Source organism: Dermochelys coriacea, chromosome 1, assembly GCF_009764565.3.
Source record: "Dermochelys coriacea isolate rDerCor1 chromosome 1, rDerCor1.pri.v4, whole genome shotgun sequence".
Classification (NCBI taxonomy): Eukaryota; Metazoa; Chordata; order Testudines; family Dermochelyidae; genus Dermochelys; species Dermochelys coriacea.
Genome location: NC_050068.2, coordinates 347,821,783 through 347,965,961, shown reverse-complemented (window position 1 = coordinate 347,965,961; position 144,179 = coordinate 347,821,783). Strand labels below are relative to the sequence as shown.

The 144,179-nt window shown below is 46.3% G+C and overlaps 2 protein-coding genes across 4 annotated transcripts; both read right to left on the bottom strand.

Moving 5' to 3' along the window:
• Nucleotides 1-28,059: 28,059 nt before the first annotated feature.
• Nucleotides 28,060-36,354, bottom strand: CALML3 (calmodulin like 3). Its single transcript, XM_038414194.2, has 4 exons — nucleotides 35,470-36,354; nucleotides 33,872-33,944; nucleotides 31,100-31,119; nucleotides 28,060-28,513 (listed from the first exon to the last, which is right to left on the bottom strand). The coding sequence occupies exons 1-4, from the start codon at nucleotides 35,913-35,915 to the stop codon at nucleotides 28,060-28,062; spliced, it is 993 nt and encodes a 330-aa protein (XP_038270122.1). The 5' UTR covers nucleotides 35,916-36,354.
• An 18,939-nt stretch (nucleotides 36,355-55,293) lies between these two features.
• NET1 (neuroepithelial cell transforming 1) lies at nucleotides 55,294-125,881 on the bottom strand. Of its 3 annotated transcripts, none has more exons than XM_038415093.2 (12): nucleotides 125,686-125,881; nucleotides 86,542-86,608; nucleotides 82,350-82,409; nucleotides 62,973-63,080; nucleotides 61,927-62,094; nucleotides 60,982-61,044; nucleotides 60,369-60,465; nucleotides 60,159-60,235; nucleotides 59,302-59,559; nucleotides 58,871-59,041; nucleotides 57,665-57,851; nucleotides 55,294-57,310 (listed from the first exon to the last, which is right to left on the bottom strand). In XM_038415093.2, the coding sequence occupies exons 1-12, from the start codon at nucleotides 125,847-125,849 to the stop codon at nucleotides 56,910-56,912; spliced, it is 1,821 nt and encodes a 606-aa protein (XP_038271021.1). In that variant the 5' UTR covers nucleotides 125,850-125,881; the 3' UTR covers nucleotides 55,294-56,909. The 3 variants fall into 3 exon arrangements, with proteins under 3 accessions (XP_038271021.1, XP_038271037.1, XP_038271043.1); XM_038415109.2 differs by lacking the exon at nucleotides 125,686-125,881 and adding an exon at nucleotides 94,775-94,809; XM_038415115.2 differs by lacking the exons at nucleotides 82,350-82,409; nucleotides 86,542-86,608; nucleotides 125,686-125,881 and adding an exon at nucleotides 68,882-69,648.
• Nucleotides 125,882-144,179: the final 18,298 nt, after the last annotated feature.

The window sequence follows — 144,179 nt, the reverse complement described above, 5'->3', positions numbered from 1 at the left end:
AGGGGGGGTTCTTAATTTGGGTTAGCTAACTCGCATTAACAAACTTGGGTTCAAATTGTTCTGTTCAAAGCACACGCACACAGACGTTAGATAAAAACATCAGACACTCTTGTTGGCAGGTTGCAGTGTAACACTACATTGTTTCTTAAAAAGAAAAGGAGTACTTGTGGCACCTTAGAGACTAACAAATTTATTAGAGCATAAGCTTTCGTGAGCTACAGCTCACTTCACGAAAGCTTATGCTCTAATAAATTTGTTAGTCTCTAAGGTGCCACAAGTACTCCTTTTCTTTTTGCGAATACAGACTAACACGGCTGCTACTCTGTACATTGTTTCTTATAAGCCAAAACGATAACACACAGTAGCCAAAACCAGAGAGGGACAAAGCAGGCTGCTCTCCCTGTGTTCCAGACTGGTTCTTTCCAGACTGCCTTTGATAGCATGCTTCCCTACGGAGCCCGCTATCTGACAAGCAGGACCAGGAACCCTCTTCCCACCATTAAAGTGATAGCTTGCAATTCCCACACAGACCTCAGTATACCACAAAAATAGCAGTGAAAACATGGCAATGAGGCTTTGAACCCGAGCTACTAACTTGAGTTAAAAGCCCAGTTGCTGTGTCTTTGCTGCTATTTCAGCCTAACTCGGGGCACCGGAACAGGAGGGGTTGGGGGGCCAGGGCTCCATCACTTTTAACTGGCCGCAAGGGCAAGTGACAGGAGGAGGGGGTGGAGAGGCGCAAGCAGAGGGTGGGGCCTTGGGGGAAGGTGGCGGTGGGGGCAGGATCTTAGGGGAAGGGGCGGGGCCAGGGCTCAGGGGAAGGGGCGGCGTGGAGGCGGGGCCTCAGGGGGAAGGAGTGGTGCAGGGGATTGGGCTATGGTTCGGGCGCCAGTGCCCCCCCACACACACACACTTAGGAAGCTTTCGCCACTCCTGCCTCAGTTAGCCAATGCAGGTTAGCTAACCTGAGTTAAGAACACACCTCTTATTTGCAGTGTAGACATACCCTACCTGTTAGAAGCAGAGTGATGGAGAATCTTCAGGCCTCCGGAGTAGGAAGATCTGACTTCTGTTCCTGGCTGTGCCATTGCCATTCACCATGTGACCTGAGGCCTGAATTCGCCCTGTGCCTGTGCGCAGCATGGCGCTAGGACTGGGGGAGTGGGCCACACACCCTCCCCCCAGCTCGGGCTGCCAAGGCTGGGTTCAGCCCTGCCCAGATTAAGGTAGCCTTGAGGGCTGTAACCAGCTCCCTTGGCTCCGACGGGCATTATCTCAGCCCAGGAAGAGCTGGGGTGCAGAAACACTGGGGGGCACGTGCCATCCCTCCCCATGCCTTTCCCAGCAGGTATCTCCAGTGCTGGAGATGCCGGTGGGGCAGACTGCTGAGCCTACCCAGAGGTTATTCTCCTGTGGCAAGTCGGGGCATTGGGGGTCGCAGTTGGCAAATACCGTCCCAGAGCGCGCGCGGGCTCCATCCGACTTCCTAGCCGGGCCAGGAGCGGAGAGGCCTGGAGGGACACTGCAGAGGAAGTGAGTGACGTGCTTTCCATTGTTTGAACAGTCAATAGTTTATCGTTTTCGTTCACTCTGGCACGGGATTATGCCCCAGATAACAGTGGAGAGAAAACAGGCCTATCCCATAGCTGCCATTCCTGCAGGCGCCAAGTAAACATTGCCACATCACTGCCTCCCTCCGCCATCCGATTGCATGGAAGAACAAGCTCCGCGAAGCCAGGGCGCGGGAGGAGAAAGGAGCAGGTGTCGGGCGTGGCTGGGCTCACTTACGGGCTCACCCACAGTGGCTGCGGTTTAGGTGCCTTATACAGAGACAGTTCCCGTGAGTCAAGGCAGTGGGGGGCCAGGAAATTGCAAAAACAAACAAATCCAACTGAGCAATCCATTTCCTTTGTCTTTATTGGTTATGCAAAACCCCTTGAAATCAGTGGGAACCTTTCCCGCCTCAGCCATAAAGCTAAAGGAAATGGATTGCTCCTTGGATTTATTTTTTTTTTTTTTGCAGTCTCATGATCAGAGCAAGCAAATGGCCGTATCTGCAGCTTTAGCAAGCAATTGCCTGGTGCTGGCACGTGGTCTGTATATATGTGCTTAGGTCTGAGCTGCTGAGGGAAGAACATACTCAGGTCAATGGAAGATTACTCCCCACCCCAGTTACAAACAAAGCTCCCAGTGGGAAAATTCTGGCAGGTTCTCTGCCTGGGTTTATTTTAAAGGTACCTTGGGAAAGGTGCAGCTAATGCACATCGGTCTGGGAGTTGTCTAACAGAATATTGGGAATCATTAAGAAAGGGATAGATAATAAGACAGAAAATGTCCTGTTGCCTCTATATAAATCCAGGGTACGTCCACATCTTGAATACTGCGTGCTGTTCTGGTTGCCCTCTCAAAAAAGATATACTGGAATTGGAAAAGATTCAGAGAAGGGCAACACAAATGGCTAGGGGTCTGGAACAGCTTCCATATAAGGAGAGATTAATAAGACTGGGGCTTTTCAGCCTGGAAAAGAGATGACTAAAGGGGGATATGATAGTCGTCTATAAAATCATGACTGGTGTGGAGAAAGTGAATAAGGAGTGTTATTTACTCCTTCTTATAACACAAAAACTCGGGGTGACCAAATGAAATTAATAGGTGGCAGGTTTAAAACAAACAAAAGGAAGTATTTCTTCACACAATGCACAGTCAACCTGTGGAACTCCTTGCCAGAGGATGTTGTGAAGGCCAAGACTATAACAGGGTTCAAAAAAAAACTAGGTAAGTTCATGGAGGATAGGTCCTTCAATGGCTATTAGCCAGGACAGGCAAGGATGGTGTCCCTAGCCTCTGTTTGCCAGAAGCTGGGAATGAGTGATGGGGAATGGAATTGATGATTGCCTGTTCTGTGAATTCCCTCTGGGGCACCTAGCATTGGCCACTGTCGGCAGACAGGATACTGAGCTAGATGTACCTTTGGTCTGACCCAGTCTGGCCATTCTTATGTTCTTATGTCTCTTGAAACAATCTGGGGGCCTAATTCTCTTCCTGCTCTCAGTAGGGTAACAGCTTAGACTTCAGTGGAGTCACACCTGATTTGCACCAGTGCCCGTAAGAATAAAGGCAGATGTGAGGACCCAGTGGCTAGAGCGCTAGCCTGGGAGACGCGGCTTCCATTCCCTGCTCAACCACAGATCTCCGCTTGGTACCTCCGTTTGCCAAGCCTGTGCAAGGGGTATAATGGCCCTGCCCTACCTTGCAGGATCGGTGTAATCAGAAATACATTAAAGATGGTGCAGCCGGTGCTCCAACATGATGGGAATGGGGCCATATAACTCCCTTAGCTAGGATGGCTGTTACCGAGCACCAGCTCCACAGCTCCAATTTGGTGAGAAACGTGGCCAATGGGAGCTGAGGGGATGGCGCCTGTGGGTGTGGGCAGCACGCACCATGCAGAGCCATCTGGCCGCACCTCCACTTAGGGGCCAGACATGTCAGCCGCTTCCAGGAGCAATGTGGAGCCAGGGCAGGCAGGGAGCCTGCCTTAGCCCCGCTGTGCCGCTGACCAGGAGCTGCCTGAGGTAAGTGCTGCCTGGCTGGAGCCTGCGCCCCCACCCATACCCCAACCCCCTACCCCAGGTCGGAACTGCCTCCTGCACCCTAACTGCTTCCCAGACCCCCACCCCTACCCCAACCCCAACCCCATGCCCCAGCCCTGAGCCCTCTCCTGCACCCAAACTCCCTCCTGGAGCTCACACCCTGAACCCCCTCCTGCACCCCAACCACCGCCCCAGCCCTGAGCCCCCTCCCAAAGACCGCACCTGCTCCTGCATCGCCTCCCCTTACTGCAGCGCTGAGCCCCTTCCTGCACCCAAACTCCCTCTTGGAGTCTGCACCCCAACACCCAGCCCAAGTCTGAGCCTGCTCCCACACTCCAAACCCCTTGGCCCCAGCTCGGAGCCCCCTCCTGCACCCCAAAACCCTACCCCAGCCCGGAGCTCCCTCCTGCACCCTGAATCCCTCATTTCTGGCCCCACCCTGGAGCCCCCAGCTGGAGCCCTCACCCCCTCCCCCACCCCACACCCCTGCCACATCCCAGTGAAAGCGAGTGAGAGCGGGGGAGAGTGAGGGACGGAGGGAGGGGGCTGGAGTGAGTGGGGGGCTGGGCCTCGGAGAAGGAGCGGGGCAGGGGCGGGGCAAGGGTGTTCACTTTTGTGCAAATCGAATGTTGGCAACCCTCCTTGGAGGGAACAGGGGGGCAGGAGCCGGGGCTCACGGGCGTGGGGATCCCTGCCCCCGCCCCCTTTGGGAAGGCTCTGCCGCCCTTGGCTGGAGGACCCCGCTGAGAGTGGCCCATTGTGCTGGGTGTTGTACATACCCATAGGGCGAGAGACTCGCTGCTGAGAGCCTAAATAGATAAAAGGCAGGAGACAGGAAGAATGATTGTACCTCGTGCTACCGCTGGGGACCAGCGCGTGATGGACGTTAGTCACGTTGCTCCGGGCACGACGGGAAGGCGCTCAGATGTCACAGTGATGAACGCGGGGCTCTCCCATCGCGGCAGGTATCCTCCTCCCTGAGAAGCGATAGCTAGGGTGACAGAAGAATTCTTCCATCACCCTAAGCGCTGTCTGCACCAGGGGTTCGGCCAGCTTAGCTGGATTTTCACAGCCCTGGCTCGAGCTAGCTTGTTAGTGGAGACCGGGCCTTCCACTCCTAAGACGCTCGGCCTGGGTCCCGAAATAGGACTGAGAGCATGGGGTAGAGAAGTTCTTTCCCTCTGGCTGCAGCGAGCGTGAGGACACCAAGTGGCTCAGCTGGGTGCGTTCGCAGGCTTGAACCGCCCGAAAGGCTTCCCTGCAGGAAGGCCAGAGACGTTCCGCTGTGGCCCAGAGCAGCTCCAGCGAGCAAGGGAGCCAGGCGCCCTGGGATATAACCGTAGTGTCCCACGGAGGCAGGCCTGGGGTGGAGTAGTGCAGCACGGATCCGCCAGCAGGGTTGCGAGGCCCAGGTTTCCATTGCAATGTGCACGCTCCAGCAAGGGCACAGAGGGGCTGGTTTCACAACTTTGCCCTGGCACCGAGTGACCTAGCTCAAGTGGTGATTATACAAGATAATACAGAGCCTGTCAGAGCCCCCACCACCAACAGCAGCCACGCGTGTGCCCGATGACAAAGGCAAGTGTCCTGCATTGCCTTGACATGCCATCAGCGGGGTTATTCTCCAGGGAGCCCCCAGTCAGATTGGGTCCACACTATTATAAATCAAATGGCAAGCCAGGTTGGCACTTGCCTCAGGAGGTAGGTGGTGTTAGGAAAACACATAAGCCGATGAAGTCTTTTCAGGGAGTGTGGGAGCCGACAAAGAGCTCTTTGTTACCATGTTTGGAACGGTGCAGGTAACAATAAGCTATGGGTGTTAGCCAACGATCTTGTGCCAGCCTAAAGGCAGAGTAAGTTCACTCCTCTGCAACACTGTCATCTCACTCACCCCCCAGCCGCTCCCTGCCCTCGGCAACTCGAACCTTCAAATGCTGCAAACTGCAAATGGAGCAAACAGCCAAAAAATACACAAGGCCCAACCCTAAAGCCCCAGCCTAAGAGTCACTGGGAAACAAAAATCAAACCCCGCAACAAGGGAGGCTGCCACAGATCCCTGTCTAGACACTTTGTGTCACTTGCGGGGGGGGGGGGGTGTTACTTACACTTGAGCACCACTTGTCATGTAATAATCATACCTATTTAAAAAGAAGGGAGCATTTGTACAGAGGGGAAACTGAGGCACAGAGTGATGAAGTGACCCGCCCAAGGCCACCAGCAGAGCCAGGAACAGAACCCAGGTCTACAGACTCTCAGTGCACTCTCCACTAGGCAACACTGTCCCGTAACACTGATAATGTCTGTTAGAATTGAAATTAGACTTGAAATGGAAAGATGTGTGTGTGCGAGAGGGGAGTAAGGGTTGGAAGAGTATTTGTGTTAGAATTTGTGGTGTGTATGCCGGAATGGCTTTGTGTTTATGAGAGAGACAAACAGAGAGTGCAGGGGAAGCAGTGTAGATGTGAGTATGTGTGTGCAAATGAGTTTGTGACATGTGTGCATGTATGTGTGAATGTGAGTATGTCTGAATGAATGTGACTGTCTATATGTGTGTGTGTCATGTGATTGTGTGCATGGGTTTGAGTAAATGTGTGTGTGTGTGAGGGTACTGTGTAAATACGTGTGAGCATGTGATGGGGTGTGTGCACTTGGATGAGTGTATATATGTGTGTGGATGTATGGACGTGTGAACTTGTGTATTCAGCGGGGAAATGCACATGTGGAAAGGTTCAGAAACTAGAAACTAGCAAAAGGACGGGTCTCCTGCGCCCGGCATGCTTTCCTTGACAGAGTCAGGCCTGATGGCTGGGGGGTGGGTGTCCTTTGGGAATCCCCCAAAGACTCTGCATTGCCCTGACCCTCCCTGTGGACAATAAGGGCCGTGTCTGACTCACTCCCGTGGAGTTGCTGTGGGTGGACTTGAGATCAGGATCTAGCCTGGGAAGGGTTTTCCCTTTGTTCCTATAAGGCAGAGGCTACTCTCTGTTTACTTCTGTCAGGAGAATTTCCAGCCCTGGGGCCATGAGGGATTTCCCTGCAGGAGTCTGATTTATCTGCTCCAGCCGGATACAGGAGACAGCTCCCAGCAGGAAGGGCTGGTTTCACTATGAGGGGGCAGAGGTGCTGTCAAAAGAGCTCATGCCTTATGTCTTAGGTCAGGGGTGGGTAGGCAGAGGTTACCGGTCTCTACACCTGCCTGCAAGGAAGGGTGAAGAGAGCCAGCTGTCCTGCCTCCATTTCGGTCCATCCCTGGGCTATTTACACCAGGAGATTCCCTGCCCCCGCCCAAGCCAACGGGGTTCAGTGGCTTGGTCCAAACTGGGATGCAGGAAGCAGAGACATTTGAGGCCTGGGTTACACACCGATTAGGTGAAATCAGTGCAATGTTGCGTGTGGATGCTCTACGGCGGTTTAAACTTGGCTCCCCTCAGTTTGGCTTGCACCGCAACTCTGGATCCCAAGGCCCTTCAGAGACTGAGTGTCAGGTCGGTCCCTTAGCCAGTCCTGGGGTAAACCAAACCCCTGGATCCAACCCCCACCACCCTGAACTTCAAAATCCAGAGCTGTCGCTTGTGGCTCAGGCCTCACAGTTCCAGACCCTTCATGTTGCTGCCCTTGCTGTAGACTGGGATGATAGTCACTTGAATCCCAACCTCCGACCTCAGCGGCTTGTCAAAAGGCCTGGGTGGCGGATCTGCTATTTGCCCCAATGTTTGTTTCAGAGCCCGAGGGTTCAAGTCTTCAGGTGCAGCTCGCACTTCTGGGCCTGTATTGAGCAGGTCTGAAGCAGCACTTGGAAGATGCCGGCTGCTGGGGACAACCAGGAGGAAACTGCTTGATAGGCAGCTAAGATACCACAGTGATTGTCAAACTGGTAGATAGATAGATAGATTAGATTAGATAGATAGAGGGGGTGTGTGGGGGGGTGTATGGGGATAGATAGATAGATAGATAGATAGATAGATAGATAGAGGGTGTGTGTGGGGATAGATAGATAGATAGATAGATAGATGATGGGGTGTATGGGGATAGATTCACAACCATCCCACGCATCCATTATTAATTGTCCCATGACATTGCTCCTCCTGAGCCCATCTGATGGCAAATGGCCGGGTCAATCCAGAATTCTGTGACCTTGCCCCGGGACCGGGGGGAAAGGGAAGGAACAGCCTGGTTCCTGAGAGCCTGGCACGTTATCAGCCTTCCCGTGCTGATAACAGATGTCTCTTCTGCCAGCTCTGCTCCCTCTCGCCAGGTGCACCAGCTCCTTAGCTGGTATAAACTAGAGTGACACTGATTCACACCAGCTGAGGATCAGGTCAAGGGTTCCTAATGGACTTCATTGGGGTGACTGATAAGGGGACTCACTCTTTGCTTCTATGCAGCCCAGTTACAAGCCAGCCCCAGCCAACAGTGGCTGGAAGTTGTGGCCATCTTGCAGCTGTTCGGTGTCCTAAGTTACCTGTGGTGGTCTCGCTCCAGTTGTCAGGGGCTCCCACACTGACTGTAGCGCAGCCAGAACAGTTATTATTATTTATATTATTTCAGTAACTCCTAAGTGGCCCCAGCTGAGATCAGACCCCAGTGCACTAGGTGCTGTACAAACATATGGGGAAAAACAGGCCTTCCTTTGAAAAGCTTAGTCTAAATAGGCAAGACTGAGGCAGGGTGGGGAAGGAAAAGATTTGCCCAAGGTACATTAGTGGAAGCACTGGGCTTGGCCTTCAGGTCTTCTGAGTGTCAGTCCAGATCCCTGTCCACTAGACCGTGCTAGCTTAGTGCCAGCATATTTTGGATAGAAATTCAGCCCTCACCATAGGCAAATGGTGCTCTGGAATAACTGCATGCACCAGTGTATGTGAGAACAGGATTTGGTCTGTTGTGCATGTAGATATAATGATGGGTTAAAGGTTAATCACATGGCTTAATGTAGAGAAGCACCCGACTCACCACCTTTCTCCTCACCCTTTGCCAGCACATGGCATTAAGGAGCGAGGGATTGCAAAGCCAAAAGGACTTTGTGTGTGCCATAACACTCTGGCTTTCTGCTCTCTACAGTGTGCTGGCTCCCCGCTCTCCCCATAAACACATGATCAGATTACAGCAAAACGCTGCATATGATGATTTTGCTTGTTGTGTAACCAGTGGATGTTTGTTGATTTTGAGCAGATGGATCAACTTATAGAGGGCTTGATGCTGAGACATAAGGAAAACAGTCATTAATGCTTCACGGAGGGGATTTTGAAGCTAAAAGGAACCATAATGATCATGTAGCCTGACCTCCTGTCTGCCACAGGCCACAGAGCCTCGACATCGAAATGGTATGGGAGCTGCAGTTGGTACTCTGGGTAGATTGGGTGTATAGATACTTCAGCAGTGGTACCCCATGTAGATCTTAGTGTGACATTCCCCCCCATGCAAAGAACAGCCCTCCATTCGAGGTTTTTCTCCTAGCAAAACGAGAGAGTACAGAATGCGTGTCCCCTCCAGAACATGCTGCAGCAGCTTTGCCTTGCAAAACGGCAGTTGCCTCCAACAGGATACTTAGAAATGGAATGGTGCAGGGTTAGACGCAGAAAAACAAGGCGCATGCTTCAGCCTCCCTTAGGGTTAGTGTTGTCGATGGTGCAAACCACCAAAGAGCGGGCAAGATGTGGATTATTTTGCTTTAATAGAGGGCCTGCAACCAGCAACAGTCAGTCCGGCGAGGAGGTGGCCATTGGAACAACTGACCTAGGGAAGTGGTAGATTTTCCATCACTTGAAGTCTTTAATTAAAGGCTGGGTGTCTTTTTGAAGAGAGGAGCTATAGCTCCAACAGAAGCTGTGGCCTTCATATAGGAACCACTGGGTGAGGTTCTTTGGGCTGTGTTATGCAGGAGATCAGCCTAGGTACTCTATGGTCCCGTTTGGCCTTAACATCTACGAAGATCGCCTCCCACCCTGGAGAGGAGGGAGTAGGACAGCCATCCTTTTGGGCATCTCTGAACATGTTTCCCCTCCGAGCCCCCCAGACAGGGCCGCTCAGATGGGTGTGATCCCAGAAGGTCCTATCCTGCTTCCCTTCTCAACCCCCAGCTGCTCAGTGGGGGTTACTGCATCGTCACTGCCAAAATGCATCCCTTTCATCTCTTGCAGCTTTTATGGCAGGAAATCCCAGCCGGTGCCCAGCAGAACTGTCTGTACCTTTCCCTTTATTTGAACATATCTGGTGAGTGGGAGTTTGTTTCCCTAGGCCGTGAACTGGGTTTAATCATTAACAGGCATGAATTCTGAGTGCCAATGTGGCTGTGAATCACCTTTGTGATGTCCTGGCTTGAGGAGCTGATGTGCACGATCAGAGCCTGAACTTGCATGCCAGTTGTCAAGCCTTTGACTTAAATCATTGTCATGAGTAGGAAGTGTGCTACCCTACCCCATGGCAAAGCCAGCCAGCGCGGGGGGAAGCTGGCACAATGCAGCAGTAGCATGTGAGAAAGGGAGCAACCCAGCGCCATGGTGTAGACGGAGAGAAGGGGCTGAGAGCGGGACAGGTTGGCTTTTAGGGTGGCAGCCTTAATGCACAGCGGTTGCAGAAACTTCTGTCTGTCTTTCTACCTGCGTGTCTACTGTGTCTGTAGTATCTGAGCACCTGCCTTAGAGATCCAACTGGGAAACTTTACTGACCCTGGTAAAGTCAGGCAGTGCTTGGAAAGTGCCCTCCCCAGAGCTCCCTGTACGCTGAGGAAAGCGGGGTGAATAGCTATGCAGCATGGAGCATGGAGTTCTACGCGTGGCTCAGACGTGCTTTAGATTAAGGCTCCGTTTACAGGTGCTTTATACATGTTGCAGACGTGAGTAGTACATGTTGTATGGTTATACAGCAGCTTGGGAGAAGGCATTATAGAACAGGGGCGGGAAACTTTTTGGCCTGAGGGCCGCATCAGGTTTCTGAAATTGTATGGAGGGCCGGTTAGGGGAGGCTGTGCCGCCCCAGACAGCCAGGCATGGCCTGGCCCCTGCCCCCTATCTGGCCCCCCCTGCTTTTTGCCCCCTGATGGACCCCCCAGTGATCCCTGCCCCATCTAACCTCCCTCTCCTTCCTGACTGTCCCCCCGGGACCCCTGCCCCATCCAACCACCCCTTCTCCCTGACCTCCCCCAGACACCCTGCCCCTAATTGCCCCCGCCCCCTATCCGGACCCCTCCGCTTCTCACCCCCGATGGCCCCCTGGTGACCGCTGCCCCATCCACACCCCCTACTCTCTATCCCCTGACTGCTCCTGGACTCCCTGCCCCATCCAACCCCCCTCTCCTTCCTGACTGTCCCCCCGGGACCTTTGCCCCATCTGCTCTCCCATGCTCCCTGTCCCCTGACCGCCCCCAGACACCCCACCCCTGACTTCCCCCGCCGCCCCATCCAACCCTTTCTCTCCTTCCTGACTGCCCCCCCGAGACCCCTGCTCCCATTCAACCCCCCTGTTCCCCGCCGTCTGACCACCCCGACCTCTATCTACACCCCTGGCCCCTGACCACCCCCCGAACTCCCCTGTCCTCTGTCCAACCCCCCCACCCTGCTCCCTGCCCCTTGCCCCTTTACCGCAATCCCTGGAGCTCCAGTGGCTGGCAGCGCGGATGCACCAGGACAGGCAGCCGCGCCGCGCAGCACAGAACACAGGAGCTCAGGGGCCGGGCAGGACGGTCCTGCGGGCCAGATGTGGCCCGCGGGCCGTAGTTTGCCCACCTCTGTTATAGAAGGTTGTCGGCCCTGGTAGTAAGTAGAGCTGTTCAAAGAATGGAATTTCTGTCCCACAGGAAACTCCAACATTTCGACACTGGTCAAAGGTCAAAAGACGGAAGGTCAAAAGATGGAAAATGTTCCTGGAGCAAAAAGTCCCTGCGAATGTCGCAACTGGGAAATGGCGGCACCTTCCAGGAATGCTGAGTTTCAGAACGTCGACGTTCTCGAAACGAAATGCTTCGTTTTGCATTGGCCCCTCGAAGAATTGGAACATGGCGTCGGCGTGGGCATTTTCCAGGAGAAAATGTAGATTTTGCGGAAACCCCACATTTCCCTGGGGAATAATCTTCCTGAGAAAAATGTCAGTGCGCTCGAGTAAGAAGCAGCCTATTGGTCTGTTGGGTTTGCTCGCAAACGATGGAGCCGTAATACAAAACGAGATTCCCTGGCTCTACTATTGACTCCCTCTGTGGCCTTGGGCAAATCCCTTACCCTCTGAAACGGGGGCGGGGGTATGTCTACATTGGAACTAGTCACACCCACACTAGTTCTGATTGAGCTTGTGCACTAAAAATCATAGACTATCAGGGTTGGAAGGGACCTCAGGAGGTCATCTAATCCAACCCCCTGCTCAAAGCAGGACCAATCCCCAACTAAATCATCCCAGACAGCAGCGTAGCTGTGGCTGTATGGGTTAGCTGCCCCGAGTACATATCTAGGGTTTCAGAGGAGATCGTCCTTGGAGCAGCTAGCCCATTCCTGCCACTCGGCTACACCCTCTCCCCCATACTCCAATGTAGACCTACCCTCAGTTTCTCCATTTATTTATCATAGATACTTATATGACCTCCAGCACCACAGTGTCTGAGCACCTCACCACCTTTCCTGCATTTATCCTCACAACACCTCTGTGAGGTGGGGCTGTGCTATTATCTCCATTTTACAGATGGGGAAACGGAGGCCTAGCTTGGCTACATGTCATGCCCAAGGTCACACAGGAAGCCTGTGGCAGAGCAGGGCATTGAAACAGTCTCTCTCTGTCCCCAGCTAGTGACCTAATCATGGGACCATCCTTCCTCCCCATCCTTAATGTGGGGACAATAGTACTCATTTATCTCACTGCCTGGATGGGCATGGTTGTGAGCGCAGGTTATTTAGACAATGGTAAGATCCTAGGAAGACAGGACATGTTACTAATTATTTTTCTCCTCCCTCCAAGCTATCGGGTGGGTCCAGAGTATGGGACACAAATCTTCCCCTGTGGCAAGGGGTAATGAAGGGCCGGTGAGCCCAGAGTACTGGACACAGCTCCTCCACTGCGATAAGGGGTGAATAAGGGGCCTGACACTTCAGCCTTGCAGAGCAGTGACTTCCCGTAAGCGCTGCTAGCAGGTGGCAGTTGCAAAATCCAGACCTGGAGTCTGACCTGGCAGTAATTAGCAGCACAAATGTTAGAGATTGAAGCAATTATGCTCTGCCAGCAGCCTGGCCAGCTGTCTCCCCTCATACTCGCTGCTGCGGCCAGTTCCTGCTTTGCTTCCCTGGCTTGCTGCATGAGGAGTGGGAAGGGGATTAACATCCTGCTGCTTTGGAAACAGATCCAGGCCCCAGCGCCAACACACACACATCCCTGCACAGCGCGCCAGACCAGGACCCACGTGATTTTCAAGCAAGGCTAACAACTTCCTTTGCCGTTCATTGCTCTGTCCTGGGACCTGGCCTCGCTGGCAGGCTCTGTCTCAGGTTGGGAGGCAGAAATGGACTGGCACCCCTTTTCCGTTTACAGTAACAGCTGCTGGCTATGGTTCAGGCATGGGGGGGGAAGTGATCGGCCCCCTCCTCTGGCTGTTCTAAGCAATGTAGCTGTTTATGTAGCACTCCCGGGCCTGCCACCTGCAGATGGTTACTGCAGAATCCAAGGTCTTGAGGACAACACTGGGACTGTCGGAGGAAGGACTCCACCACCCCACAGAAACCTGTCCGTGAAAGTTCTTATGCTGAGTCCTTCACCATGCTAGTCAAGACCTAGGGGGGGAAGGCTGGTCTGGTGGTTAGAGCAGTCACCTATTGCTCAGGAAACATGGGTTTGAGACCCTACTTTTTAAAGGTATTTAGGCACCTAACTCCTATTGAGGTCCATTGAATCTCTCTGGGTACATCTACACAGCAAAACAATTTCCATGGAAGCAAATCTCAGTGCTCAGGTCTCCAGCCAGGGCTCGTGGGGTTGGGTTTCAGAGCATGAACAGGAACATCTACCTGGCTATTTCTAGCACGAGCCCAAGTCCACAGAGCCAAGGTCTGAGGCTCGTGGCTGCAGGTGTTTTTTTGCAGTGTAGCTGTACCCTCTGGTGCTTCAGGTCCCCATCTGTACCATGGAGATAACAGCAAAGCCCTACCTCCTGGGCTTTGTGAAGATAAATACATTAGAGATGGCATGGAGCACATGCTATGGTGATGGGGCCAGGGAAGTATCTAAGATAGGCAATTTCAGAGCTGGTGATGGATTCCAGAGAGAGATTATATCCAACCTTCCTCCCCTGGAGCATCTGTGGTGGATGGAGTACATCTTGGGGAGGCCCCCTCAGGTCTGAGCTTCCAAGGATCTTCCCTTAGAAATATGAAACAGACTTGTGGGGACATTCCGACCTTTCTGTGATATCAAACAGGTTTGAAAGCTAAGGCCAGACTGGCATCCAGGTCATTCTTCTACCTTCTCCCATTTTGATCACGTCCGTCACAAACCCCTGCTTTTGTGCCCATTGATCGCCAGCTGTAGGTGGCCAAATCAGACGTAGCTCATTTCAGTGGAAATGGGCCAGGAGTCATCGGCAGACACCACCCTTCCATGTGTCCAAGGGGAAAGGTCTATTTCAAATTCCTTTTAAATTGCCCACTTTGATGTCCTGTTGCCTAAAAAAGCCTCCCCGGGTCTACATGACTCACCCAAATGCCTATGCCAAGAAGGGCTGATGTTGAAATGTAGTCACATGGTACATCCACCCACCTGTCCAAAGCCAGGTTAATTTATAGGAGAAATCTTTAGAACCATCCCTTTTTTCTCCACTCTGTTTCCTCTCTGAGTTTTTAATCACCTAATGTCCTCCCTTCTTGTAGGCAGGCAAAGTAAGGCACATGCCCCCTGTGTACAATGCAGTTTGTTGTTCGCTGGAACAACATTGGTTACAGTCACTATCCTCTTCTCTTCTCTTCTCTTCTCTTCTCTTCTCTTCTCTTCTCTTCTCTTCTCTACAGGTTTTTATACCATACTGATCACCATCGTATCCAGCATTTCCAGTAGTATGTTAAGCAACATGATTAACATCTGTCATGCATTGTTTGTTCTCTTATCCTTTCCCCAGGAGGAGAGGCGTGTGCAGTAGAGTGTCTTGGTAGTGATTTTTTTTTTAAATAAGTAAACCTGTTGCTATGTGTTTATTAGAGAAGGCAGGTCGAAGACATGGGAGCTCATTCCACAGTCTTGGACCGCCCCTAGAGAAGGCTCTGTCTCCTGTACAGATGAGCTTTACTCCTGTCGGGATAAAGTCCATTATGCCAGAGGAGCGTAGATGTTGACCACGGTCTTTGCACTGGAGCTTTAGACGATCTTTTGGAACTCCTGGGCCCAGACCATGAATTGCTTTGATGATAGTAATGGGGTAATGGTCTCAAGTTGCAGTGGGGAGGTTTTGGATATTAGGAAAAATGTTTTCACTAGGAGGGTGGTGAAGCACTGGAATGGGTTACCTAGGGAGGTGGTGGAATCTCCGTTTTTAAGGTCAGGCTTGACAAAGCCCTGGCTGGGATGATTTAGTTGGGGATTGATCCTGCTTTGAGAAGGGGGTTGGCCTAGATGACCTCCAGAGGTCCCTTCCAACCCTGATATTCTATGATTCTATTATTCTATGATGAGGACTGAAGATAAGCCACACACCAGGGGTTTATTGATCACGTCTTTCACACACATTGCCTCTGCTGTGTGCGTAGTCCCCATGCTGTGTGCATGGCCGGATATTACGGGGATGGTGGAGGTAAGCTAGTGGGGTTACTGGCATGACCTGCTTTGCTGGGCTGGAGCCATTCAGCGCCTTGCGGGATCACCTCAGGGTTGCTGTCATGGACTGGGATGTGGGCGGTAAGACCTATTGACCAGAGTGGGAGTCAGGAGCCAGGGACCTGAGCCGAGTGACAAAGCCAGAGTCAGGAGCCAAGCCAAGGGCTGGAGCCCGAGACAGGAGCCAGGGGTGGGGTATAGAAACAGGGATCCGGAACAAGGAGGCACTCAAGCATCACGCAAGAAGGCAGAGTCCAATGTAGCAGCCAGACAGAGATCTACCTAGTTGCTTAGACAATTTCCTGGGCCTCCTTCTGGCTTAAATAGGGCATCTGAGCCAATCAGGAGCTTCATGGCTGGTGTCTGTGATCATAGAATCATAGAATCATAGAATATCAGGGTTGGAAGGGACCCCAGAAGGTCATCTAGTCCAACCCCATGCTCAAAGCAGGACCAAGTCCCAGTTAAATCATCCCAGCCAGGGCTTTGTCAAGCCTGACCTTAAAAACCTCTAAGGAAGGAGATTCTACCACCTCCCTAGGTAACGCATTCCAGTGTTTCACCACCCTCTTAGTGAAAAAGTTTTTCCTAATATCCAATCTAAACCTCCCCCATTGCAACTTGAGACCATTACTCCTCGTTCTGTCATCTGCTACCATTGAGAACAGTCTAGAGCCATCCTCTTTGAAACCCCCTTTCAGGTAGTTGAAAGCAGCTATCAAATCCCCCCTCATTCTTCTCTTCTGCAGACTAAACAATCCCAGCTCCCTCAGCCTCTCCTCATAAGTCATGTGCTCTAGACCCCTAATCATTTTCGTTGCCCTTCGTTGTACTCTTTCCAATTTATCCACATCCTTCCTGTAGTGTGGGGCCCAAAACTGGACACAGTACTCCAGATGAGGCCTCACCAGTGTCGAATAGAGGGGAACGATCACGTCCCTCGATCTGCTCGCTATGCCCCTACTTATACATCCCAAAATGCCATTGGCCTTCTTGGCAACAAGGGCACACTGCTGACTCATATCCAGCTTCTCGTCCACTGTCACCCCTAGGTCCTTTTCCGCAGAACTGCTGCCGAGCCATTCGGTCCCTAGTCTGTAGCGGTGCATTGGATTCTTCCATCCTAAGTGCAGGACCCTGCACTTATCCTTATTGAACCTCATTAGATTTCTTTTGGCCCAATCCTCCAATTTGTCTAGGTCCTTCTGTATCCTATCCCTCCCCTCCAGCGTATCTACCTCTCCTCCCAGTTTAGTATCATCCGCAAATTTGCTGAGAGTGCAATCCACACCATCCTCCAGATCATTTATGAAGATATTGAACAAAACGGGCCCCAGGACCGACCCCTGGGGCACTCCACTTGACACCGGCTGCCAACTAGACATGGAGCCATTGATCACTACCCGTTGAGCCCGACAATCTAGCCAGCTTTCTACCCACCTTATAGTGCATTCATCCAGCCCATACTTCCTTAACTTGCTGACAAGAATGCTGTGGGAGACCGTGTCAAAAGCTTTGCTAAAGTCAAGAAACAATACATCCACTGCTTTCCCTTCATCCACAGAACCAGTAATCTCATCATAAAAGGCGATTAGATTAGTCAGGCATGACCTTCCCTTGGTGAATCCATGCTGACTGTTCCTGATCACTTTCCTCTCCTCTAAGTGCTTCAGGATTGATTCTTTGAGGACCTGCTCCATGATTTTTCCAGGGACTGAGGTGAGGCTGACTGGCCTGTAGTTCCCAGGATCCTCCTCCTTCCCTTTTTTAAAGATGGGCACTACATTAGCCTTTTTCCAGTCATCCGGGACTTCCCCCGTTCGCCACGAGTTTTCAAAGATGATGAGGTAGGGTCCACCAGCCCATGCTTCCTGCTGGCTCCAGCAAGCTGCCGTGTTGCAGCTGCAGACTGCCTGGGGACCCTCACGGCTATGGTAGTGTTAACTGATTGAAATGCCAATAGGCCTGGTGAGAACAGAGAGTGTGGAATCTCACTCTGAATATTCTTCTTCATTCTGTCATGGCCCAGGGCCCGGAAGTGCTAGGCGCTGCTCAAACACAGAACGAAAGGACGGTCCCTGCCCCGCAGAGCTTAGTCTAAATATAAGACAAAAGACGGAGACAGGCAGACTGGGAAATCCAAGGAAATCTGGGGCTAAGGTGTGGATTCTGAAGGCAGGGATGTAGCATGGGGAGTGCCTGAAAACACTGAGGAACACAACTTGGGGAACTGAATACCCAGGGCAGATAGGATCAGGGAGTGAGTCCCCTGGCAGGGCTGATCGCTCTAATACTGCTCTTTGAAAACACAAAGCGCTCCCCAGATCAAGCAAACAATCTGTTTCCCTTTTTGGCTCCTTATTGGATTAGTGTCTCCAGCGCAGAAAGCACAAGTAAACCTCCTCGCCTGGGCTGGTGCCACCAAAAACAACCCTGAGAGCTCCTTGTACTTGCTCTGCCATTTCTGGACTTGACCACTTTTGCTCGCAGTCAGCACGAGTTGCTGGGAACCATTAAAAGTTACCGAGAAGAAAAACAATTCAAAATAAGCCATTTCAGAAAGCTCTGGTAATTAAACAACCCAGGAATAGAAAGAGCAAGGTATAAAAGGTCAGGCCTAAAAAGAAAAGTGCAGTTTTGGAGCAAAAATGTCCCATTAATAATTACATTTATGGAAGGTCTAAATTTAGAGGCTTTTATGGCTCCTAAAGACAATAGTCGTGCATGACCCTCTGGCTTAGTTCACACAGGCAAATCCTGTCTTTATTTTCTAGATATAGATTCATACAAATAACCAACGGTAAAATTCAGCCTTCTGCAGAGGGGCAGCACAAGTCCTTTACACCACTAAGTCCCACTCAAATCCTACTGGTCCACAGTGCTTAGTGGTGCTGGCTCTTGCACAGGGGTGAATTTCAGCTCAAGAGCACAGCTAGGACAATAGATACTGGTGTGGAAACAGTATCTCTCCAGTTAGAAAATAACTTACATGCAATCAGAAATGAAACATGGAAAAGACCTGTTAGATCACCTACTCTGTTCTCTCCTCCCTTGCTTTAAGCCATCAGTAGATTGTTCCCTTAGTATATTCCCCAGCTCGCAGTACAATCTGGTTTTAAACGACTTAAGAGACGGGGCTTCTACCATTTTCCCTGGTCTAGTACTGCAGATCTCTCAGTCTAGTACGGTAGATCTTCCAGTCTAGTATGGTAGATCTCACTGTCATAAAATATTCCCTGATATTTTGTCTACAATTTCCCATGTTCAGTTTCATCCCATTTACCTTGAGTTACCCCATCCTTGGGCCACACTCAATAATTCCTCTCCTGAAATACCTATGGATTGTTATCCTAGCTCTCCCTGATGATCAACATCCCCAAGTGATGTACATCAGCATCGCTCCACTGACTTCCAAGTCACGGGGCCCGATGGGATCTTGCCAGAGTGGATGGAACGATCCTTCAGTGGGTTCATTCCTAGCTCTCTGTCTAGGTTTGGGCAGCTGCTCCTCCTCCCTGGGAAATCCTGGGCACACGGGGCTCCCATGAGCCACGCTCCTGCTCCAGGAGGATGTAAAGCCATGAGGGGAGACTATGAGCTGTTTGGGGCAGCAGTCTCACCCGCATGCTGATGATACCTGGCTCTCTCTAAGAGGGCTTTTTCGCCTTCCTCCACAGTGTGCAGCACGGGCCAGTTGCTGGTTTTAATGGGAGTAAATGGTGGATTCTCTCTAACTTGAAGCCTTTAACTCAAGATTTGAGGAGTTCGGGAACTCAGCCGGAGGTTAGGGGTCTGTTACAGGGCGAGGTTCGGTGACCTGTGATGTGCAGGAGATCAGACTCGGTGATTGTGATGGTCCCTTCTGGCCTTCAGCTCTATGAGACTTATCTGTCCCCCGGAGTGAGCACCTCACAATCTTTCATGTATTTATCACACCCCTCCCCTTCCCCCTGAGAGGCAGGGCCGGGCTGTTATCCCCACGGCATGGATGGGGAACACTGGCACAGAGAGCATAGACCTGGATCCTCAAAGGTATTCAGGCTTCTAACATCCATTGAAATCAACCCGGATGAGAGGGGAGGGGATGCGTTTTGGCAGAGGGGGAAGCACTGGTGAAACGGGCAGAGGTGCCCCGTCCATGGCGAAAGGGGACCTTTCTCTCTGGGCCCCGTTGGATCCGTTGAGGTTCCTGGACTCTACCGAAGTACCTTAGTGACACTCAACATGTCTCCTTGCTAATCTATACCTGGCCATGGCCATCCACGCCTGCAGGCCGGAGAGTTGCAGGCACCCTGGCCGAGATAGCACAGTCAGTGGGCGATAGATCAAGGGATCCTTGGGGGCTATCCAGGAAGCTGTGGCCAGTGCAGAATTCAGCTGGTCTTTAGCCGAAGGAAGCCGGAGATAAAAGGAAAAGCAGTGAGGTCTCTGCTTGCCCTGGGCGGCTTCCCAGACTCCCACTGACACGCCGCTTGTTTTGCTTTCTTGCCCCAGCACGAAACGCTGGCGCGAGGAGACACATGGGGCTGGCGCCCAGACAGAGATCAGGAGGCCCCCGCCCTGTTGAACACCTTCAGGGCCTCCGCGCCTCACCCACCTGGTGCCGGCAGCCGCAGCCGGTCCTGCAGCAGGCGGGAGAGGGGACGCCGGAGCCAGATGGGCCACAGTCATCCCTGGGGTAACTCCCTCCCCCCCAGACTTTGTCACAGACCATAAATCAGAGGGGGTTTCGTCGGAGAAAGCCCGGAGTTAAAAACAAGGGGGCTCCTGCCATGGCTTTCCCCATGCCCCATTTTCTGCTCTCCTCCCACTGCCCCTCCCCGACCCACAACTCGCCCACAGGCTGCTGTGGGCTCAGATTTCGAAGGATTTGCACAGCCGAGCACAGCCCTAGTTCATACCGCACACGGTAACGTGAGCCGGCAACAGCCGCTCGCGTCGTTAATTCAAACCAGGGCTGGCTGCGCGGCCAGCAGAGCCACCAGGTCCCGGGATGTCGGACGTGGAACGAGGGGACAAAAGCAGCCTGGCTGTCACCCTCAGGCCAGCGGGCCGGGGCGGGGGGGCGGGGGGAAGGTCCCTAGGAACACTGTGGTGGTGGCAGGCCTTGCTCCGGACCATGGGCAATTGCCACCCGCTGACCTGGGAGGGGCACTGACAGACACAGGGAGGAGATGGGCCCGTGCAGTGATTTCCTGCTAGGTGGGCTTGCTACAGAAACGGCCTCCTTTTAGAGCTCACATACACGCTGTGTCTGAGTCTCAGTTATGCTAAGGTCCTTAAGCACAAAGGGGCCTTTAAATGAGCCTCCCTGGCTGGTAGAGCCAGCATAGGAGCTCTGCACTGACCCGTCTCTCCAGCCCCTCGTGTAGGGGGCAGGTCAGGGGTGCTTCAAGGAGGTGGCTGGAGTGCTCTGCACTGTGGCTACCTGCTGCTTCCCAGGGCCCATAGGGGGCTGTATCAAGCGCAACATAGAGCAGCTCCAAGGCTGCTCTAACGGAGGCCAAAGGCTGTACAGCCCCAGAATATGAGGAACACAGAGGATTCTTCAATCCCCCCATGCCACACTGTCCCTGTCCAGTCAACACTTTGTACAGTGGGGGTGCTGAGAGCTATTGAGCAAAACCCAAACCCTGCGTACAATGGAAATTACTTCAAGCCACCCCAGCACCCCTAGCTGCAGCACCCCTGTTCCTGTCCCAGGCTAAGGGGCAGAATGATGGAGGGTATGGCTACATTTGCGCTGGAAGGTGTGAGTCCCGGCTAGGTGCTAGGTCTGCTTGAGCTGACGGGCTAAAAAGAGCAGTGCAGCTGGGGTAACATGGGCAGTAAATAGAGTTAGCCACCCGAGTGTACGGTTACCATATTTCAGGTGCCAAAAAGTGGACACTGGGGGATGGGGGAACAACTGGAGGGGGTACAGTTGGGGGTGCTGGAATGGCTATTTGGGGGGGGGGGTGCAGGAAGGGTGTGTGTGTATTGGGAGGTGTACCGGAGGTGTGTGTGTGTGTACTGGGGGGGGCTGCTGGAGTGGGTACCTGGGGCTGCTGGAGGGGGTTGTGTGTGTACTGGGAGGGGTACCAGGGGGCTGCGGGAGGGGGGGCGCGCATGTGTGTGTACTGGGAGGGGTACCTGACAGCTCTGGGAGGGTGGTGTGTGCATGTGTACTGGGAGGGGTACCTGGGGGATGCAGGCGGGGGGGATACTCATGTGTGTACTGGGAGGGGTACCCGGGGAAGGCGGTGGGGGGGGCGTGCGCGCGTGTGTGTACTGGGAGGAGTACCTGGGGGATGGGGGAGGAGGGGCACGCGCATATGTGTACTGGGACGGGTACCCGGGGGCTGCGGGAGAGGGGGCGTGCGTGTGAGTGTACTGGGAGGGGTACCCGGGGGGATGGGGGAGGGGGGGCACGTGTGTGTGTATTGGGAGGGGTACCCGGGGCAGGCGAGAGGGGGGGCGCATGCGTGTGTGTACTGGGAGGGGTACCCGGAGGCTGCAGGAGGGTGGCACACATGTGTGTACTGGGAGGGGTATTTGGGAGGTGCGGGGGGAGTGCACGCGTGTGTACTGGGAGGGGTATTTGGGAGGTGTGGGGGGGGCGCGTGTGTGTGTACTGGGAGGGGTATTTGGGAGGTGCGGGGGGTGCGTGTGTGTGTACTGGGAGGGGTATTTGGGAGGTGCAGGAGGGGTGCGTGTGTGTGTACTGGGAGGGGTATTTGGGAGGTGCGGGGGGTGCGTGTGTGTGTACTGGGAGGGGTATTTGGGAGGTGCAGGAGGGGTGCGTGTGTGTGTACTGGGAGGGGTATTTGGGAGGTGCGGGGGGGTGCGTGTGTGTGTACTGGGAGGGGTATTTGGGAGGTGCGGGGGGTGCGTGTGTGTGTACTGGGAGGGGTATTTGGGAGGTGCAGGAGGGGGGCGCGTGTGTGTGTACTGGGAGGGCTATTTGGGAGGTGCGGGGGGTGCGTGTGTGTGTACTGGGAGGGGTATTTGGGAGGTGCGGGGGGTGCGTGTGTGTGTACTGGGAGGGGTATTTGGGAGGTGCAGGAGGGGTGCGTGTGTGTGTACTGGGAGGGGTATTTGGGAGGTGCGGGGGGGTGCGTGTGTGTGTACTGGGAGGGGTATTTGGGAGGTGCGGGGGGTGCGTGTACTGGGAGGGGTATTTGGGAGGTGCAGGAGGGGGGCGCGTGTGTGTGTACTGGGAGGGCTATTTGGGAGGTGCGGGGGGGTGCGTGTGTGTGTACTGGGAGGGGTATTTGGGAGGTGCGGGGGGTGCGTGTGTGTGTACTGGGAGGGGTATTTGGGAGGTGCGGGGGGGTGCGTGTGTGTGTACTGGGAGGGGTATTTGGGAGGTGCGGGGGGTGCGTGTGTGTGTACTGGGAGGGGTATTTGGGAGGTGCAGGAGGGGGGCGCGTGTGTGTGTACTGGGAGGGGTATTTGGGAGGTGCGGGGGGGTGCGTGTGTGTGTACTGGGAGGGGTATTTGGGAGGTGCGGGGGGTGCGTGTGTGTGTACTGGGAGGGGTATTTGGGAGGTGCAGGAGGGGTGCGTGTGTGTGTACTGGGAGGGGTATTTGGGAGGTGCGGGGGAGGCACTCACTGGAGGCGGGGGGGGGCTGTGTCACTCCCTGTCACAGTGCCAGGGCGGCTGACACAATCGCAGGGCCGTGGGCGGTGGGTACCATCGGCTGGGGGAGGCTTTGCCTCCCCAAACAGCCAGGCATGGCCCGGCCCAGGCTCCGCCTCCTGGCCCTCCCCCTGCCTCCCGCTCTGGGGCTCCCCCTGTGCAGGAGCCGTGCCACCTGCCCTCCCGGCGCTCCGGGGCTGGGGGGCTGGGGACACGCTGCCCACCCTCCCAAAGCGCCAGGCCTGGGCTCGCTAGCCTGCGGCCGGGGCCAGCGGCCACGGTGGGGGGCACTCCGGGCTGTGGGGGCCATCTGGTAACCCTGCCCGAGCACAAACCCGCCCCGTTCCCCTGGGTACCTGGTCAGGCAGCCTGCCTGAGCTACCGCCCCTGCTACCCTGGCTGCACGGCTCCTTTGAGCCTGCTGGCCTGAGCAGAGCTAATGGCAGCACGTCTGTGCGCGCTGGGAATCTCACCTTCCAATGCAGACGTACCCTGAGACTCCTGCCTTCGGTTTCCTGGCCCTAAGCTCCCAGCCCAGCTAGTGCATTCTGCCCCTCTCCAGCCAGAGACTTGTCTGCACGCTGCTTTAGCCAGGGGCCAAATTCACCCCTCGTGCGACTCCCCTGACGGCAGCAGTCGCAGCTGGGCTGAGTTTGCCCCCTTGTCTATAGACCTGCATCAAGAGCTTTGCGTGGCTTCCCCTTCCTCTGGGAAGTTCACCCCAGCCCCAGCACTGCTTGGGTAGGACTGGCTTGCTGACACAATGGGGAAAACGGGGATATCTCCCCCTCCCTTTAAAAATGGAACCTGCATCTTCTAACTCTCACTCCCGTCCCTTAGACACCAGGGTAAAACCAAGGAATGCCGCGGAGTTACTACTGATTTACACCGACGCTGCCAGAGAAATCAGAACTAGCCTGGTGTCTGTGAGTAGGCCATGGTTTCTCTTGGCCTCCACATTCCTTTCCAGTTTGGCTCAGGCCCGTTGTTTACTGGGTATAACATCACATGCCTCGTGGAGAAGAGACGGGGCTGGCAGTCTTGATGTATGGGCTTGACTCAGCCCCTGGGATCTGCTGCATGTCACAGGCCCTGGAGGTGCAAAGCACACCTGGAAGAAGATCACAGTTCTCCCTCCTACCCCCCGTCCCTGGGAGGTATCCACTGCTGCCCCTGACGACATAGGGCAGTGCTTCTCAAATTTTTGTACTGGTGACCCCTTTCAAATAGCAAGCCTCTGAGGGCGACCCCCCTTTATAAATTAAAAACACTTTTTTATATATTTAACACCATTATAAATGCTGGATGCAAAGCGGGGTTTTGGGTGGAGGCTGACAGCTCGCGACCTGCCCATGTAATAACCTCATGAGCCCCTGAGGGGTCCCGACCCCCAGTTTGAGAACCCCTGGCATAGAGCATGCAGTGTGTGCATCAGGCCCAATGTTTGCAAAATGTTCAGCCATGCCAAGATGAAAGGTGCTGAATCAATGTAACTCCGAACTATTCTCTGTGCAGCAGGGCTGGACGCTCAGATACTTCAAGGGCTGTTTGGTTCGCCTTAGGAGCTCTTCCAGATTTTCCTATCGCTTCACTCACTCCCTGATGGTGTTTTCTTCCAGTCTGGGAGCCTCAGGGCAGTTCATAACTAGATGTTTTGGAGGCTCGTGCTCAGGCAGTGGACTGCTGGTGGGAAAACAGGCGCTGGCTGTGATTGTTTTATGCTGAAAATAGATACTCAGGAGCCAGAAAATGCAAACTTCCTCCGTATAATCCTAGCAGATCCCAGAGGGGCTTGAAACTGGGGGGAGAGTGTTTGTGAATGCGTGTGGGGGTGGGGGGAGATTTCATAAATCTCATCCCAATGAAGTTTATGGCTGAGGTTTTTTTTTCAGACGGGGGGCAGAGATGGGCAACGAGTGTATTTGCAGAATAGCAACTCTTAAAGAAGAGAGACAAACCTGGGAGTGCTGGTAAATCCTGGAGCGCTCACAGGCTATTGGGATTAAAACAACAACAGCCTCTCCCTGCATTTCCGCAATCCTCCCAAATTCCAGGAGAAGTCATTCCAGAGTACCTAGGTGTGTCACCTACTTTCAGTGACAAACAATCAATTAACTCAGGTTGGCTTGAAAATGGGGCCAGGGATATTGCAAAAGTGAACCTGGCTTGAGTTTCCAGTTTGTAACCAAAGCCCATACCATACCAGGTGATTTGCATTGTTTTGGGTCTCGAAACAAAAATTGTACTATCTATCTATCTATCTATCTATCTATCTATCTATCTATCTAAAGTGTTCAAAAATCATGAGTCATGCCCCCAAACTCAAGCAATTGGCTTAAAAATCATGAGATTTGACAACAAATGTGGCATTCTTGTTATGTGCCTTCTGTTTCTGGAACCTTTGAGAGTCACTTGGGTCACATTTTCAAGATTTTCTCTGCAACCAAAAGGGCTAGAATATGTATATATATATATATATTTAAATAGAATGCAGGGATTGTCATGTAGTCACATGACTCCAGGAGCTGGGGCTTTAAGAAACCCACCAAACAGGGTGAGACTTGTGATAACATTGTGAGAGTTGTCAATGTATCCATTTAAACATTTTTAGGCCTAAAATCAGCTCCTTCCCATTCCCTCTGACAAACACTGGTGAAAGGCTGCTGCGTGATTCTCCCCAGGCCTGAGGACAACCCTTTGCTTCCTTTGTACCTCCTGGCCCCACACTTATTCCCTCTTGCTCAGACCATACTCTGCTTAGGCTGGTTTCATTGGGGTAAATTCTGCTATGCTGTCAATCCCCCGCTGATGGTAATGGAACCAGCATGCAGGCCCATGGCCAAGATGTTCCAAAATGGCTGCCTAAGTTAGGCTCCAAGGCCCAGATCCTCAAAGGTATTTAGGCACCTAACTCCCATTTACTTTCACATCTAGGCGACTAAATAAGTGGCCTGGTTTTCAAAAATGCTGAGCATCCAGCACCTTCTACCAACTTCAATGTCCAGCACCACAGAAAACCAGGCTACTTATTTAGACACCTAAATAAGAATTTAAGCAGTTAACTTTACCCAGTTTTGGACATCTTCACCCATGTCTTTGCTCTCAGACCCTAGTTTGCAGCCAGAACTAGCTTTCAGCCTTTCCTTTTATGTCATTGTCTGATTGCAAGCAGATGGGGAATAAAACAGAAGATGAAAAGAGGGTTGCAGGAGAGAAGGGAAAAGAATTATTTATTGAAATGAGGCTATAATTTGGAATGGATTTGAGGCCAACTGTGCCCTAAGCAGATTCCTTTGAAGCTAAACATCTCAGCTGATTTGTCAGCGGCTCAGGAACAACAGAAGGGAACGTTTTCTGGTAGGAGATTTAAACATTGTACCGAGGTCTGGGGGGATTACACCTGTTTGGCAAATGTCTGACTTTAAAGTTAGTATTGTTATACAATATTTATGGGAACATGGCCCGCCGAGTCAACAGCATGGAGCCAGTTGCAAAGGGCCTAAAGTAAAGGACTGTCTTGTACCCATATGTACCAGGCATTGATTTATCTGCATGTTTTGCCCATGCTGTGTTTAAAAAACTTTCCATGCCCCATAAAAGGCCCAGTTCCGCTCTCAGCTACACCAGTGTAAATCTATTTCCATCAGTGGAATTTGTCTCATTTTTTATTGGTGTAACTAAGAGCAGAATTTGGCCCAAAGTGATCAAACAAAACAAGAGGGAGAAAAGAGGGTGGAGGAATTGTTCTGTGAGCTTTCTTCTACTGGCATCCGGAGTGAGTTTAGGGGAGCAACTCTGGATTTAAAGTAATGTACATGAGAACAGAATCCTGAACCTTTGCATTATTCCTTCTCCATTCCCGCTCCCTAGAGGGCCACGCACAATCAGGAATTAGAGGAAGGGCTCGCAGTCACTTCATAGATTTCTTTAGGGGATGTAGCTGACCCCAGAGAGAGTTCCCATGAAAGCTCAAACTCTCGTTGAGCCTTTCGGTCAGGAAATATTCTCAGGAGGGATCTCCAGCTATTACAAAAGCCAACATTTGAACTCTATCTGCCTTCCAAGTTATAAGCAATAGCTTTGCTCCTGCCAGCCAGAATGCAGAGACAGGACACGCACTGCCTGGCATTCACGCACCTGCTAATCTGACTCCTATTCTAAGCGATGCCTTTCGGAGTATTCTGCTACACTCGTCGCCATGGTATCTGGGTGCCTGATGAGTCCCCTCAGACAACGGCCTTTGATGGAGTTGAAATCCACCATTGAGTTAGTTATACGTATGACTGGGCCTGAACCAGAACCCAGCTATTGCCCTGGGTGACCCCCCAAGTTAACTTTAGAGACAGTAGCCCATGTAAAACACAAGCAGTGTTTGCAAACAAGGGCAGGCATAGTGAGAGAAAGGGAGAATCATAGACTATCAGGGTTGGAAGGGACTTCAGGAGGTCATCTAGCCCAATCCCCTGCTCAAAGCAGGACCAATCCCCAACTAAATCATCCCAGCCAGGGCTTTGTCAAGCCTGACCTTAAAAACCACTAAGGATGGAGATTTCACCACTTCCCTAGGTAACCCATTCCAGTGTTTCACCACCCTCCTAGTGAAAAAGTTTTTCCTAATATCCAACCTAGACCTCCCGCACTGCAACTTGAGACCATTACTCCTTGGCCTATAAAGCCTGTAATAATAGCACCTATAGAGCTTCTTCCATTTCAGGTTCTCACAGCCATCTCACCGAGGTAGATACATGGTATTCTCCTCTTCGTACAAGCGGTGAAAACAAAACCCCAGGGAGTGGTTAAGAAACTTCAAGGCTACAAAGTAAACTAATGGCAGAGCTAGGACTAGAATCCAGGGCTCCTGACGCCAGCCCCCACCTTGAACTGCCATGTGACCGTGCCTCCCTCAGAATTAGACTGCTTCCCACACACAGAGGAAATATATATGCTGGAGTTCAAATGTCTGTGCATCGTCCATCGTCTTTTGGCAGTGGGATAGACGCTTCTGCAGATGAGCTAGAAGCCAAGCTATGATTCTTGCACCAGAAATTGCACAAGTTCAATAGGAAACATCTTCATTTTGAAGCCATCATCCTCACAAACTCCTTGTAGTTGACTTGCCCGTTGCCATCTGCATTGGCCTCCTTGATCATCTTGTCCACCTCCTCGTCCGTCAGCTTCTCACCAAGGTTGGTCATGATGTGCTGGAGCTCCGCGGCGCTGATGTAGCCGATCCCATCCTCGTCAAAGATCTGGAAGGCTTCCCGGATCTCCTCCTCGCTGTCCATGTCCCTCATCTTCCTCGCCATCATGGACAGGAATTCGGGGAAGTCAATTGTGCTGCTGCGTTCAGTGTCCAACTCACTGATCATGTCTTGCAGCTCAGCCTCAGTGGGGTTCTGCCCCAGTGACCGCATGACGGTCCCCAGTTCACCAGTGGTGATGGCCCCATCACCATCTTTGTCAAAGAACGAGAAGGCTTCTTTGAACTCTGCGATCTGCTCCTCCACCAGCTGGCCGGCCACGCCGGTGCCTTTTCAGAGTTCGTGCCTCCCTGCTCGCTGAAACAGCCTGCACTCGGTTCTCCTTGTGCTTTGCAGATAGCCAAGCCCTGGGGAAGTCTCCTGTGACTCCTTGCCCAGGATGGCTTGGAGACAGACAGCAATATACAGTTCACACTTTTCATTGATGCAAATTGAGTCATGGAGAGAAATGAGACCATCCACACCCTCTTCATTATCTAAGTGCCAGTTCCTGTCCAGGCAGGAGCCGAGAAAGCTGGAACAGGATGTGTGCGCGCAGGAGAGAAAGGTAAACACGAGTGCCCACAACACCGACGGTCGAAAATGGCACAGGCCTTTGTCCTTAGCTATCGCTTCTGTTGCAAACAGTAAAGCTCTGTCTCCTGCATGCTTCGTGCACTCTGTGGCTGTTGGAAGGCAGGACGGGGCCTGAACGGGCTCCAGACCACATCTGCGGAAAATTTTTGTTGGCTGCAGAAAAGGAAAAGCAACCGGCCTTGTTTAAACGCTCCAGCTGAACTCCAGCCCTTTGCCACAGGCCAGCCCAAGGGCTGCATGCCACTGGAGTGTGCCGTTAGCCCCCGTAAGTGATGCACGGGCCCTGCGTGCATCCCCAGCACAGGGGTGAATTTCCCTGTCTGCATTCTAGCCTGATCAGCTCAGCTTTCATTGACACCACATCCCCCCTTGCAAGTGTAACCCCGACAGACCCTGGTTGCCGGCAGGCGGGATTGAACCTGGGACCTCTGAAGCTAAATGCATGAGCCTTTACTGCATGAGCCAAAAGCCACCTGGCCGCTAACTAAGGCTGTCACAGACTCATTAATCTTGAAGTGGTCTCGGTACCACTAGAGGGGACAGAGCACCACACCCAGGAGGTGTGTGGGTTACACAAGCGCTTTGTTTTGAGAGGGAGCGGAAGGTTATTCCCACTGGGGCTGGAGCACTCAGAGCACTGTGGGACATGTCACTGCAAGGCCGATTGCCTTGTGCAGGCAGTCAGGCACCACCGTCTGCTCCACCAAGCAGCTGGTGGGCGAGGGGATAGTCAGGCCAGGGAGCAGGCAGACATGCCATTAAGGCAGTTCCCTGTGAGGAAACAGAGCTGTGCTAAGAGAGGCCTGTGTGTTATTATTGGCCAAGCTTGTGAGGCCTAAGAGCTTGTCTACAGGGAGAAGTTATTCCAGAATAAGGCAAGGTGTGAATGTTCCTCGACAGAGCTATTCCCAGATAGCTCCCAGTGTGGACTAGTTTAGCTACTCAGGTCAAAAAGAAAAGGAGGACTTGTGGCACCTTAGAGACTAACAAATTTATTAGAGCATAAGCTTTCGTGAGCTACAGCTCACTTCTTCGGATGCATTTGGTGGTCAGTTCCCCTGACTCTCAACTCCATGGCATTTCGCTATCTGTCTGGACCGTGGAACACGACACTGCTTGAACACCACCTCCAATCAATTGCAAAATTTCAGGGAGTGTCCTAGCCATCTGTGGGAGGAACCTTTTGGATTTGGGTGAACGTTGGGGGAAAAAAGGAAGGGAGAAATGGGGGACATACAGAGCCCCTGGTATCTGGTTAGCAGAGCCAGCAGCTTCAGTCACCTCTAGATCAAAGAACTAGTTAATGGCCTCCATTAACACCTTCCAACACAGCAACACCCCATCTCAGCTCTGCTCATACGCCCCCCGGAGATTAATATGTCAGCATCCTGAAAGAAAAGATAGGAGAAAGAAAGACAATAAAAGGGGTGAACACAGAGCCTCTGGCATGGGAAAAGGGCAGAGTATGGGACCCTGGCACGAAGAGTCAAAGTATCCAGGGCATGTCTGCTATAATTAGCCTTCTCTTTCTGAAGGGGAAACCAAGGCACAGAGTGAATGAGGGCCAGGTTTTCAAAAGTGTTCAGCCAGCATGCTGGGAGCTGAGCTCTTTGGAAAAATGGGTGGCAAGCGCAACCATGAGAATTTGAAAAGCTGCCCCTCAATGGCTGGTGCAAGGTCTCCCAGGAAGTGTGTTGGACGTGGAGCACTGGAACGAGGGGTACTCTGGGTGCAGCAGGACCCCTCCAGCTTGTACAGCTAGAAAGTGGCTTGTTTGGTCTATGGCCGTGATTCTCACTTGCGTGGTGACAGATCCCGGACAAGCCCTTGTAAAGGCTGTGTTTGGTGCCGTGCCCCCTGGCTTGACGTACTAATAGCAACTGGATGCTTTACACTTATGTTCAATGACTTTCAGTTCCTGCACTATAAAAATTGCTCCAGAGCCCCTGTGTACAGCAGCCAGCACTTGAATTTGTATCTCCCCCCAGTGTCCTAATCACAAAACTAAATTAGCTGCAATCTGCCCTCTTCTTCCTAACCAGTGCTCATGGTATCCATCAGTGAAATGACACGAATGGGTCTTCACCAGAATGGCATCTCCATCAGGCTGTTCCCTCATCTCTGCCTGCTCCCTTCATTGGATTGTTTCAGCTTTCAGGCCTTGTGGATGGGGGGAAGCAGTAGACAGGATGTCTGCTCTGTCAACCTGTGGAACTCCTTGCCAGAGGATGTTGCGAAGGCCACGACTTTAACAGGGTTCAAAAAAGAACTAGATAAATTCATGGAGGAGAGGTCCATCAATGGCTATTAGCTAGGATGGACGGGGTTGGTGTCTCTAGCCTCTGTTTGCCAGGAGCTGGGAATGGGTGACAGGGGATGGATCACTTGATGATTACCAGTTCTGTTCATTCTCTCTGGGGCACCTGGCATTGGCCACTGATACTGGGCTAGCGGGACCTTTGGTCTGACCCAGTATGGCTGATCGTATGTTCTTATCTTGATTTTAGTCAGGCTTTTGACCCAGTCCCACATGAATTCGCATAAGCAAACAAGGGAAATCTCTATAAGGTGGGTGCATAACCAGTTGAAAGACCATACTTAATGAATAATTATAAATGGTTCGCTGTCACTCCGGGAGGACATACCTGCAAGGGTCTCTCTTGGGTCCGGTGATTTTCATTAATGACTTGGTTAATAGAGAGAAGAGGATGCTTCTAAAATTTGTGGCTAACACCAAGCTGGGAGAGGTTGCAAGCCCTTTGGAGGACAGGATTAGAATTCAAAACGACTGTGACAAATTGCAGAACTGGTCCGACAAGTGCAAAGTACCCCAATTAGGAAGGAAAACATATGCACAAACACAACACGGGGAATTACTGACTAGGCAGTACTACTGCTGAAAAGGATCTGGAGGTTATAGTGGCTCGCTAACTGAATATGAGTCAACAATGTGACACAGTTTGGATAAAGGCTCATATCATTCTGGGGTGTATAAACAGAAGTATTGTATGTAAGACACAGGAGGTAATTGTCACACTTTACTCAGCGGTAGTGAGGCCTTAGCTGCAGTGGCACTCGAACAGAGTGGCCAGGGAGCCACGGCTCTCCCATTTTTTGAAAGTGGACGGGCCTGGCCCATCCACTTTTCACCATGGGCCCTGCCCTCTGCCCCTCCTCTTCCCCCTGAGGCCCTGCCCTCCAGCCAGGTCAGCAGCTGGAGCCCATAGCCCGGCTGCAGCTCCAAGGCCCCGCCTCCCCGGCTGGAGCTGGGTCAGGGTAAGAGCTGCGTGGGCAACTGTGTGAAGTCTGCAGACCTTCCACCTGTCCTGGGCGGGGGGCCTGGAGGGTGGGGGACACGGGCCAGGAGCTGCTCTTGGGCCCCCCACCTTGGGCAGGTGGAAGGGTCCAGGCTTCCCAGCCCCGCTCTGGCTTCTGGCTTGGCTGGGGGGGTGGGGCCTTGGAGGAAAGGATGGTCAGGGGTGGTGCCATGGAGAAGGCAGGGCCCCTGGCCCGCCCACTTTTGGGAAGGCTCTGTTGCCCCTGATTCTGGGTGTGACACTTTAGGAAAGATGTGGACAAACTGGAGAGAGTCCAGAGGACAGTGACAAAAATGATAAACAGTTTAGCAAACCTGACCTATGAGGAAAGGCTAAAAAAATGGAGCATGTTTAGTCCTGAGAAAAGAAGACAGAGGTGAGGACTTGATAACAAATATGTGAAGGGCTGTTGTAATGAGGACTGTGAGCAACTGTTCTCCGTTTTCATTCAAGGTAGGCCAAGATGAAATGGATTTAATCTGCAGCAAGGAAGAGTTAGGTTAGATAGTAGGAAAAACTCTCTAACTACAAGGGTAGTTAAGTTCTGGAACAGGTGTCCAAAGGAGGTTGTGGAATCCCCATCATTGGAGGTGTTGAAGGACAGCCTGGTTGGACAAACACCTGTCAGGGATGGTCTAGGTTTACTTGGTCCTGCCTCAGCGCAGGGGTCTGGACTAGATGACCTCTCAAAGTCCCTTCCAACCTCACATTTCTATGATTCTGCACCCTGAACTCCGTTCTGGTAATTGGAACTGTGCACCAGCCTATTTGGAAGAACTCATCAAACCTTCCATCCCTACTCTTCCTTCTTCTGTGTTATATAGGGCTGCCCCAAACCCAATCCCCTGGTTCTAAGGTGGGGATGGAACCTGGATGCCAACTCCAGAGCTGCATCTGGATTTCAAATGCCCTGAAGTTAGCGGATCTTTGGCTTTTGGGCATTTGGTTTGCATCATTATGAAGACAGGAGCCATTTCCCAAACACAGATATGGGTTTTGAACACCCTCAGTGTTTGGGGTGGTAGGAAATCAGACCATGGGGTATTTTGTTCAGTAGATGCATTGCTATCTAGCTAGAGCGTGTGGAGGAGGTGAGTGGAAGAACTCCTGGGATCTGAATCACTGTTGCCTTGCCCCATGTGTAGTCATTTGCATCAGCAAATCCTGCTTTGGTAGCATTTGACACCCACACTGAACTGGTAGAAATAAACAAGGCTCAGGTGAATCTGGCTCCTGGCTTCCAGCCCTATGCACATTCCCTCAGGCCAAAGGGCCTACCCCAAGCAGCCTGGAACATTGGGCTGTTGGTAACCAAGCTCGAGCCTTGAAGTTTGCAGCTTGAGCCCATCCTTAGTACCATACGATCGACGCTTTTTCTGGGTTCTAGCTGGGAGTGGAGAAAAGGAAGCACTGAAAGTTCTCTGGAAGCAAATAATCATTCCTTTATTTGAAAACAAAGCTACCCCTTGGACTAGCGGAGGGGGACCTTGCACCAGAAGCTGATCCTTTTGAAAACGATCGTCTACAGAATATGGAAGCAGAGGCACAACGGAAGGAAATATTTTTCTGGGGCAAGCCCGGCGGTATACAGAAAAAGAGTGAACACAGTGGATTCTAACAGCACCTCTCTGATGCTTGGCAGGTAATTAGGATTCCAACAGCATTCCTGGTGTTCCCAGGGGGTGAAATTCCTGCAGGGAGACCTATGCATCACTTACATCCCATTTTACCTTATAGACCCCGCTCTGCAAACATCCCGGCTTAATTTTAACCACACGACCAGTCCCATTGACTTGCAAAGTCCTATTGTGAATAAAGCCCATGCATAATTGTTTGCGGGATCAGGGCCTGTGAGTTTAAGTGGGATCTGACTTATAAGCCTTTTTGGGGCATTCTGCACATGGAATGTCACCCTATATCATGAGATCCAAAGCCCCGGGAATCCCACTATGACGTTCTCTCCTTGGAAAAGCAAAGGGGCCCCAGTTTGAATGGCCAGCCCTGCACCTGAATAAGACACCCGTTTTGCAGTATTACAGCTTTACGCGTCCCAGTGTTTTGATAACCATTTGAATGGACGACGTCTGAAGGGAACTGCAACGTCGCCCAAATGGTAGTCACAGTGCAGATGTAGCTACCTACTGTGTGCATCCTTAACTGCCAAATTTCCTGTTTCCTAAAAGACAAATAACCCTCGATAGAAAATGAGCATCTAACTTATTCGCCTATCCTCCCCCCTTCCCTTAAGGTTTGTACCATCAGGAATAAGACAGAGGTGGTGCCAGCAGTACAAAGATTTCTTTAGGATGTATTCCCAGGCTGGCCACAAATTCCTTGGAGAAAATTTCCATAGAAGCTCATGCAGTCAGTCCTCATTTTGCAATTCAGGCCGCTGGCAAATCTTAGGGGAGGCCAAATGCTCGTCTTTGTTCATGTTCGCTGGTGTCTAGCGTCCAAATTCGAATGTAATCTGGCCTCTGCATTGTGACTCTTTTACCCAGCCCAGCAGATTCCACTTCTGTGCTGCACAAAGACAAACTCAGACAGACAGACACCAGCTAAGATCACAGTGAAACTCCCCTTAGGCAAGTGCCTGTGGGTGTGAACACAACCCTCACAACAGGTGTCCCAGAATTCTGGGGAGGTTGGGGAGTGGGGGTGGGGCAGTGGGAGGAAGTTCCAGATCAAGAACAAGATTTGTGGTTTGGTCCTTTTTTTTTTTGTAAACTAAAAATGAGCATACAGCCCCAGTCTTGCATCCATATCCATGCAAGTGAACCCTTGTGCCTGTATGAAACCCCAGTGACTTCAGCAGGGCCCCACTTCAGAGTGAGGGTCTGCTTGCATGGACCCAATGGCAGAGGCAGGGTCTGGATCTGGCTTGAAAGTCTGTGCAAATTGCCAAGGACATGATCTTGCAAAACCCCAGCCCTGTTGAGGAATCCCTGCTCCTAGGGATAGTCACTGATGTCAACAGGAGTAAGGGCCAGAAGGATCGAGCCCCATTTGCTGACTGTCCTTGGGACACATAGGCTCCAATGCCACATGCTGCCTAGTCTAAAGGAAACCTAATTATTGCAAGAGGCATAAACCAGGTGTGTAACCAGAGACGCTAAATTTCAGATGAGCCACAGGGCTTAGCTAACAAACAGGGTAAGTCACAGCCAGCCTTTAGAATAAAGTAATAGAATACAGGGGAAGAAACCAACAGAACAGCAGAGACATGCATAGGCCTTGGGCAAGAGGGGACGGACCATTGACAGGTAGGTTACAGTGAAAGGAAGCAAATGAATGAGTGAATGCGGTACCAGGAAAGTCAGTTCTTTACTTCTCTGTCATCATCCGTACAAACTCCTCGTAGTTGACTTGCCCATCGCTGTTGCTGTCTGCCTCCTTGATCATCTCGTCCACCTCCTCGTCCGTCAGCTTCTCACCCAGGTTGGTCATGACATGCCGGAGCTCCGCCGCACTGATGTAGCCGTTCTTGTCCCTGTCAAACACCCGGAAGGCTTCCCGGATCTCCTCCTCGCTGTCCGTGTCCCTCATCTTCCTCGCCATCATGGACAGGAATTCAGGGAAGTCCACTGTGCCACTGCCATCGGCGTCCAACTCACCAATCATGTCTTGCAGCTCAGCCTCAGTGGGATTCTGCCCCAGCGACCTCATGATGGTCCCCAGCTCGCTGGTGGTGATGGACCCATCCCCATCCTTGTCAAAGAGGGCGAAGGCTTCTTTGAACTCTGCGATCTGCCCCTCCGTCAACTGATCGGCCATGCCGGTGCCTTCAAAGTGTCCGTGTCACACAGCCTTCCTGCTCGCTGGAGCAATGCACACTTGGTTCGCCTTGCCTCAGCATGTACAGCCAGCGCGTGGGCACAGGCAGGGAATGGCCTCCTGACGTGCGTTATTCATGGTAAATCAGAACATCCACACCCTCTGCATCACCGGAGAGCCTGGAGCAGGCTTCCATGCCTGGGTGAAGTCAGTGGGAGGATCAAGCCCCATATCCTCTTTGCAAACAATGCTGTAAGCAGGAGCTATGGCAGCCAGGTATGCAGGGGACAAGGGGTTAATAGAAGGGGTGGAGGTATCTGCAGAGGGGGGCGTATTGATATTAGCATGGAGACTATCAGAGAGGGACTAAATATCTTCAATGATCTGTCTCTCTGTCCGGCCATCTGTCTCTCTCTCTAGCTACATAGTGCCCGAGGACTCTGCCTCATGGCAGGAAAAGAGAATTTAGAGATGTTTGGCCAGGTGCCATTGGAAGATTCATAGCCGAGGTACTATGATCTAGACAGAAGAGCCACAACTGGTGAAATCAAGGAGGGTACAGTAGCTCCCTTCCCCCTCCCCCGTTGATTTTCCTCCTCCTCCTTCAGGTTTAGGGCTCAGATTTCTGTGGGTCCGCACTAGCCTCTGGCTTGCTTTGTAATGTAACACCAGCCAGTAATTCATGCTGTTAATTAAAACCGGGGATACATGCAAGTTGTCTACCCAGAGCACAGTTGTGGTCTCAGAGCCTGATTGCTCCCAGCTGCAGCTGCTGTGGTAGGACTGGGAGTTAAGAGACCAGGGTTCTTTTCCCAGCTCTGCTGTGGACTGGCTCAGTGAGCTGGGGCAAGTCACGTTGCTGCTCTGTGACTCAGTTTCCCTGCCTCTAAAAGGGGATAATGATGCTCTGTGGAGGTGAAGTGTTATCCATGTAATATTATTAGTATGCTACATAGCTCCTGCAGCTCTCCACGCCGGCCTGTGCGTCCCACAAGGTGCAGACCCTCAAAGGTATTTAGACACTTCAGTCCCATTGAAATTAGTGGTGCCTAAATCCCTTTGAAGATCTAAGCACAGAGGGGCCATAGCTGAACCAACGGAAGATTAATTTCTCTCCTCCTCCGCCACAGACACTGGGCACTGCAGGTTGGGAGAGGGCAAGCGGAGGGAATCATGGGAATCATGGTGGAGGGGACTGTCTTCCATGGGTGGCAAATGCAAGGAGGAAAGTTCAGGTGACTTGAGCCCTGGAGCAGGCCAGGCTTTACAGTGTCTCTTCCCCGGCTCAGCCCTGTGATCACAGCTCTTGCTCTTTGGACTGTAGGCAGCCAGATTCTGATTACATGCCATCTGCCAATGGCGTGGTGCCAATCTAAGAGCTCCAAGCACAAGGGGGCCCTGGTCAGCGACTGTGGCTCCAAGGTGCTATCACAATGCAAATCAATAATAATAATAATGGAAAGTCCTGGATGCTAAAGCTGGTAGATTTCAGAGTAACCCCAAGGTAATTTCCCCATGCCGTCATGTAGCTGTTGAATAGGAGCTGGCTGGAAGGGATATCTTCTTGAGGTCTTTATGACATAAGTTTTAAAATGTTTAAAAAGGATCCCGGCCCTTCACTGGCGTGACAGAGCTTGTTTCACTGAAATCCAGTTTGCAGGAGAGAATCTGTTAGCCCTTTAGGGCTCAGGTGCAAACCCAGGACTGCTGCCAAGAGGGATTCACACGTGGGGCTGGCATTTGACAATCCTGGCTTCCCGGGCTTGGTTTCAAACATTCACGCACTGTGAAGATGGCCAGCTGTGAAATCTCTGCCCTGGTTTCTCTTCTGCCAAAGGGTCAGCTTTTCGTTTGGCCGAGGGCCCCTTTCCCCTGCCAGAGCTGCAAAGGGGTGTGAAGGTGAATGAGAATTAGGCCCTCTGATTTCAGACGAATACAACCGAACCAAGTGGAGACTTGTTTGAAGGGAAATAAACTCCAGGGGTGCAATACTAATGATCTCACAATCATTCAGTTACAGTTCCTGCTAATAAATAATAATCATTATCATAATAATAATGGACAGCCTAATCTGAAGTCCAATAGAGGCAGGGAAACTGAGGCACAGAACAGCAACTTGAGTTGCCCAAGGTCACAATTAACTTGCAGCCATTCAGTTCAACCTCCTGCTCAGGACAGTAATAGAAGGTCTGGTCTAAAGGCCCCGTATGAGTCTTTTCACTGCTTCTCTTGTCCTCACTGCATCCTTGCAGGGATCGCCTAATGGCCATTCATGGCTCAGCAAATCAGGGCCACAGGCATATACCTGGCATTGTCTTGCCTTGGCCAAGTTTGACTTCAACAGGGCTTTGGGCCAGCACAGAACTCCTTGCAGCACTGAGCCCACCGTGCTCAGATACTATGGTAATAGGTGTGGTTAAAAATACCTGAACAGCTACATCGATGTACCCTGCTCTAAGGAGCTTACACGCGCCAGTCCCTAGTGCTAACTGTCTGGCATTGTTTGGAAGCAATACATTTATAGAAAAGTGCCCAGGACTGCAAGTCATTTTCAAAATCATGGGCCATCTATGGCTCTTGGCTCTTACTGGTTCTAAACCCAGTGTAATGCCATCGAGTTCGGCGGTGTCATGCCGGATTTACTCCAGGGAAAATGAGATCAGAGTCTCATGCCAATCATCTGCGCCAAAGTGGGTTGCTGAATCCAGCATTAAATGAAACAAAAAGTTAGTCTTGTTTGCTGAAAGAGACAGATGAGAGGAGCTGATTCCAGTGACATCCTGTTTGTAAATGACTCACCATTTCAAGAAACAGCGGGATGCCAAGAAATGAAACCACTGCATTTGGGAGCTGCCTGGAAGAGATCTTTCCAAAAGGGGTTCAGTGTTAATAACAATTTTGAATCTTTGTTTCTTCTTACTGATACATTTTTGTGAACGGTGGTGTTATGTAAGAGAAATGGGAGCTGCCCCTTTAAGAATAAGGTGGATGGGCACAGTGAATGAACTAATGTGCAGAGCATACGCTGCTGACAGAGGTGACTGGCCTACAGCTGGGCACTTAGTCAGTCTCTGTCTGCAAAAGCCATCTAATGAAAGTGTTGGACTCCCCCAGACCAAACAAAGTTCTCTCGGAAAACCTGAGTCTTGTGCGAAAAACCTGAGTGAAGGTGCGACATGTTCTCCTGTAGCTTTACATGCCAGGTCAGGATGATGACAGCTCCCAGCATGGTGAACGTTAAGAAAGACAAAAGAGAAGAAGAAAACTGGGGCCCTGCAAATCACTAACGGAAGGGAGGGTTGCATGCAGGCCTGCTCTGCTGTGTGTTTATGCTGCCTCTACTCTCTATGCTAACAGGACAAAAACTTACTTTCTGCAGGCAGGCACTTAGATTTGAGATCAAGCTCTGCACACAGGGAAAATCAAGAGAAAAGTCTTCATCAGGGAGCACATAACTCCTGTGTGCTCAGCTGATTCTGCAGGCAACAGAGTCCTGAGCGATTTAAAGTATCCGAGACGGAAAACAAAGGTGTTGCAGTTACCTAGCTACATACTCCACATTTAGTGGGCTACATTGAGGATTTAAGAGGATTTACCAGGCTCATGGGCAAATGGTTCTCTGTGTGGGGTGAGTTTCACCCTAACTGAATTTTGTTTTAGATCAAAGGAAAACAGCCAAACAAGAAAGAACAGAGGTAAAGGCTCCATGCAAGAGAGCACAGTATATGTGTCTCCTTGGTGACAGGCTGCGTCTGAACTGGACACAAAATGGAGGCTGTGCCAGCAGTCATCCAGACTCCTAGAAGTTGGGAGGCATAGTACACAGACAACAAAAGCAGAATCGTTCCATAGCTGCATACATCAGATTCCAAGCACGATGCAGTCCAGTCAGCTGTTCTTTGTAGTGCATGAACATCGAGTACTCGTAAAAGCTTGAGTCAAATAGAGTTGCAAGATGAGCGGGGTTTGTGTGTGTGTGTGTTGCGGGGTGGGGGTTTAGATGCAATGGAGATATCACTCTGGAGAAGAAGAGTGGTCCAGAGGTTAGGGATGCTGGAGACTGAGGTTCAATTTCCTGCTCTGTCGCAGATCTTCTATATGCCCTTAGTCAAGTCACTTAGCCTCTCCGTGCCTCAGTTTCCAATCTGTAAAATGGGGGTAATAGGACCTCCCTGCCTCACAGGAGGGTTGTGAGGTTAAATGCATTCCAGAGTATGCAGTGTTCAGATACTGCAGTAATGGGGGACAGCTATGTACCTGCGCTAGACTTTGGTTATGTGCTTCAATCCCTTTTTGTACCGGCGGCACCAGGGTAGCAGAGAAGCTTGCTTAGCTCAATCTTTTCCCCACGGAACAAGGCCAGCCCCATCATTTCCAGCTATCGCAAATGGCTGCTGAGCTTGAAAACAACCCCAGGATGCAGTCAAAGGAGCTGCAATCCCCAAGGCTTTTGCGAGTGCTCACATTGTCTTTGGCAATATTTTCAGTGCTTGCACCCTGGGTTCCCTTCAGCAGCTAGCTTGCTGCTGTGCAGGGCCCCGAACGGAGATCATTGTTCCACCCGTTGTGGTGCACAATGCTATAGCTGCTAAATGCGGGGTCTGGCATCCCAGCCTTGTTTCCGAAATCACTCTTTATTTGACAGCTCTAGGTGGAGGCTGCAAGGTTAGAGCAGACTTGTAAAAAAATCCCCAAACAAAACGCCCTGTGATTTTCCAGGCAGATTGAAAGGATTTCCTGAGCTGGGCTAGACAAGTTTCCCTTGCTTTGTGTAGGGAAACAGATAGTTTGTTTCCCCCCTGGATTTTCCTAGATCTCTTTTATAGCGCAACCCTTTTGATCTTTGAAAACAGCTCTGTGTTTATGCCACAAAGGCCAGAACACAAGCAATTCAGGTGCCTGAGTTGCGTGTGGAATTGCACATGCAGTCAGAGCAAGTGCATGTGCAAATCAGGCAGGCAAACCTGGGGGAAATTTACCCTTTTGCAGCGGGCTTGCAGAAGACAAGGACCCAGGAAGACTGAGTCTCTTCAGGTCCCCTACGGGCCACAGGCCAGTTGAGAATTGCAGAGCTCAAGCACAAAGAAAAGGAGGACTTGTGGCACCTTAGAGACTAACAAATTTATTAGAGCATAAGCTTTCGTGAGCTACAGCTCACTTCATCGGATGCATGTGTGCTCAAGCACACTCTGCCCAGATCCTGACACGCCCTTTCTGCTGTGGGGAGCAGTTGGTGTAGGAACCAGTGACACCAGCTTTACACCCTTGCCTAGAGAATCCTCTTTGTGCACCTTGAGCCAGAAGGAACAGGGAAGAATGAATCTGACTTGTGATGTCTAAGCCAATGTCGCATAGACATTCCGGCACATCTGTGCTCTTTTCTACAGTTGCTTTCATTTGTTAAATGCAAGCCTGAATAATGCATCTTCCCTGCCCTTTGCTGCCTTCTGGGTGCTTGATTTCCCAGCTGTCACCCTGCACGTACTATACTGTATAACATTTTGCAGGGTGCTGCATGCTATTCAACTTCACAGCGGGAGAGCGAGAGAGAGAGCTCACTTTCATAATTCAGCCTGACCTTGTCTACCCCAGGCTATGATAAATCAGCTCATGACAACCAGTTGGGCCTGGCCAATTCAACAACACCGAAGCCCGATGTTCTGAAGGCAAGTCCTCTTCATTTTACACTTCTCCAGCAGGCAGGGCCACCCACCGAGGCACAGTGATGTTTACCTTACTCCTGGAAGGCCGCCAAGGTATACAGTTTCAAACAAAGCTATAGAGAACTGGGAATAGGAACAGCTCCGGGCCCTATCAGAACCTGGTGTTCTTTCCACGCTCTCAGCCAGCGCTGGATGCTGCTCTCTTTGTATGGGTGCAGCTCCCACGGACTTGTTCCTATGTAACTGAATCGGGAATGTCGTCCATTCCCCTAGAATGGCGGGAAGAACTCAACAGCAGCCTGACCTATCTGCATGGAGATTTATCACAAAGGCATCATGGTCATTTTTTTGATCCAGTGAGGATTACTCATATTTTTAATGTTGTGCTTTAATATTTGTCTATGTTTGTCAGAAAACAACTGGGTATAAAATCAAAGAACGGTGAGGCCACCCGCTCAGTGATCCAACCATCCATCCATCCGCCTGTCTGTCTGTCTGTCTATTTTCTGTAAAGCCCTTCACTGTAGTACCTGAAGTATCTCCCAGATAAATTAGATCTACGTAGCCAGGAAGGTAGCAGAACAAGGGGCCAAATTCTCTGTTAGTGTAAAGTGGTGCAGCTCCCTCAGTTTACACTGGCAGAGACTTTGACCCAAGGGATTTTGGGGGAACCCTGCAATAACATAAGCAGGCATTCAGTGGGACGCCCCCTTTCCCCCATGTCCATGCAGAAGGCGTGTGAAGGCAGAAGGTGCCCTCCGATGGGAAAGGGGATGACCCTGCCAGGAGATTTCACTGATTTGCCCAAGTTAGGGCTGAAAGAGCAAAGGGGAGTGACCAAGTCAAACGCTTAGAGGAGCCTCATGTCCGGGGCATGTCCTGTCCCTCCACCCCTCCGTGGGCAGAGAGGGCCATGGACGCAGTGGATCTGGTGCTGGCCTTCTGCAAAGGCAGATGGGAGATCCTACCCAGGATATTCATACACACAACACAGCTCCACAGGACCGGTGCAGAAGGGGAGTCTGAGATGGGGCAGCCCAGGACCAGCAGACCCACCAAGAAATCTTTTGTAAAAAGGATGCCATGTGTCCCCACAACACCACTGCTTCTCTTTCCCTCAGGGCCCCAGGACTAGTTCCCCCTCTCCCATACCTCTGTCCTCTCCTTCAAACCCTTTCATCTTCACCCAGTCTACACCCATAGCTCTCTGTCTAACTGCAAGGCCCCCATAAGTCTCTCCACAACAGCTCCTCCATACTGTTTCCTTCCTCTCCACCATCTTGTCTCTTCAGCATCCGCTGCCCGCCAAAAACGGGCCATTGGGGGTTACCTGAGGAGCGTTTCTGAGCTTGTGCGGCTGCCCCCGCCTCCCCCAGCTCTCGCCCTTTGCGCGGGCGCCAGATGCCCCAGAAGCCAGTGGGAGGCTCAGCAGACAGGAAGCCGGGAGTCGCGGGCAGGAAAGGAGCCAAGAGCTCAGCACATGGGGCATTGTGTGGTGGCTCGAGCCGTGCCTCAGAAGGCACCGGACAGCGCCCCACGTGCCATCTCCTCATGGGACAATGAGCAGCAACCGGCAATGGGGGCGGGGAGATAGCGACTAGCGGGGAAGCAGGACAAAGCTAATTCCTCCTCCCTGAGGACACCTAATGCTGGGTGCAGAAGAGCTAGGCCTCATTGTCCTTTTCATCGGGAGGAGCCCCTGAGCCCGACTGGCCCCTCCACCCTCCGTTGTCAGCACCGCGTTCCTCAGGTCTGGAGTGTGGAAAGGGTCCCAGGGGCAAAACCCCAGGGTGAAGCCCAACGTTCTCCAGAGCCTCCAGCCAGGAGCCCTGGGACCCTGTGGTAGTGAATGGCTGCCATGTTAAACCCCACTTCCACTGCCAGCTCCCTGGGAACTGGGGGGAAGATGGGGTCCATGGGCATGGGACTTACAGGTGCCCCGGCTTCCACTGAGTCACAGCCCTCTACGGATGCAGTGAGGGCAGCATGTGAATGGAAGCCGGTGTCTCCGGGCTGGGGAGGGCAATAGGGAAGCTGGGAAACTCTGGGCAAATCAGACAGCAACCAAATCCAACCACCCAAGAAAGTGATTTCCGATCCCAGCTCTGCCTCTTACAGCCCATCTGCACAGGCTAAATGGCCATGCCCGGGGGTCAGACTGGAACACAGTGGAGCCCTGAGGGTGTTTTAACGCACTTCAGTCTTCCCTGTGCAGAGGGACCAAACTATGGGAGACATAGGCACCGACTCCGTGGGTGGTCCAGGACTCCAGCATCCATGGGAAAAAAATAGCCAGCCCCAGTGGTTCTGTGGCCCGAGGGCTGGCTGATGATCAGCTGTTTGGGTGGCCCTGGGGTTGGCCACCAATCAGCTTTTCAGTGGCCCTGGGCCTGGCTGCGGATCAGTGAATGGCTGGCAGGAGGTGCTCGGGGGAAGATGGACAGAGAGGAGCAAGCAGCAGACGGGCAAGGGAGCCTTGCGGGAGGGGCGGAAAAGGGGCAGGAGGAGGTGGGGTGAAGGCAGGACTTTGGAGGAAAGGGCAGAACAGGGGCAGGAGGAGGTGGGGTGAAGGCAGGGCTTTGGGGGAAGGAACGGAACAGGGGCAGGAGGAGGTGGGGTGAAGGCAGAGCTTTGGGGGAAGGGGCAGAACAGGGGCAGGAGGAGGTGGGGTGAAGGCAGGGCTTTGGGGGAAGGGGCGGAACAGGGGCAGGAGGAGGTGGGGTGAAGGCAGGGCTTTGGGGGAAGGGGCAGAACAGGGGCAGGAGGAGGTGGGGTGAAGGCAGGGCTTTGGGGGAAGGGGCAGAACAGGGGCAGGAGGAGGTGGGATGAAGGCAAGGCTTTGGGGGAAGGGGCGGAACAGGGGCAGGAGGAGGTGGGGTGAAGGCAGGACTTTCGGGGAAGGGGCGGAACAGGGGTAGGAGGAGGTGGGGTGAAGGCAGGGCTTTGGGGGAAGGGGCGGAACAGGGGCAGGAGGAGGTGGGGTGAAGGCAGGGCTTTGGGGGAAGGGGCGGAACAGGGGCAGGAGGAGGTGGGGTGAAGGCAGGACTTTTGGGGAAGGGGTGGAACAGGGGTAGGAGGAGGTGGGGTGAAGGCAGGGCTTTGGGGGAAGGGGTGGAGTGGGGATGGGGCCTCAGGGCGGAATGGGGGTGGAGCACCCACCAGGAAAAACAAAAGTCAGCACCTGTGATGGGGGAACCATGTTACTGAATCATGGTGTAGTCTTGTAGGGAGAAAAATGGGCTTGTGCATAAAGCAAGAGGCAGGATTCCTGGGTTCTATTCCTGAGTCTGTCGCAGGCTTTCTGTGTGAACTCGGGCAAATCACTAAGCCCCAACGGGCCTTAGGTGCCTAAATCCCTTTGAGGATTCAGATCTCACTGTCCTCTAAGTTTTTGGGTGTCCACCTTGAGACAATGAAAGGGGCCTGATTTCCAGAGCAGCCACAACTCCAGTTGAAATCCATGGGAAATGGGGGTAGGCAGCACCTCTGGCACTCGGGGCCTGTATCGGCATCTCCGGTTAAGCATCCCAAAACCAATGCACCCCAAACGCATGGACACTTGAACATCTGGGCCTTTGACCCTCCCTGTATTTCATTTTCATTGGGGATAATGAATGATACTGCCCCTCACAGAGTGATGTTTGCAAAGCACGCTGAGAACTCATCTGGAAAGAATGACAAGCGTGCAAAGTGCTATTATTATCATCAGTTGGACAGGCCATTTTTCTGGATTTATTGCCAGCCTGGTGGAACCTGTTTGCCAAGGAACAAAGCAACATTCACCCCTGGAGATAATATTTAGGTAGGGGCCAGCTTTGACAGCTGCTGGATGCTTATATCTGATCTTATGCAATGACTTGCCGCATAATTGTGAGTGGAATGACTTGATTTTCTTTCCTGCTCCGTATTAACTGAGGTTTAACCAATGTTATTACAAAAGAGCACCTGGCAGTCGGCCAAAATCGCAAGGAGTGCTGGATTGAAGTAGCCTGAAACAGGCAACTGCCATCAGATAACAATGGGTTCTCTAAAGCCAGAAGGTTTAAACAGAATGGGGTGACGATGCCAGCTTCTTGGGCATACGATGGACGTTGGAACTTGAAAAACAAAGGCAGGGTTGGGGTGTTGCCTGAAACCCCAATCTGTAGAGTTACCTGCTAAATGAAGACGTGGACATTCAGTTCTTGGGGAGCTTGGACATGCAGAGCCTGATCCAAAGCCCAACAGAGTCAAGGGAGGTCTTTCCATTGACTTCCATGGATTCCGGCTCAGCTCTAAAGACATTTGCTTTTCTCCATGCCCTATGAGCTGTAACACTCTTCTAGTTTCCATTATCCTAAATTGTTCCAACTGTACAGTGCAATCTCAGCACTGACTTGAAGTAACTTGAAGGGAGAACATCCATGTAAACTAATCTGATAGCTACACCTATCTGCAAATGAATACATGGTGCCTTACTGTAAAAGACAACCTTTAACTTGGGGGTGTCATTTTGTGCCCAGAATTAATTGCACCCCATATTTATATGCTGGTAATTAGTGATGTCATCTGATTGTCTGCACATATCAGGTGGCTGGGTGGTAGCATCCTGTCATTTGGGTCTGCAATTAATCGTGAGCACAAGAATGCAATAATATGGGGGATAGATAGATAGATAGATGTGGAGGGGGATCGCAAGGTAGATGTACCTAGTCACAAGAATTAAAATGCCAGATTGGATCACTTGATGATTCCCTGTTCTGTTCATTCCCTCTGGGGCACCTGGCATTTGGCTACTGTCAGAAGACAGGATTCTGGGCTAGATGGACCATTGGTCTGATCCAGTTTGGCCGTTCTTATGTTCTTATTGCCTGGTGCACCAGAACAATCCACATTGCAGAAAAAGCCCAAGCAAAACATGCTCAAAATAAGCGACTTGCTTCAGTCTCTCTGACAGAGACGATTCCATTACAAAGCCATGGAGCTCTGGTAGCTTTCATGTTAAGATGCCTGGGTTTGTTTATACTAGGCCTTACTTTGCTTTAGCAAATCAAGATGATTTTGTAGTGAGCATATCAATGCCCGTGGTAAAAGCTCTAAACACAACAGTTGATCAACCATCCCCACGAAGCATGACTAGAGACAGATTCATTCCCCCTAGAGCCTGGCAGGAAGGAGATGGATATGGGCTTACTTCTGTGTTGTTAGCTTGCAAATGGAGCGGCTGTTTTTTCCTTTTCTGGCCCTTGACCAGGACCAATATTCAGTTTCAGAGATGCAAGAGCAAGAGATCTGCAGATGTCAGGAGAAAGCCCGATCTCAAGGCTCTTTGACCCAGAATCCCAAAGGGATGGTAAGAATCACAGCTATTAAAAGCCTATGAATTGGTCTAATCAACCCCTCTGCCAGGGTAGCACCAGAGTCTCCTCTCCATCGCTTTGTCTAGTCTAGTTTTAATGGTCTCATGTGGTAGGGAATCCTGCCACTTCCCCCTGGAGAACATGCTGCAGCCCGACCCAGCAAGTGTCTCCTAGGTTCTAAATCCTTCAGACATGGAGGACTAAGTGACCCTGAATAACTGGTGGTGGTGGTGTTAGTCATCATTTGTCCATGTCGATGTCTTTGAATTTTTCCTCACAAATCAGTCACTCCAACACATTAACCCATTTGTGAGGGATCTTCTCTGAATTAGTCCCACTTTCTTTCAACTCCTCCTCTCCTCTGTCACACTGTATGACGGTGGATACTCAGGGCTCTGTCCGTTGCAGTTTTTGCTTTACACCGTGTCTCTGGACAATCTGGCGTCACCTGTCATCTCTGTACGGGGGACTCAGACATTTCTCTTTCTCTGTCTACCACCAAACCACTTCCCTCCATCCCATCCTGTCTCTCTGACATCTCTTGGGTGGCTTCAGCTTAGGGTGACTGTATTTCTTAAAGTAACAACAAGACGGCTCAGGACTTGCCTGAGCTGAGCCGTCCCCTTCCATCCCCCCCGCCACCCGGGCTGACCCACCGAACCCCATGCTGCTGGGAGGGCGGAGGTCAGCTCTGAAGGAGATGCCGGCTGCCAACAGCAAATTTCTCCACTGCTGCTGGCAGACAGCGCTGCTTTCACCTGACCTCTGGGCAGCAGCCGCAGCTCTCCGCTTTGCCTTGAAGCCAGGACACATATCCATTTTTAGCAAAAAGGTAGGGATTGCCAGGACATAGTTGATAAAGGGGACTGTCCTAGCCAAAATGGGACATATGGTCACCCTACTTCAGCTGAAAGGGAGAGAACTGTGGTGTAACCTTAACACCGTTTTCAATACAAGCTATCACTTTTAGTGATTTCCTGATCCTGCTTGCAGCTAGGGGACTCTGTAGAGAAGCATGTGATCAGGGCTTCTGCACTGCACTCAGACTCAGTCTGCAAAAAGCCAGCTTCTAGCAAGGTGGGGGTAAATTGTGCTTCTCTGTTTTAGGGAGCAGCCTGCTTTGTCTCTCTCTCTCTTTTGAGGTTCTTGTGTGTCAGTGTTCTGAATTCTAAGAAATAAAGTAGTGTGATGTTGCAACCAAGCAGCAAGAGGCCTTTTATGTTTTCATTAACTTCACTGTATGTAGGCCATGAACATAGCAACAATGCGCTCAGTGCCCATGGGCTGAAAACCAAGAACTCCTGAGTTCTTATCCCAGCTCTGGGCCTCAACTTCCCCATGTGTAAAATAGGGATAAAGACACCTCTTCCCAGGGCTGTCATGAGGATTCAGTAGTTAAGGGTTTGTCAAGTGCCGAATCTTAATACACTAGTAAAATGGCTGGGACCAGGGAACGCCAGAGGACAAAGTTCATATGAAGCCCAGTGAAGAAGGTCAATAAAGATAATGAATGATGTTGCACAATCATATGCAAAGAGAGCAGAACCCTGCTTAGGAACTAGGTTAGGAAATGTAATGTACAGTTTAGAGCCCATAGAAAAATGTAAAAATGTGAGGATCTGGGAGAGGTGCGGGAAGGCAAAGGGGAAAAAAAAAACCCAAGTCGTTAATAGATGGAAAATTCCTGCAACTCTCAGTCAAGTGCGCAGCTGCAGTAAAATCAGGCTAACAAGGTCCTGAGCTCTATCAGCTGAGAGCTATAAAAGGACAAAAAGATGTTAGTCACTCGACAGAGTTGGTTGGACTCCATTTAAAACATCACATACACGTCTCTGCCCGTTTATTAAAGGATGTTTTTCTGCTGGAGCAGAGAGTGTGATACAGGGAAACATAATGGGGATAATTTGGGATTTTAAAGGCAGCTTTGATGGGGAAATGGTTCAGGGAGTTGAGATCACTTTCATCAGAGAGCAAAGGATTTCCACACAGGGTGAGCAAATCTGCATTGCCCAAGGGGAAACTGAATAAAGAGTAGGTCAGGCTGGGGAAAGAGTCCAAGGCAGAAAGGTCAGCAGCTCAAAATTAGGGCAGCTGCACACATTTCATTCTTTATTTACATGATTGCACCGTGACTAGCAGTTTCATACGAAGTGAGTGCAGCAGACAGACAGACAGACAGAATGCAATCACTACTGATTTTATTCAGAACGATTTCTTGCAAAACTGATAAATATCTTGCCCTGTGGAAGCTAATCTCTGGGTTTCTAAAATGTTGCTATTGTTTGAGAATCCATAATGACGCTACCTCGGTTTACACCAGTTGAATATCTGGTTGATAGATGTTAAAGCTAGAAGGGACCATTATGATTAATTTGACCTATGATTTAGTTGGGGATTGGTCCTGCTTTGAGCAGGGGGGTGGACTAGATGACCTCCTGAGGTCTCTTCCAACCCTCATCTTCTACGATTCTATGACCTCCTGCATAACCCAGGCCATAGAATTCCACTATGTGCTTCCAACAGGAGAATAAGCGAACATTAGACTACAGAGCTCAATAGCTTGTGGTTGACTATAGACCATGTCCTTTAGAACCACATCAGGTCTAGGTAGCACACGTGGATGATAGATAGATAGACAGATATTCCAACGTGATGAATTAGGTCATTAAAGCAAATGCAGTTGTGTTTAGAAGACATCTGGAGTTATGTTGGAACAGAGCCAGACGGGGGAGGGAAATGGAGAAGGGGTGACCAATTCTGTGAATAAGAATGGTAAGGAAGCTGAGATGTGAGATACGTTTGCCAGTGAAGACTCTACTGAGCCCAGTAGCCGTTGTGTGTTCTGAGATTCTCTAGGTCCTGTAGCAGGGTACAGAAAAATTCAGTCCCAGCTGAGCATTAGTGATACATCATTGCACGGATTTACACACATCTTGTGTTCAGAACCCTCCCCACCTCTGGCTGTCCTGGATTTCACGCTGAGGATCATAGGCCGAGCATTGTTGTTATCATAGAAAAAAACCATGCCTCTTTGAAAGTCAGAGCACAAAATCTGTCCCAGTACACAAACACCAGAGAGAGACAAAGAGCCTTGCATCCAGACGTGTGTTTGAAACTTTGCTCAGCTGGTGGCTTAATAAATAGAGGCACAAACTTCATCTGAGCTTAATGTCCAAGCTGAGATTTTTAACAAGGCCAAGTTTGGTCAAGTTAAGATTTGGGGATGGAAGGGCTGCAGGAGAAACTAGCTGGGTCTGGTGCTATTACTGTCTGCAGGCTGCTCCATGCTAGTAGAAATTAGCGTTCAGTTTGTTTGGGGTTTTTTGCATAAGCCTCTTTGCTAGAAAGTTCTGAAGGATGACCCCGTCCAGTGCAACATTCATGCCAGTCTCCCAGGTTGTATTGTGTCTAGCCTGAGCAGAAGAGATCATCAGCTGAACATGTGCACCTGGTTCAGCTGCCCCAGGGGCATTTGATTAACTTCCTGTTAATGTTTCATGCTAGCCAAAGGGCAGCGGGTCCAGTAGTTAAGGCAGTGGCCTGCCCTTTAGCAGAACTAGGTTCAGTGCCTTCTCTACCTCAGGCTTCCTCTGTGAGCTTGGGAGAGTCACTCAGTCTCAAGTGTGACCTATGGACTATGCTCACTCCCCCCACCCTTTGTCCCTAGATAAACCGTAAATTCTTCATGTGTTTGCCCAGTGCCTGGAGGCACTTCTCTGGCTCCCCTCACCATAACATCTAAGCATCTCCCAGTCTTTAATAGAGTCATTCTCACAATACCCCTGTGAGGCAGAGCTATTACCCCAAGTTTACAGATGGGAAACTGAGGCAGAGCGCCACTAAGTGACTTGCCCAAGGTCACACTGAAAGTCAGTGGCAGAGAAGGGACTAGAACCTAGGCCTTCCAGTTCAGTCCCCCACCCACTGGCCCATCCTGCCTCGCCTGATGGGCTCTAACTTTGGGCGGTGCAACTATAATGCAAATAATCGTAGTAGCAGAGACTGGCTGCGCAGTTGTAGACGGTTTATATGCACTTCAAGTGAGAATGGAGAGTGTCCTGGTTTCATGTCTTTCCCACTGCAAGCTCTGCTGTTTCAGTTCCTCTGTCCCATAGCACAGGACGGGGAGCCAGGACACTGGGGTTCTAAAGGGCTTGGAGATCCGTGGATGAAAAGCTCTAAGTGTTAATATTAATCTTCTCATCAAGGGATGAATATTACAGGGATTAAAAATACAGGGAGAGCATAGGTTAAAATGAGACAGCTTCTGGCATACTAAATTCTCTTCCCTCAATGGCCTTGTTTCTTATCTGAATCAGTTACTTTGCTGAAGAACTGGTGCTAGTGGAAGAAGCAGCCATCAGCAACAGCTGTTGCAAGGAATCTAAATTAAATGACCCACACAATTTTCTGTGAGTTTTACCAACAGAAACAACTCATCAGCCAGCTTCACTAGCTCATCGTCCACTTCCTCATCCAATCCATTAATACAGCTATTAAATAGCAACCTGCTATCAGCCTGCCTTCACTTGGCGTAGCAGCTAAGCATGGGGACATCCCGATTATTACTCTATTCCACGGCAGAATTTGCTCAAGCATATTGATTTTCCATAGTTGTTTGCAGTGGTGTTGTTGCCGTGTTGGACCCAGGATGTTAGAGCCGCAAGGTGGGTGAGGTAACAGCTTTTATTGGACCAACGTCTGTTGGGAAAGAAACACGCAGTTGAATTCCAGAGCTCTACCTCAGGACCTGTGTGGAGTTCGAAAGCTTGTCTCTCTGGTCCACTAAAAGCTATTACCTCAGTCACCTTCCCTTTCAGAAGCTCAGCTGGCTTGACCTGATCATGTCCTACTTACCCCAGGTTATGGTGGTGGCTGAAGCTACACATGGTCCTGTATCCTTTATTCTCATCAGCAGAGAAGGATGGCTCTGTGGTTAAAGCACATGAATGGAAGTCAGGAGCCCAGCACTTCATTCCCACCTCCACTACAGATGTCCCATGTGACCCAAATCACACAGGGCCTGGTTTTCAGACGCACTGAGCCTTCGTAACTCCAAATGAAGTCAACGGCAGCTGCGGGGTGGGAGAGGTCATGGGAGATGAGATAACGAACTTGCAGCAGCAGGCTCAGTAGAAAGCAAGGTTAGTGCTTGGCCAGGGAAACACCTGCCAGCACCAGTCTCACCTCACCTAACCCCAGCTAGGCCAGAGCAATCCCATTTCACTGATGTAGACAGGACAGCGAGAGTAGCTCCAGCAGACCTGGTTGGATGATGCCCCACGATGCTGCTAAGTCCTTTATGGTCTCCTGGACAAGGAGCTGGGGCAGCTCACCTGATCACCAGCTGTGTGGCTAGTTCATCTTCCTCATGCATGGCCAGAAACTTCCAGCCTTAATTACTGACTGAGAAGCAACAACTAAGAATGAAAGTAAAGTTCCCACCCTGGGAGCACAATGTGTGTGTAAGTCTCTCTCCTTTAACATGTCAGAGCAGCCCCAAGAAGAAAAGGGCTGTCACATCTGCAAGAGCGGCTGAGTTTTTAAAATATTGTAAAGAGGAGACACACATTGTAATTTCGAGCTATACACACAGTGATGGTGCTCGGTGCTTCTCTAGCTTCTTCACCCCCCAAGTCTCTGAGTATTATTGGTAAATTCACTTTAAAGGCAAATTATATTCGCTCTTCCCAACTAATTTACTGTGTGTGGCTAGCTCAAGACAGCAGACATCTCTTACTTGTTCTGACAGTCACTATCCAGGATTTTCCTGCTCTTCAGGGAGTAGCTGCATGCCATGCCACCTGAGCTCTTTATTCTCAGCGATTTAAAATGTTCACTTTTCCACAGTGTGGGTTTTTTTTGGTAACAAGTTGATCTTTCTTCCAGGACATGAACTGCCTGAAGAACAAAATCATGCATTCAAAACCCCACTGGGAAAGACTCTCACATTAGTCACCACCAGTTGTTACTTACACTTGCTTCCAGGAGTTTGAATTTTGCACCCCTACACCAAGTAAAGTGTCTTACTCCTCACAGCTCCTCAACAGCTGTGTAGTTCAGAGGTCAGGTCGCTGCTAGGGCATCACTTTGCAGAAATATTACTGGAATGTCTGATAAAGCTCTTTGCCCAATCTCCTGACACTGTTCTGGGGAAAGAGGCACTGGACCCTAAGTCCCTCTCCCAAACATGCATGTATGTATCCTATTCTTACCCTTCCTTAGATACTTGCAGATTGTTAGAAACAAAAGATAACTAAGTATTGCAAAATAAAGGAGATTCCTTTCTAGGTGGTTGTTTTTCAAAATGGGACAGAGAGTCCTTCTGATCTATAAGAGAGCAAAATGAACATCTCTCTTAGTAGTAGTGCCTATCGACCCAAACTGTTGTTTTTGAATAGACCCATCCGGTTCATAAGACCCTCTCTCCTGTTTATGAGAACTCACACCCTGGCTGGGTCTACACTAAACTTTTTTCCCCTAATATTTCTGACAGTTGCTACCTCCCAGGCAGCAAGGCTGGGGAAAGTAGATGGTTTGCCCATGTCCTCCAATGCTGCTCAGAGCAGATCTAGGTAACACAAGAGCTGAAATACAAACAGCCTAGCTAGAGTAGAACTTCCCCTGTCGATAGCACTAGTAGATCTGCAGCAGTGATCGCAATGATGGGAAATTTTAAGAAAAAAAAAAATCTAATGTGGCTAGGGTTCTGTGTTTAAAAGCCTGGAGTGAACTTTATAGGAAGCGAAGGTAATTCTGTAACCAGGTAAAGGCAGGGACTTTTTTGTGTGTTTGTGTTCGCTACAGGGTCAAGGACGAGGTCAGTACTCAAACATTAACCCAATCCTAACTACCCAAAGGCAATATCTGTTGAACAGGTTATATAGAGCCAGTTGGCTTATTCATTGGATGTTCACTGACTTTCTGAATGGAATCCTTGTTGACTTAGCCCTGCTCCATCTGAATCTCATTTTCCAGAGACCACATAGATAGAGCAACTCAATAGATGCTTTTAGATAATCAGTCCCAAAGCTCTGAGAGGTTCAGGAATGCCACACCACCTCTCCCTTTGGCTGTCATTAGAAGATTGTGTCTTTCTTGGTAGGTTGTTTCAATGAGTTATTTATAAATCTTTGCCAAGTAAGGATTCTCCCCCCAGTCCCTCCCCCACATTTTTATTGAGTGAGTTTGAAAGCAGTATCAGGATCATTTTTACACCGCAGTGGAAAGTCTGTAGAGTTCTCTCTGATATGTGTGCGTCCAATCTGGTTTCAGGGGGATAACTGGAAGCTACCTTCTCTCTCTGATTTCTGGGGGATAAATGGAAGCTACCATCTCTCTCTGATACTTGGAGAATGCAGAGAAGGGAACTTAAGTGAACTTGGTCACAGGTCACACAGTATTGTTTGTTCTCTTTGTTGGCCCCATTAACAAAAAGCATGTCAGTAGAGATGGTTTTCAAATGCTCCAATGTCTGACTGGCAAAGCAAGTACAGTATATCTTTACAGACTGTTCTGAACAAGGCATTCAACTGATTTAAAACAGAGCCAAGTTTAAAAATGACTTTGCCGGGTCCACCCCATCCAGGCAAAACATAATTATATCCGTTAGACTAAAATATTTTGTAACAGTCTAGGCTATCAGTTCAACCCCAGAATGCACAGAGCCTTTCGATCTCAGGGAAAAGCCAGGGTGAAAAAAGAATAGAGGGTTTATTGGGGGGCACTGACACCATCATCATCACTGGTTTAAATAGATACTTTTGCATCTGTACTTCCAGGAGTTGAGAAAATTAAAAACACACTGCTTGAATGTGAGCAATTTGGGTTGTATACCCCTTTATAAAATGAGTTCTGCATGTGTCATGCATGGAAGCTTGCTGTTGTCAGAGTTCCATTTTGGAACCTCAAACAAAGCAGTAAAAACTAAGCTCGTGTCTAGCCAAGTGTTAGGGTTATTGGTGCAAAGCTATGGGTAATTCGTAGCCTTCTCAGCATTAGACTTCATGAAGTCCTTCGCAAGCCGGAGAGAGGACTTCGATCACAACCAGCAATGGCTCCCAGGAACTGCAGAGCCCACATCTCAGGCGAGGTGTATTTGACAATGACATTGGTGTTTGCAGATTTACAGCAATGTGCCCTGTCCCTTCTTATAGCACCTCATTCTGTAAAACCCCTTGTCATGTGACTAGCTCTTCTGTACACAAGTAGTCCCATTGCTTTGGGTGGGTCCACTTTGAGAGAGGGTTTGTTGAATCAGTAACATACCCTGGAACAAAGAATACTACTTCCTAAGAGGCATGATATTTGTGATGAGGAGGATTTACTCAGGGATATTTCCACTTCCCCCCCTTGCAACAACATACACAATACAAGTGAGATGCTGTCAGGTATTTAATTGTACTTGGCACTTTAAACTGTACAGTACATTTACAAAGAACCACTCATTTTGTTGTGTCTATTTACATTCTTTTCCAATTTTTTTTTTTAATCACTGCCAGCCCAACAGCTTGCAAACAACAACTCTTTACATCTGAGTTACAGACTCTTGAAGACTGATTTATGTAATGCTTTAGGAGCCTTATTATCGGCTTTCATTACTGTCTCAATGAAAGGAAAAAACCTTATCGTTTGAATTGAAGCTGTTACCACTTTGTATAATTGTTCCTATGCCATTTTGCAACATAAGGCTTACTGAGTTACTTTCATTCATCCCTATGATTAAGGCCACCAAAAATGTGTCAACTTCATTATTATTACAAGTATAAATACTTGATCACTTTCCATTTCTTCTCTTCATAACATCACATCCTTTCTCTTTTCCATTCTTCTATGACATACAATATACCCTCATGTTTGCCTCCAGAACTGTCTTTCATATTCCAATGAACTTTAGATGTTTCATTTTGCCACATAAAGCAAACAACTTTCTCTTCTCCGCTATTTGCCACTGTCAATGCTTCTCTCCGCACAAACCTTCTGCGACATTCTTAAAGCCTTCAGCTCTTATTAATACAGTTGTCTTTCAGTAGTCTAGAGCACACACAAGCCATTTCACTTGCTTATCATAACCAACTCAAAATGCTACACTGAGTGAGTTGTTTTCCCCTATTCCTATCCGCTCAAAACAGTATGGCTTGGTTTCATTTTGCAAAGTTTTGAATTGACTTTAAAAAACAGAAAGAAAGAAAGAAAGAAAAAATATACACACACACACTTTTGAAAAAGAAAGATCAAGTACTTCAAGAAAATGCCAAGTTCAAAGTCACAAAATACAATACATTGAAATAATTAAAAATACAAAACAAAGTTCTAAAACCACCTATTTTAAAATATAAAAAATTAAATACCCGGCAGGTTATGTAAATGAAAATGAGGAATGTACAATGAGCAAACAAAGATGAAGAGTTCCAGTAGGTAAAATGGAAAACTCATTGAACCTGGGGTCTGTTTTTTAAAACATTGTATTGCATGAAATAAAATAATCCAACACTGCAAAACATGCATCTCATAAGGGCAAGAATACAAAATTGCTCAGATTTAGTTCTAATTTTAAAGTTCTTTTGCAACATTGATCCAAAAGTTGTGAATGGTGCATAGCCTGAAACTTGCTGGATTTTCCTCAAGGGAGCACATTGACATTATCGCCAATACAGATCACTTGATGTTTTCCCGTTTCAAATACAGTACCATAACACTGCTTTGGAAAACTGAAGTCTACTCTTCAAGTCTGCCATTAAATAACAGTCAAAAGCACAAGAACTTTTGAATCATTGTTTATTTCACACTAAAAATCTGAATCAAGGTTGCCATATCTTCTTCAAAAAACAGACTCCAGCTCAACAGTGTTAACTGCATACCAGTAGCTGCCATTAAACAAAATACATTTATGTTCAGCAGAGTAATCCCATCATGCTCATGTTACAAGAAGAAAAATGTACACATTATTTATAAATAAACAGTCCTTCCGCTAGGAAATCCCTGGGCTCCTTTTACACTAATGTTTCTTTCTGTTTGCTGCTTAATGGCTTTTCTCTTGTTCTTTTGTGCCCAGATTGTGTTCTGTGTGTTTTCATGCTCTTGGCTTCCTCTTTGTCCATAATGGATCCACACTCTGATGTGTTTTCGTCTAGCTCCATCTGAACTATACCAGACATAGTGGACTGCCTCCTCTGGACTTTGACGTTGGAGGCAGATGGGTTGTTCTCTTCAGACTCTTCACTGAGCTCGGGCAATTCTTTCAGGTCTGTTGGAGCAGCATTCCGCTGGAAAGGTGCGATGGCCGTTCTAATACAATTAAACCATTGCTGCTTGTGGAAGATATCATTGGCCTGCAGTGTGTGGGACTGGCCGGAGGAGGGGTCTTGGAACCGAACTCTGAAGATATTTTTAGCTGAAGATAATCATAAGAAAAGGAAAATCAGTTCTGCAAATTAGTACTTAAGGATTCTATTAAGACTACTGTCCTAAACATCTGTACAGCTGTGGTTATGGAGGAATTTCTCAAAACATGTGCATTGAACAGAGAATGCAAAGCATCTAGTCTGCACATTTGATTTCCACCATTTCAGACACAATTCACTTATGACGGTGCAAAGGCAGGTCACACACATTTCCTGCCTGCTCTCTGAGCAGGTAAGTGCAGATGACAATTCCTAGACCTCCCCACATGTTAACACAATTCCTTTACACCGAGTGGCTTGACAAGTATGCATTACTAATGAGGACTAATTGGCTTGTTTTGTACCTTTATCTGAATTGCTAAAAGCGCCTCTGAAGGACCCTCCCATTTTCACATCGCCATCCTGCAGGTCCTCCAGCACCAACTCCTGAACTGGGATCGGTTGTCTGTACACCTGATAAGAGTGACGCTCATTACGAGTGACTGGCCGAGTTAAAACCAGGATGTCTTGGAAGAGGAAAACATACAGCTTCTAAAAGAGGAAAAAAACCCAGAGATGCCTTGTGGAAATGTTTGCGTTTATAGTCAGATTAAAACATACTGTTCTCAAAGTAGTCACATCACTCTGGTTTGACGCTACACTAGCATCAATCCTACCTACATGAACCTCGTTAAATGTCCTGTTATAGTACCTCTGTAGTAATACATGACCCCTGACAATGATATTATTTTCATAAGACTGTGGGTCTGAATCTGCTCTCTGCATATGTCCACTGTTCTTTGTAAAGCTCTATACAGTGTTGTTGTAAAGCTAGTGCGGTGCTATCAGATGCTGCTGTAATTAAAAAAAGGAGGACTTGTGGCACCTTACAGACTAACAAATTTATTAGAGCATAAGCTTTCGTGAGCTACAGTTCACTTCATCGGATGCATTTGAAGTGAGCTATAGCTCACTAAAGCTTATGCTCTAATAAATTTGTTAGTCTCCAAGGTGCCACAAGTACTGCTTTTCTTTTTGCGAATACAGACTAACACGGCTGCTACTCTGAAACCTGCTGTAATTAAGATGACTTGGGGAGAAGACAAACCGTTGTCACTTCATTTCCACTCAAGTAGCTCTGTGCAGACAGCATTTGTTTGGAAGAGCTAAGGGCCAGATTACATCATTGGGAATGTTATGACACCTTCACAGTAAATGTTAAGACAGGAAAACCTTTTTGATTGAATGCTAAATGCATAGCATGCTTCCTTTGGTAGTTTTATGCTAATTATTTTGCAATATCTGAAGGCCCTTAGAAACACTGGCAGCAGTAAGCTTTCCTGTAAAATTAAAATAAAGCAAGACATCACATGAATTCTCTTTTTATGTATTATTGGATTCGTTAGCGTCCTCTAAAATTAGGGCTGAGGGCTTAAAGGATCCCTGCTCTGCTCTGGCTAACAAACAGATTCAATCTATCCTTCTCCAGAGGTGGGGATGGAGCGGGAGGAAAGCTCCCAATTTCAAGATTTCAAATTAACATAAGACACCAATAATCAGACAAAACTTACATGCCCATTCTTATTCTTCAGCTCCCCATGGCACAGTAACACTTTGCTGGCTTCGATTCTAGGGTCCTTCTGTTTCTCGTCCAGATATTCCAGCTTGTCAATGTAATACTGACATTCTGATTCTCCCTTCTTCAAGTTGATGTCAGAGAGGACTCCTTGGATTATAGAGATCTATAAAACAAAATGTTTTAAAAGTTTGATTGCATGGGGATCTATGCTTTAGTTTACCCATTCTTTAAGCTCTGCTAATAATAACTAGCTTTGATCCTGTAAGAGCTCAAGACAAATCACCCACTGAATTTCACTGAAGTTCCGTTTTCAGGATTGGGCCTGTTTTGAAAAACATACCCCTCCATGATTGAGGATTTAAGAGCTTTCTTATAACCCCAGAGTTATAGTAATGGTTATGTAATATCTTCATTATTACTTACTGCTTCTTCCAAAATCTGGACATCAGCATGATCTTTAGGAGTATGTTTAAGAATTTCTTTTAAGAGCAGTGGATATTTCACCAGCCGACTTCGAGGAATATCTAGGAAGCTCCAGAGGTCTAGCTTGCGACTGAAAGGGGATTCAAGACAGCGCTGAAGGAAGTCCTGGACTCTACGGTCTTGCTTCTTCTGATCCAGAAGAGCTTTGGCTGCCAATTGGTTACTGCAGTAACCTTTGTAGGCATTGAGTCCTGGTAACTAAAAGGACAACAGAGCAACATTTATTAGCTCACAAAAGCTTAAGCTCAAATAAATTTGTTAGTCTCTAAGGTGCCACAAGTCCTCCTTTTCTTTTTGTGGATACAGACTAACAGCTGCTACTCTGAAACCATTTATTAGTTAGATTCTCGAGGGAAGTACTGACCCATAGGAACATGTCATACTTATGCTGTTGGATTATCTCTTAACAGACTATTTGGTTTGAACTTAAAACGAATTGAAGATTTAAATTGCATATGTGCAGTTAATTTGTGGGGGAAATGGCTCTGCATCTAATCCTTTGACCTTTAAGGTTAAACTGTGATAAGAGTCCTGCGATCACCTCACTTATGAAGGCGCTGGAAAATACAGACATTGCAAATTTAAGTCAACGCAGGGTGAAATTCTGGCCCCACTGGTGTCAAAGGACTCCCATTGATTTCAGTGCAGCCAGGGATTTCATTCGAGATCTTTAACATAAGGCAACAAGAGCTTGTTGCTTTGTAGCTTCTAACTTCAAACCTCCTTTAAACTCATCACGGTTTTATGTCTGGTTTCCCTGTCAGCTAGTTAGAGTAAATAACCAAAGTGATACTCACCCATTTCACAAGTATGGGCCCAATCTGCTCCACTGTTCCATCAGGTCTTGTTGCTTCTCTGAGCCTTGCCAAGAAGTCTGAAATTTACAAGCAAAAATGGGAAATGCCACAAGCGTCTCAGGTATGGGTCAGGAAGTCTTTAGGATTTGAATTAGAAAATGCAGATTTTTAACTATTGTCCAAGAATGAAAATTAAGTAGCTGCTCTTACCTTCATGCAGAGGGATATAAGAATCCAAGTCCCCAAAAATGTGTGTGAGTTCCTCCTCTGCCATGATAGACAGTTTCAACATGGGGTCATGATAAGCCTGTCAAGGAATAGTGCCAAATTACACCAAGATCCTCCCAAAGAAAGTTATTAAATGCAGTGTATATTTGGGAAAATATTTGTAGATCTACAGTTAAGAGCGGGAAGGTCTCATGTGCAGCCTAGGTCTGACCCTGCACTCATGGAAGTTAACAGCAACAGTCCCATTGACTTGATGAGTGCAGAATTGAGCCTTATATAAAGGTACTAGGACCACAAAAATGAAGAAAAAATTCTAGTACCTAAACTGTTCCCAAGATGACTTTTATATGGGGAAAGAGTACCCACAAATATTTGTTGTGGAACTAGATTATTGCAGAGTATACTTTTTCACCAGATTTATTATGAAACAATCCAGTACAATGACTGTAGGACTGTTCACTTCACCATTTTTAATGCAATACACAGTGGATTCAAAGCATAGTGCTAATCCACACACTGTTTGCACACATGAAGATGACCTCATTAAGCTTTTATATGTGATCACTAACCATAAGGAAAGAAGAAAAATACTAACCTTTCTGGCAAGTTTAAGATCCTCAATTAAATCCTGTTCTCCTCTGGACAGTTCATATATTGCCTGAGAGAGAGAGAGAGAGAGAGAGAGAGAGAGAGAGAGAGAGAGAGAGAGGGCAAGACATTGAGTTATTGCCTCATTTTAGAGAGCAAAGCGGACAATTAAGTCTAGCTGCTCTTTGAACGTAAACACACTGCTACGTTATGTACTTTGTACCCCATTTCTGTTCAGTTTTTGATAAAAACCCCAAGTATGAGTAACAAATCAATGTCTCTGCATAGTCTGAAACAAACAAGTTTCTGCAGGCTGAACTCCAGTGTGCCACCTCTGTCTTACAATCCAAAGTAATTCCTCCCTCTTCCTTTGTGTTGAGAAAGGTACACAACTTTTAACTCTGTGAAAGCTTTGAAACTACACAGCCAAACTAAATACTAGAACCTGCCTACTCACGACTTTTGCATACGAAGTGCAGAGATTTACCTGAAAAGAACATGAAGGTCAAAATCCCAGAATTCATTACTCAGTTTCTACTTAGTCAATAGGAGTGCTGCCTAAAAACTAAATATACAAAGGCCTCACCATTTGGCCTTTAACCCACTGTCAAGAGCTTTTAGAGAAAGTAATCTGGCCTTAAAAAAAGAACTCTCTAGTTTAAAATTTCAAAAATGACTAATGACTTTGGTTGTGCTGAGCACCACCTTCTAAAAAACGAGGCTCCCTTGAGGCATCTGAAGTTGGGCACCCAACATAACTAATCAATTTAGCAATAGAGTCCTTAATTTTCAGAAAGTTAATACAAGTGGATCATTTCCCCTAAGTCAGGACACACCGCAGAATACAATCAATCACTTTAATAAATAACAATTTCTCCCTCCCCCTTCATCTGCTTCCTCCAAACAGGATAACTAAAGGCACCAAATGCCTAATGGTTGATTGACAGCCTACCTCCTGGCGTTTAATTTCTTTGGTGCTCAGAGTCTCTTTCATGTTGACATCTAACATCTCTGACCAAAGGACACTGTTTCTTCTTTTAGGAGGTGTTGGGGCAGCAGATCTGCTACATGACTTCTGGGAACAGCCGGGGGATTTGCTGTCACCACGGAGGGAAAATGACTATTGGAGGGGGAAAAAAAAAAAAAATATATGAAAAGTTTATTTCTTGCAGATGTACATAAATAAGTGTCATCCATACACCACTCCCAACCCCCCCTTTGCCCTTCCTCTACCGCCCAGAACAGGAAGACACACTCAGAAGACGCTTTTCCTCAAGTAAAAGGAGTATTTCATAACTGGTGATAAAGCCCCTATGATCTGCAACTGCCAGACTCTTTCCTCACATCCCTCTCATCACACTGTGAACCAGAATTGCTTCTGGAGGAGGAAAAAAATGGAGACTGAAATCTAGTTACAAGGCACAATGAAGCTCATAAATTAAAACTAATTCCACCTCTGGGTTCTGGTGACGCTAACAATCTCTAGTGCTTTGCAATGTCTCTACATCTGGGTTATAGATCTAGGTCTAGTGTAACTCTGTGTTTAAGCACACACTATAATACATACCATGTACATTACTAGAATATGCACTGATTTGTGTATCAGTTGACTCTCTCCTTTTAAGCTGCTTTATTCCCTTTCCCCTTCCTAAACTGCAAGCAACATGGATATTTTATACTACCTAAATAAAACCAAAAGAAGCAGCAAGCTCTTCACCCCTCTCAATGTGTTTGAGTGGCTCAGGAGCATAGAAGAGGTCATTCCTGGAGCACATCAGATTTGATCTGCATTTAGGGACCTCGTAGCACTTAAGAGTTACTTATCAGGCCTGCATTCAAGGGAGCTTTTTTCACCATGAGCCAGGGGTGGTTTAGGAACTTGCAGCTCCTTTCTGTGCAGCTCCCTGATTTGGTATGGGTCAGTTTCCCAAGAGATGCCTTGAAATTATGGCATCGATTCCACAGGGCACATTACTTCCATATTCACATATTCTTTACCTGTATTGTCTGACCAAAACGCCGGACTGCACCATTTCTTACCGGGGAGATCAAGTTCGCCAAGGATGTGACCCGAGCTAGAGGTCGAATCCGCTTATTACTTGGCTCCTGTAAGTTATAAACAAAAAAGAACACATTGTACTGACTGTGGTTTACTTAGCCTTGATGTATCAATGCTGCCCAGGCTTGTTTAAGGCATAAGCAGATTTACTGTTTCAAAATAGAGAAAAGCACAATGCTTTAAAGCAGTCATCCCCCTTAAAGTCAAACCTGACACTGTCAATATTTAAACGTGAAGGTCACACTCAAGTTGCAAACAAATTCTTCAGTGTTGCAAGAGACAAGGGTAATGGAATCCATTATAATCAAAATGTTCAAAACTAGTTTTGAACTGTAAATAGGCAAGACTCGGAATGGCTTCACTTTTCTTGCGAACAGTTGGAGATACACTAGCTGAGTCGCAGCCCAAATGTAACTTGTCACCACCCCATTAATTGAGCTATGGCAAATTTACACCAGATGAGGATCTGCCCTTTAAGCGTTAGAACCGAGAGTGTTTTCTCCCAAGGAAAACATGGTTTCCATTGTTTTATTTTGTTTTGGAGGCAGGAGGCATAAAGAACAGCCAGAGCGCAACACAGTTTTATGTAGCGAATATAACCAATGGCAGATGTATTACATGCTGAACATTCCAGTGAAGTACAGGTAAATATGGAGGGAGAAGTCAGCTGATTAAATTTAAAGCCCTCAGCCTAGGATCTATTTTTCTAAAATGAGAACAGATTCTCTTTCGTATCATTTAACTCCGAAAAACAAAGTTGTTGATTTTGCATAACACTGATTTGTGCAACGAGTCTCATCAATAAATATTAAAAAATTCTGTTCCAGTGGAAGCGTCTCCATAGATGGAAAGTCATCATCTCATTGCAGCCTGTAGGCTCTTAACATCAGATACGATTTTAATAAAATAATCAAGCTAGGGTAATTACAACATACGGTTCCTGATACAGAGTAACTGTCCTAAAGGAAAGATATGCACAATGGGAGGTAAGGCAAAGATGGAATGAAAGTTTGATGCTAGAAGAAAAACTGCAAGACAGGCAAAGTACATAAAAATAATTGCAAGTTGCATACCTATAGTGAATGGCACTCCGAAATTGACTGCTGGATCACAGTGATACTTCAGTTAAGGTTTACCATTGTTATGTTTACTTTAAAAGAAGGTTTAGACAACCAATGTAATGAGTTAACCTAATTAGCTATTTTATCAAGGTCTTATCAGCCACTTTTGGTTAATTATGGTGGATTCATCCCTAGTAAGTAGAAAGAGAATAAAGTGGAGAATGAAAAGATTACATAAGCGATTGAGATAGGGGCCTCTACGGTCTCCATTTCCTGTCTCAGATTGTGAAGAAAGTACCTAAAGCCATAGGCATTCTTTGCTTCTGTATAGTAAGGATAGGGACAAAAAACAAAGGAAAAAAGGAACATATGGCACTGGATTTGGATCACATTTGCCATGGTGGGAATCAGGAAGAGTGCCACTCAAGGCAGAGGAGTTACACTGGGTAAAACCTGCGTAAAGGAGATCAGACTGAGGCCACACTATGAATAGCAACCAGATCTTCCCATATACAATATTAAGCAAGAGATGACTTAGAGGAAGATATAAATGAAGTCTTTAGAGCTGTAGGGGAAAAAAGCAGCACTTAATTTCAGTAGGAACAGGGGCATCAACTATAGCATGAAAATAATTTCAGCACAGTACAAGATAGCTGAGGCCACGTTCACACGTGCCACATTCTAACAATCTTAAAACAACTAAGATATTACAGGTATCAGAAAAGAGCTGCAAACAAAACAACATTAAGACTAGGAAGTTGGTTATCCATTTCATTTATGCTGAACATACTGGTTATGTCCCAGTGACCATTATTTGCAACGGAAGACCCATTTAACAGTACTAAATACAGAGTCCATCAGCAAAGAGATTATTCAAATGTTTAGAAAGCTCTGGCCCATATTCTTTGGAAGAGAGGGCACCTTAATGAATTATAAAAGTTTCTGATGGGAGCATTGGGATGGATTCTACAGTTCTATTTAACTTTATATCAAAGTACCAGAATAAAGCTAAGAAAGGCTTGAGAGTTAGCAAGGAACATAAGCAGAATTTATATAGACATTAACCAAATATGCAGATCTACCAAGAACAGAAATACAAATGAGATGAGAAGGAAGAATGTGGCAGTGAAAATGAATAGTGTAAGAAATCTCAGATGAGATGTTTGTATAATATTTCTTATCTCACTCTGGTAAAGGGTCAAAGGAGCAGCCTTTCTAGATCTGAGATACAATGACACACTATATGCACTAATGCACACATGTGAATGCCTTTGTAGCACATCTGTGCTAGACTGAAGTGACACATGCATATGCACAAGGTCTGGCAGAAGGCATTCCTTTCCATTTGCTAAAACGGTACAAAGGAGCTCCCTGTTTGAATGGATTTATAAATTACCACTCTTCAGAACAGATAAATTGATACAAACTGAGACATGCCAACACTAGTGTGAAGTGAAAACAGCAAAAGTACTTCTCTTTCTTAAAGAATAAAGCCATACACCCCAAAGTACTCCTGTGCATTAAGGAAGAATGAATTTTGCACAAACCATCACCAGTAACAAATTAGCACAATCAGAAAACTTTCTAGATAAACATGCCCTCCACCAAGGAATTCAAAGCCAGAGCGCCTTGGCTACATGGAGAGAGAAAGATCGCCCGAAACAGAAACCACCATAACACCACAAACTTAGTTTAGCAAAAACCTGTTTTCCTTCTTCAAAGGATAAATACTGCATTTTGCCATGCTCTCACATCTGTATTTCAGCTTTGGGTTTAACTCCACATTGGGCCAAATTCATACCTGGGGTAAACTCCATTAGTTTCAATTGAGTTTATATTAGGGATGATATTGGCTCAGTATTTAAAAGTACTGCATCTGGAAACAGTATAGTCCATTGTTGGGTAGCTCTACTTACGGAAATCTACAGTTTCAAGAAAAGATTAACGTTTATTAAACTTTTTTGGGTTTTAGTTAAGTGCCAGTGCTGCAATAGTTAACAGCATGTCTCTTTCCATTTGAAAAACCAGTTTTTCAAGGCCTTTGTTTGTTTGTTTGTTTGAAACAAAGTATCTGGGCTAGACATTGCAGGCAAAGATTTCAGGTTGAAAGCAATGCTTCCACATTCCATTCAGAAGGTAGAAGAGGCAAAGAACAATTAGGAGTTTCCAAGACCTTTTCCTTCACAGGTACAAATGTGTCACATTTTAAAAAGCCACATTTTGTAGCTGACTCAGTCCAAAGTGGTTTCTGTTTTCTTTAAGTGCAAAAGGAATTAAAATGTTAAGAGCCTGCACTGTGTACAGTATTTCCTCCACAGTAATTATTACTATTTTTACAAGGATCATTTACTACGTCATCAGGTGTGGTTATACATTCCACATACAAGGGCACACAAACATGGGAAAAGTTGGTGAGAAATTGAAAAAATATTCACAGCACAAATTACTGCCAAATGTTACTAGTGAGATTCAAAAGGGACTGAACTCACTAGTTCAAATGTGGTCTCTCTCAGAAGTGTAGAGATGTAATTGCTATCTGAGAATTATTTAAAGATTTATGTGAAATGAGTCTGCTTGAGCTCAGTCCAGTTCTTAGCAGATACTTGTCCACATCTCAAACTGAATTTCAGTAGAGGCCAAGTATTGAATAAATTAAACCACCTTCTCACTTCCTTGTAGTGAAAAGGGTGATAACAGTGGAGGGGGAAGCATTGTGCTGTACCTCTTTGGTGGATGAAGGACTTCCCTGGCCCAAACACTAAAATTCACTTAAAGTAATTACTGACACCCCAAACCAAAAATAATAATTACATGTCCAATACACAGCCTAACTTTAATAGTACTCTACAACATATAAATACATACAAGGATACAGATTTATTCCTTAAACTGTTTTTACCTTATTTCACAACTCTCTCAACATCTAGTTTTTCTTATGTATTATGAAATGATAGTAGTGACTCCTTAGCTGAGGTTGCATTTAAGTTTCTCAACTTAAAGCAGGATTATAAATATTTTAGAAACTGACACTAAAGGAACTTTAATAGGATGTCTTGTGTCAAATAGACTTTTATTGCAGAATTGACTTTTTTATAATGTACATCTCTTAACAAGATGATACCGTAGGCAGTACATTTCTACTGGATTACTGGACTTGTGCCTTGTGTCAACACATGAGGTATGCAATAATCCTCCAGGAATGCAATGGGACCGACTTACACAACATTAAAGTTGCAAAGCTTTTTTTTTTTTTTTTTTAAAAAAAATAACCTTACTTGTTTACACACATAGTAAACACGTTAATAGAAAAAACATCTGAAAAGCAGCCAATAAGAAATAATGCATGAGTCATTAAATAGCAGGGTTTTAGAAAAACTCTTACGGAGGGAACGAACCCAATTTAGGGCCTGATCCTGCAAGCATGCCCTTAACTTTACTCATACAAGTAGTCCCAGTGACTCCAAGAGGACTACTCACATGAGCAACATTACTCAGAGGCATACATTATTACAGGATCAGGCCTTTACACATTTAGGATAAAATATTCAAAAAGTGTCTAAGTGACTTAGATGCCTAAGTCCCATTTTTAAAAGTGACTTAGGCGCTTCTAAATCACTTAAGTTCATGAGTCACTTAAGTGTTTTTGAAAGTTTTACCCATCAGATTTAAGTTTATGGGATTCTACAAGATTGTCCTAAATCTTTAAGTTTTTTTATTTTAATACTACACTAAAAACAAACACTTAATGAAAGACAAAATAAAACTAAATTCTCAAGGTATGGAAGAGAAAGTGTAATCAATCATCGGCAGAAAAACATGAAACACCACTGATCATAAATTCTTAATTTTATGCTCTCATGTTAGCATTAAACAATGCTTCAAAAATACTTAATCTTGCTATAAAGATCTGGAAGAATTACCACACAATGCCAGCTTTTAGCTCAAACAGAATTATTAGAATTTTTTAAAAGAATGCTTTAACCTTTCTAATCTCTAACAAAAATAAAAATACATAAAAACTCTGAATCCTGTGTCTTTAAAGTCCTATTCCAGCAAAAAGAAAAAGATATTTAATTGCCACAAAGTAATTCCATCCATATAATTCCTTGAGGCCAAAATTAAAATAAAAGTCCAGACTAAGCAGTGTCCAAGACACAGAAGTCATGGGTTTAAACTGTTTCCTGCTAGCAGAAGGGTATAAAATACAAACTTGGCAGAATATAAAAAAAGTTCAGACCTCTCCGCTGCAATTTTTTGTTTTCCTGATCTACCTCAACTACTAAGGAAGTTTTTCTGAACATAGTCCTGTGAAAATTGTCGTTAAAGCAGAAGTCTAATACAAATTAAAAATGAATCTACATACAGCAGAAAATAAACAGGTGTTCTGTCTGTATCAGATATGGCAAATGCCAAAGTCCGCTGTGCGAACCAACTTCTATTTGGAAGTCAGAGTCTAACTAACCAGAGTGTACATACAGAACTACTAGACTCAGTACTCATTACTACTTCTTAGCTTGTAAAGTCTTTAAGGCTATGTTGGTACAGTGCCTAGTACAATGGGGTCCTGTTCCCAGTTGCCCCCTCGGTGTTAGCATAATAAACAGGACAAGTGCTAGAGCAGTTTTGCCATAAAAAGGATTAATCTCCTAACACACAATAGTTGACAGGAGACAAAAAAGGCAACGGCAAGCTGTTCGAATTTGGACCAGTTCACCACAAGTTACACCAGGATAAAAGTATCCACGCAGCAGTGCCAGAAAGGGTCATCTTTAAACGTTTCGCCTTACCTCTTGTTCTCTGAAAGATTGATTCTGAGCATCTAGGACTCGAATAGTCCTTTTAATAGGAAGGAGACCTCCAACTTCATCATGAGCCACCATGCTGTCTCCTGCCTTCAGAAGCTTTGCTTTTAATCCACGTCCGCAGCGCCTCCACGGCTACTTTACTGCAAACTCTCCGGGGCTCTCGGAAACCTGCGGGAGGATCTCGCTCATGTTTGCCCGGGATAGCACAGCTGCCTTGTGAGCTGGGCGTCCAAAGCACGCCGAGCCCAAGGCAGCGGGAGGGGCAGGAGCATGTGTTTCATGGGCGTGCTCCCATGGAGTCGTGTGTCATTCGGGAACTGACCGTTAATGACACACCTACGCCTCTCCGTTTACACGCTGTGGGGGGACATCTTTTACACACGGAGCTGAAAAGCTGGTTTCTTCCCCCTCCGACAGTAAGGAGTGTAACAAGTTTGACTAAAGAGGGAGGCTTTGCTTCAGAGACAGATTCTCAGCTGGAGTAGTGCAATTCCTAGACCCAAGCTAAGAGAGATCTAAGTCAGCTGGAGCAGCATTTTCAATACTTTTCTAAAATTAAAGATAGGCATTGCTATGCCAAATCAATCTAATCTGAGATCCTGCCTCTGACACCAGCCAGTACATAACACTTCAGAGGTTAGTAGAACATTAAAATAAACAGGGATGCATGCCAAATGCCTCCACTTGGAGGGACTCTGCTTGCTACTTAGTCCCTTCCAACCAAAAAGCCCCAAGTCCTAACCCAATGCATGTCAATGGAGTTGAAAGGTGTGGCCCTATTTAAATGTTAGCAGGTATTAGAAAAGCCTTCCACCAGAGCTAATTATTCTTGCACTAAATAAAGGAGAAGAGGCAGGGGTAAAACAGACCGCATCCCAAAAGGGAAGGTTGGATTATCCACCCATCTAACATTGCAGGTGTGCCAGTTAAAATTAATGTTAGGTCTAGATGATTTTATGATCACTTTCTTAAAAGCCTGCTTACACTGTCACCCTGATATCAAGTAGAAGTGAATTTCACAAGTTGAATATATGGCACATAAAGCAATAATTTACTTTTCTCTCTGTTAAGAGTTTCCTTAGTGTCACAGTCTCTCCCCACACTAGAATTCTTTTTTCTAAAATTGCAGTAGGGGAAGTTTAGGGATGATTATTACTGGCTGTTTTCAACTATCAATCCAGTTAACAATTGTATTGCAACAAAACAAATTCGCCCTCCCCAGAGTTTGTTGTGAATTCCTCTTCTGCCAAACCCCTATTATTTGTCACACTCTCTCCTTCCACTTCTTTTTGTCCAGGTCTCTCTCAGGATTTATCCCCTTGCACCTCCAACCCTGACACCGTACATCAGGAATCTCTCTCCCTCCGGCTGAGATAAACCAGGTTTCTTTCCGCTAGGGCAGGCTGTGTGGAAAGTTCTGTGGAGCTATGGAAGAGGGGTTGCATTTTTTATGTTTATAATGAATGCTGGAAAGACTTTTTTCCCGTCAAACTCGGCCTTTTTTTCTGCCTTCATGGTCTGCATTTTTTTTTTTTTTTTTTTACAAAAATAGTTGAAAAATGCAGATCTGATACTGATTTTCACAGCAGATTCTATGGACAACTGGAAAACCACTGGGATTCTGACATCACAGAACTAAGTGAAACCTGAGCAATTGAGAGCAGGGATTTTTACTAAGACTGTTCAAAACTTCTATTTTCCATTTGGTTTTTCATAATAGCTATTGAACCAACCTGCCTAACGATCAGTTGGAATAAGAACACTGAAAAATTTCACACTGCTTGGAAGGCTCCTAGTCCACTTGGCTACTCCAAGGCAAGTATCAAATGAGAACAAGGAAGATTTAATATTTTTAAAGTGTGTGTGTGGGGGGGACTTTAAAAGGTCAGAACTTCTATATACAACAAAAGGAAGCAAAGAAAGATCAGATGCTTTTTTTCTCCCCTTTGAAGTCACCTCGAACTCTTCCACACCCTCATAGGCCAAGTCTACACTAGAAGCTTTTGCTGGTATAGTAATATGAGAGGTGATTTTTGGCAACATTTCTATACTGGTAAAAGCCCTAGTGTGTTATACCAACAGGAAAATGCTTTTTTTGCCAGTACAGCTTATTTCACTTAGAGAAATGGTATAAATTGTATCAGCAAAATCACCCTTTTGCCAGTATATCCTGCATCTATACTAGGAGGGTTTGCCAGCATTAGCTATACCAGCAAACCGTTCCCAGCACAACCCTGGTCATTATCATTTGGATTTTTCAGTCAGATTAGACAGTGGTTGCTATATGGTAGAGCTTTCTGCCAGCCCATGCTGGCCTAGGAAACAATGCTTCAAGCTTAGTTCCCAACTTGGAAGCACAACCACTAGACCAGCAAACCCCTTCTACTCCCTCCATCACTCTCTACTTTGTTACTCCCCTACAGAGATCTCCCCTCAACAGAGGATCCTTGTCTATTTCACTCTGCTTCATTTTTATGCAAGAGCAGAATAGATGATATTCTCCACTGAAGGAGTCTTGTGCTCACTAAAGAGTCACAAATTACAGATTCTAAAGCCAGAAGGGACCAAGATGTGATCATCTAGTCTTATCTGTATGGCACAGGCCACAGAACTTCCCCCAAATAATTCCTAGAGCAGATTTTTGAGAGATGCAGTGAGTAGGTCTGGCAGATCCACAGGATTTTTACAATCCCAGATGCAATCTAAAACTTTTATATGGGAATGTCATTTTTCAGTAGTTTGTTTCCATTTAGTGCATTCAGACACTTTGCCATTTTTAGAAAACCAAACTCCCAATGAAGCAGACTCCTGGGCAGCAAGTGGACATCTTTGTTCAGTTATACAGTTAGATTTGCTCTTTTAAAGCTTCTCATAATCCCCAATTTCTCCTTTATCCAAGTAGTTTTGTGAGCATTATGTGGAATCTGGTATTTAAATTATTAATAGCTTAGAACACATTATTCTGCATCTTGAAAGCACTTTAGAAAGTATTGCATAAATTGTTATTCAAGTGCTAAATTTCATTTCTTGTTACAGAGCCTCAGGGAAAGGACCTGGTGCCATATATTACTGAAGCATATGACTCATCTGCAGGAAGATTCCTGTTCAATTGCATGCCTTTCTACATGACACCTTGTGTCTAGGTCTGATTTGGGGTGATGCAACTCAAGGCTGATGTATTATGTGCAAGTTACATTACGGAAATGTTAAGATCTTCCTGTGACACATATGGAAAATCTATCATGACACATTGTGTGCCTTCTTATATGATGCACATTAATGGGAAACATTCTCAGCATATATGGTTCATTTATAACAGTGCATTGTTAAGGATCTTCTGTAGGGAACACTGATATTTTAATACCACGACGTAAACCACATGCATCATCCAATGAAGTGAACTGTAGCTCATGCTTATGCTCAAATCAATTTGTTAGTCTCCAAGGTGCCACAAGTACTCCTTTTCTTTTTGCAAATACAGACTAACACGGCTGCTATTCTGAAACATGCAGCTTTCAGTTGCCATTGTAATGGATGAGCTGATTTCTGAATTCCTCCTATATACAAAAACCTGTTTTGATATTTCTCATCACCAGCAACACTTGGGCAAACTCCAGGCACTCATCATTTGAGTAGTACAAACACACGTACAGTAACATGGCAAAAACAGCATTACCATGGGCCTATGTTCTTACATGAACTTGGTGAATGTTGGGTAAGTAAATTTAAGATTGACAAATGATCATCTATACACACCATTGAGAAAAGAAAATATGCTGTATAATTCCAGTTTATGTTGCTAATCGTTTGATTTCATTTTTTATAGTTTAAGTGTTCAAATGCCCCAAAGAACATTTTAAGTAGTCCATATGATTAAAATAAATCCTGGTGGGCTTGATTATCAGTTCCAGCCAAGCTACTCTAAGTATATGAAGAGGAGGAAGGATAGTCCAATTGCTAAGACACTGGCCTAGGACCTGAGAGATAAGGGTTCAAGTCCCTACTCTGCCACAAATTTCATGAGTGACCTTGGACAAGTCACTGAGCATTTCTGTAGAAGGGGGATAACAGCACTCTCTTGCCTCATAGGGGTGCTGTGAGGCTAAATACATTAAAATGATTGTGTGTACTTTGAGAACTACAGATTAAAATCTAGGCATTAATTATTATTATTATTATTATTATTATTAATGCCACCTTTACACATCCCTGTGTTCTGGGTCTGGTCAGAGGACTGTGTAGCATAAATCAGGGCTGTTTTAATTTACATTCAGCAACCCCAAAAGGCCTTTCAGGAAGTTGGAAAGAGTCAAAGAACACAAGTCTCAGTTCCATGCATTACACCAGTGGCTGTGAGAGGAGGTGGGAAGAGCTGGTGCAATAAAGGGATGCCCTAAGACTGGGGATTTACTGGCCAGATTTTTCAGTTTTTAAAGGTTCCTTTGTGCTCTTGGAGCAGTGAAACGGTCAGTTATTTAACTGACAACTGGATCCAACTTCTTCAAAGAAAGAACCTGTGGCATTTAATCATGTTTGGCTTAAAAGTCTCCTGGAAAACTGAAGTATCGATAACCTTTTGCAGAATAAACATTTTATTCATTTTCAAAATGTAAAAGTCCACAATAACGAAAAATAACTTTCAGCTTAATTTCGGTTTCTTAGATGCTGAAACCCAACTAAAAAGAGAGTTACCTTTTCCATAACTAGTGTTCTTTGAGATGTGTTGCTCATGTCCATTCAACTTAGGTGTGTGTGCTTGCCACATGCACTGGTGCCAGAAGTTTTTCCCTCAGCAGTATCCATAGGTGACTGGCTCTGGCACCCCCTGGAGTGGCACGCACATGCTGTGGTATATAGGGTGCCACCGGTTCCCCCCACCTGCAGTTCCTTCTTGCCAGAAACTACGACAGTGGGGAAGGAGGACGGGTTGTGGAATGGACATGAGCAACACATCTCGAAGAACACCAGTTACGGAAAAGGTAACTGTCTTTTCCTCTATGAGTGCTTGCTCATGTCCATTCAACTTAGGTGACTCCCAAGCAGTACCCCTCGGAGATGGGTAGGAGTCCATGGACGTGTAGATTGCAACACAGCTCTGCCGAACCCAGTGTTGTCCCTGGCCTGCTGCATGATGGCATAGTGGGTCATGAACGTGTGCACTGAGGACCATGTTGCGGCTTGACAGATGTCCTGGATTGGGAAGTGTTCCAGGAAGGCTGCCGAAGATGCCTGCGTTCTGGTTGAGTGGGCTCTGACAATTGGCGATGGAGGGACTCCTGCCAATTTGTAGCAGGTCCGAATGCAAGAGGTGATTCAGTTAGAAATCCACTGCATGGACACCAGGAGGCCCTTCATCCTATCCGATGTAGAGGTCTGATGTTATAGATGCCCACGCAGGTAAGAAAGGAGAAAGGCGGTTGGCAAAAATGGGGGCGGAAGGATCCTGGGAACAGTCCGGTAGGTCGCCCTCAGGCGTATCCTCAAAATGAGCACTTGCCTGCCTGCTTATTGCAGGTTGAGCTCAACTGAGAGGCCTGCAAAGGCTGTTGGCTAGGATGCCTCTTGTAGCTTCTGGATTTCTTATGTGGAGGCTCCTGGTGTGGGTGGCTCCCCTGGTCCTGAGGCTGTTGCAGTTTAAACCACTTGCAGTCAGGGCCGGGAACATACAGGCCCAGCATTTTAAGGGTTCTGCAGGAATCCTTTAGGCCATGGAGCTTATTGTCCATCTGTTCCGCAAATAGGGCTTGCCCATCAAAGGGAAGGTCTTGCATCGACTCCTGAGCCGCCATGGACAAGCCAGAGAGGAGCAAGCCAGGATGCCTGGCGCATGGTGAGGGCCGAGGCCATGGTTCGGGCGACAGTGTCCACAGCATCCGATGCCGCTTGGAGCATCGCCCTGGCTGCAGGCGTGCCCTCCTCCATAATAGCCTGGAACTCCTTCCTAGAAGCCTCAGGAAGAGAGCCCTCAAACTTAGCCATGGCTTGGCACATGTTAAAATCATAGTGTCCCAGGAGGGCTTGATGGTTGGCTACCCTCAACTGGAGACTAGAGAACAAATAAACCTTACGCCAAACAAGTCTAGTCTCTTGGAGTCTGTGCTCTTAGGGGCAGCCCTGGGTTGACCTTGTCGCTCCCTGTGGTTAACCACTTCTACCACTAGGGAGTTGGGAGCAGGGTGGATGTACAGGTACTCAGATACCTTTGGATGGCACAAAGTACTTGCGCTCAGCCGTCTTGGAGATGGGTGGCAGGGAGGAGGGAGTTGCCACAGGGCATTAGTGATCTTAGAGACCCCATCATGAAGGGACAGAGCCACCCTGGCCAGTGCTGTGGAGCAGAGGACATTGAAGAGAGTGTCTGACGGCTCCTCTAGCTCCTCCGCCTGAAGACCCAGGTTGGCAGAGACCCTCTTCAGTAGTTCCTGGTGTGCTTTAGCGTCATCCAGAGGAACATGGGGAGGGGACTCCGTTATAGCCTCGTCTGAGGAGGATGCCAGTGCTATAGGGTCCTCCACAACCACTGTGGCCCAGTGGCTTGTTCCCCTGCTCCTTCTTGGACCTGTGGGGTCCTCACACCAAAGGCTTCGTGCACCGGAAGAGCGCGGGGGAGAGAGGCAGCTGCTCTCTCCGAGGCTCCGGATAAGGAGCAGGCAGCCTGGGAGGGCTGGGTGAACCCCCACGGGTTCCACGGATACCACAGTGCAGGCCACTGTGCCGACAACGTAGCCGGTACTGCAGCTTGTCCCGCTGTCAGGAACCTTGCTCCGAACCAGGGCTGGATCCTGAGCAGTCGCTCCCAGGTGACTAGGACAAAGCAGAACGGTGGCTCTGACCCAACCACAGCCGGTCACTCCGCCCAGAGTCCGATCTGGAGTGGGGTCTTAGGGACCGGTAACACTCGACGGATCCACAACCGCTTGGAGCCAGCTATCTATGTCTCACACTTGACGAGTGGTACCAGGATGAGGAGCAGGACCGGGAGTTGGAATGGGCCCGGTGCCGGGAAGAACCCGCACATGGTGATGCCCTCCTCGGGATCAGTGAAGGTCCAAGGAATGGTAATGTCAATCCCTCGACGGGTCCCTGGAGTAGTACCATGGTCTCGGAGATTCTGGGTGCCGGGACCGGTACTCCTGCCCGGGGGGGTGGTGCATGCCTTCAAAGGTCTGTGCCTGGTGGCCGGCGAGCTGTGCTTTGAGCCTCTCTGCCAGTGCCCAAGGTCCTGGGACTGAATGGGGATGCGCTGCGTCTGCCTTTCATGGTCAGATGCGCGGTGGCTATGTGAGAGCAAGCGCTGGTGGGGAAAGTGCCGCTGAGGTGAGGACCGAAGCATGACTGGGGAACTGCAGGAGCCAGTGTGGGTGGCACTGGGAGGAACACGATCTCCTGTGCCTCCTGAAGGACCTGTGGCATGGATGGCTCCTGGAACTGACGGAGGCCTCTGCCGTTATCCGAGGTGGCCAGCAGAGAGCAAGCTGGGCTACACCGCGCCACCAGAGCTTGGGCCCGAGATCTCGATGTGAGTGAAGAGGTGCCCAGCCTGGGAACTTGCTCACAGCCAGTCTTATCCTTTCCTTTGTGGGAAGTTGGAGACTGGCCTCGCCCCACCTTCTTAGGCTTCTTGGTCAGAGCCACGGATAGGGACCGGAGCCGGCTAGTGGATCATCCCGGTGGGGCGCTGCAGGTCATGGTATTCAGTGCCAAGTCGGAGTGTTGTTCCGGTGCTGGGGTGAGGGCTGACTCCAAAAGGAGCACTCAAACGAATACCGCACTCCTCCTTAGTCCTTGGCTTGAAGGACTTGCAAATTTTGCACTTCTCACTAATGTGTACTTCGCCCAAGCAACACAGACAACTTCTGTGTGGATCACTAACGGGTATGGGCCTCTTGCAGCGATCACAGGGCTTAAAGCCTGGGGACCAGAGCACGCACCATCCCAAGGCAATCCCATTTGGGACCTCAGAAGTCTCTACTATAGCTAAGGGTTTATAAACACTAACAGAAACTATACTGTAAACTATAATACAGAGATAACTATTCGTACGAATGAGCAGCAACAGCACTAGCTGAAGCGCACATTCCAGCACCATCACTGGCGGCAAGAGGAACCAAGGTTGGGGGGGGAACTGGTGCACCCTATATACTGCGGCATGTGCGCACCACTACAGGGGGCTCCGGAGCGCTCCTGTAGAATACTGCTGAGGGAAAAACTTTCAGCCCGGTGCCATATGGTAAACCCACACACACACACCACCCACACACCCCAGCTGCATGGACATGAGCAAGCACTCGCAGAAGAAATACTGGTTTTAATTAGCTATTTTTAACGTCTCATATATACTGTCATGCGTAACATGCAGGTACTTGAATAATATGAACTCATGTTAACATTCAGGCAATCTCATGCTTCTTTATATTTGTAACTTGAACAAAGTCGCCAACCATCATCTATACCGTGATTGTTTACTGGTCTCTCTGTGTTTAACCTCCCTGCAGATTTTTATTCTCTGTCAAAAATTCAGAGCAGTCTACTGAAACAGACGTAAGACATGCGTCGTATGTCACATGCCAGTGTTTACATGCCAGTCTGAAATACTGTTTATTGTATGATGAGAAGGCTTTATAATATAAAGGAATTTAATACAAATACAGTTACAAATATTCCACACAACAGAAGTGAACTAGCACAGATGGGCTTTTTTTTGTCCTTCAATTTTTAATTAAAATTAGCATTTGAGACCTCTGTGGGAAGACAGTTACCACAATATTTACATTTGTGACTCTAGATGTATGTTATTCCCAGGATATGAAGTCATAAATCAGTTTCCATCCTGCTAATATGGATGCAACATTAGAAGAACTTTACTGTAGAAGCCTGTGACATTTATGAAATATAAAATTTGTCTCAACAGCAAAGTATTACCATAAGTGAGAAATTTGTTTACACAATTGCATTAAGCTCCTGTACTGCTCGTGTCTCAAATGTTATAGGGAGGTGTGGTACTGACTCTTAGCCAATCTCAGAAATGCTAGTTTTAATGTTTATTTCCAAATACATTTTTTCAACTCATGAATGGGCAAGTTGTTGCATGAATTTACATTACCACCCCTGACAAAAGTTGATATGGTTCTCTTTTAAAACACATCAGCAGTTGGCAGGGGTGGAGAGTCAGAGGGAGGGGTAAAGAATCAGATTTATGCTCCTTTTGTGCATCATTATGACATGTGGATTTGTAAATTTTAAGGCCAGAAGGGATCACTGTGATCATTTAGTCTGATCTGCTACATAATATAGGCCATAGAATTTCACCCAGTAATTCCTGCATTAAGCCCAATAGTTAATTTATGGTTGAACTACAGCATACCTTTTACAAAAACATCCACTAATGACTTAAAGAATCCAAGTGCTGGAGAATAAGAAGAACGTGGCCTGAGAAGGGATTTTGTTTTTCAGCTTGTTTTCTACATTCGAAATTCAGGTCTTGTCCACTGTGTTTTCCTCAAAGACCGCGACTGTCTACACTAGAATTTCTTGGCAATAATTTCCCTCTGTTGACAATACTGATGTAGCTCTAGAGCTAGTGTGGACAAAGCTCTGCCCTTATTCATACTGAGTAACACTTACTCACATGAGATGGTCCCATAAAGGTAAGGGTTGTATCTCCTTTGCACAATTCCCTTTTCCAAAGCTGTACCTTCACATACCCAAGCACTTAAGGAGAACTCTATTTTCCCAAACATTAGCAACCCATGTTCACTAATGAACTGTAGGCCCGGCAAGACTTGATTCATGAATGTTACTCAGCATGGCTTCATGTTGCTTCTGGCAAGATATACCGTCAATCTTGGTCTACTCCCTATCAGATAAAAGAAAGGTCATAATCTGGTTGCTAATAAACATCAGAATACATGCTTTCAGAACCCACAGCCTGGGTGCTCTCTCAATGAATCATTCCACCCTTTACAGAATAGAACAGGGACAATGCAGCGTGCTGTACAAGCTGAGGTTTTACTTCAGAAAAAGTAATGGGAACAGTTAAAATGCATGACAAAACACACCATCTACGGTGGCTACGTCCACTAAAGAGTCTAGGGAAGTCTAGGGTCACCAAAAGGTTTCTGGTGTGCCCCAAAAGTGGGAGAAGTATAACATTTGTAAACAGCTTAAACTTGGCCTATTTTCAATTTATCTTAAAATCTGAGGGAAAACTCCAGGGGAGTGAGTGGAAAAAAAACAAAATCAAACCAAAACAATGTGGGTCTGTCACCATTTTGGGCTTTGAATGCTCCTCCATTTAACTTAAAATACTGGATATTTACTGACACATAGAACACTGAATGAGAAAACTGTAGTTTTAACAACATGAAGGGACATACCTAAATCTTTAAATTCAGGCTAAATATTCCCTGCCTGTACAAGATATGGTCATTACTCCTCCACATTAAAAGTTATATACACTTTATATTAATTAATTTAAGGGAGGACGATCCGGTGGTTAGGGTGCTAGCCTGGGACTTGGGAAACCTGGGTTCAATTCTCTGCTCCACTACAGACTTTCTGTGTGACTTAGGCACAGAGAGACTTGCCCACAGAGCCCCATCTGTAAAATGGGATAGGAGTCTATTGCTTGTGTTATGCAGAAGATCAGAATAGATGATCCTAATAGTCCCATTTGGCCTTACAATTTACTCACTGGATACAGACAAACCTAGGTTCTATGGGGCCGTGTGTGTGTGTGTGTGTGTGTGTGTGTGTGTGTGTGTGTGTGTGTGTTGTGTGGTGTGTGTGTGTGTGTGTGTGTGTGTGTGTGTGTTTAACCTACTCACTGTAATAGATACAAAATCTAGATAAAACAGCTCACAAATTTGGTGAGACTAAAGATAAAATTTTCAGAAGCACTTCAGTGACTTAGGAGTCTCAGGCTATGTCTACACTAGCCTGTTGTGGTTTGGTTTGGTTTATGGGGGTGCAAATACCAAAGTGCTGCACTATAACTCCTCCATGTGGATGCTGCGGGAGCAAACTAGAAGGTTCTTAGCTCGCATTAATGTAATGCTCTTCAAACAGGACTACGTTAATGCAAACTAGGTGCCTTTTAGTTTGCTCCCACAGCACCCACACAGGGGAGTTACAGTGCAGTACTTTGGTGCGCACTGCTATTCACACACCCCTACTCCAAACTGCAGGGCATGTAGACAAACCCTACGTCCCATTTTCAAAAATTGCTTGGGCACTTGGGAACCTAAGTTGCTTAAATGTTGCTGGAAATTTTACCCTAAAGCAGGGGTGGCCAACCTGTGGCTCCGGAGCCACATGCGGCTCTGGAGCCACATGCGGCTCTTCAGAGGTTAATATGTGGCTCCTTGAGTAGGTGCCATCTCCGGGGCTGGAGCTACAGGCACCAACTTTCCAATGTGCTATAGGCTGCTCACTGCTCAACCCCCAGCTCTGCCCCAGGTCCCGGCCCCATTCCACTCCTTCCCCCAAGGCTCCCGCTCCTTCCCCCAAGTCTGCTGTGCCCTTGCCCCTCCCTCCCCCTCCCCGAGCCTCCTGCACACCACAAAACAGCTGATCACGGCGGGTGGGAGCCGCAGGGATGGAGGGTTAGGTGCTGATCAGCGGTGCTGCTGGTGGATGGGAGACACTGGGGACATGGAGGGAGCTGACGGGGGGCTGCTGACTTGTTATTGTGGCTCTTTGGCAATGCACATTGGTAAATTCTGGCTCCTTCTCAAGCTCAGGGTCACTCCTGCCCTAAAAGTTTGACTTTGATGGCTTTAAGGATTTTCTAAACCTTGCCAATTGTGTTAAAAGGCATGTACATACATTAAATACACACAACTTATGGACACGCTGTACGGTAACTAGTATCAGAGCTATAAATAAAGTTTTAAAAGGTGTCAGTGTATTTTGTAGGTGTGACTCCAGAACTATCAAATTAGAGTGTCACAGACAGCCTAACCATTTAAAAATAACAAGGCAAAAGGTCAAGTTAAACAAAAGACACACTATGAGCTTTTAACTCTTTGTGTTTTGGGACTTTTCCCTTCCTGCAGAAGTCTCTGTTAAAACTATTAAAAGCCAAATAAATTACCTATAATTTTCAATTCCGGCCTACCCCCGCCCCCATGATCCACCACTGTGGATGTGAGTCATAATTCGTGGGTATTTCTGTCCAACCCAGCAGAATGAAGGGCTTTTTTTTTTTGAAAAGTTCCCTCTACTGGCACGTTTACTGAACATACCACTCCTAGGAAAGCTGAGTCGTCACAGGCCTGGCTTATACTTAAAACATAGGTTGATATAGTTTTGTCGCTCAGGAGTGTGAAAAACACCCCTGAGTGATGTAGCTATACCGACCTAATGCCTGGTGTAGACATGGCTAGGTTGATGGAAGAATGCGCCTTTGACCTAGCTACCAATGCTTGGAGAGGTGGATTACCTACAGTGACAGAAAAGACCCTTCCAGCACTGTAGGCTGCATCTACTCTTTGGCGTTAGTGCAGCATAACTATGGCACTGTAGTCCCCATAGCATAAACAAGCCCACAAAATGACATCAATTTGGTACTGAACCCCCCCCCCCCCATGTGTAGATATCGTTATTGTGACACAGTAGCCCTATCTGATATTCTTTTTTGCCCTGACTTGAAGGAACATGTACTGAAATACCAGGAAAATATAGGGAGAGGCTTGTCCAGAGCAGTGGATCCACTGTAGAAGAGGCCTTTTTCTGCATGGAAGTAATCATTCATGGAAAGCAGAAAGCTGTGACTGACACCCAACCACAGTGTAAGGAAGTTAATAAAACAGTGCACAATCACAAAAATAATCATGGCAACAAAGGCTGTAGAGAAGTGAGTGTAGGTTGGACAAACAACCCCCCACCAAAAAACTAGAAATCAAGATTAAAAAGCCATAAAGACTAATTAGCTATGAACTCAAAAATTACTACTTCCCAGAAGGAATATTTCATCCCTCTTTCTCCCCCTACTCTGAGATTTCGCTTACAGTCAGATTGTCAGAACAGCTAAACTACAAGTAATCTTCCCTTTTCAAAGAATTGGCTTGGATTGTTTCCCTGGAAGCAGATTTCTGATTCTAAACACCCAGAACATTTACCTGAGTCACATTTTAACCTTAAACACATCGTTATAAAATATTAAGTTTTCTATATGAAAGAGTTGCACACACAAAAAGTCCAGTTTGCCTGAAATGCAATACAGTGTGCTTAAGTGAAATACAAATTAAAGCAGAATTTGAAGTGCCATCTTTACCACTGTTATTTTACATCTCGAGTGCCCATCACTTGAATGTGTTCATACGCTTCCTTGGGTTTCTTTCATAAGACATTAAACATTGGGGAATTTCTGGGGGCTATATAAAACTACAATAGCAGGACAATTGAACCTGATAGAACAATACGGTGAACACCACAATGCTTGACTTACCTTAAAATCAAGGCTGTAGAGACTGACAACATCATCATCTTTCTCTCTGCGCTTCCTTTTCTGTAATAAAAAGAAACCAATCATATCTAACCATTTGATTATACTGTAGAAAGCATGCCTCCCCATATATATATGCTAATACACAAGGCCTGATTTCGAAACCAACCGTAAAGATGACCTCCTTACTGCACCTGCAGAACTGTGGGTGAAAATAATTTCACGAGTAATTTTGGAATGGCAAAAATCATTTCGACTTGTCACTTTACTGCATCCACAAATCATACACTTGTAAGTTTGCTTGTTCCTTTATACTCCCCATAATTATAACTGTGAAGACAGAACCAAAAGACAGCAAGGAAAAACTAAAGCAATGGAGACTGAAGTGCATTCATGTGGCAGTTAGCACTTTGAATGGATTCAGGCAGTTAGTTATTAAAATCAGATACTTTTATGGTTTCCAAGCTCAGCAGTTAATAACAAAGCTGGGATTTTCAAAGGAGCCTAAGGGAGTTAGGTGCCAGCTCCCACTGAAAGTCAATAGGAGTTGGGGTTCTAGAACCCTGAAGGGGACTTAGATGATACCATTATTCCCAAGATGTACCCCAACCTGCATGGATGGGCTTCTCAGAAGAGCCTGAGGCGGCCTTGAAAATCCCAGCAATGTTGGTGAGAGTAGAACTTGGGGTATAAGGGTAGCTTCTAGTTCCCCTTCTGGATTCCAAGAATCTCACATTTTATTTTACAATGTTTTCATTACACTGGGCAACTCTTCCCACCCCAATAAGACTTCTTACCAGTACATATTAGTCAGACAAATTTATGTTTAAATATTAATTACAAAAGCACAGAAATCCATTCGCTCACATTAGTATTTTCCTTCCTCAGCAGTTTAATCTAACCAGAGTACCAAACAGAAGTTAGAATTTCCATGGTTTTCAGTCATTTTATTAGGTTTCAGAGTAGCAGCCGTGTTAGTCTGTATTCGCAAAAAGAAAAGGAGTACTTGTGGCACCTTAGAGACAACAAATTATTAGAGCATAAGCTTTCGTGAGCTGTAGCTGTAGCGTAGCTCACGAAAGCTTATGCTCTAATAAATTGTTAGTCTCTAAGGTGCCACAAGTACTCCTTTCTTTTGAGTCATTTTATTCTGTCTGATATTTAGTTCTAAAAGACCAATACACAAACTCTCAGTAGGGTGACTGAGGTCCACTGCTGAATGAGGAAAAGCTTCTTATAACATATATGTATAGCATTTTATTTGTGAGGCTTATACGGAACTCAATGCCATTATTCGAAGGTTTTTGGCTGGATTGATAAATGTGTGCAGGTACGAATTGTTTTAGGTTAGTTCAATAAAAGTTCAAAATAGATTTTTGAGTAGAACTTGCAACCATACAAGACTTTAAGACACAACATCTTTTTGGTTTTGAAGATTCCCCTCCTTTGTGCAAGTCAAGTATATTTAATGTCTTCAATACACAGCTCTGGACCCAACCCCGGGCTCTGAAGCAAAGCCAAAGTTTTGTTTTAAACTGGCTAGATTGGGTAATGAGTACTGCATTGCCCAGTTCACCTGCCCAACGTAGTTTCATTCAAAACTCAGACATTTGACTACAGAGCCAGCTGTATCATTCTTACATGGCACCAGGACAGAAACGGATTCCAAAAAGCCCACCTGTTCAAACTGCTCAAACCAGAAGGCTTAACCAGCATAGCAGAAGGGAAACCATGATAAATACTGTTTTATGACATTATGTGTCTGGCTAGCAATAGTCACAATCAAAGACATGATATGTAAACCCTCTTGAGAAACTCAGGTCATGTGGAAAATATATTCCTATGAAAGGTATTAGACTGTAAAAAAGTCAGGAAGTATTATTCAGGCTACCACAGAGGTATTGAAAAAAAGCATGAGCATTTTTAAATGAAACTCTTTGAGGGGAAAGTTTTCCAAAACAAGTAAGCAAAAACAGCATAAACAGACACAAAAGAATGCCATTAATACTTGTATTAAATAACCCTCAGGGATGGAAAGTAAAGATCAGTAATACATCATAGAAAAGCAGCGTTTTCAGTCTGCAAACAATTCTAATCATCCATTTTCCCCCCACTCATTCTGTATTACTAGGAACATTTGCATGAAAAATAGCTGGCAAATACCTAAAGAACAAAGATCCTTTCTGCTGCTTATTGTCAACTGGAAGTCCTAGAAGAACAATAGAACTTCAGGTGAGGAATGTGCGTCAGGACCGAAACTCCCAAAGATCAAAAACCCTGTTTCAGACAAATGTTCGTTAGCAGTGTGTTGTAGCCCTGTTGGTCCAGGATATGACAGAGACAAGGTGGGTGCGGGTAACATTTTTATATTTACCTCACCCGTCTTGCCTCTCTAAAAAACAATATGGTCAGTATGGTTCCAAACACGGAACATGTGAAGGTTTCCAATGAGCAGGTCTCATCATGTCAAGGTTCAACACACTTCAATGGGATTTACCACAGACCTGGGCCCTATATTGTGTACGAAATTGGAAGGTTGAAATGAGGAGGAATGCAGGCGTGGAAGTAGGGGAGGAGGGGTAGGAGGGCTTTGTGCCCATTTGAACCAGAGAACTAGGCCAGGTCTACATATAAACTCATCGGCATAATTATGTCACTCAGGGGTGCGATGAGGTGTCATGTGGTGACCAATATATAGGTATGCCAGTAAAATACCCTTGTGTACATGCAATTACACCAGCATTGCTTATTTCACTTGGGGAAGGAGGGGCCTTGGCTGGAATAAGCTCTAGTGACAAAATTAGTTTTGCTGGTATAGCTGCATCCACATTAGAGGTACTTTGCTGATAAAGTATGCTGGCATAACTATACTGGCAACACCTTCCAACTGTAGATGTGGCCCTAGACTCTGCAGCAAGGGTGGGGACTCGTGGGCAACAGGACCCAGGCATTCATCCTCCATTATCCATGCCCTCTTTTAGCTGTTTTTGTCACATATCCAAACTCCTTTAAATAAAATTGGGCTGTCCTCTATACATGTGAGCTCTCCTTACAGTTGATAATTCTGTGGAGGAAAGTCCCAGTCTGAAGTATTTCCTCAGGTCCATCCAGAACTTGCCCCTAGCAAGTCACAAGCAGCTTGCCAGAAAGAGAAGCTGCCTCTAGAGCAGAGCTGAAGTTCTAGGGTGCCCACTGGTTCTTCAGGATGAAGGAGAAGCTAGGTGCACTGAGATTAAGAACAGGTAATTGAGATTGATAGTGGGAACTGATGGCAGAGTTTAGATAAACAGTTAACTCATTCAATACCAGTCTCCTTGCTTTTTGCAGTTTACATTGGCGGGGTATGAAATCTAGCAACACTAACTCTAATTTAGAGTTAGAGAATAAAACATGAGTATACGAACAGCCAAAATGAAAAGCAGAGAAAAATGTACATAGTAAATAGAGATAAATAAGTTCATTGCTTCAAATGCTTTCAATTTGTGATGCTGGAGCAGGATCATTTGAGAGGATACAATTTGTAGGGCTAACCATTGTGATTCAAAAATGAATATTAAGTTAATCTGTAACCATCAAATAAAACCTTAGAAAGTTGTTTGTTTGTTTTTTAAAGTCAGCTTTTTATTTCCCCTATTTCACTGCATTATTATTCACACAACTTCATAAACATACATGACACTTTAATGTCCATGCCCTGAAGAGTGACCAATGTAAGGCAAGCCAAAGATGGCAATAGGGAGAATATAGGACAAGGATTATCACAGTAAGGCTTATGGGTGCTTCAGTTATTATACCCATAAATAAGCTACAACTTTTCACTATTACAAAACGTTACTTCTGCAGTCCTATTCTAAATCCTGTTTCGAGTACCAGCTCAGTCACATTTACCCTGCTAAGTGAGCAAAAGCTGTAGCCTAAATAAAAACAACGGCAGGTACCATCTTGATACTCAGAGAACCACAAGCACACAGTCAAGTTAAGGCCAACAAGGCAGATCAACTCTATTATGTACGAGTCACTAGCCACTCAAGAGTCTCAGAATGGCTCAGTGAGGAAGTGTTCATATTTGCCTAACCAGAAAGAGAACAATATGTTTCTTTCTTCCTTATCCAGGAAGAAGGAACCTTATTTATTTAGATTATTTCTGATTGTTAACAACCTTTTGACATACAAATATAGTGCATGCTTTACTCACCAGAGTGAAGTCCCACTGCGGCCCAGGAGTTAGAAATGTGAAAGAGCTGCCTCGTCGCAGAGGATATCTGTGAGTTGAGAATGTATAAAGGTAAATAAAGTATGGGTTGTTTCAGCAATTGAGAAAATAGCTACAATTCACTCCCCCTTTCCCTTTTAGTTGTTTTAAAATCTGGTGGTATAACAACATCCCATGCTAACACTGTCAAATCTGAGCAGGTGTACCAAATCAGCTCTAAATACTTGTAACCTCTGTGACAAAACACATTTGCTGTGGATTTTTTCAACTCAAGGTAAATCAGCTCACAATAGCCAAAGTCCAACATGAAGTACCTCATTCCAAATGGATGGAACCTGGCCTGGAACAGAATCATCCGAAGGGAGTAGACCATGCTAAAAAAAAACCCTAATACCAGGAGGATACCACCTGAGATTCAGTCTTGTGCTTCTGAATTCTCCCTCAGAGGCACAACTCTGTAACCTGAAGAGAAGCTAAGATTTGAGAGGATGCCCGAACAACCTTGACTGTTTTCTGATAGATCAGAACGCTGCTACTTGTTAACTTAATCATAGAAGACCCTGCCAGGACTTTGAGAATCCGACTCGGGTGCCAAATCCCCTAAAACCTCCTGTATGAAGAAAACCATGAGCCTCAGGCTACACCTACACTACAGCACTTACTGTGGCTCAGCTGCACTGATACAGGTGCATGTGGTAGCGATTCTGACGGAGACGATCTAAGAGAAGCTGTAACTATGTCTCTCCTGCCGACATAGCTCTGTCTATAATGATGCTTAGGTTGGTATAATTTACATCGCTCAGGAGTGTGGATTATTCACACCCGAGCGACAAATTATACTGAAGTAACCTGTAGTGTATTCAAGGTCTCAGACTTCTCTTCTGATGGGTTTCTGGGTTAAAGGATACAGGCCACAGAGACACTGGGTGAATACTCCACTCCTTATGAACAATTTTGTCTGGGGAAAGAGGAGCACCTCTTGAATCTCAACCTCACCCCCATTTGCCATCTATTTATTATTTACATTATCATAGTGACCATGAACCCTACTCAAGGACCAGGTCCCCATTGTGATAGGTGCTGTATAAAAAACAGAACAAAGACAGTTCCTACCCCAAATAGGTTATTCTCAGAGTAAAAGATGAGAAACAACAGATGGCTATAGAGAGGGGAGCACAATGAAACAGTATGAGTCACCATGACTAAACAGGTCAAAATTGAACCAATCAGCTATACTAAATTATAACTTTCCTAACTATACAAGTTAGGAAACTAAACATCCCACACCAATCCTGACAAAGAGAAGTAAAAATATCTGGTCTCATTTTCCAATGTCAATGGAGTTGAAATCAATGAAAGCTGCAGGTCCTCTGCATCTTGAAAATGAGGCTATCAGCTTTTGCATAAACTTGCAACTGAGAACTGAGGTTTCCTCTTTCAATAAGTCATCGTCATCAACAAAGCAAAACTGTCGAAAAGCAACATATTCAGAACAAGGTTAAATAAAAATATCCTGGGACCGACACAGCCACATCACCACTGTATCCATCTAAGTCATTCTACAGTAATAGCACTACGTTGACCCAACAAGTTGTGTTCCAAGTTTCACTGCCCGGTGGATTTAACATACATTTCCAGCAACATTTAGTTTATTCTGAACATCGTATTAAGAGGCACTTTTGCCCAAAGTTTAGTTTCTGCATCTCAAACTACCAGTACTAAACAATGGGTTGTTCCCTCTTTCTGACAGCCTGTTGAATCAGCTAATAGGGCAGATTTTACTGGGCTGCATTTTCTTTGTGAGCTTGTGACTAGCGCTAGTTTGAAAATGTTGGACAAAATATAGTTTCATCAGAAAATTCCAGTTCACTGGACTGAAATGTTTAACCCAATCTATTTCAGATTCCGATTTCCCTTAGCATCTACATGTGGTGTTTAGATGCTGCTTGTAATTATTAGAACTGGGAGCACTGGCTGTTGGGAGTGTGAAAGGACAGGAAACAGGAAGGAAAGAGGGGAAGTTGAGGAGGCGGAGTGAGAGCTACTGAGGGTGCAACAGCAGCTTGGTAAAGAGTTTTCCACTTTAAAAATAAAGACCTGTTGACGTTTGTTAGTACCTTGCCTGGTTGCTACAACATTTTGGAGACGAGGATGGATCTTCTGGGCTTTACAGAAAGGGTGCAGGTGGGTTCAGAGGAAGTTGAGCCTCCAATTGCTTTTACTGCCTGGATCCATATGTTTGAGACTTATCTGCTTGCAATCACTGCTACAGAGATTTCTGAAGTAAGAAAGCATGCTCTGCTAATCCACTGCCTTGGAGCAGAAGGGCAGCATATATTTTACACTTTTCCCCTTGCAGATGATAAATATGAGACTGCACTCACTGCATGAAAGAACTTTTTGTGCCAAAAGTGAATGTAGTAGCTAATTGCTTCAGATTTCGCCAGCGTGAGCAGAAAACAGGGGAGACTATAATGCAGTATATTGCTTCCCTGAGGAGTCTGATTGTAACTTGTGACTTTGTGAATATGGCAGATGAGATGATTAGAGACCAGCTCATTGAGAAAACAACCATGCTTCATGTAAGAGAACGCTTACTTCTAGAACCACAACTTACACTAGAATAAGCAATAACCATTGCTACTCAGATTGAGTCAGCTACAGCTGAAGCCAAAATAATGAGTATGGATACAGGAGGCACAGTCCAGGCTGTGACTCCCGCAAAAAAATTCACTATCGCTGAAGACAAATGATTACAAGAGGAAAACTAACGGAAAACCACTACATCAGCAAATTCAAAATACAGTAAACGCATGCTTTTGCTGCAGATCCCCACAACACCTTGCAAGCTAAACAGGATGTCCGGCAAAAGTAGCTCAGTGCAATCATTGCAAAAAGACTGGGCATTTTGCTAAAGTATGTCACAGCAGCCAGTTCAATCAACAGGTGCATGCAGTTACAATACCAGATGTTACTGTGCTGAGCATGGACAAAATCACTAGTGCACATATTCCAGAACAAATAAAGTGCACTGTAAACGTTTCTGCTACACTCTTAGACAAATCACACTCTATTCAACTAATGTTGGACACTGGCTCAGCAGTATCTATACTACCTGATTCCATCTATTTGCATTATTTTAAAGATGTGCCTCTTACTGAACCCAAAACTTAACTGGGTGTGCTATTTGAAAAAACATATTCCAGTACATGGCTGCCTGTCAGTAATAGTACTTTTGGGGATTGCTGTGTAACTGCAGAGTTCTACATTGTCCACATAGGCACTCCTATGCTTGGCAGAGATTTATTGGCTGCTTTAAATCTCAGGGTAGTTAATGGACGAATTGATATTCCTCAGCAAAGCACTCTTGCGGTACACACACCAGTTTCAGCTGGGACCCAACACCAGGTTGAGGAGAAACTCAGCTGTGCTTGTGGGTTTCTGCATAAAGTTAAAATGTGGAATAATGTGATACCTGTACGACAGAAGTTACGGTGCTTACCATTTTCAGTCAAAAGAAAAGGAGTACTTGTGGCACCTTAGAGACTAACAAATTTTCATTTTCTGCTAACAAATGTACATTTTCAGTCAGGGAAGCTGTTTCAGAGGAAATTAGAAAACTCGTTCAAAAGGACATTATTGAAGAGATTGACTCCTCGGAATGGGTTCACCTATAGTAGTGACGCAGAAGAAGGGTGGAGGCATTCGCCTTTGTGTGGACTTAAGGGAGCCAAACAAAGCTATTGTGATTGACAGCCATCCTCTTCCTCACATAGAAGTAGTATTTGCAGAACTCCGTGGAGCAAACATGTTTTCTACTCTTGATTTGCAGATCGCATACTACCAGGTTATGTTGCATGAAGATAGCAGAGTCCTCACAGCATTTATTACACGAGGGATTATTTCATTTTAAACGTGTTCAATACGGTCTCGCATCTGCCCCAAGTGCCTTCCAAAAAATGATGTCATTGATTCTGAAGAATCAACATGGAGTTCAGTGCTATCTGGATGACATTATCGTGTTTGGAAATACTTCTAAGGAGCATGATAACAACCTGCAGTCTGTACTAAACTGCATCAGCAAAGCAGGCCTCAAGCTTAATAGGTCCAAATGCAAATTTAGACAAACTGAACTCTCCTTTCTGAGGCATACAATTTCGCAGGCTGGACTAAAACCTGATCCAGATCATATCCTGGCAATTTCAAATGCTCCTCCTCCAACAGATTTGTCAACCTTACGTTCCTTCTTGGGTCTTACCTACTGGCATGAAAATTCATTCCCAGTTATGCTTCTGTCATTGAACCACTACGAGAATTACTACGGAGAAGTTCAACTTTAGTGTGGACAATGGATGCACAAGCTAGGTGACAGACTTGATTGTACATAGTCCAGTACTGCACTATTCACTCCTGCATTGCCCACAATTGTAACTACTGATGCTTCTGATTATGGACTTGGGACTGTCCTCACACAACTTCATGAGGACAGCACAGAGAGGATTGTTGCATTTGCTTCAAGGACACTAAGTAATGCTGAGAGGAAATATTCTACAGTCGAAAAAGATGTACTTGCTTGTGTCTGAGCTACTGAAAAATGGAGAACTTACACACAGACCACAGCCCTTTGACAATGTTGCTCACCATGAAAGGACTGGGAAAAGCAGGATATCATATTGCTAGATGGTCTGCAAGACTACTTCTTTCAATTATGAACTGGAATATAAGCTTGGAAACCAAAAAGTGGTAGCTGATTGCCTTTCTTGCCTGCTTTTGCCTTCACCAGATGGTCCACCGGAGGATGAGGATGTAGTAGCTGCGCTTATTACAAGCACTCTTACTGCAGTTACAAAAGAACAATTTCAAGCTGCTTGTTCAGTGTGTCCAATTCAACAAAAACTATGGGAATTTCTGACAAAGAGATGGCCCAGTAACCCTAAAAACCTTGACCAGTTTTGCTGCCTTATTTTAGAGTTTGGGATGAACTTTCTTTGCTTGATGGTTGTGTGCTACGAGGTACACACCAGCTACTTGTGCCAGAAGAATTACAGTCAAAACTCATATACCTGGCACACAATACTCATCAACGAATTGTCAGAACCAATCAATGACTACGGGATCTGTATAAGTGGCCAGGGATGGACTCTCAAACTGAAGCACTCATAAAATCCTGTGTCACTTGACAAATGCATGATAAGACAGCAGTGACATGTACCCCTCCATTACAGCCTGTTCCTCTTCCTGAATCTGCATGGGAAAAAGTGGGGATTGACATTGTAGGACCCTTTGATACTGCTCAAAGTGACTGCCGTTATGCCATCACTTTAATAGACTATTTCAGTAAATGGCCTGAGGTAGCATTTGCATCGCAAATCTCTTCTGCGACAGTAATTAAGGTCCTCTCTTCAATTTTTAGCAGGGAAGGTAACCCCAAAGAACTGATTTCAGATAATGGTAGTCAATTTACTTCCCTGGAGTTTGAAACTTTTCTAGCAGAGAGGAACATTTTACACAGAAGGTCATCCCTATACTACCCTCAAGCCAATGAGGAAATCAAATGGTTTAACAGAAGTTTGAAATAGAGTTTGCAAACGGCTAAACTGGAAGGGCAATTGTGGATAACCTTCACTACTGATTTCTTGCAAGCATACCAGGCTACATGACATGCCACAACGCAAAGATCACCCGCAGAGTTACTGCATGGGAAACAGATGAATACTAAACTGAACATTGCTGGATTGTTGGGGAAGACAAGAGAGGATATTTTAGAGGAACTAGTGACAGCATCCCAACAGAGGGCCACAAAGACAGACGTGTGGAGTGATGGTTTCCTACAGCATTCACAAAGGACTGAAATGGAGCACATGGCCCTGGAAAGAGACATGATGCAGAGGCAAACAGCTGTGATGAAGCATCTTTGTTACAAAGCTCAAGCACTGCACCCCAGCCTTGTGTTGTCCTGCAAATTAAGAAAAACGCATCATACTGGGACCACCATTTTAACCACTCTCATTACTGGTCTTTCCCACAACAACCAACCACTCTGGAGATGAAGAATACATTGAAGCGCATCACCTACAGAATTTGTGAGCACTCCGTCACTTGGCCATGTCATAGTTCTATTGTTCTTGAATTTAAAAAATACAACAAAAAACAAAAACAAACAAAAATCTTAAAGTAGTGTAATTTGTTCCCCATGTTATTTATTAACACTATATATTTTGGTACAACTCTGCTGAAGAATTTCATGGAGGTACAGCTTAACCCTTCCCCTACAGTATCAACTCCTAGTAAAATCAATGCACAACATTTCAGTCATTGCCTTGATTATACCACCTTCATTACCCACATCTGCACCCTGGCCTCGAAGTAGGAGAAAAAATGCATCACTGACCCTGTTTCCCCAACCCCTTGGGGAATTTCTCAGAGGCACCCTCTCTGGCTGTCATAGAGTTTAAGGCCAGAAGGGACTGACCTCCTATCTCTCTCTCTGGATGGAGGTAGCCTGTGATGTGTATCTATATATCTATATCACAGACCACCTCCACCCAGCACCCATCCATAATGGTCAGAAAGCCTCTCCAACCCCTGTTCCCACTGATCCATTAATGTCCACAGGGTCTGCAGGGGGTGGGGTGTGCAAAAATTCCCTTGGTCATTCCAGAAAACAGGCTTGAGTTATTAAAGACCCTAGCACCCTGGACCTTTCCAGACCACCTCACGAACAATGAACTTTCTGTGGTGATCAACCAGGCCTTGCAGTACCTGGGAAAAATACCCCTTCCTGTTGATGAAGTCTTTGGGTTGATGTAGGGGGCAAAGAATAGGCATGTGTCCAATCAATAGCTCCATACAGTGTGGGAAGCTCATCTGTGCAAAGCCATCAATAACCTCCTGTGCACTGTTAAGCTTTATGACATGGCACAGCACCACCCTTCTCATAGCCTTACAAACATTCATGACAACAGCCCCAGTGGTTGATCTAGCAACACCCAGCTGGTTAGCTACAGACTGGTAACAATGGGGTGTGGCAAGCTTCCAGACAGTGACAGCTACATGCTTCTGCATGCTGAGGAGAATTCTCATGTGTTCTATTGCTGCTGCTCAAAGGTGAACTCTGCAGATTTCTAGGAAAGTGGCTTTTAACTGTCATTCTGTAGCTCTGCCATCTCTGCTGGTCATCCCAGTTCTGCATCACTATCCTGTCCCACCTGCCAGTGCTAGTCCACTGAGCCCAAAGGGCAATCCACTGAGTAAAGCTGCTTCAGATAAACGCCCGGCAGAAGTAACTGCTTGATTTCATCTATCTGCTTCTCCTCCTCCTGCAGCTGTATTGCTGCGGCATAAGACATCCAAAGCCCTATGGAGCCACAGAGCCAAATCCATCTGCCTACGCAACAGTCAATAGAGATGTGTCATCCTGTTCACGATCATGATGCTTGGCAATGCATTCTCCATGTTGCCAGACGGCTGTTCAAAAATGGCACTGAGGCAAACTATAGCTGAATTATGGGATGCCATGAGAAAAATCATGGGGGTTTGTTAGTTTGACCCCAAGCCCCAGATTTCCTGTAGCTTTTGATAGGCACCCTACAATGCATGACAAGAAAAATCAGAGCACAGAGTTGTACATAGCACATTGCACCATAGGATATCTGCCCAGACTGCTGCACTGTTAATTTGAACAGCGCAGAGGTGCATGGATGCAAGGCTTAACATGGAAAATACCATAACAAAGCAGGGTGGAAGCACTTCAGTTTGATATAGTTAAATTGCTGCATTTAGAGTGAACAAACTAATCCAATATAACATCCCCAAACAGAAAAGCTTTTTAAGGTACATCTATACTGCAGCTGGGAACGAGCCTCCCAGCCTGGGTCGACAGACACGGAGTAGCTCAGCTTGAGCTAGCACACTAAAAATAGCAGTGTGTATGTTGTGGTTTGGGTGGCAGGTCAGGTTCTCAACCCCACATGACCCCCCTGCATTTGAGCTTGGGTGGCTGGCCCAAGTCTCCCCCAGAACCGCAACATCCACACTGCTATTTTTAACACGCTAGCTGAAGCCAAGCTAGTGTGGGAGTCTGTCTACCCAGGCTGGGAGGCTCGCTTCCAGTGGCAGTGAGGACAGATCCTTAGAGACCAATTTTCCTGAAAAACTTGGTGTTGCAGAAAAGTAACCCTTCCCCCTAAGAAACCCAGAAGTGAATGACTAGTACCTGTGGTTAGAGTTATTCATTCTGATTCCTGAAAGGAGACTCCTCTTAATAGATAATTATCTTGTATTGTTCTCCCCAGTATCCCTCTCTTCATGATAGACTGAGCAGATACAGCTTGAGGAAAGGCAGGCACACAAGTAACCTGCACCAAGTATTTTCTCCAAGTTAAGGAGGGGCTTGAAGGGGCTTGTAGAACAATGGAAAGAAACCACTAGTAGGCTGAAGCAGGGAGCATTTTGTTTTAAAAGTACATTTTTTCCTTTGGCTCAGATTAACTTTGGAGGGAGAACAGGGGGAGTTAGGTGAACAAGTTAAACATTTTCCAGATGTAAGAGCTGCACCTATACTCTGCAGAGGCAAAGCTCTCCAAACTAGAGAAAGGATATTGAGACTGCCTCAAAGTATAGAGAAATCTGCTTTGGGGTGCTCTCTCGGCTTAAGGAAATGAGGGGCTTACCAAAACCAGACAAAAATAATTCCATCAGTCTTGTCATGCCTACTTTTTCAACAGTGCTTAAGAACATATGATTCTGTATTAAAAAGTGTGTTGCCTACTACAGTCCCGATTTCCATGCTAAAGGTATGTGTAGCTTAATTGCCAAAATGCAAGCCAAAAAGGGGCTTTAGCATTGTATCTGAAAGGTAATCTGCAAAGGATTCACAAAATCAGACACCCATATTTAACCAGGCAAAAGGGACCAAACCAGGTTTGGCAACATAGCAGGGAGGAGACAAGTGGCCCCAATAACCCTCCGGGTGGAAGTTTGGGCAATTTACTGTTTTACATATCACTAGAGATAAAAAAGCCTAGTAGATTGGTTCTAATGTGAAGAGTGACAGATTACCTGTCTAAAAGTATTGTCATTGTTCAGTGTCTTCCTTGACTAAATGGTAGGACCTTCTGATATACCCAAGTGGCTTCTACTGAAGATAACAGGAGCTATGAGCACATAGAATTGCCCTCAGAATTCGATCCCAGACAACAGCAGGAACTATCTAGGCCAATGATCTCATCTCAAAACTAGGTGAGGTGATGTCCTTCAAAATTCCAGTTCAAAAGAGGTAAAGAGTAGTGCTCAGCAACATGCAGCCATTTCTGTAAGCCTGCCAACTACACAGACATTGCAGATGGGCACATCTGCAGTATATTTTCTGTAATCATTTAGGAGGACCTTAGAAACACAAACGTTTCGGTCAAATTATTTTCATAATGATTACCTAGCATGTTTACACTGATTTTTTGACTGTCTGAAAAGAAAGTCTTCTTTGTTTCAAGTCTTGTTGGCGGAGGGTGGGAGAAGGACTGTGTACAGAATGTTGAGAGCATCAGGTGTCTGTGCCTTTAATCCCGTTTGACCAGAATAGCACATGTAAAACTCTAAAAGGGGTACAAAAGGGGCATATCAGGTTGGATTTGGATTTGTTGGATTAGAGTATATATAGGCTTGGCAGAATTCAACTTTTTTAAAAAACAAACAAACTTTTTTGACAGATAATATTGATGCATTTTTTCTGATCATCAATTTCAATTTTCACAGTTGCAGGAAATTATGGGCGTGTTAGATAATTATTTAATGACAATATCTAAAACTGTCAAGCAGCATTTTTCTTACTTTGTCAATCTGTAAATTTCTATTATTATTGATGGAAATATTTTGTTTTTTGGATGTGTATGGTTATATCCTTTACTGATAAAAATCAAATCCTTCCAACCTTAAATATATAGCACAGGGGAGCCTGTACCTATCCTGGCTAATGCAACTTCTTTCCCACTCGTATTTAATGTAGATTTCTTCCTCCATGTTTTATTTTTTTTACTTTAAGTCTGTACCATTTGGTCAGCATCATTTAGTCAGTCTGCACCCATTCTTTGTACTTATATTTCATGGCTTATCCAGGAAACTGCAGAAACACTTTGATCTGGCAGTTCCCTTAACCTTAAGTCCAACTAAAGATCCAAAATAAATTCTTTAGACTGGGCAGCAATTCTTTATTTCCTTCCCCTCTCACTCCCAAACTTTTTTTGTTTTCACTGCAGCTTGCTCTTAGTTTTAAATACAAACCATTCACATCAGTTCAATGCTATTTGATTATGTATATTACAGGAATACAAGCATTTTGAAAACTGCAGATTACCCTAGTGAATGACATTTCATTTGAGATCTCAAAAAGTACAAGAAAAGACTTCATACTTATGCCTTTGAATCTTAATTTAAAATCTAACAAAAAGAGCCTCTTTTGATTTCCCACCACTTAAAAAAATGTCTATTTCAGTAGTAACCGGTGGCCCCAGTCAGGAATCCCCACCTGCTAAGCAGTGTAAAAATGGACACTAAGGTTCCTGGGGCAGCACTTGCCCCTGCTTCCAATATATAAGACGACACCTAGAAAAAGAAAACCACCTTAGGAGAAACTAGTTGACAGAAGCACTTGAAATCCTGGAGAGAAAAAAATTAGGTCAAAGATCTTCATACGATCATTGTTCATAGGGAAATTGCACTGGTAAATTCTACATTGAGTCTAATTCATTCACTGTCATCAATAATATCATTTATAGTAGCACAAAGTAGTACTAAGGACACTTTGCCTTGATTATACAGAAAGCCCAAAATGATGCTCTACTTTCTGGCAATTTGTTTTGGTTGAGCTACTCCCCAGCTTTCTGGTAGCATCAGCAAGGGCATCACCCTTTGCAACTCTGGTGCAATTAGTAATCTAGAAGTAGCCTGAGCTTTCAAATAGCAAAGCCATGAAAAAAAGGTCTGCTGGGTGATGTAGTTAAACAGTGAACATAAGAAAACCTACATACAACTACTACTTGGATAGGACCCTGTGCTGCTGCTATTCTTGATCTCAGAACTTCTTGTACTTTTCAGACTCCCTGGAATAGCCATTAAATCGGGGTGGACAAAGCATAGCCCGGGGGCCACATCCAGCCTTTCAGATGTTTTAATCTGGCCCTTGAGCTCCAGCTGGGGAGTGGGGTCGGGGGCTTGTCCCGCTCCATGCGTGCCGTGACTCTGCGCAGCTCCTGGAAGCAGAAGCATGTCCCCCCTTTGCTCCTACATGTAGGGGCAGCCAGGGGGTTCCGCACGCTGCCCCTACCCCAAACACTTCCTCCACAGCTCCCATTAGCCTGGAACCATGGCCAATGGGAACTGCAGGGAAATGCCTACGGATGGGGCAGTGCACGGAACCATCTGGCCGTGCCTCTGCATAGGAGCTAGAGAGGGGACATGTCGCTGCTTCCGGGAGCGCCATCCAGAGCCTGCACCCCTGACCCCCTCCCACACCCCAACCCCATGACCCAGCTCTGACCTCCCTCCCGCCCTCCAAACCCCTCGGTCCCAGTCTGGAGCCCCCTCCTGCACCCCCAACCCCTCATCCCCAGCCCTACCCCGGAGCCCGCACCACCCCCACATCTCCCCCAACCCCCTGCCCCAACCCAGAGCCCCCTCCCGCACCCTGAACTCCTCACTTCTGCCCCAACCCAGAGCCTGCACACCCAGCCGGAGCCCTCATGCCCTTCCACACCCCAACTCCCAATTTCGTGAGCATTCATGGCCTACCAAACAATTTCCATACTTCTGGGCTCTGGGGTGGGGCCAGGGATGAGGGATTTGAGGTGCAGGAGGGTGCTCCGACGGAGAGAGAGGACTCCACCCATCAGCACTTGGGCTGTGGGGGAGAGGTGCCTCTCCCTGCTGCAGCACCTCCAGAGCTAGGGCCGCAGGATAGGCACCCCCACCCAGCCCTGGCAGGTCCGGCCTGGGGAGGAGCGCCGCAGAAGGTCCGGACCAGCCAGCCCCGGCTGCGGCTGGGTCCGGACCTAGCTGCCCAGGTTCAGGTCGGGCTGGGCCACACAGGTTTGGGCAGGGCCGCATCGGCTGGATTTGGGTCGAGCCGGGCCGCCCAGATTTGAGCCAGTCTGCGGCTGGATCTGGGCCAGGCTGGCCTTGGCTGCTTGAGTTCGGGTCGGGCCGCCCCGGCTGTGGCTGGGTCTGGGCCAGGGCCAAGCCATGCCATGCCGGCCGTGGCTGAGTTCTGGCCAGGCCACCTGCGTTCTGGCTGCGCCACCCCACTTGCGACTGAGTTCGGGCCAGGTAGGGGCGCCCTGGCCGCAGCAGGTTGGGGGCCGGGCTAGGCTGCAGCCAGGAGAAGGGTGCCCCTTCCCCGGTCGGGTTCCCTAAGCGCCTGCGTGGCGCTAAATAGGCTGCTACACAGTCACGCAGCTTACAGGAAACTTGGGTTTGAGACTCCACCACAGTCTAGCCAGTCCTGCCAGCCAAGCATGGATGAGTATGATGAAGGAGGAATCTTGGGTAAGTGTGTGTATGCATTTTTCCTTACAATGTTTGCATTTAATGATGACACCCAGCCCATCCGCAAGTTAATAAAGGGGAAAAAGCTGCTGCCAGGGTGGAGGTGGAGCAGTTGTTTGCTGCCTTTGAAAAGTCCACCCTGGCACCAGCTTTTCCCCCTTTGCCTCACAGATATTATGCAGGTTTCAGAGTAGCAGCCGTGTTAGTCTGTATTCGCAAAAAGAAAAGGAGTACTTGTGGCATCTTAGAGACTAACAAACTTATTAGAGCACAAGCTTTCGTGAGCTACAGCTCACTTCATCGGATGCATTTTGCAGTACACAACATGCAGCTATAACTATTGGGATATATTTCTCACTGAAATCCAGTGTAGTGAGTAATCAATACCAGCATCCCTTCAATCTACCAAAAGCACTTTCAACAGTCATTCTGCACCTGCTGAGCTAAGAGTTGTATCCTTCCTTGGTGCTGCCGAGGTGGCGAATGTATGCTTTCCTGAGCCAGAGGAGCAAGGAGTAGGCTAGGTCTCCTAAAATGACTATTGGCATTTCAATATTGGCAATGATTATCTGCCGGTCAGGAAAGAATGTCCCTGCTTACAACTCTCAGAACAGTCCTGTGGTCTTGCGAGTGAGGCGAGCGTCACACAACTTCTCTGAGCAGCCCACACTGATATCAGTGAAGCATCCCCTGTGATCCACCAACACGTGCATAATCATAGCTATGTAGCCCTTTCTGTTGATGTACTCTGTGGCAAGGTGCACTGGTGCCAAAATAAGGATGTCTGTGCCATCTGCAGCTGCACTGGAACCCCACTGCTGAAAATCCATCCATGACATTTTGGGAACTTAACCCCAGCTCCCAGAGATCCCTGGACAACTCATTTCTACCCCCAAGAATTGCAAAAAGTTTCAAAAAGGCATCGTGCCAGACAGCAGAGTATGGCACACTGGAATACCAACCGGTGGTGCACTGCACTTTGTATTGACACAAGCATTCCTGGCGAGTATACACAGCACCAATGCAGACAGCAAAGTGTGCATGCACAAAAGCAACACACAAACTTTGACAGCTGGCTACCAACATAACTTGCATCGACAAAAGTTTGTAGCATAGACATAGCCTTAAAACTCATTCAGTGTTTCAAATGAATTTCAAACTAGGAGAAAGTTTCCAGTCAGAGGGCAAAAAGCATATTCCAGAACTAGCTGACATTAGTTGTACTTTAATGTCACTTTCTCCACTTAAGCCTCAAATACCTATATTGAATGCTCTCATGGGAGAGTAACAAGGACCAAGTAATTCAATGTGCCCCAAATGCATGAGAGCAAGATTTCCACTCCAAGTGCTATTCCACTGAGAATGTTTAGATTCAAAGCTAGATAGCTATTTTGAGTTCTTGTGGGAACACATTTTGATCCAGAAAAACATTAAAGGCCATCACAAGAGACCAGTTGAGAAAAGATGCACTTTTAAAGTTGGTTGGTGCAGAATCTCTCTTATTTAAGGCCTGGTCAACACAGATTTTGCACTGGTATAACTATTTCTGGTAGCAATATGAGTATAAAAAAATAGTTACTAGTACAACCCCAGTGTGGCTGCAGTTAAACTGATGTAAGGTATCTTATACAGTATAGCTTATTCCCTTTGTTGTACAGGAATAAACTATACCAGTATAACTGCATCCACACTAGGGAAGTCGTGCAGTTTTAACAATACTGGTATAGTTAAAATGGAATAACTTTTGTATTTAGACAACCCTCATTGCCCTTTGCTGCAAAACAATAGCAAGAACACAGTATAAAAACAAACAAAAAATTGCTTGGATCTAAAAGCAATCCAAACAGTATTTATTTGCACTGAGTGGTCATTGACTCTGTGTACACAGTGGCATTCAGCTGGAAGGGGAGGGGAAGGGTCATGTCACCATCCTTTCCTAATTAGGAGGCAAACAGGTTGCTGCTGTGCAGCGCCATCCCTCCTCCTCCTCCTGCTGGGAAAGCAAAATTCACCTTCTGATCCTGTGAGAGGCTGGAAAAAGAACATCCAGATTGCTTTGGAAGATAGAGAGAACGGGACTTGTGCGCAGAACTGGGATTTTATATGGGCAGGTGGATTAAAAACAGCATAGTCAAAAAATATTAGGGGCCCATAAAATAAACCCAGCAGGGGGACCGAAAATCAGAAGATACTATGGAAGGCCAAGGAGAATACATGCCTGAGGTTTGGAGGTTGAGCAGAAAACTGGGTGGGGCTGTTAAGCGTAATGTCTACACAATTATACAAGAAAAAGATGTTAAGATAAACAGACTTTAGAGCGTGGGTGGCATGGAAGCACTCAGTGACCTCATATTTTAAAAATCTGATGAATTAAAGATGTACCTTGGCCTTACAAGAAAAGTATTTCTATTGTATTATGTTTACTTTCTATTGGGGCAGCCCCTTTTAAGTTATTTTCTTACCAAATACAAGGTAAGCAAGCACCCTCCTCGTACTTCTGGGTTTCTAGGCAGTTCTGCATGTCAACAATTAAACAACTGATGTTGTCAGATAGTCACTGTTGACAGATATGCTAGATCAGGGTGGGCAAACTTTTTGGCTGAGGGCCACAGCTAGGTGGGGAAATTGCTTGCAGGGCTGGGGCAGGGGGTTGGGGTGCGGAGTGTGAGGTATGGGAGGGGATGTGGTGTGCATGAAGGGGCTCAGGGCAAGGGGTTGGGGCAGAGGACGGGTGTGAGGTGTATGAGGGGGCTCACAGAAGAGGGTTAGGGTGCAGGAGGGGTGTGGAGTGCAGAAGGGGGCTCAGGTCAGGGGATAGAGGCGCAGGAGGAGTATGGGATGAGGCAGGGGGCTCAGGGCAGGGAGTTGGGGTGCACGGGGTTAAAGGGTGCAGCAGGGGGCTCAGGGCAGGGAGGCGGGGTGAAGAAGGGGTTCAGGCTCCGGCCCGGCACCACGTACCTACAGTGGCTCTGGGGTGACAGCGGTGTGCACTGAGACGAGGGCAGGCTCCCTGCCTGCCTGCCCCAGCTCTGCGCGGCTCCAGAAAGCAGCCAGTACCACGTCCCTGCGCAGCCCCTGGGGGTGGGGGTGTTCCATGTGTTTCCCTCTCCTGTGGGTACCTCCCCCGAAAGCTCCCTTTGGCCGCGGTAACCTATTCCTGGCCAATGGAAGTTTTGGGGGAGGTACCCACAGGCAAGAGCAGCGTGCAGAGCTCTCTGCTGCCCCACCCCCACCCCCAGGGGTTGCAGGTACGTGGAGTGGCTGCTTCCCGGAGCGGCGCGGCGCCACAGGGGTGGCAATCCTGTGGGCCAGATCCAAAACCCCGGGGGGCTGGTTCCGGCCCGCAAGCCATAGTTTGCCCACCCCGTGCTAGATCATTAAGCCAGTAGCAATCCTGTGTGTCTCCACACACAGGGTTTGCACTGTTTTTATTCAACTGGTTTACGACAGATTTTTGTGCAACTGATGCAATTTTTGTGCTTAGACAAGATTGGAGTCTCCTCATTTCACTTGTGACTGCGTCTTCATGCTGCCCTTTGTTCCCAAAATAGCCTTCCTCCTTGTACATGCCTAGAAGTTTCATTCTCCTCAACACTCACTTCATTCATCTACTATTCCTGTCCTGAACTTGGCGTGGGCGCTCTTAGTTGTCATTGCTATACCTGATCATAACGAAGATTTTGCAAACAACAAAAATATGAAGAAGCAGAGTAGTGAAGGGGCTGAAAGTTTAGGAGAAGAATCTTGAACTATATAAGATAAAGTGGGGAGTCAGTGGAAGCATTCAGAGACTGGGGCAATGAGCAAGTAAGATACAGCTGCCAAGATCATTTTGTATAAACAGAAAACAACATGGCTGTTTGGGAGGCTAGAGAAGAGGTGGCTGCAGTAATCATGATGGGAAATGAGGAGGGATTGGACAAGAATTTTAGCTGTCTGGAGAGATTATAAGAATTGCCTTACTGAGTCAGACCAATGGTCCATCTAGCTTGGTCTCCTGTATTCTCTGACAGTGGCCACCAAGTGCTTCAGAGGGACGGAACAGAAGAGGGCAATTTAAGTAGTGATCCATCCAATTGAGTTCAGGATCCTGACGCAGGGAAGAAAGGTAAGCAGCAGGATACGGACCCTGGACTTCAGGAAAGCAGACTTTGACTCCCTCAGGGAACAGATGGCCAGGATCCCCTGGGGGACTAACATGAAAGGGAAGGGAGTCCAGGAGAGCTGGCTGTATTTCAAGGAATCCCTGTTGAGGTTACAGGGACAAACCATCCCGATGAGTCGAAAGAATAGTAAATATGGCAGGCGACCAGCTTGGCTTAATGGTGAAATCCTAGCGGATCTTAAACATAAAAAAGAAGCTTACAAGAAGTGGAAGGTTGGACATATGACCAGGGAAGAGTATAAAAATATTGCTCGGGCATGTAGGAAAGATATCAGGAGGGCCAAATCGCACCTGGAGCTGCAGCTAGCAAGAGATGTCAAGAGTAACAAGAAGGGTTTCTTCAGGTATGTTGGCAACAAGAAGAAAGCCAAGGAAAGTGTGGGCCCCTTACTGAATGAGGGAGGCAAGCTAGTGACAGAGGATGTGGAAAAAGCTAATGTACTCAATGCTTTTTTTGCCTCTGTTTTCACTAACAAGGTCAGCTCCCAGACTGCTGTGCTGGGCAACACAAAACGGGGAAGAGATGGCCAGCCCTCTGTAGAGATAGAGGTGGTTAGGGACTATTTAGAAAAGCTGGACGTGCACAAGTCCATGGGGCCGGACGAATTGCATCCGAGAGTGCTGAAGGAATTGGCGGCTGTGATTGCAGAGCCCTTGGCCATTATCTTTGAAAACTCGTGGCGAACGGGGGAAGTCCCGGATGACTGGAAAAAGGCTAATGTAGTGCCCATCTTTAAAAAAGGGAAGAAGGAGGATCCTGGGAACTACAGGCCGGTCAGCCTCACCTCAGTCCCTGGAAAAATCATGGAGCAGGTCCTCAAAGAATCAATCCTGAAGCACTTAGAGGAGAGGAAAGTGATCAGGAACAGTCAGCATGGATTCACCAAGGGAAGGTCATGCCTGACTAATCTAATCGCCTTTTATGATGAGATTACTGGTTCTGTGGATGAAGGGAAAGCAGTGGATGTATTGTTTCTTGACTTTAGCAAAGCTTTTGACACGGTCTCCCACAGCATTCTTGTCAGCAAGTTAAGGAAGTATGGGCTGGATGAATGCACTATAAGGTGGGTAGAAAGCTGGCTAGATTGTCGGGCTCAACGGGTAGTGATCAATGGCTCCATGTCTAGTTGGCAGCCGGTGTCAAGTGGAGTGCCCCAGGGGTCGGTCCTGGGGCCCGTTTTGTTCAATATCTTCATAAATGATCTGGAGGATGGTGTGGATTGCACTCTCAGCAAATTTGCAGATGATACTAAACTGGGAGGAGTGGTAGATACGCTGGAGGGGAGGGATAGGATACAGAAGGACCTAGACAAATTGGAGGATTGGGCCAAAAGAAATCTAATGAGGTTCAATAAGGATAAATGCAGGGTCCTGCACTTAGGATGGAAGAATCCAATGCACCGCTACAGACTAGGGACCGAATGGCTCGGCAGCAGTTCTGCGGAAAAGGACCTAGGGGTGACAGTGGACGAGAAGCTGGATATGAGTCAGCAGTGTGCCCTTGTTGCCAAGAAGGCCAATGGCATTTTGGGATGTATAAGTAGGGGCATAGCGAGCAGATCGAGGGACGTGATCGTTCCCCTCTATTCGACACTGGTGAGGCCTCATCTGGAGTACTGTGTCCAGTTTTGGGCCCCACACTACAGGAAGGATGTGGATAAATTGGTAAGAGTACAGCGAAGGGCAACAAAAATGATTAGGGGTCTAGAGCACATGACTTATGAGGAGAGGCTGAGGGAGCTGGGATTGTTTAGTCTGCAGAAGAGAAGAATGAGGGGGGATTTGATAGCTGCTTTCAACTACCTGAAAGGGGGTTTCAAAGAGGATGGCTCTAGACTGTTCTCAATGGTAGCAGATGACAGAACGAGGAGTAATGGTCTCAAGTTGCAATGGGGGAGGTTTAGATTGGATATTAGGAAAAACTTTTTCACTAAGAGGGTGGTGAAACACTGGAATGCGTTACCTAGGGAGGTGGTAGAATCTCCTTCCTTAGAGGTTTTTAAGGTCAGGCTTGACAAAGCCCTGGCTGGGATGATTTAACTGGGACTTGGTCCTGCTTTGAGCAGGGGGTTGGACTAGATGACCTTCTGGGGTCCCTTCCAACCCTGATATTCTATGATTCTATGATTCTATGATTGTCAAGTCGCAGCTTCTAGCAGTCAGAGGTTGAGAGATACCCAGAGCATGGGGTGGTTGGCCCTTACTATCTTGGCCAATAGCCATTAATGGATCTATATTTCAAAAACTAATCTAATTCTTTTTTGAACCTAGTTATACTTTTGGCCTTCAAAATGTCCCCTGGCAACAAGTTCTACAGGCTGTCTGTTCGCTGCGTGAAGAAGGGCTTTCTCATGTTTGTTCTGAATCTGCTACCTGTTAATTTCATTGGGTGACCCCGGGTTGTTGAGTTATTTGAAGGGGTAAATAATACTTCCTCATTCACTTTCTCCACAACGTCACAGACACTTCTATCATCTCACCTCTCCGTCGTCTCTTTTCCGAGATGAACGGTCCCAGTCTTTTTCATCTCTCCTCACATGGAAGCCGTTCCAGACCCTTAATCATTTTTGTTGCCCTTCTCTGTGCTTTATACAATTCTAATCTATCTTTTTTGAGATGGGGCAACCAGAATTGCACCCATTATTCAAGGTGTTGGAGTACCATGGATTTATATAGTAGCATTGTCTATTAAGTATCCCTTTCTTAATGGTTCCTAGTTAGCTTTTTTGTTCGCTTTTTTGATTGCGGCTGCACACTGAGCAGATGTTTTCAGAGAACTATCCACAGTGACTCCAAGACCTCTTTCTTGAGTGGGAACAGCTCATTTAGACCCCATCATTTTGTACGTATAGTTGGGATTATGTTTTCCAACACGCATAAGTTTGCATTTATCAACACTGAATTTCATCTGCCTTTTTCTTGCCCAGAATCAGATAACTGAAGTTAGCTTAAGTTTGGTTAAAGAAATATGTGTTGTTAAGAAAGGTCCTAACTAGCAAGTAAAAGAAAGGCCTTGAAAATAAAAAGTTATAAGGCCAGAAGGAATGAAGTAGGGAGGATGTCTGGTTCAAAGAATGACTAATGAAATAAGGGGCATTTCTAAAAAGAAGGCCTCTGACTGATAGGGGTGACCGCAGATGTTTTTCAATAAGACAGAGAATCTGCCTTAAAATGAGCCAACATGGATCATCCCACCCCCACAGGTTTATTTCAAAGATTAGAGCCTATGCGAATCCAGGTGCAAAGGAAAAACAGTTGGTCAGCAAGGAGGGGAAGAGATAGGGAAGAAAGGCCTGGGGAGAAAGGAGGTTATAAATCTTATCTGGATTAAGACTGGAAATAAGGATAAACTGTCTCAAATTGGTTTTTAGCTGAAGATAGTAAGTGAGAATGACATCATTTGTTTGTTAAAGGATATAAAGAAGTAAATGCTCAAAGGGTTCATTGCTAATACCTGCCTGACCACACTGGAACTGACTAATATGGGTCTAAGCACCCCTGGTGGGTTTAGCCTGTTTGCAAGTATCTTGATCAAATGCTAATAAATGTTTTGTTATGGTTTGGATGTAGTAAATTGCTTATTATTTAGGCATTTTAGGCATGTTTAGTGCAATTGTATAAATACAATTTGGCCTTTGGATTTAATAAAGGAATTTATGGTTAAATTAATGTCATGATAATATCCTGCATAAATATAATTCCAACACCTTAGCAAAGGCTTTCTCTAAGTCCAAGTACAGTATATCCACTGGGATCAGCATTGTCCAGATGTTTGTTGACACCTTCAAATAATTCTAATAGACTGGTGAGGCATGATTTCCCTTTACAAAAGCCACGTTGACTCTTCTGAACATATTGTGTTCATCTATGTATCTGATAATTCTGTTCCTTGCTATAATTTCAACCACCTTGCCTGATATTGAAGTTAAACTTACCGGCTTGTAATGAACAGGATTGCCTCTGGAGCCTCTTTTAAAAATCAGAGTTACATTAGCTACCCTCCAGTCATCTGGTATAGAGCCTGACTTAAGAGATAAGGTACATTTCCACAGTTAGTAGTTCTGCAATTTCACATTTGAGTTCCTTCAGAACTCTTGGGTGAATACTTATAACTGTTTACTTTATCCATTTGTTCCAAAACGTCCTCTGACACCTTGATCTGGAACAGTTCCCTACATGTGTTACCTGAAAAGAAAGGCACTAGTATGGGAACGTCTCTCATAGCCTCTGCAGTGAACACCCTGCAAAGAATTCATTTAGCTTCTATGCAATGGCGTATTCCGGCCTAGTCTTCCTTGATACTCCTTTAGCACTTTAATCATCCAGTGCACCACTAATTGTTTGGTAGGCTTCCTGCTCTGATGTATGTATTTATTTTATTTTATTTTGCTGTTAGTTTGTGTCTTTTGCTAGGTTTCAGAGTAGCAGCTGTGTTAGTCTGTATTCGCAAAAAGAAAAGGAGTACTTGTGGCACCTTAGAGACTAACAAATTTATTTGAGCATACGCTTTCGTGAGCTACAGCATCCGATGACCTTAGTCTCTAAGGTGCCACAAGTACTCCTTTTCTTTTTGTCTTTTGCTAGTTGCTCTTCACATTGTTTTTTTGTCTAATTATACTTTTGCACTTAACTTGCCAACGTTATGTTCCTTTCTATTTTCCTCAGTAGGATTTGACTTCCAATTTTTAAAGGAGAGATAGGTAAGAGTTTTATAAGTGTTGCAGAAGTAATAGTGAGATTTGGAAACTGAGATTCCAGTAGAATCACAGAGCAGGTATTTCATGTAATAAAAGCTTCACAGGAATTTTCAGTTATTTTGAATAAAAAGGGTCAAGTTGTTTTTGGGGTGTTTTTAGGGTTGGAGGAAGCTCCACCACCCCATTGATAAGAGAGATTCCACTAGTTGTGAGCACAGAAAGCCCTTTTGAAAAATTCACCTTGCTTTGTTCTACTAGAGGTTATTCAAGCTTGAGTGAATATTTCTAGTGCATTAGTACCAAAGGATTTCACTTTGTGTTCTAATCTAAACATCACAAACAATTATCTACAGGGATGAAAATGCACTTAGGGCCCAGAGCAACCTCAACTCCGCCCCCTGGTGCATATGTACTAGTATTGCAATAAAGTCTTATGATAATCATATAAAATGCAATATACAGTATGCTGTACACACATTTATATGCAGTGATCAAGTTAAAGACAAAATCTGAATAAACCAAGGGAAGAGCACGGCACTGAGGTTCTTTTACAAATTGTACTGGAAATGCCCTACAAATTAGGTCAAAGCTTAAATAGTAATACAAAATGCTACATACATAAAGCTCTGTGCAGCTCAAAAGCTGGTCTTTCACCCACACACATTGAACCAATAAAAGATATTACTTCACCCAGCTTGGTTCTCTAATATACATAAAGCTACAGTTTTAGAAAAAAATACAGTTTTCAATATAGTACAGGAACAGAACACATTTTGCAGTATTGTGTGGTCATAAAATACATATCTACTATACATAGCAACTTTTTTCCTCAAAGGTTTACAAAGTACATTCTTTGTGTGTGACTTATAATCACTTTATTTAATATAAAAACACAGTCATATCTAGGGTAGAGGGTGGCAGGTGCTTAACTGCAAACAGTAATAAATTCAACCACTTAGATGAGGAAGTAAAGGCCATGTTGAATAGCCATTAGCGCAATATACTGACAGTCAGACTGCATTATCCCCAGTTCAGTCACTAATCTCTCAGGATCTGTTTCCCCATCTGTAAAATGAGTATAATAATATTACCTGTCTCACAAGGGTGTTTGTAGGCTTTGGGTCCCATCCTGTACGCACAGAGCATGCAAAGCTCCTAATGCAGAGGAAATGCCATACACACAGGGCTCACAGGATGGGCCCTTAGTTAATGCTTTAAAGAAATTTGGATGGAATCTTCTGAAGAGCTCAAGTGACTCAGGAACACAATACCCACTGAAAGTCACTTGGGCTCTTGTGAAAAATCTCATATTTTGGGACCCTCAGATGTAAACTGAGAAAACACAGCAACATGCACTGAATGCCCTAACTGACCAAAAAGTGGCTATAATTACAAACAAAACAAAACCACCATGAAGACTATCACATTTGCAAAAACAATTCAACTCGATTGTAACCTTATGTGCTGGATTATGCAACAGAAGAGTTTTGTACTCTCTTCAATGCCACAATGAGAACGATGCATCTGGAGTATCTGCAGTGAACCTGGAACCACCCATCAGAATGTACAGATTTTCTTTTTGTGTTAAAGTTTAGACTTATGTGATGATTACCACCCCATGCCTGGCTACATCCCTCCCCCAGCCCACACACACAAAAGTGCCTAGGCTGATTAGCATGTATTTCTATGCTTGGCTCAATTTTCAGGTTTCCTTTGCAAATCACCTTTAATCGGATTTAGCGTGTGTGGGTTAAAAGGAGACTGATCAGAAGAGAGGACTCTCATGAAAGGAATAATCATACAACGGGGGGAAGGAAATATCACCCTACTATGTCCAAGAAGCTATTTTTGTTTTTACACTGGAAAAAACGAGTTACACACCACCCCTTATTAGTAAAATAAAATGAAATCTACATGTAGTCCAACTGCTGGATTTTTAATATAAATACTGGGCTCAAAGTACAAGCAAACATGAGAAAACACAACACTTAAGTTTCTACTTTTTTTAAAAAGAAAAGGAGTACTTGTGGCACCTTAGAGACTAACAAATTGATTTGTTAGTCTCTAAGGTGCCACAAGTACTCCTTTTCTTTTTGCGAATACAGACTAACACGGCTGCTAATCTGAAACCTACTTTTTTAACTCTAGCCTAAAATATCAAAATTGCTATCTTATACTGACACCCAGAGGAATAAAATTTAACTGCATTCCCTCCCTTATACAGTGGCTAAAAATTCACAGCAAGCACCTTTCCTAAATTAACTTTAAAAATGTGAGTCTTAACAAAAAGACCCAAATTGCATATTCTGAGATTCACTATATTCTAGTCACCCCATAGTCTCCCCTCCCCTGTTTTAGTTATATTGTTTTCTGTTTATGTATATAATCAGAGAGATGTAGCAAAAAATATTGCTCGGGCATGCAGGAGAGAAATCAGGAAGGCCAAATCACACCTGGAGTTGCAGCTAGCAAGAGATGTGAAGGGTAACAAGAAGGGTTTCAACAGGTATGTTAGCAACAACAAGAAGGTCAGGGAAAGTGTGGACCCCTTACTGAATGAGGGAGGCAACCTAGTGTCAGAGAATGTGGAAAAAGCTAATGTACTCAATGCTTTTTTGCCTCTGTCTTCATGAACAAGGTCAGCTCCCAGACTACTGCACTGGGCAGCACAGCATGGGGAGGAGGTGACCAGCCCTCTGTGGAGAAAGAAGTGGTTCTGTACTATTTAGAAAAGCTGGACGAGCACCAAGTCCATGGGACCAGATGCGCTGCATCCGAGAGTGCTAACGGAGTTGGCAGATGTGATTGCAAAGCCATTGGCCATTATCTCTGAAAACTCATGGCAATCGGTGGAAGTCCTGGACGACTGGAAAAAGGCTAATGTAGTGCCCATCTTTAAAAAAGGGAAGGAGGGGGATCCTTGGAACTACTGGCCAGTCAGCCTCACCTCAGTCCCTGGAAAAATCATGGAGCAGGTCCTCAAGGAATCAATTCTGAAGCACTTCGAGGCGAGGAAAGTGATCAGGAATAGTCAGCATGGATTCACCAAGGGCAAGTCATGCCTGACTAATCTAATTGCCTTCTACGACGAGATAACAGGCTCTGTGGATGAGGGGAAAGCAGTGGACGTGTTGTTCCTTGACTTTAGCAAAGCTTTTGGCACGGTTTCCCACAGTATTCTTGCCAGTAAGTTCATAGAATCATAGAATATCAGGGTTGGAAGGGACCTCAAGAGATCATCTAGTCCAACCCCCTGCTCAAAGCAGGCACAATCCCCAATTTTTGCCCCAGATCTCTAAATGGCCCCCTCAAGGATTGAACTCACAATCCTGGGTTTAGCAGGCCAATGCTCAAACCACTGAGCTATCCCTTCCCCCTAAGTGAAAGAAGTATGGGCTGGATGAATGGACTATAAGGTGGATAGAAAGCTGGCTAGATTGTCGGGCTCAACGGGTAGTGATCAATGGCTCCATGTCTAGTTGGCAGCCGGTATCAAGTGGAGTGCCCCAAGGGTCGGTCCTGGGGCCGGTTTTGTTCAATATCTTCATAAATGATCTGGAGGATGGTGTGGATTGCACCCTCAGCAAGTTTGCAGATGACACTAAACTGGGAGGAGAGGTAGATACACTGGAGGGTAGCGATAGGATACAGAGGGCCCTAGGCAAATAAGAGGATTGGGCCAAAAGAAATCTGATCAGATTCAACAAGGACAAGTGCAGAGTTCTGCACTTAGGACGGAAGAATCCCCTGCACTGCTACAGACTAGGGACCGAATGGCTCGACAGCAGTTCTGCACAAATGGACCTGGGGTTACAGTGGACGAGAAGCTGGATATGAGTCAACAGTGTGCCCTTGTTGCCAAAGCCAATGGCATTTTGGGATGTGTAAGTAGGGGCATTGCCAGCAGATCGAGGGACATGATCATTCCCCTCTATTCGACATTGGTGAGGCCTCATCTGGAGTACTGTGTCCAGTTTTGGGCCCCACACTACAAGAAGGATGTGGAAAAATTGGAAAACGTCCAGCGGAGGGCAACAAAAATGATTAGTGGACTGGAACACATGACTTATGAGGAGAGGCTGAGGGAACTGGGTTTGTTTAGTCTGCGGAAGAGAAGAATGGGGGGGGGGGAATTTGATAGCTGCTTTCAACTACCTGAAAGGGGGTTCCAAAGAGGATGGATCTAGACTGTTCTCAGTGGTAGCAGATGACAGAACAAGGAGTAATGGTCTCAAGTTGCAGTGGGGGAGGTTTAGGTTGGATATTAGGAAAAACTTTTTCATGAGGAGGGTGGTGAAACACTGGAATGCGTTACCTAGGGAGGTGGTGGAATCTCCTTCCTTAGAAGTTTTTAAGGTCAGGCTTGACAAAGCCCTGGCTGGGATGATTTAGTTGGGGATTGGTCCTGCTTTGAGCAGGGGGTTAGACTAGATGACCTCCTGAGGTCCCTTCCAACCCTTAGATTCTATGACAGAATACAGAGTGTACTTATTCAAACATGTCTTTTCAGTAGGGTTGGTTTTTTTAAATGTTTAACTTCCAGTTCAGATATTTTGGCATTTCAGCCCCATTACATTCATGGTTGAGACAGGGACTGGCAGGTGCTACTCTAATGCAGGAGGCGTAGCACTAAGAGCAGTAATAATTTGGCATTCTCTGAGGTTCCAGCAAGGGGTGCAAAAACGATGGGGGAGGAAAGAGAGAAACCCAAATCCATTGTGAACAGATTGTGTATGTGGTGGAGACAGCCGCGCTGCTACCCCAAGAGTCCTCATATTTGTGATCCCACCCTTCCCTCTCAATTTGCACCTCAAACCGTTAGGGAAGGTTGAGATATATTGCATGGCAATATCTGAATACAGATGATATTCAACTGTATGTCCACTTAGATTCTAAAATCTCTGTACTCTCCCACATGATAAAGGGTCTGGGAGAAAGGTGAACTGTTTATGACTCAATCCAGATAAAATGGAGATTATGCTTGTTCGTGGTGGGAAGTGTTTAAGTGATAGCAGACACTGCCTCTCTACATTTAAGGGTGTATGTATTCTTTTCCAGCAGACTGGAGACTACTGGATCCTCAAGTAGTAGCACTGGCCCACAGTGCACATCCATGACTAAATTAGAAGACTGCATCCACTCCGGCCGCTGAATTCATCATCTCTGCCTGTTACCTCTTGGCTAGACTACTGCAACATGCTCCATTTAGGGGTGCCATTGAAGTCGACCAGGAAGTTACAACTGGTACAAAATACTACTGCCCACTTCCTGAGCAAGGGCAAGTGGCTGGGAGTTCAGGAAACCATATTTGATCCCAAGTGTTGTTCATTTTCAGATACAATTCAATCTGTTTATGTCAATCTTTAAAGCCCTGAATGGTTTAAAACTCCACTACCTGAGAACTCAGCCTCTCATCCTACACTCCACTACAACAGTTAAGAGCAACTGAAGGCTTTTGGATAACAGTTCTTGAGGTTAAAATATTACAGACTCAGCAACCCGGCTCTCAGAGGTGGGCTGCTGTGTCCATAATTTGCTCCATTAGATGTTCCACCAGTGCCAGAGTACAAGAAGCTTTTGCCTGATTTTCTAATGTACTGAGAATAAGTTTGGATACTTTATTTGCTTTTTAAAAAGTTTCTGAATAACTGTTTATAGCTATTACAGAAAAACAACACGTTTCAAAAGAAAAACAAGAACTGCAAATTGAAGGGAGTTGGAGGGAGATGAGATTTCAGATGTTTATACCTTTGCCATCTTTTGGTTCATCAAAGATAATTAACTGGCATTTCTAACTTTTCAATGACATTTTCTGACTAATGCCAAGGCAACATCTCTACAAGCTGTCTCTTCTATCTCTAAGGGGAAAAGGAGAGATCAGTCCCCATGCCCACTCAAGATTTGTCCTCTTTACTGAGGCTGTCACCACCACCTAGGATGACCAGATAGCAAGTGTAAAAAAATCGGGACGGGGGTGGGGGGTAATAGGTGCCTATATAAGAAAAAGCCCCCCACCCCCCATCCCTATAAAATCAGGACAACTGGTCACTCTTCCACCACCAACAGCCAGTGACAACTGCAATGGTGATTTTTATTCTGTGGATGTTTTCCCACTGAACAGAGATGAAACCATTTCATTTCATGTAAGGATTGGTGTGTACAGCCCTGCAAATCTGGGGATATCTGCGAATGTGGATAGCCACAGACCATTTTTGCAGATCAGATGCGGATACAAATTTTGTATCTGCGCAGGGCCCTACGTACGTGGCCTATGAATAAATTTAATTTAGTTTCCATGGGACATTCTTCCCTGATGCATAGTTTTAACTCTAGTTCCATTCAGTTTTTAGGGACATCACACTTTTCACTTTCTGAAATGTCTTATACTGTACTCTAACAGAACATGTTCTCTTTATACACACATTTTTAGTGTGTGTGGGGGGAGGAGGTTATGTTTAGATCATTTTCTGAAATCCTAAAACTACCTCCGTTTCCCCAGTGAGTCAGGGATAGGGAAACTGCTGCTCTAATATACAAGGCAGCCCTCTCAGCAGCATACTTTGAAGTGACAAGCTGCCTGTGTTAAAAGATGGCTTGCTAAGAGAAAGCTTAAATTAATGCCCTTTTTGCTTGTTTTGATGTGAAAAGGCCTAAAGGGGGGGGGGGGGAGGTTTGAGGTTTTTATTTTTTTCCTTTTTAAATCTTAGAAATATCAGTAGCATCAAGTCAACTTTTTTTTCTGGTGGGTTCAGCTGTTTATTGTGAACTTTCTTAGGCTTCAGTTGAAGGTAGATGTTGAAACTTTAACACATGCAACTTTTCTCCCAATAACTATTTGGACATTTGAGTTAGACACGTGTTAGAATGCAGTTGACATACTGAATAACGATTAACTCGCCATTCAGTTGGTTGCATGACATCACTGACTTTTATATAAAAATGCATCAGTTCTCTAGGTGTCCTTCCTGGAAAACAAGGCTAGAACGAAAACAAGAAAATGTACATATTTCTTTATATATTAAAAGAGAAAAAGACAAGCTCAGTGTTTCTTGTTTTGCCAGTCACATTGAATTAGTTACCATAAAAGACGGGTTGAGAATTACTCTCCATTTTATTTAACTGACAGGGAAATAGAGAAGCTATGAGGCTAGGAAATTAAGGTACAATTTCCCTAGAAATCCAAGTGACTATTTAAATGATTGTTTGAGAGGAAGCCACATTCCTCCTCTTTTTACCATTGTTCTCTCTTTGATTAGATATATTTATGATGCAATTTGAAAATGTGCCTTGGTATGGAAGAGGTATCTCTCACCACCGCTTACTGCAGTGGTCCCCCCCAAACACCAAGGGAAGTGTAGAGGAATGTTTGGGGGGGCGGGCCAGCCCCCATAGGGGACAGGAAGGGAGCGCTACCCAGCCCCACTCTGCTCCAACCCCAGCTCCTCTCCATTATTTATCATTCCCTCAATTTTGTGTCACTTGCAAACTTTAGCAATGATTGTGTGTTTTGTTGCAGGTCACTGATAAAAACATTAAATAGCGTAGGGCCAAGAAACAGTCTCTGAAGGAGCCCCTTGGAAACACACCCACTTGATAACGATTCCTGCTTTACAATTACATTTTGAGACCTATCAGTTAGTAAAGAAACGCTCCCTCATGATGATCATGTGGCACAGATGAGGTGTAAAGCTAAAGGTTCTCATCACTCACAGTTAAAGTTTCCATAGCACTTTTTGCAAGAATGAAGGTAGTCAATACCAGTATCCTAGCTAAATCCATGGTGAACAATCTATAATTCACCTAAATTCCCTTCCAATTTCAGCCAAATGCAGTATTTTTTCATAATCTATGCTTAGTAATGTGCAGCAACAGTGCACAATAGCCACACAAGTATGCTTCCTATTAGATGGCTACATTTCAGTGGCCAGTGAAATAATTACTATATTGAGTTTGCATCTCAGTTTTTGAGGTTCTTAGAGATCCTTTGATCTAAGGTGCAAGTATCAAGCTACAAGTTTCTATAGTAACCCAGAGACCGTTAGAAAACTCTTACATGGTTTAAATCTGTTCATATGTTTGTCAGCTACTGGAATACAATGTCAAAATTAGAAGTGGGGTTATAGAGTTGTGTGGATGCTTCTATGAAGGGGTGGGAATTTTCTGTAATATTTTGTATTAATACTGTGTGTACCTTAGCTTCCCCATGCTGCATGGTTAACTAGATGGTAGGAAAAAAGGTTGTTTACTCTTTACACAGACCCAGAGATAGAGGTTTCAGAATAGCAGCCATGTTAGTCTGTATTGGCAAAAAAGAAAAGGAGAACTTGTGGTACCTTAGAGACTAACAAATTTATTTGAGCATAAGCTTTCGTGAGCTACAGCTCACTTCATCGGATGCATCCGATAGAGATAGAGGTGTAGCTGATGCCCAGCTTCTCTGGGGCCTGAGGCCCCTTGCCCATGGAGAGTCCGAGAAGACAATGGCCACTCCAAGTGCCTGGACATTTGGTACTTAGCAACTGATGACCATGGATGGCCTACCCCCTCCACAGGAAGCCAGCTGCGTTTGACCAGCCAGAGAACAAAGGGCTGAGGAGGAGGGACAGGCGACAATGGTTGCCCAGGGACAAGAACAAAGGACTGAGGAGGGAGCTAGGTAGGGTTGTTAAGTGTGGCCTGCTGGAAGCAGGAAGACTCTCCTCAACTGGGACAAAGGCAGGATCAGAGGGCTCTGTGCTATGAACCGACCAAGATGGACTATGCTGTAGCTTGCTGTTCTCTATGTTAACCAAGGACTTTCTACAGTAATGTTCCAGACTTCTAATTAACCCTACTGTTTTTACAAAACTACATGTCACTCCAGTTTGGGGGGGGGGGTGTACATTGCTCCCTTTGGATGTACAAGTTTCCCAGGTGTCCAACTCAGGTGGACTTGCTGAAGGGAGCGCACACTGTGAAGTAGGGGTGCTGAAGGCTCCAGGGTTCAGCCCCAGGAGGCGGTGAAACTGCAATGAAAGAGAGTAATCCCAAGGGGCTCTGGCACACTGAGGGGGTCCTCCCAGGAACTGTTCAAGAGCATGGGACCTGTGGATGCAGGACAGCTCCGCATTACAGTTTTTGCAAGATGTAGTTTGTACTGCATGCAGATTGAAACATCTACTCTCACATGTCAACCATGGACACAATTCCCATCATAGTCCGAATAGTAATTGAAACTGAAGGCACATTTGGGAAGTCTAGATAAACAGGTAGTTTGTCCTATATTAAGCGATCTGTGAATTTTAACTGCTTTTTGGGAGTTCAAGAATGTGAAGAGACAAAGCAACTGAATCAACATACAAGGGATTTACGTACTTAATTTCCATTAGTCTTCACAAGAAGAAATCTTCCATCAAGGTGTATTTACATTGTGGGTGAGATGTTTCCTTCCTCAATTCCACCTTCCCCCCAGCTGTTTTAAACTTATCTTCAGTTGCTTTGTCATTGTGCCTTTATCTGTACCACTCTGTCAAGTTTCGAATTTTATTCCTCCACCCCCTTTGCTTCATAATGTTAGTTCATCTCTATCATGTTCCTTTCTAGAACATCTTTCCTTCCATATATTAGTCTCATTGCTATCTTAGCACTACTTTCCATTTCTGTGCAGATCCTACACTTTCCTCCAAACTTTCCACGATGCAGTGGCTTGACACTTACCACAATCTGCACATTCACTACCTCTCACACAGAGCAAGGAAGCAGAGTAGTGTAGAGTTCAAGCTGATGCAAGACTGGAAGTATAGAATACAGGAAGGATCCATTAGGAAAGGGAATGAAGGGAAAAAGAGGCAACAAGTAACATTAGCCAACTGGTAACTGAGGTCTGAGAACAGAATTGCCTTCCCCTCAAGCAATAAAATTCAAATGCTGCCTATAGGAATTCATAATGGGGATTAAACTCTTGACACTTTTAAGGATAACTCTCTCAAGTCAGTCAGTTTCCAGGGTTGTCAAATAGACTGGTACCTTTAATTAGTATTACATTCACTTCAACATGCAGGAACATTTTGATTTCATTGAAAGCATTGACAATTTTGCCATTGACTGCACTGAGGGTCAGGATTCCACCCCTTGATTTTTTATTTTACTTTTAAAATCTTAGTAATGACTTGATTTAAAGCAAGTCACTGCCGTTTGCAAGGTCAAAACAAGAAACTTTTATATTTACAACCCTATCAAATGATCATGATTATGGCTGTTGTACTATAAAATTGACAATTGTTACATTTGTAATGGTAAAAGTTAGAATGGTTCTATGTCCATCCAAAATTTATAGTTTCAAGGCCCAAGTTCTATCCTCAGTCAGCAAGCATAATTCCCATCAACGTTAGTGGGAGTTAGAGCAGGGTGCAGTGAATTAAATCAAAGTAATTTAAATAAGATGTTCATTTAAAATCATGCTTACAAACAGGAAACCTTGATTTAAATCACTGATTTAAATCTTGTTTTGCATTTAAACTTTTTTTTGGAAAATAACTGAAAAGTACATCAAATATAGACTTTACACTAAATATTTTTTGCCAACTAGGTAGCTACAGTATACATATATATTTAAACAATTATATAGCTTAACATACATTTATTCAGAGTCTTATGTTTTACATTTACTACGTTAGAAAATAGTGAATTATTATTATTATTATTATTTTACTACAAGATAATGGTTGTCTTTTTTACTCAGGATTTGTTTTAGGATGTATCTAGATGGAAACTGGAATTCAATTAAATATGTACAAAACCACATTTAAATGTATTAAAATGAAGCTACCTTAATATGTTTTGTTTATCAAGGCAAGTTTTGCATTTAAAACAGATCAATCAAACAAAGAAAGTATTAACTCACTTACTACAGGTGACAGATTGTTTCTGATTGCCATGGAACAAACTTTCAGATAGTCAGATGCTTAAAGATGCAGATAGGTACCTACTTGGATTTTCAAAAGTGCCTAAGCAGGTTAGGTGCCTTGAAAATCCCATTAAGCATTTATCTGCATTTTTAGGTGCGCAATATCTTTGAAAATCTGGCTCAATGTCCAAGTTTTTAGAATTAGAAGATCTCATCCTCTCCCTACTTATTCATTTATTCTTAGATTGGAAGAGGAAAACAAGGCTTCCTGCATTCTTAACTCTCAGTTTCTCAGCTATGAATAAACTAGTCCAAATGAAAAAATTCTCTCTGCACCTGCTTGACAAACTGAAACCAAAAGTAAGCAAGGCAAAAGCTTTTCTGCACAATAGAAACAGAGGAAACATATAAACACCAGTATCCATTGTAAAGAAAAAACACAGCAGAACCCTTATTTTACACCAATTAACTGGTGACTGGGTTCATAAAAGTAAAAGAGTGACTAAAACCGAACATCGCGAAAGTACAGTAGGTACAGTGCATGAAACTGTAGTATGGTGCACTGCATTGATTTCTTCTTGTCCTTCAAACCATTCCAAAGTGATTTCCAAAGCGCTGAAGGCATGGGAATATGAAGGGATGTCAACATGTTTTCATTGTGTGATTCCTCTCCCTTGCTGAGGAAAAATATTCCACATAACTCATCATTTGTAAGAATAGTGTTTAAAACTGAGGTTCTACTATAGATACTTAATGCAGTACGTGACATTGCAACATTTATAGAACTGGAGTTAACCTCAAAAGTTAAAGATTTTTGTCTTTCCCGTTCTGTATACAATTAGAAAAGCAGCATCCTTTAACATTACAATTTGAAGAGGGCTCGTTGAGCCAGCACATTTTTTACATAAATTATTTTAATAGATTATAGTACAGTTAGGGCTGACCATAAGTTGTCAACTGCAAAATTAACTTTAAAAAGATTTTGAAAATAAAAATTCGGATGTATTTTTTAAATGAAGGGGGCCAGGGAGAGGGTGACACTCCGATACAATTGGGGGGCTGAAGTAGTAATTTTTACTAATAGTTGGTTTCAGAGTAGCAGCCGTGTTAGTCTGTATTCGCAAAAAGAAAAGGAGGACTTGTGGCACCTTAGAGACTAACAAATTTATTTGAGCATAAGCTTTCGTGAGCTTCATCGGATGCATTTGATGAAGCTCACGAAAGCTTATGCTCAAATAAATTTGTTGTGGCACCTTTAGAGACTAAGTACTCCTTTTCTTTTTTTAATAATAGTTGTAACAATTATATAAAGTGAAAAGCAGGAGGAAGAGGGAGGCCTTCTCAGTATTCGCGCATGATCCCATGACCCACTGGAGGTCTCAGGACTGATTATACCCATTACTCCTAATCTTTATATTTGCTTTGGGCTCAACCAGTCCCATCTCAGCATCTGGGGTTTAACTCAGCAGCGAAACTCTGCAAGAGACATCTAGGACTGGAAAGTTCTTTCCTTTGGAATTGCCTGTGAGCACGTTAGGGTCCTCTGAGGCAAGTGAAAGGGGTGCCTGGATATCTATTCTTTTACAGGAGGAACTCTGGGTTTAACTGAGTAGACTGGCATGTGGGAAAGATCCTATGCTTATGGTTTAATTCATAGGACTAAGATTATCTAGCGTCAGCAGTGATAACACTTGTTGTCCACCCTGAGTTTCACACAATTATAAAATGGAAATACTATATTTTGCAAGCCATCAGTAACATGCTTGCCCGGAGAATATTATTAACTGTAGCATGAACAACAGATTACACAACTGTATGTGGACAACAGAATATAAGAACAGGCATTCTTGGTCTGACCAATGGTCTACCTAGCCCGGTATCCTGTCTTCTGACAGAGTGCCAGATGCTTAAGAGGGAATGAATAGAACAGGGCAATTTTGAGTGATCCATCTCTTGTTGCCCAGTCCCAACATCTGGCAATTGAAGGTTTAGGGACACCCCGATCAGAGAGTTATGTCCTTAACCATGTTGGCTAATAGCCATTGATGGACCTATTCATCATAAACTCATCTAATTATTTTTGAACCCAGTTGTAAGTTTGGCCTTCACAACTGCCCCAGCAACAAGTTGTGTAAATTATTTTTGTTGTTGTTTATAAACCTATTGCCTATTAATTTCATCAGGTGAGGCCTAGTTATTTACCCCTTCACATAACACTTCCGTATTCACTTTCTCCATACCATACATGCTTTTACAGACCTGTTATATCTTCCCCAACCCCAGTCATCTTCTAAACTGAAGAGTCCAGTCTTTTTAATCTCTCCTCATATGGAAGCTGTTCTATACCCCATATCATTTGTTGCCCTTCTCTATACTTTTGCCCATTCTAATATCTTCTTTGAGATGGGGCAACCAGAACAGCATACAGTGTTCAAGGTGTGGGTGTACCAAGGATTAATATAGTGGCATTAAGATATTTGCTGTCTCATCTATCCCTTTCCTAATATTGTTAGCTTTTTTGACTGCCACTGCACGTTAGCAGGGAACTAGCCACTATGACTCCAAGATCTCTTTCTGGAGTGGTAACAGCTAATCAAGACTGCATCATTTTGTATGTATAGTTGGGATTATGTTTTCCAGTGTGCATGAGAAGCAGGGGGAAAAACAAAAACAAAACAGGGAAAAGGAAGAGGGAACCAAGGAAGAAAATGGGAGGCAGCCAAAAAGGGTGGATCTGACAGTAACAAGGAAACAAAAAGACTGTAAAAATCACAAAAACTACTCAGATGCAGTAACAGACTCTGAAATAATTAAAAACCAATTAGGATTTCACATTTACCCTTCTTGTTAAGTGTTCTCTTAAAAATAATACAGTAAGGCGTGGCTGTAACAGAAGATTTTAAAATGTGTCTAAATTTTTGCAAAGCTGCACTTCAAATACTGATTATGTTCATACAGTACACTTACATAACTACTTTCTCCAAAGTTGGAGTAAGGAGGAAAGTTCCATTTATTTGTTAATGTTACAACCAAGTTTGCTTTTCCTTTTATCTAAGTCAGTAAAACCTTGCACTGTTCATTATTTTACCAACCACCAAATGGCTGGTAGCAGCTCCCAATACATATAAAAGGAAAGATCTATCCCAAGGAGCTTAAACACTCATTTCAGACAAGCCACAACAAGAGGGTATAAAGAGAAAGGAAAAGAAGAAGAGGAGAAAAAAAGACAATGGCATCACCATCATTATTACTTGGCTGCTAAGCTAATGATGAATCACAGTCCAACACAACAGATTTTTTTAAGCATGAGATAAATGGGAAGAATGAACATACATAAGAGTTAAATGGAGAGTTTCTTGCAGAAGAGGGTGTTTGGGAGGGATTTAAGAGGAAAAAAAAAAGGCAGTGACTTCACATACTAGTTTAGGAAGGACATTCTTCATTCACATCTCTCCTGAAAATTCATACTTTCTTTCTGTACAGACAGCCAGCCCCTTATCTTCCATCATGATTACAAGCTTTCGTGAGCTACAGCTCACTTCATCGGATGCATCCGATGAAGCTCACGAAAGCTTATGCTCTAATAAATTTGTTAGTCTCTAAGGTGCCACAAGTACTCCTTTTCTTTTTGCGAATACAGACTAACACGGCTGCTACTCTGAAACCTGTCATGATTACAGTAACTCCTTCATCTTTGGCCTTCCTAACAGTCACATCATCCTTCCCCAGTTCATGCAGAATGCAGTTGCTAAGTTTTTTTTTTTTTTTTGCCTGCTGCTCTGACCACATCTAACACACATGCTACTTTGAATCATTCTTGTTACTCCTCCTGTTTTACCACATCAAAATTAAGCTTCATGTCCTCACCTTCAAGTTCCTTCTTAGCTCCACATCACCTTACTTGAGCACTTGCCTCATATCACGTCCCACTCACATCAGTGATGCCAGCCTTAAGACGCTGACAAACAACTGTTTCTTCTCCACACTGTTTTGTCTTCATGGATCAGTTCAGGGAGGGCACTCCATGTGTCACTACAGTTTTCTTTCTAATCCTCCTCAAGGCTGACCTCTTAACAGTGATGCCTATAAGAACCCATCCAGTTAATGATGATCAGTCAGGTAACAATTGAGGTCAATTTGCTCTTTATCTATATATAAAATTGCATATATTTGACTATTTTTCTCTTCCTTACCCATTGCATGCGTCTTGTCATCTTGCATAACAAATCCCTATGTATTTGTACAGCACAATGGTGGCCTGATTCCAACTGGGACCTCTGGGCACTGCTACAATACAAGTGCTATGTAATTTAGGTCTCAGCATGGCAGGGAATGACTGACCATAAATAAGAGGACATTTGAAATGTTAACTGATACTTTTTTCAGGTTTCTTAATGATTCATTTATCTTTCACCAAAAAGCATCAAGTGTGAGTTTACTTAGCACGTGAACTTGCCAAGTGCAGGCGCAACCTTGCAGCTGGAACTCTGTCCCCACATGGAACTCCCTTTGATTCTACTTGGGGTCTGCATGGGCACAGGACCCCACCTGCAAGGATCAAACTGCAGGGTTGGAGCCTAATACAAGATGACACAGTCTGTCCACAAAATAGTCCCATTATTTCCTTGTACTCCCTTATCAGTCTGCCTGTATCCATCTGTTGTCTCTTGTCTTCGATTGTAAGCTGTTTGGGGCCCGAGACTTTTTGTTCTGTTTGTACAGTAACTAGCACAATGGGGTCCTGGTCCATGAAAAGGGCTGCTCGGCATCATGATAATACAAATAGTAAGTAGGTGTTCCATCAAGTTATACAGCAACCTAAAGCTTTCAGCATTGTCATCCCCCATCTTTGCTACAATTTGACCCATACCAGCTTATTGTAGATAAGATTTTTAACATTAACTTTAAAATGCTTGCATAAGCAGTTGTGCCATCCAGAGTGGAAGGTGTTTCACTAAAGCCGATCATTTTCAAATAACTCTCTAAACAATATTTTATTTATTTAGATTTAGGCTGGCCAATTAAAGAAACACCTTTCTCATGCTCTGTGGGCCTTTGACACTGTTCAGCAACTTAGTGTACACATTAAACATACTGCCATAATTGCCCCCAGTACACAATACTAGAATTATGCACATTCCAAATTAGCTAGTACATTTGTAGAAATCATTTTCTAACTCTACAGGTAGTAAGAAGAGAAAGCCAGATTGAATATTTTTGCCTTGACTTTTCTGAGCTTTGAGGTAGTAGCTATAATACTCAGAATGCCTTTCCCAGACCTGAGGAAGAGTGCTGTGTAGCTCAAAAGCTTGGCTCTCTCACCAGCAGAAGTTGGTCCAATAAAAGATATTGCCTCACCCACCTTGTCTCTAATATTTAGTTTTATATCATTCTAATTTTTTAATCAAAATGCGATGCAGTACCAAGTCAAATGCCTTCCAGAAGCCCAAGTATGACATCAACACTATTACCTTTATTAACCAAACTTGTAATCTCATAAAAAGATATCAAGTTGGTTTGACAGAATCTATTTTCCATAATTCCATGTTGATTTGCATGAATTACATTACCCTCCTTTAATTCTTTATTAATCAGCTCCCATATCAGCTGCTCCATTTATCTTGCCCATGATCAATGTCAGGCTGACAGGTCTATTAGCCAGGTAAACCTGCCCTGCCTTTTTAAAAACAGGCACATTAGCTTTCTTGTATCTTCTTGAACTTGCCCTGTGCTCCAATGCTTATTGAAAACCAATATAATCGTCCTGCAAGTTCCTCAACCATCTCTTTTAAAACTCTGGGATGCAAGTTAGCTGGACCTGCTGATTTAAAGAGTCCAAGTTCACTTCCCTCTCACCCCCCAAAGGAAAGAAGACTTTCAGAGTCCTCAGAGTAGCAGCCGTGTTAGTCTGTATTTGCAAAAAGAAAAGGAGGACTCGTGGCGCCTTAGAGACTAACAAACTCATTTGAGCATAAGCTTTCGTGAGCTACAGCTCACTTCATCAGATGCTGTAGCTCACGAAAGCTTATGCTCAAATGAGTTTGTTAGTCTCTAAGGCGCCACGAGTCCTCCTTTTCTTTTTTCAGAGTCCTGACTCCACTGGCAGACAGATTTCAAGCGTTAATTGTGAGATTTCTCAGCTCTTAATTGGAAGGATGGAGACACGGAATCCTTATCAAAGGAGTTATTTGACTGAGACGCTGGGGCTTAAAAGTCCAGATAAAACCACTTCCTAGCCAGATTTCACTTTCTTTCTGTTTGAGATGGCATAATCCTTCCAGTTCTCCAGCCAACTATGGTGTCCTCCTGGCAGTGTAGTAAACACCTCACAGTGTAGTGTTATTTTTTTTTAATAGCAGAGGCAGGGGGAAATGCCTTGAAGGCATTTTTATGCCCCCTCCCTTTTTTTTTTTTATTAAAGCACACAAAGGAAGAGGCAAAAAGCTGCTTTTCCCTTGCAGGCCACCTTTAGGGCAGCCTCAGTCTTCTTGTTCAATTTGTACAGCACCTAGCACAAGGGGGGCGGTCCAAGCCCATGACGGGGAGTTCTAGGCCGCACTGCCCAAGGAGCAATCGGGAGCGGTAAAACACAGAAACCCAGCCTGGGCCAGCAGCCAGCGGCCAAGGCTAGAGCCGCGTTCACGGCCGCTGCCCGCTTTCCTGCTCTGCGGGTATCCCCCTTAAACCCCGTTTCAGCCTCGCCGGGTGTTTAAACAGCGGGAGGTTTTTAATCCGGGGCGCCCCCGCGGCGACCGGGAAAGGGGGGCGGGGCCCTCGCTGGGCCGGGAACTGGGCGGGCTCGGGGGGCCCCCCGGGAGGCCGCTGGGGTCGGCTGCACCTACCGGCTGCAGGAGGAGGCCGAGGCCGAGGCGATGCCGTCCGGGGTGGTCTCTGTCTCCGCCGCGGGGGAGCGGCTGGGCCGGGCGCGGGCGCTGGCCCTGCTCCGTCTCCTCCCGGGGGGCTTGTCCCCGCACGGGCCGCAGGCGGGGCCGGGCCCGCTCGCCATGCCCAGGCCTGGCTCCGGGGGAGGTTGGGGCGGTGGGGGGGGGGGGGGGGGACCAGCGCACTGGTTAATGGCGGCGGCGGGACCGTAGCGGTTTGAAAATGGCGGCGGGCACCCCCCGGGCCAATCAGCGCTGGCGCTGGTTGCTAGGAGACGGCAGGGCGGGCCAGAGGCCGGGGCGGGGCCAGGCGGGGAGCCCTCCGCTGTTTGTGCCGAAAGCCGGGGGAGGGGCAGCTCCGTGCTGCACATGCGCTGTGAGCCCCTGTAGCCAGGGGGCGGGGAAACAGAGGCAGAGAAAGGCCGCTCAGGCCTCCTTGCCCCGTGCCCTTCCCCCACCCCGCCTCCATTGCCTCAGCTGGCTGGTACCCGGGATCCTACTGCCCCACCAGCCCCACAACCCGGGCTGCTTCTCGGCCAAGGACTTGATAATAGCCCCCCGTGGTTGGGAGCCCACGAGAATCGGGGGCCGCGGTGGGGAATAAGGGGCATGTAATGTGCCTACCCTGCAGCTGGGAGCCAGCCTGGGTCGGCAGACGGGCCCTAGTGCCGCTCAAGCTCGGGTACTAAAAATAAGCGAGGACGGTGTAGCTCCAGCTGTTCAGCCTCCTGCCCCCCAAAGCTTGAGAGCACCAGTCCCCGCTGCTACTTTTAGCACCGTCGCTCCAGCCCAGCTAGCCTGTGTCTGTCCCTGGGGGCTAGGAGGCTTGCACCTAGCTGCAGTGTAGACATACCGAAAGCTCTCATTTGTTTGCACCCTGCTGCCTTAAGGAAATTAGGCTCTAGCCCTGGCATGTATGATTTTGGAGGGCCAAGCTCACATAAGGACAAATCTACTGCGCTGCTTGTAATTGCAGTATAAGTGCTGTTCCAAGTTTTGATGGGGTGAAACTAGTTGTTAGCTGAGGAAATTAAAACAGGAGGGGGGGAAGCAGTCGTAGAGGAGAGGAGGCTGCACAAAAGCAAGCCGTGATATTATCTAATGCATCAGGACTTGAGCTACTATTTCATACAGTGCTAGAATTTACAGGATAATAAATATTATGTTTAATGCCATTTCTCATTTTGTCTGTACAGATTTTTTGCCCAACTAACCTGCTCCCTCCCTCAGGGAAGGGAATTTGGTTTTAGCATAGGCCCTGTCACCTAAGAATTTTTTTTGCAGATTTATCAGTGTTGCCAACTGTGACGTGGTTCGGTCACAGATATCCCCTTGGGACTGTCACCTGATGTGCTGAATTTACCTCTGAGCTCGTTTTCCCTTCCAGCTTGGGACTCCAGAACCCTGCCTTGTTGAGCCAGACACGCTAGCCTGCTGCAACACAGACCCAGGTCTGGTCCACACCCCCAAAGCTGCAGATTTTAACCAAAAACTGCTCAGCAGGTCACCTGTCACCCAGACACCCAGTTCCCAATGGGATCCAAACCCCAAATAAATCCATTTTACTCTGTATAAAGCTTATACAGGGTAAACTCATAAATTGTCCACCCTCTGTAACACTGATAGAGAGATATGCACAGCTGTTTGCTCCCCCAGATATTAATCACTTACTCTGGGTTTATCAATAAACAAAAGTGATTTTATTAAGTATAAAAAGTAGGATTTAAGTGGTTTCAAGTAATAACGGACAGAACAAAGTACGTTACCAAGCGAAATAAAACAAAACATGCAAGTCTAAAGCCTAATACAGTTAAGAAACTGAATACAGGTAAATCTCACCCTCAGAGATGTTCCGATAAGCTTCTTTCACAGACTAGACTCCTTCCTAGTCTGGGCCCAATCCTTTCCCCTGGTACAGACCTTGTTAGTTCCAGTAGGCATCTTAGGTGAAAAGCCGGGGCTTTCTCATGACTGGGACCTCTCTTTGTCCTGCTCACCCCCTTTTATAGCTTTGGCCCAAGGCAGGAATCCTTTGTCTCTCTGGGTCCCCATCCCTCCTTCTAAATGGGAAAGTTTAAGATGGATTCCAGTTCAGGTGATCACATGTCACTGTAAGACATCATTCTTCCGACATGTACACAGGAAGGCTTGCAGGCAAACAAACCATTTACAACCAATTGTCCTAGTCAATGGGAGCCATCAAGATTCCAAACCACCATTAATGGCCCACACTTTGCACAATAGGATCTCAGAGTTATACTTCATATTCCTAGTTTCAGATAAAAGAATGGTACATTCATACAAATAGAATGAACACACTCAGTAGATTATAAGCTTTGTAATGATACCTTACAAGAGAGCTTTTGCATAAAGCATATTCCAGTTACATCATATTCAAACTTATAAACATATTTTTGTAAAGCATATGGAGTGCAACATCACACCAACTTCCACCTCTTTAATCAGAAGTTTTGCCCTCTAACATTGAAAACTATTAGCATGGAATTTAGAATTAAAAAACTGTAAGCAGGAAGAAAACGGAAAAACAACAACAACAACAAAAAGAAAAACAACCAGGAGGCGTATGAAAGAGTGTTTTGCAATGATATTATGGGGTCTGATGGTTATCTATACCATTTCATGGACTTCTAGCATAATGTAAAGGATTGTGGTGCAATTCAATCCACTAAGGCCGGTCAATACTACAGCGTTACGTCGACGTAAGCCTCCTTTGTCAACCTAACTATGGAAGTGTCTGCACTAAAATTTTGCTCCCATCTCTGTAACTGCCCTGCTACATTGATTTAACTCCATCTCCACAAGAGGCATAGAGTCACTGCCAATACATTTAGGTTGATGCAGTGTCAGTGTATTATGCTTATGTCGACTGTTACTGGCTTTAAGAAGGCATCCCACAATGCCCCACACTGAGAGTACAATCATACAAGCATTCCTAGTGAGGATGCACACTGCCAACAAAGAGCAAACTATAGACATGCACAAGCGATGTAATTACTGTGGTGGCTGTATGCCGACATAAGGTAGGTTGACTTACTTTTGTAGTCGAAACATGCCCAAAGTCACTAAAATAAACTACATTCGTTGACATCCAGTTTTACAGGATACTGAAGCCCGGTCTAAAGTACAAACTTACATCGGTATAACTACATTACTCAGCAGTGTGAAAAATCCACAACTCTGAGCAACACAGTTATACCAGCCTAACTCCTGGTGTAGACAAGGCTATGTTGATGGGAGAGCGACGATGGATTAACTACTACACTGATGGGAGAAACTCTTCTGTCGGCGTAGTAGCATCTTCACTAAAGTGCTAGAGTGGCACAGCTGCACTGCTGCAGCTTTTTAAGTGTAGACCTACCCTGAGCTTCCCCTGATAGGGCAGAAGGACAATGGATGTTTATTCTGTGTTAGCGTTGAAGAGTTGTGGTTAGCCAGTTCTTACAACTGAAGTCAAGTTTGGCCATCTGTGCAGGTCTGCCATGGTTTTCTCTCATGCTTCTGGTACTAGCAAGTGCTTTATGTGATCTATGTAGAAGAGTTTAATATGTTTCTTCATAGAATCATAGAATATCAGGGTTGCAAGAGACCTGGGGAGGTCATCTAGTCCAACCCCCTGCTCAAAGCAGGACCAATCCCCAACTAAATCATCCCAGCCAGGGCTTTGTCAAGCCTGATCTTAAAAAGTCTAAGGAAGGAGATTCCACCATCTCCCTAGGTAACCCATTCCAGTGCTTCACCACCCTCCTAGTGAAAAAGTTTTTCCTAATATCCAACCTAAACCTCACTGACTGCAACTTGAGACCATTAATCCTCGTTCTGTCATCAGCTACCACTGAGAACAGTCTAGATCCATCCGCTTTGGAACCCCCTTTCAGGTAGTTGAAAGCAGCTATCAAATCCCCGCTCATTCTTCTCTTCCACAGACTAAACAATCCCATTTCCCTCAGCTCTCCTCATAAGTCATGTGTTCCAGTCCCTAATCATTTTTGTTGCCCTCCGCTGGACGTTTTCCAATTTTTCCACATCCTTCTTGTAGTGTGGGGCCCAAAATTGGACACAGTACTCCAGATGAGGCCTCACCAATGTTGAATAGAGGGGGACAATCACGTCCCTCAATCTGCTGGCAATGCCCCTACTTACACATCCCAAAATGCCATTGACCTTCTTGGCAACAAGGGCATGCTGTTGATTCATATCCAGCTTCTCGTCCATGTAACCCCTAGGTCCTTTTCTGCAGAACTGCTGCCGAGCCATTCGGTCCCTAGTCTGTAACGGTGCGTGGGATTCTTCCGTCCTAAGTGCAGGACTCTGCACTTGTCCTTGTTGAACCTCATAAGATTTCTTTTGGCCTAATCCTCTAATTTGTTTAGGTCCCTCTGTAGCCTATCCCTATCCTCCTGAGTATCTGCCTCTCCTACCAGTTTAGTGTCATCTACAAACTTGCTGAGGGTGCAATCCATGCCATCCTCCAGTTCATTAATGAAGATATTGAACAAAACCGGTCCCAGGACCGACTCTTGGAGTACGCCACCTGATACTGGCTGCCAACTAGACATGGAGCCATTGATCACTACCCGTTGAACCCGACGATCTAGCCAGCTTTCTATCCATCTTATAGTCCATTCATCCAGCCCATACTTCTTTAACTTGCTGGCAAGAATACTGTGAGAGACCGTGTCAAAAGCTTTGCTAAAGTCAAGGAATAACACGTCCACTGCTTTCCCCTCATCCACAGAGCCAGTTATCTCGTCATAGAAGGCAATTATACTAGTCAGGCATGACTTGCCCTTGGTGAATTCATGCTGACTGTTCCTGATCACTTTCCTCTCCTCGAAGTGCTTCAGAATTGATTCCATGGGGACTTGCTCCCTGATTTTTCCAGGGACTGAGGTGAGGCTGACTGGCCTGTAGTTCTCCGGAGCCTCCTTCTTCCCTTTTTTTAATGATGGGCACTACATTAGCCTTTTTCCAGTCGTCCGGGACCTCCCCCGATCACCATGAGTTTTCAAAGATAATGGCCAGTGGCTCTGCAATCACATCCACCAACTCCTTCAGCACTCTCAGATGCAGCACATCTGGCCCCACAGACTTGTTCTCGTCCAGCTTTCCTAAATAATCCCGAACCACTTCTTTCTCCACAGAGGGCTGGTCACCTCCTCCCCATGCTGTGCTGCCCAGTGCAGCAGTCTGGGAGCTGACCTTGTTCGTGAAGACAGAGGCAAAAAAAGCATGGAGTACATTAGCTTTTTCCACATCCTCTGTCACTAGGTTGCCTCCCCCATTCAGTAAGGGGCCCACACTTTCCTTGACTTTCTTCTTGTTGCTAACATACCTGAAGAAACCCTTCTTGTTACTCTTAACATCTCTTGCTAGCTGCAACTCCAGGTGTGATTTGGCCTTCCTGATTTCACTCCTGCATGCCTGAGCAATATTTTTATACTCTTCCCTGGTCATTTGTCCAATCTTCCACGTCTTGTAAGCTTCTTTTTTGTGTTTAATATCAGCAAGGATTTCACTGTTAAGCCAAGCTGGTCGCCTGCCATATTTTCTATTCTTTCTACACATCATGATGGTTTGTCCCTGTAACCTCAATAAGGATTCTTTAAAATACAGCCAACTCTCCTGGACTCCTTTCCCCCTTATGTTATTCTCCCAGGGGATCCTGCCCATCAGTTCCCTGAGGGAGTCAAAGTCTGCTTTTCTGAAGTCCAGGGTCCGTATTCTGTCTTCCTTGCACTGTCAGCTCTTATTCCAAACACCTGCTATTTTGGTTGAAAGAAGCAATTTACTTTTTCAGTTTGTGCATAAGAACATAATATAACATAAGAATGGTCCTACTGGGTCAGACCAAGGGTCCATCTAGCCCAGTATCCTGTCTTCCGACAGTGGCCCATGCCAGGTTCCCCAGAGGGAATGAACAGAACAGGGAATCATCAAGTGATCCATCCCCCGTCGCTCATTCCCAGCTTCTGGCAAACAGAGGCTAGGGACGCCATCCCTGCCCATCCTGGCTAATAGCCATTGATGGACCTATCCTTCATGAACTTATCTAGTTCTTTTTTGAACCCTGTTATGATCTTGGCATGGCAGCCCTTAGTCTGTCACTTTCACCATTTCCCCTGCAGGGAAAGTTGTCCCTATTTGGGCTGGTCTTTACCCCAGCAAAAAATCCAGATGATAAGAGACAGTCACTACCTTCCTCTGAGGGACAGCTGAGGACAGGGGCACTATGGGGCTAGTAAAGAAAAGTTTTTAAAAAATTATAAAGACTGGATTGCAAGTTGATTCCGTCTAAGATTGGACAGCCTTAACATTAGCTTTCTGGCTCCCACCAGTGCTAAGATGGAAGAGTCTTTTAGAAGACCTAGATGAATGTGGTCTGCTGTAAGACAGACTCCACTTCCATTTGGCAATTGTTCAACAATACTTTGATACCCAGGAAAGGTACTTGTACAGTATGCATCTCAGTGCTATAAGTTACTGCATAGGATCTTTTGCTAAGTGACAAGGGTGTTCAGAGGCTGCTAGAGAGCACACCACAGAGGTGCAGCTGTTTTCAGAATGAAGTTAAATGTTATGTTGCAAAAGATTGGGGTATGAGGATTTATTTGTTAGAGTTCACCGTAGGGCTAAGCAAACATAACTTTGAGTGTCTAGGCAAAAGTTCGAGGGGTACAGAAAGGCCAGATGGTACTTCATTCGGACATCTGCTACCGCAAGAGGTGAAATGAAGGGTAGGGAGGAAGAACATATTATATAGATCAGATTTATTGTCAGCAGGAAAGTCTCCTGCAAAGCCCGAGTAGTCAGATTTCGAGTCTTGATGTGGTTTGAGAAGATCAGACAGACTCAGAATAGAATCATCTTTGCTTATTTTATTGAGTTGCTGACTTGTAGTATGACAAGTTGCTGGGTTGTAGAGTATCTAGTCTTTTGTTCCCATTTTAATTGTTGGTCAGTAGGTTGGACTCATCCAGCCAAGGTTTGGTATTCTCCTTTTTCTTTACTTTATAGTTAAGGATTAACATTCATCATCACCTTCTTCCTCCCCATCTGCAGAATCCCACCCTCATAGTCCTTCTCGAGAGCAGCCATGTCCTCCCTGGCTTCGGAGAACTCCCCCTCCTCCATCCCCTCCCGAACATACCAATGCACAAAGGCCCATTTCACGTACATCAGATAAAACCTGTGATCCAGATGGACCAGGCTTCTGCAGTAGCCATGGCTGCATGGTTAAGGCACTCCATCTCACACTGACAGACCACCTACAGTTCACCCAGCTGCAAAATGAGTACCTGATCCATCAGGTTAGGGCAGTCAAATGCAGTTGGACGTGATGCTGGCCACACCACTTCCTTGTGTACAGTTGGCTTTGAAACTGATGTGCCTACACTGTCAGCCCAATGAGCCATTGCCTGAGGGGAACTGTGATTATGGTGAAAGGACAAACATTTTATGTCTTCTTCTGCTGTGCTGAACTCTGAGATTTTGCCTTTAACGAACCTCTTCCTGCCCTGAAGTTGTTTCAAAGGGATCCACAAATCCCTTTTGTTTTCTCTTTGCAATCAGATCCTAGGGGCTCTAATCTACTCCGATTAATTATGTACTGAAGTTTACAGCTCCACCTCTCCCCGCTCAGACCAACATATCTGTATGGATGTCTCAGACCTTGTTTCTAACCCAGTCCCTTTTGCACCCTATGCCTTATTTCTCCGCCTTGCTCCCTTCTCCCATTACTGAGAAGTTTTGAGCAGCTGTTGTTTTTCAGTGTGGGAAGCACCCTCAGTCTGTCACTATCCTTGGCAACTCCATTCCGTTTGCTTTCCCTCGCGGCAGCTCCAGTGCCACATATTTTCTGTTCTGCTGCCTGATTCAGTCTAGTCAAGTTGGACTGCAGAACATCAAGATGTAGTGCTTTGGTGCCCGGCTCTCCCTGCACCTTTGTCACTGACATGGTTGTCTGGCCTATTGAATCAGGGGCAGCTATACAGTAGCTATGCCAGTGACCATAGAATCATAGAATCATAGAATATCAGGGTTGGAAGGGACCCCAGAAGGTCATCTAGTCCAACCCCCTGCTCAAAGCAGGACCAAGTCCCAGTTAAATCATCCCAGCCAGGGCTTTGTCAAGCCTGACCTTAAAAACCTCTAAGGAAGGAGATTCTACCACCTCCCTAGGTAACGCATTCCAGTGTTTCACCACCCTCTTAGTGAAAAAGTTTTTCCTAATATCCAATCTAAACCTCCCCCATTGCAACTTGAGACCATTACTCCTCGTTCTGTCATCTGCTACCATTGAGAACAGTCTAGAGCCATCCTCTTTGAAACCCCCTTTCAGGTAGTTGAAAGCAGCTATCAAATCCCCCCTCATTCTTCTCTTCTGCAGACTAAACAATCCCAGCTCCCTCAGCCTCTCCTCATAAGTCATGTGCTCTAGACCCCTAATCATTTTCGTTGCCCTTCGTTGTACTCTTTCCAATTTATCCACATCCTTCCTGTAGTGTGGGGCCCAAAACTGGACACAGTACTCCAGATGAGGCCTCACCAGTGTCGAATAGAGGGGAACGATCACGTCCCTCGATCTGCTCGCTATGCCCCTACTTATACATCCCAAAATGCCATTGGCCTTCTTGGCAACAAGGGCACACTGCTGACTCATATCCAGCTTCTCGTCCACTGTCACCCCTAGGTCCTTTTCCGCAGAACTGCTGCCGAGCCATTCGGTCCCTAGTCTGTAGCGGTGCATTGGATTCTTCCATCCTAAGTGCAGGACCCTGCACTTATCCTTATTGAACCTCATTAGATTTCTTTTGGCCCAATCCTCCAATTTGTCTAGGTCCTTCTGTATCCTATCCCTCCCCTCCAGCGTATCTACCACTCCTCCCAGTTTAGTATCATCCGCAAATTTGCTGAGAGTGCAATCCACACCATCCTCCAGATCATTTATGAAGATATTGAACAAAACGGGCCCCAGGACCGACCCCTGGGGCACTCCACTTGACACCGGCTGCCAACTAGACATGGAGCCATTGATCACTACCCGTTGAGCCCGACAATCTAGCCAGCTTTCTACCCACCTTATAGTGCATTCATCCAGCCCATACTTCCTTAACTTGCTGACAAGAATGCTGTGGGAGACCGTGTCAAAAGCTTTGCTAAAGTCAAGAAACAATACATCCACTGCTTTCCCTTCATCCACAGAACCAGTAATCTCATCATAAAAGGCGATTAGATTAGTCAGGCATGACCTTCCCTTGGTGAATCCATGCTGACTGTTCCTGATCACTTTCCTCTCCTCTAAGTGCTTCAGGATTGATTCTTTGAGGACCTGCTCCATGATTTTTCCAGGGACTGAGGTGAGGCTGACCGGCCTGTAGTTCCCAGGATCCTCCTTCTTCCCTTTTTTAAAGATGGGCACTACATTAGCCTTTTTCCAGTCATCCGGGACTTCCCCCGTTCGCCACGAGTTTTCAAAGATAATGGCCAAGGGCTCTGCAATCACAGCCGCCAATTCCTTCAGCACTCTCGGATGCAATTCGTCCGGCCCCATGGACTTGTGCACGTCCAGCTTTTCTAAATAGTCCCTAACCACCTCTATCTCTACAGAGGGCTGGCCATCTCTTCCCCATTTTGTGTTGCCCAGCACAGCAGTCTGGGAGCTGACCTTGTTAGTGAAAACAGAGGCAAAAAAAAGCATTGAGTACATTAGCTTTTTCCACATCCTCTGTCACTAGCTTGCCTCCCTCATTCAGTAAGGGGCCCACACTTTCCTTGGCTTTCTTCTTGTTGCCAACATACCTGAAGAAACCCTTCTTGTTACTCTTGACATCTCTTGCTAGCTGCAGCTCCAGGTGCGATTTGGCCCTCCTGATATCTTTCCTACATGCCCGAGCAATATTTTTATACTCTTCCCTGGTCATATGTCCAACCTTCCACTTCTTGTAAGCTTCTTTTTTATGTTTAAGATCCGCTAGGATTTCACCATTAAGCCAAGCTGGTCGCCTGCCATATTTACTATTCTTTCGACTCATCGGGATGGTTTGTCCCTGTAACCTCAACAGGGATTCCTTGAAATACAGCCAGCTCTCCTGGACTCCCTTCCCTTTCATGTTAGTCCCCCAGGGGATCCTGGCCATCTGTTCCCTGAGGGAGTCAAAGTCTGCTTTCCTGAAGTCCAGGGTCCGTATCCTGCTGCTTACCTTTCTTCCCTGCGTCAGGATCCTGAACTCAACCAACTCATGGTCACTGCCTCCCAGATTCCCATCCACTTTTGCTTCCCCCACTAATTCTACCCGGTTTGTGAGCAGCAGGTCAAGAAAAGCGCTCCCCCTAGTTGGCTCCCCTAGCACTTGCACCAGGAAATTGTCCCCTACGCTTTCCAAAAACTTCCTGGATTGTCTATGCACCGCTGTATTGCTCTCCCAGCAGATATCAGGAAAATTAAAGTCACCCATGAGAATCAGGGCATGCGATCTAGTAGCTTCCGTGAGTTGCCGGAAGAAAGCCTCATCCACCTCATCCCCCTGGTCCGGTGGTCTATAGCAGACTCCCACCATGACATCACTCTTGTTGCACACACTTCTAAACTTAATCCAGAGACACTCAGGTTTTTCCACAGTTTCGTACCGGAGCTCTGAACAGTCATACTGCTCCCTTACATACAGTGCTACTCCCCCACCTTTTCTGCCCTGCCTGTCCTTCCTGAACAGTTTATAACCATCCATGACTGTACTCCAGTCATGTGAGTTATCCCACCAAGTCTCTGTTATTCCAATCACGTCATAATTCCTTGACATCACCAGGACCTCCAGTTCTCCCTGCTTGTTTCCAAGGCTTTGTGCATTTGTATATAAGCACTTGAGATAACCTGTTGATCGCCCCTCATTCCCAGTATGAGGCAGGAGCCCTCCCCTCACAGACATTCCTGCCTGTGCTTCCTCCCGGTATCCCGCTTTCCCACTTACCTCAGGGCTTTGGTCTCCTTCCCCCGGTGAACCTAGTTTAAAGCCCTCCTCACTAGGTTAGCCAGCCTGCTGGCAAAGATGTTCTTCCCTCTCTTCGTAAGATGGAGCCCGTCTCTGCCCAGCACTCCTCCTTCATGGAACACCATCCCATGGTCAAAGAATCCAAAGCCTTCTCTCCGACACCACCTGCGTAGCCATTCGTTGACCTCCACGATTCGACGGTCCCTACCCAGGCCTTTTCCTTCCACGGGGAGGATGGACGAGAACACCACTTGCGCCTCCAACTCCTTTATCCTTCTTCCCAGAGCCACGTAGTCCGCAGTGATCCGCTCAAGGTCATTCTTGGCAGTATCATTGGTGCCCACGTGGAGAAGCAGGAAGGGGTAGCGATCCGAGGGCTTGATGAGTCTCGGCAGTCTCTCCGTCACATCACGAATCTTAGCCCCTGGCAAGCAGCAGACTTCTCGGTTTTCCCGGTCAGGGCGGCAGATAGATGACTCAGTCCCCCGGAGGAGAGAGTCCCCGACCACCACCACCCGCCTTCTCCTCTTGGGAGTGGTGGTCGTGGAACCCCCAACCTCAGGACATCGCATCTCATGCCTCCCAACCAGCGGGGTCTCCTTCTGCTTTCTCCCCCCAGACATATCATCTGGTCCACTCTCCGCAATGGTACCTGTGGAGAGAACATGAAAGCGGTTAGTTACCTGTGTCTGTGTTACTGGAACCCGGACATTCTGCTTACCTCTTCTGGAGGTCACATGTTGCCAAGCTTCTTCACTGGCCTCTTGGCTCCTCTGTGCAACCTGCTCTATATCTTTAGAGCTTTGTGCCCCTAGAAGGCTATCCTGAGTTTGGTCCAGAAAATCCTCAGTCTCTCGTATACAACGCAGGGTCGTTACCTGTTGCTCCAGACCTTCAATCTTCTCTTCCAATATGGAGACCAGCTTGCACTTTGTACAGACAAAGTCGCTTCTGTCCTGTGGAAGAAAGACAAACATGGCACATCCAGTGCAGGTCACAATAGCTGAACCCCCCCCTTCCATATCACCTACCTACTATGAGCTTCCTCAGAGACGTTGGCAAGATGTAAGCCTCACTGGGCTCACTCCAGGCGAACTCCCAGGCAAACTCCTGCTGTGAGCTGCTCTGCTGTCCCCGCTGCTCCGCTGGTTCGCTGCCGCTCAGCTGGTTCGCGAGGCTCTGGCTATTTTCAAACAGCCATCTAAAAACCATCTAAAAGGTTCAGTCATTTACACACTAGCTAATGTTTTTGTAAAACGTCTGAGAGTCTGGAGTGCTTTAGGGCATTGCAATAGTCCACTCCAGTCACCACATCAAAATCCAGTTAAAACTAACAACGCTCCGAGGGCAAACTAAGGCCCTGTAACCAAACACAAATTGAATTGTAAGCCCACAACTGTTTTACGCAGCCATTTCACAAAATCCACAGAAAGCTAAAATGACATAGGTCTCTTGTTTATTTAATTTCTGATTAGACAGCTCATCTTTGTAGCGGAAGAGTTGGAGGGAGGAGCATAAGGACACTGGGAATTTCTGAGGTTAAAGGAAAAAAGGGGCTGAATTATGGAGGGAGGGCAGGAAGGGAAGCCTGGACTTACTGTTCAACAAGAAAACTCGGGTGTCGGTTACACCTTCCTTCCTCCCCCATCCCTTCCATCTGTTTTTGCCTTTAAGCTGTATGCTCTGCAAGGCCGGGCATGGGTGGCAGGTGAAGCTGCCCCTTCTGCCTGAGGCCCCAGCTGCCCCCGTTAGAAGTCCGGTTGGCAGCACCGTGGGGTCCCGGGGCTAAGGCAGGCTCCCTGCCTGCCCTAGCTCTGCATGGCTCCCTGAAGCAGCCGCCAAGTCCCTGCAGCCCCTAGCCACATGGGTGGCCAGGGAGGATCCCCCCCACCCCCAAAAGCTGACTTCACAGCTCCATTGGCCAGAAACCATGACCAATGTGAGCCATGAGGGCAGCGCACGGAGCTTCCTTGGCCTCCCATGCATCTAAGGGCTCAGGGACCTGGCAGGTGCTTCCTGGGAGCCACAGTAATCCCGCACCCACTCCTGCACCCCACCCCTCTGCCACAGCACTGAGTCCCCTCCTGCACCCAAAATCCCTCCCAGAACCTGAAGCCCGCACCCCCCCACACACCTCAACCCCCGGCCTCAGCCCATAATCCCTTCCTGCACACCAAACCCCTCATCCCGGCCCCATCCCAGAGCCCACACCCTCAGCTGGAGCCCTCACTCCCCACACCTTAACCCCCCTTCCCCAGCCCGGAACCCTCTCCCGCACCCTGAACATCTCATTTCTGGCCCCACCCGGCGCCTGCACCCCCAGCCCAGAGCTCATACTCCCCACACCCAAACCCCCTGCCCCAGCCCACAGCCCTCTCCCACATCCCAAACACCTCAACCCCTAGCCCCAGCCCCATGAAAGTGAGTGAGGGTGGGGAAGAATGAGCAACTGGGGGGTGGGGGGGATGGAGCGGTGGAGGGGCCTTGGAAAAGGGGCGGGGCAGGATCTTGACAGAGGTGTTCGGTTTTGTGTGATGACAAAGTTGGCAACCCTACTAGCCTTTAATACCCACCGCCCATGAGGCAGGGACGGACTTCATGTATCTTTGGAAAACATGTAGTACGGTGGCATACTACCCCATAATAGACTGATAGGAAAGAAATGCTGCTGCTCCTTCTACTCCTTTCACTTGTAGAGGAAATCATATCCTCTACTTGCCATTTTATGTTCCTCTCACTAACAGGATCCATGATTTCCTTCCTAATGGTGCAGTGGCCCCTCCCAAAGTTGTTGGCAGCAGCCTCCTTGTCACTGATGAACTGCTCAGGGTGGAGCAGCAAGCAATAGGTCCCGGTTCAAATCTCATCTGCAAAGTTGTAAATGCAATTTAATCACTCGAACCCAGAGATCCCGAACTGTGGCCCATGGACACAGTGCAGGGCTCTGCTTACTGTCAGCCGTTACTGGAGGTATTTGCAGCAGTGAAAAACTTGGATAAGAGCTTGGAGGCCCATATAAGTATTTACAATGCTAACAGGTTTCAGAGCAGCCGTGTTAGTCTGTGTTCGCAAAAAGAAAAGGAGGACTTGTGGCACCTCAGAGACTAACAAATTTATTTGAGCATAAGCTTTCATGAGCTACAGCTCACTTCATCGGATACATTCAGTGGAAAATACAGTGGGGAGATTTATATACATAGAGAACATGAAACAACAGGTGTTACCATACATACTGTAACAAGAGCAATCACTTAAGGTAAGCTATTACCAGCAGGAGAGTGGGGGGGGAAAACCTTTTGTAGTGATAATCAAGGTGGGCCATTTCCAGCAGTTGACAAGAACATCTGAGGAACAGTGGGGGTGGAGGGGGGGAGGAAATAAACAAGGGGAAATAGTTTTACTTTGTGAAATGACCCATCCACTCCCAGTCTCTATTCGAGCCTAAGTTAATTGTATCCAGTTTGGAAATTAATTCCAATTCAGCAGTCTCTCGTTGGAGCCTGTAGTAGATGACATCACCTTCAGCCCCCAACTAAAACCTCTCCAACGCATCATCAAGGATCTACAACCTATCCTGAAGGAGGACCCATCACTCTCACAGATCTTGGGAGACAGGCCAGTCCTTGCTTACACACAGCCCCCTAACCTGAAGCAAATGCTCACCAGCAACCACACACCACACAACAGAACCACTAACCCAGGAACCTATCCTTGCAACAAAGCCCGTTGCCAACTCTGTCCACATATCTATTCAGGGGACACCATCATAAGGCCTAATCACATCAGCCACACTATCAGAGGCTCATTCACCTGAACATCTACCAATATGATATATGCCATCATGTGCCAGCAATGCCCCTCTGCCATGTACATTGGTCAAACTGGACAGTCTCTACGTAAAAGAATAAATGGTCACAAATCAGACGTCAAGAATTATAACATTCAAAAATCAGTCGGAGAACACTTCAATCTCTCTGGTCACTCTCTGGTCACTGATTACAGACCTAAAAGTTGCAATTCTTCAACAAAAAAACTTCAAAAACAGACTCCAATGAGAGACTGCTGAATTGGAATTAATTTGCAAACTGGCTACAATATATGAAAGCATAGGTGCTGACTTCCTCTGTTCCCGGAGAGTGCTTGAGCCCCCACTCCACCCCAGGCCCTGCCCCCGCTCCACCCCTTCCTCTAAGCCCCCTTCCCACCCTCCCCTTACCCCTCCCTGCCCCCACTCCACCCCCACCCCGCCCCTTCCCACCTCCACTCCTCTCCCTCCCCACAGCCCCTCCTGCATGCTGCTGAACAGCTGATTGCGGCAGGTGGGAGACACTGGGAGGGAGCGGGAGGAACTGATCGGCAGGGCCCGCTGTTGGGCTGTGGGAGGAGGGGAAGGAGCTGATGGGGGGGGCTGCCAGCAGGTGTTGATCACCCGCTATTTTTTTCTGTGGGTGCTCCAGCCCTGCAGCACCCACAAAGTTGGCGTCTATGTATGAAAGTGACAATACTGCAGAGCTGTAGGCTTGAAGCATTAAGCAAACCAGAAGTAATCCGAGTTGCAGACTTACCCGTCCAGGTCCACTTTGTCATGTAGCATTCTGTAGCAGAAGACCAACTATGATGGAGTGGATAGACTGAGCCTGTTCCTTAGTTTTGAATGGAGGTACCCAAGTTTAAAGAGATTTGTTCTATGCTTGCTGGATATGGATGCAGTTATTTTCCCCAGTTCCCGGGCTTATGCCAGAATTTGCCAGCACTATGTCCTAAACTGTTTTTTTTCTGGGAAACCCCCAACCCTCACAGCGGAAGGAAATTGCTACCCAGGTCAGGGTGGGGGGAAAAATTAGGATGTAGCACATCTTGGGGAGAAGAAAACCAAACACAGCAGAGAAGCTTGTTCAATGGAAGAAGACAACCAGAAGAAAGTGGGATGGGACCAGCTGGCAGTGGGAAGGAGGATTAAACAGACTGCTCTTAACTCCGTTTCTCCCCACACACTTGGTGTAGTTTTTTTAAACGGACCATTGTTATGACATTAGATACTGTAGTTTAAGATATTGTCCTATGAGTTTTCCATGTAACTGGTTGCTGTAGCTGTCACGAAGAACCTGCCTGACACTAAGTGGGAGAGGAAGTGGTCCACCCACTTGCAATAGGGAAGGGAGCCATCAGAAGCTCGGTCAACACGTGGACCACACATTGGAAGAGGTTGAGTACCCCTGTTTTGAGCCATGTGACGAGTCTAAAAAGCTTGTTTTGTGCCTGGAGAAGTGTCTCCAATGGATGAATGACCCTGTTTACATGTGGCAGAGCTGAGAAGGCAATTCTGCCCTGCCCCCCAGCCTGTCAGAAAGAGGATCAAACTATCCTGGCAGAGTTTCTATAGAGGCAGTTTTCTTACCAATGACTGGTGGTCCCAGGTCTATGAACTGTGCTCTAGGCACGTGCTTTCCTGATCTGGTCTCACTGAAGAAGGTCCCAAAGGAAGAGTCACGTTGATCAGTTGCTTTATTACTAGGAATGCTGCCATCTGGCTGGATCCCATGCTCTAGACAGTACTGTTCCCAACAAACATTGCCCATCTGGACTCCAGCTTGGCCAATATGGACAGAAATACACTCCTTCTGGATAGGAGAAGGAAAGAGATAGACATCCTCCACAATCTTGTCATTGTTTTAGTTTCCTGTATTTATCTCCTGGCACCCTTTCAACGGTGCCACAGTTTGTGGTTCACTTTTGGAGTAAGCAAGCCACCCTTCCTTGTGAAGATCTGCAGCACTGGCTGGAGTCAGATGTACCTTAGGGTTGATGTTATGCCAGTTTCCCCTATCCCAGCCATACTCGCAGCTATGCCGTTGCAGGTCAGGCTTGAGACATCACACCCAAGCAATTCTAGTCCTTGTCCTTTTAAACCTAGGCTAAAACCAACCAATCATGCAGTGCAATTATGTGGACCAGTGTTGAATTGGAAAGACACCACTTCTTATTTAACCGAGTATTTGAGCAAGAGCCTTGTCATTAATGCATGAAGAGCTCCTGACAAGGAAGCAAAGTCCACTTCTCCCACTTGGCCTCGTGTATATACTGTGAAGACATGCGCTCTCCAGCACCAACAACCATTACTTGTGCAAACTTATTTTCCCCTGATATCCTGGCTTTACTAGACAATGGAATTTTAATAAGCTTTTCGTATATCGAACCTTTAGTCCAAGGCTCATAGACATTAAACTCATAACATGTATAAAGGTAGGTACAGCTATCCCTTTAGAAGGGTCAGGAAGCAGGAACTAAAGAAGCTGTGACTTGCCCAAACCCATCTATCAAGTCAGGAGTATAGTTATAAGTAGTACCTAGGATCCTTTATGCTGTGTGCCATTCTTCAACCACTAGATCACTCTGCCAGTCAGACAAGTGATTGAGTTACAGCTCTGAAGTGTTAGTTATTGTGTTAAGAGTATTATGCACATAACTTCAGACTTTGAGGTCTTAAAACTGACATTAATTACAGGCTTACAGTCACAGTATTCAGCCACTGTAGAGGTGTGTAAAAGAGGAAGAGTTTCTACAGGGCTACGAAAGTTCCAAGTGGCATTATAAGGGGTCACCTAGTACAATTCCATTGGAAGGTTGCCAAAAAAGACAGTTGCACCCCATTTTCATATGCTTATAGCTTTCTTTAAAAAGAAAACTATTGTAGGTTGAGGTTTCCCCGACGCTTGGTCTCTGTGCAAAGAGAAAGGATTTTGCTCAAAGGAGAACTTTCAGCCACTTGACTTCCTCAACTCAAAAGAAAAGTATTAAGAATCAAGCTGGCATGTAGAAGGACATGCTGCTCAATGAGGACTAGGTCCATGGTCATTTATTAGAAGTTGGCTGGATTATACAGTTGACACGTGCATTCATAAATCAGCTTGTTTGAGCTTCAAGATCATATGCATTGTTAAGCACACAGTTTAAAACACTTGTCAGTAAGCACCTGTTGGCCTTCAGGATTCAAAGTGACCAATTCTGTAGAATTTACACACTTGGCAATGTTAGTAGTTTAAGAATTTACACTGCCTTCAAAGATTGCTATCTAGAGGATTCAAGAGAACTTAGACCTTTATAGTGTCATAAATTACATTGACCAGGTTACCAAAGGTTGTGGTGGATTCTCCATCTCTGACAATTTTCTCAGAGATCTGCTCTAGGAATTATTTTGGGGACATTCTAGGGCCTGTGTTATACAGGAGGTCAGACTAGATGGTCCCAATGGTCTCTTCTGGCTTTAGAATCTATGAATAAAGCTTTAAGCCATAAAGGCTAAGGTGATTGGAGTTCTTTTGTGACTAAGTATTTGAGGCTATTTAAAAAGCCATCTTGTATTTTCATCTTTAAAAAAATACTTGCACTTATTTCTTAAGTATCTTTTTGAGATGAAAACTAGAATTGCACTAAAGCACTACTGTTAGT

Excerpts from the sequence above, each read along its gene's own strand:
- CALML3 (XM_038414194.2), bottom strand. The coding sequence starts at position 35,915 with ATGGCCGATCAGTTGACGGAGGGGCAGATCGCAGAGTTCAAAGAAGCC. Across the intron at positions 33,945-35,469 it reads GTACGGATGATGACAGAGAA|GACTTTGCAAGTCAATGGGA; the intron begins GTAAAGAACTGA and ends TATTCACAATAG. Across the intron at positions 28,514-31,099 it reads GACCTCTCCTCCATGAATTT|CGGCGTGGCCGGCCAGCTGG; the intron begins ATCTAGTTCTTT and ends CTGAAAAGGCAC.
- NET1 (XM_038415093.2), bottom strand. The coding sequence starts at position 125,849 with ATGGCGAGCGGGCCCGGCCCCGCCTGCGGCCCGTGCGGGGACAAGCCC. Across the intron at positions 60,236-60,368 it reads TTATATCCCTCTGCATGAAG|ACTTCTTGGCAAGGCTCAGA; the intron begins GTAAGAGCAGCT and ends TGTAAATTTCAG. Across the intron at positions 57,311-57,664 it reads TTTTAGCAATTCAGATAAAG|CTAAAAATATCTTCAGAGTT; the intron begins GTACAAAACAAG and ends GATTATCTTCAG.